Raw genomic sequence first — 144,179 nt, 5'->3', positions numbered from 1 at the left:
TCATGATGCTCAATAAACATTTCTTATTATTATCAATGTTGAAAATAGTTTGAAGTTTAATATTTTTGTGAAAACCATGATATATAGAACCTTTGATGAATAGAAATATCAAAAGAACTGCATTTACTTAAAATATAAATATTTTGCAATGTCTACTGTCATTTTTGATCAACTCAATGCATCCTTGCTGAATGTAAGTGTTATTGCTTTGGGGGAAAAATCTTACTGACCCAAACCTTTTGAACAGTAGTGTATAAAAATGTTAGTCCTCATGAATCTTGAAACTTTAAATATAAAAAATTGTGGCAAATCGTTACAAAATAGAACAAAACATCATTAATTTGACACTGTATTTACAATATTATGACAAAATAAAAAGGACAGTAATAATTTGCAGAAAAAACACAAAACAAACAAAATAGCTAACCTCAATTGCTAAATTTAACCTGTTCATTAATTTTTTCAGTTATTTAATTGTTACAATCAAACTTGTAGAAGGCATGTTTCTCTTTTTAAAAGGTTTATTCTTTTAGCATAATATGCTTAAACTTTTATAAACTCAAATCCCATTGCTTAACATGACATGGGCATTAGCATTGACCTTTCTGCTGACCATATCCATCTTATCAAGTTGCAAGTTGGGAATCTTTGCATGGAACAAGTGGTATAGTATTCATAACCTCTGTTTAGGCTATAGAGCTGACAAAATGTTAACTTAATCTGACTTGACACAAGCGCTTCGGGTCTACGGCCTAGGGGGTCGTGAAAAAGTGTTAGTGGGGTTAAGTGTGCAGGTTAGCAGTAGGCTATATAATAAGCAGGAATAGGGTGCAACAAAGCAGTCAATGCAGACTAAGTTGTCTATCAACTTTCCTCATCTACTGCTAGCTTGTCTTTACCATTCTCTGCTTAAATTAAGTCTGTGACAAATTAGCATGTTGTGCTACTACCAGATGAGGCTTAAAATAATCATGATTTCTCCCAGGAAAGCAACAGAATTACTCTCTCATTCCCATAACTCTTTAAAAAAACTACTTATGTATATTACTTATGACTAATGTTTTGTTTTTAACTTTTTACTTTTTACTTAAAAAAGAGAATGAGCTGAAATTACCATGAATATCAGATTTAAAGTGTGTGGTGATCTCTAATGTGTGTTTGTGAAAGGGATTAGCAACATTGCTTCACAACTACAGCAACAACTGCTTTAAATCTGTGCACTCTTTGAATACAAGAGGTACTAATGAAACATTTTACATAGCAGAGGGAAACAGAGAGCTAGTAAAACCAAGAGAGAAAAAGTTTTAAAGGCCTCAAGAAGGAAAGCTGAGAAACCAAACCCTATCATATGCTTTGCCAAAAACTGGTTAGCGAGCCTGTTAGCTTTTCCTAGGTTGTAACTTTTTTTTATGCTACTGCCATGTGTTCTTCCGAAAGCAACGTTTTACTGCTAACACATTTCTGAGCTGCCTCACACAAAACAGTGCACTATGTCACTTCTCAGAGGCTAATGCTGAAAAAAGATCCATGTTTATGAGTAAATCTTTTCTGAAATGCATTCTAATATTTTAATTCCAAAAACATGTCGCCCGCAAGCTATTTATTCACGTCATGTGCATCGGCGGTTTGTCGGCAACAACTTGAACGTGCTTGGTGGCGAACATTTGTTTGTGTTTTTTTGCGCAGACGTGCTCCCAATTTCAAAGGGAAGCAAGCGTGAAACACTGTGTGGCTCAGAGTCCCGTCCCAATGAGAAACACATTTAAGCATTCAGCGCTGAAATGTCAAACCGAGCGCTGTGCCAGCACAATAAGGAGAATGAGAGAATAGATTAGTGTTTGAACCCTGCCTGTTGTAAAATGATGAAAAATAAATCACAAGGCTTTAATCATTGAGATTGTACATCTCAAATCTTCCACATCCCAAAGTGGGATGCACATGAATGATGCTCAGAGGGAAATTTGCATGCATACACACAAACTGTATAAGAGAAATATGCGCAAGCACATGAGCGAGTTTTCTCATGATCAATAAGAAGAATTAGAATAAAAAACTAGAACTATTTCAGTTTCAAGACTTATTTAATGAACTCCTAGTTTGATTATTTTTGCTGCAAGGCCGTTTAGTTTAAACACACCTCCGCTTTCAACACACCTCAGAGACTAATTACTTGAGAGATGACAAGCAGTGTCAGTGGCAAGACCACCAGGACTCTACTTTCATTTTGAGTGTTAGCATGAACAAGCATGCAAGGACATTCTCCAAACTTAAATTCAATTCTGAAATGTTAAGAACAAGCTGTGTCACTTCTCACTTCGCTTGTTTATCACTGATAAATAATTTTCTTTTTAACAATTGAGGCACTTCAGCGTAGAGGGTTTTAAAATTAAATTAGGATCCTCTTGAAGTCACATTTACCACGGCTGACATTTAACAACATCCTGTGACCTGATGGTTGACAAGCTTTTCATTAAGGACTGCTGTGCTCTGCTCTTGCATATTAAAGACATCTTATTTCTATTAGAGAACGAAAGAGTATCTCGTTGAATTTCTCTGGATTTCTCACTACTTAAAAAAGCTAAAACGCATCCACAATTTCTAGTAAATATTCATTTACCCTTTTTTTCCCTAAATAAAGTTTTCCCTAAATAGAATACAATAATAAAACAGATAAAAAAGTAAACATTATTTATATATATATAAATGTAGGCAAATAAAGGCAAAAAAACTGTACATATAATATAAAACACGTTCACAGACATCCACAATACAGAAGCACTGGAAAATAAGGCTTCTGTCTCATTGAACACACATATCCTTCCTAAAAAGTCTGCCTGCCTTAATTTCACTCAAGGGGAGATCTGGAAGAAGATCAATGACACTAAACCCAGGACTTACCCTCCATACACACACACAAACACACATATACACACACACACACACACACACACACAGTCTGCAAATGAAATGCAGAGCGAAAACATGCTTTACAGACAAACAAACGCTGGCATGTGTACACGCAGTACAGTGTTACAATGGGACAGTGATGGTGACAGGCAGAGTCTGTTGATCTACCCAAGAGGAAATGTCAAATGATTGACACACCAGCCCACCTATTACCCATCACAACATAGTCTCCGCAGATTCAGCCGCCCCCGTCGATCACTACCAGGCGGTTTTATGAAAAGAAAAGAAACAAAAAAGGAAAGGGGGGAGGAGGAAAAGTTCTGAAACTAAACCCAAGGCCCACCTGTCTGTGGGCTGAGGGGGGTTGGACAGAGCTGAAATAAAGTCCTTATGAGAGCACTGTGATCATAACCTTCGCAATCCACAACTCTTACAGCTGTCTCTCACTGGCCCCGATACCCCGACTTCACACACACCCGCGCTCCCTCGCATGTGGACATAAACGCTCGCAGACAAACAACCACAAACCACTAAGCACACTCAGATATATATATATATATATATATATATATATATATATATATATATATATATATATATATATATATATATATATATATATATATATATATATGCCTACACATCCTTAGGGGGAATAAATACTAACACGTACTTGTCCAAGTATTCAAATTTACAGCTGAGATATGACGGAAATTAATAGGCCAGTGAGGAGGAGAAAAGGTCTTTTATTTTTAGGCACCAGAACAAGACTGTAACAAGCACTGTGCTCTTTAGTTTCCCCACTGCACACACTTACACACTACCTTAAAATAGCTAAAGCACATCCACTTATCCTGCGAAGGGGATTTGAACCCCTAAATAAAAAAGGAGGGATGTTTACTCATCCGTATCTCACCCTCCGCTCTCTCCGACAGGGGGAAAACAGGCGCTAAGCTCCAATCAGGCTCAAAAAGGCTGAGAGTCTGTGAGCCAAGGCTCTGAATAGCAGAGAGGGTAAAATGTGCCTCCTGAGAACAAGTCCTGCTTCAGTCTAATTAAAAGTTGGCCTTCAAGCAGAAAAAATGATTAGTACTTTTGTGTGATAAATGTAATTGGCAAAAGTGGATGCGAAGCGATGCACCTCTAACATTTTGTGTGTCAGTCAACGTGAAGGGAAATCTTAACTATATGGAAACTTTTTGAAATGTTATGAAGGGATGGATTGACTTTCATTGCAAAAGACAGATGTCCTGCTCATCACCGATGACAGAATGTGCTTCAATGGGAGTTGATACTGATAGAAATTATCTCACATTGTAATTCAGTCATTCAGAGAGCATTTGTGGAAACTGACACGGTTGGGTATAAAGGACTGTGACCATTAATATTTTCATTTTACTAGGTTTGTATTATAATTTAACTTAACTTATTTAATATTAAATTTAGTTATTTATAATTTAAATATATAAATTAAATTAAAATAAAATATTATCTATAATTTACATGTCATTCAGTACCTGTCAAAAAACTATAAACTATTTGAAACTTAAAAAATTGATATACATGTTTTTGAAAGAAGTCTCTTATACTCACCAAGGCTGCATTTATTTGATCAAAAAGTAAAAACGGTAATATTGTCAAATATTATTACAAATTAAAAGAATTTGCTGATTCGGCGCTAAGGTAACATTTCTTATTATCATCAATGTTTATTAAAACAAATTATATAAAATACAAATTATGAGTGAAAAGTTCTGGATCTGGAAATAGATGAAAAACTGTTTGTATTCTAAAAAAGTCAGATTTTCATTGTAGTCCAAGATATTCCACTGTTGTTTATTTTACAAACATTCATTTTACCTATACTTTGTCTGTAAGCATACTTAAAAAATGTAAGCAGTATGCTTTAGCTTCCTCTAAACTGTAAAGACTATAGTTCATCAAAATGCCTGTTTTTTTTTTTTTGTTTTTTTTTCATGTTGTGTTTTTTTCCACACAGTTTTTATGAATATCACTGCTAGCATGAGACATCTTCAGGTCGGGTTATTTTTTGTCATCTTCCCGAGTGGAAATTCTCTGGGGCAGGGTTTGATTTTCCATCCAGTTTGGAGGGGATTACCTGAGCTTTGGAAGCTCACTCAGCCGTTGCCCACCATGGGCTGACTTTGCTGAGACGTCTTGTGGCCGGGGCGTAAAGTATCCGTCATTTAGCAGCTAAACGTCCCCTCACTTTCCACAGCACCTCCTCTAACTTTCTCTCTTTTGGCCCCTGCTTCTCATCTGACATCCAATGTGTTAATAAGGGAGATTTCAGAATAATTCAAGCCAGTTGTTGACTTCCATAATAGCCTTTACATTGCTTTCTGCTGCCTGATGAAACTGTTCATTACTTTGAAAAAGTAAAAGGACGCTTCACATTCCACACAAAATGGTGGCACACATCTGACAGAGCTGTATCTCTGCACTGGTGACTTTATTATTTTTCGCCATGAAATGGATGGTTGAGATGTGGAGGCTGTCTGCCTTTTTTCTCTCTCGCTGTAGTAACTCATCTCTGTCTTTGCAGTCCAGCACTGTCTCACAGAGGCAGCTTGAAGCTCCAAAACAGACCTAAAAAATATGGCTTATGTAATTCAGCATAGGCCTAGCTTTAGAGCAGATTGTGTCTGAGAACTGATCATGTAGTATGTTTAGATGGAATGGAATGAATGAGCCATGACTTTCAAGTTACAATTTTAACAATAAAAGCCTTGCTTGGTTTTGAAAATCCTGAAATTTGCCTGTTAATAATTTCGACAGAGTTCTGAATCAGCCCACGTCCACATTTCCTGAACATGTCATGGAATCTCAGGAAACAAAGTTACGTAATTCTATATTGAGGACATCAAATACTTCATTTAAAGTGGGGCAGAGGCTATTTGTAGTGTAGATATGATTTCATCACTGTGGTAAAAAAAAAAAAAACGAAATAGACCCAAAAGCCAACGGTATGCGGGTGCCTCTTGCCTCGCTCGCTCCACCTCTATTTATTGCTAGTGCAAAGGGCACGTTTGACGTCTCGTGTTGCCTCCCAGACAGAGAGTAGAGACCTCATAAAAAAGAAAAGAGAGCCCGTCTCACCCACCTGTTGTTGCTGAGGCGGGATGCCATAGTATGGATGTGGCGTGGGGTCTTTAAAACCCACCTGCAACAGAGACGCTATATGGAAACTTCATCTGACACATCTTGACCAGCCCCAAAACACGAGGATGAGTGGAACTCCCCTCATAAAGGGTCAAGCTTCCTGCTTTGATGTCCACTTATTTACCGAGTCAATTGCTCATATCAAGCTTCATTAAGCACAAAAACAAGTCCACAACAAAGGCAAAATGTGTTATATTTGTGTACAATTGTTTATCAGCAATTGTTTTAAAAACAAATTGTTCTTTTGGGAATACCATGAGATTAAATTGATCCATCTGGCAAACAGATAGCTTACATAAAATACTTTGCAGCAGTACTTTAAATTTACAGTGTTTAGACTGGAAATTGACAAAGGAAAGAAATGTGGCTTCTAATATAGAATCTAATATAGATTATAAACATGCATACAGTACATACATACAGACAAACACTTATACATCCCTACCTACCAATCTATATACACACACACACACACACTAATCTTGAAGTATTACAAAGCACATTAATATTCTGCTCACTCGACCCATCTTTGACATTGATTAGTTTTCATGGGACACTGTGACACCCTAAACTGGTCGTCGGCAGAACCCTGTAGTGAGGTGAGTCATCCCTGTATCACTGGTGGATGGAGGGAATGGGAACATATGACAGGCGAGCTTGGACCGCATTGAACTCTCTGTATGTTTGGTGATGTGACTGACCGCTGTTGGAAAAATGGCAGGATTAAAACGGAGGACTATTAAAAGACCAAAGCCGTGCAATGTATGGGTTGACTCAATCACACTGGAACGACCATGATCCCCACCATCTGCCAAGAATGCCTCTAGGGCTCCCCTTCACTAAATGAACAGATAACTGTTGGCAAAAGTGTTTAAGCACAATCAAGGCCCTGAGTCAAATTTTATTGTGTGTGTGTGTGTGTGTGTGTGTGTGTGTGTGTGTGTGTGTGTGTGTGTGTGTGTGTGTGTGTGTGTGTGTGTGTGTGTGTGTGTGTGTGTGTGTGTGTGTGTGTGTGTGTGTGTGTGTGTGTGTGTGTGTGTGTGTGTGTGTACTATCGATTTAATTTTCCTTGATTGTCTTTGATGTTTTTCTCTTTTTTCTAAATGTATGCGACTTTAAGTGTGCGTATGTGAGCTGGAATCGAGGCAGAAACCTGAGACGCACATAAATTAATAGCAAAGAAACTTTGGCAAATATTCAAACGAAATGCTCCCTTATTTATTACGACAGAGAGATTGACCCATTAAGAGAGTCATAACTTCAGCCTGTCATGGCATTGGCATGTTTTTAATGGCGGAGGGACTACCTCTCTCCAAGTGTCATGACAAGTATTGATGTAAGAATGAAACCTCGTCCAGACAACAAGCAAATAGGAGCCACTTGTACTGCATTGTTTCAATGCTATCACTGCCACTTATTTTTAGCTGCATATACAAACTATTCCACAGGTCCTCAAATGGTCATTCTTGCAAGCTCCCACATTTTCAATGGGACACACCGGGATACCTGACCCTTTGTTTCCACTTCTCATCTCTATTGTTTTTCTTCCTCTTTACCTTTTCCCCACCTCTGCCTTTTTAGGGAAAAAAACTCAGGTCCTATTAATAATAATAATATTTATAGAAATAAAAAAACTCCAGTATAGCATAATCCCACAAAAAAAGAGTTTACATTAAATAATAACAACAATAAATCAAAATAAAATCCCCCAGGACATGCAGCTCTATGATTTTGAAATTGAATATAATAGATAAGATAATATCTTCAGATTTCAGCTGTTCAGCATGAGTCAGGGTTCATTCAGGGGTTCAGAGTTTACGTTCAGGGTTAATTTCACACAAATTCAGACATGACAGCTGAACTGCACTGCATAAATGTTAAACCAAACAAAATAAACAAATAAATACTTACTCTGTCTAATACTATTTATTTTTTGACTATAAACTTAAGCTTCCCCACACAAAATATTTCACTGCTTGCTATAATTTGTGACAGTAGTTGATGGAGTAGGGCATTCAATGAATCATAAAAGATGGAATATTACTTCAAATCCATATTGATTCTGCTTATAGAAACAAGGTGTTGTGTGGGTGTTGAGTCTGGCTCTGAAAAACTACACGGCGTTAAGAGGTATCACTTACAGTGGCTCAAAAAGAAACATCTGGGCAGGCACGACTCCAAAGAACACAAACCCTCCTGAGACTGGAGGAATATTGGAGACCTGGCAACCCACACAATTAAACTCCACCTCTTACTACATGTACATAAACACACAATATATATAGCTTTCTGTGGTGCTTTTTTTACAGAACTCACTATAAATCACTATTCAGTAGGTGTGCGTTTTAGGTTAATAACTTTAAATATAAACATTAAATATGAGATGATTTGAGATTGTATACAACACATCTGTTTTGTGTTTCATTTTGGAGATAAGTCAAAAGGGGGTAGTTAATATAAAACCCACATTCACTAGGATAATGTATTTTTGTTAACAAAGAATGATGAAAAAATGTGGGAAAAAGAAATTATATGAGCAACATTAAGCTGATATCTGCCATTGGGACCAGTAGATATTTACATAATTATATTGATTCATCATTGATAGTGTTGATAGTAGATGATGAATAGGGAACTGTACTTGTTTAGCCACTGGATTACTAACAACCCTTTATTGAGAGGCAGAATTACTAGTTCTCATAAACACTCTCTTATTCTGGCTGTTAGCCCTCTGCTCTTGTTCTGCACTCCACTTTCCTCAAAAAGAATCTTCCCCTCCAACTCTCATAAAACTTACTCGGGTCAAACCGTGCAACCACAAAGCAACACCATTTCGACCGTCGAGCCAAATTGTCATTTGCGTTTTGGAAGAGTGTGTGGTGACTCAACGTAGATATGAGGGTTTAGTAAGGGAGGTGTTAGACCAGAAACAGCATTTGCACAGCAAGCTGTAGTTCCTAAAAAGCAAAGTGTTAATGCACAGGGCCAGTGTCACTATGTTTGACGCTGATGAGGACAAAGGGAAAGCTTATGTAATGCAAACTACACACATAGGGTTTTTCCCCTCAGCCTGACCTGATTCTGCCCAAAATAGATCAAGTCCCAGAGAAAGGAAAGAACGAGGGATCAACAAAAGAACAGCTAAGACCAGTGGAGAGAGGAAACATTGAGAAGGAGAACAGCAGGATTCTTGGAATGGTTTCTACAACTCTGACACGTCGGGTTGTTGATTGACCGCAGAAATCTGTCCGTGAACTGCCAGTGCAATCCAGTATCCACTATATATTTTTCTTGTATGGATTTTATTTTATTTTTCAAAAATTTCGACTGAAATCGTTTGCTGCAACATCAGCACTTTCCCCAAAATGACATCTGAGCGCAGTCCTTAAACATACCAAACTTCTTAAACTGCACTGGAGACTACTTTGTGGGAGCAATGCTACATTTTACTGCTATAAAAGTGAAAGTGACTCATTCAGCAGTCAATGAAAGCCCTTGTGAATCACTTTCACCCTTACAGTGTAAGAACAAGACACAGAAATAGAGAGAGTGAAACTTTGAAATCTGAGCACTTCAAAACAACTTGTTTTCAATACAATACACACATACACATCATTACAATGTTTTTTCACATTATTACAACATTATTCAAATTATTAAATTATTACAGAAAACGATTCTATCTCTCACTCAATCAAAGATCATCTGCAGTTGCCAAAGATAATTTTTATAAATCTCACTGCAGTGCTTACAGTCAAAATACAGCATTTGACACTGATGACACCATTTAACTTCTTAATCGAGAGTAATTTAAAAACATTCATAGAGAAGAACAACTATAACCATGTACAAGCACCTCTTCATGAGAAAACGAAAATGTTTCCTGGCGAGACACGGAGGCTTATTTCAAATGACGAAGGCTTCTGGTCTGCAGAGCACAGGCTGTGGGCTAAGATTACAGACATCTCAAGTTTAAAAATGCCACAGCACTCTCTCCCTCAGCCGGCAAACTGCATCCCACTGCACTTTTGCAGGCGCTCTACAAATTAATTGCGTATGAGAATTTCTGATTGAGCCATGCCTGGCAACTTCTTTGTCCACCAACAGACTGAGAAACAATTTGTAGAAAACTGGCATCTTTCAACAGCAAATTTATGGGTGAAATTTTCTGCTCTCTTTATGTTTTACATGCTCAATTTTTACAAATTTACTTTGGCAACGCTTAGCGAGAAACAAGGCTGCACGAGATGTAAAATATAACTGATGATATAGGCTAGTCTTGTTAACATATACATTTCATGGCGAGTAGAATTTCATATTGATAAGACTTGTAAGGCCTATGAATTACTGAGCCAAACAATACAATACATACATTATTAAATCAATGCGGACAAAAGACAGCATCTTAATTCTTATTCAATGGAGCCGCAACACCGCTATTGAATCTACATCGTGAAACGGACAGCACAATCAGTGCGGTCTGACTAAAAAACAAATGAATCAATCCGCTTTGTTTTATTGAAAAGCATCGTATTGATCGCAGCTGTGTAGCCTGATTCTCAAACGAACGATTCTTATGAATTAGTTATTTTAATGAATCAAAAATATACCGTACAATCAGTCCAATTCCCGGACAAAATACTTGAATTAATCGCTTGTTTAATCAATCAAACATAACTACACTGCAAAAAATTATATGATCAATTAGTTATGATAACATATTTTTTACATTGCTTTATCAAAATAAGTTGCTTTATCAATTTTCTACTTTTTCAAAAAGTTATACAAGATTCAACTCATTTTTAAGTCAGTTTAATGTAATTTAAGTTGATATGACTTAAACATCCAAGCTGATTGTACTTCATTTAAGGCAACAACTTTTTTTTACAGTATCGCTATATATAGTCAAGACATCAGTATAATTATTTTACTAGTTAAACGTATAGTAAAGGTTAAATGTTTCAGAATTATTTTTTTTAAGTATTTGTTTATTATTGTTGTTAATATAGCCTATATAGTTAAGGTCAAATATTAGATTGCATTTATGCTATTCTTTAAAATAGTTACTGTAACCGTTGATGAACCCTTAACAGAATCAGATCCTTTTTTTTTAATGCAATGCTGGTTCAACAAACACCGGCAGAAATATCAAACAGCCATTCAGGCTTTTTATTCAAACTGCTGGTCTTAGGATGTAAAGGTTGAGCAGCAGCATCTGGGGGTTGTGATTTCAGAAATGGAAAATAATAAAGAGCAGACACTAAAATATTCCCTTGGCCAAGATGTTCAGCCACAGCATCACTCCTTTTCCCTTTCCGCACAATCAACACTTTTTATAACTTCCCTACAGCTGTCAGACGAGCTAAGAGCATTGAGGAGCACTCAAGAACAGAGTGGAGAAGGAAAAAGAGATAGAATGATCATCAGCTACTGCTGCTTAAAAAGAGGGAGAAGAGGGAGGAGAGGAGAGTCTGCCATTGCCTCTCTGACCTCCAGAGTTTGATTTGGCAGAGGCAGCGGATAATAGGTCAACATCAAGCATGTAGAAGAGGGTCAGAATGAAGAAACAAAGAAAATGGTGATGAGAGAAAGTCTGAAGATGGAAAGAAAAGAGGCAGAGCGAGGTAGACAGATAAAGAGAGGAGGTGTGGTATCCCTCTCGTGTCTTCTGGCCCCCTGCCATGCTGGTGTCTTCTCTGTTGTTTCGGATCTCTCCCCTCACACCACAGACAGCTGGGGGTGTCAACAATTGACTGCATGGGCCTAAAGCACTTCTACCCACAAGCCCAGTTTAAAGCAGCCACCTGTCACAATACCCACACATCCCTCTGATGCAAAGCCATGTGTATCTTGGTGTAACTCTGGGGGTCTGTAGGCCCCACCCTGACCTGAGGTATCATTGATTTCCCTAAGCAATTTCAGGACTGGAGCTTTTCAGCGTCTTTGTCATAAAAGCACAGAGATCCTTTTAATATGTTTGGCTTTACGCCCTGAGTTGATGAATTGAAACTGATCAACAGATATTATTTTGATGGGCAAAAGACGTGGAACAAGCTGCACATCTCAACGCTTACAGAGAATAAGGCTATCACCGTTAGGGGGCAGGAAACGGTTTGGTGATGCCAAAGACAATAACATTAACATGAACAATCTCAATCCAAGCTATCACTTTCATGTCAGGGCTCTGCATACAAAAGCCTTGATACTAGTTAGGGGTTAAAGTTCCTACTACAAATCAGACTGTGTGGGAACACAGTTAATATACTTTCTTAATAGGTTCCAGAGAAGCAAATGTCTGGTAATCAAATATTTTTCCTTGAAATATGTCCCATACCTTTTAGTGTAGACGGCCCAGAGGAGAATAACTGGAGAATGACAAAAATGACATAAGAATGGGTAATTTCCATTCGCATTTTAATTTAATTAAAAAACAAATGAATGACTGTACTTAAAAAAAAATAAGTGTGTGCTGTCTTGCCACAGAGCAAAAGAAGATATCAAGAGAAAAATAGTGGAGGACAGCACATTCCTGTGGAGTGAGTTGGACTGGCTGGCAGAGATGACCCAGAAAAGCGGAGAGTGATGAATACCATAGTGTAACGGTTATCAGCTGGAGTGCCCTTGAGAGCCAGCTGAGGGCACTCCACATCAGACTATCATTGTTCACTCACAACTACATTTCCCATAATTCACTGCCTGGACTCATCTCTGATTATCACATTCACCTGTGTCTCATTATATTGTTTAGTTCACCCCATATAAGCCTGGTTCACCTCATCATTCCCTGTGAAGTCTTGTACGTTATCCCACTGCATTTCTGAGCGTTTCCCTTGTTTTCTTTGTTCCTGGTTTTTGATCTCTGCCCGTGTCCTGGTTTTCCCATTCCTGCCTCACCCTCTGGATTTGTCTGTTTGTTTGGATTGCCTGCCTGTGTATGACCGTTGCCTGGATTCTGATTACGATTTGGATTAACTTTAATAAACTGCATTTGGATCCTCAAGCTTCTTGTCTCTGAGCAGTTCGTAACAGAAGACTTCACCAACATGGATCCAGCAGTTTGTCTCTTCCACCTTCGCCAAGGTAACCGTTCCATTGAGGATTTTATCAATGAGTTTTGTGAGCTTAGCCATGGGGTGAACTTTAAAGATTCTGTCTTAAAGGACATTTTTCGCCATGGACTTAATGAGCTTCTTAACTACCTCATGCCTGACAATACCCCTCACTACACTCTAGCTCAATATCTTGACATTGCCATTCGGTTAAGCTCTGCCCTTCACAACATGCCAGAACTTCCAGCCATCTCCACCACGCCTACCATCAAACCAGCCACCGGATCGGTATATGGACGTCCTGGACTGATTTCGAGCATAGCCGATTCCCTGCTGATATCAGCGCGTGCTGCCGGGAAGGCCATAGTCCAGCCAGAGACCGTCCAGCCAGAGACCGTCCTGCCAGAGCTTCACGTCAAGCCAGAGCCGAGGCCCTCTTCGCCGCTGGTCCTGCCCAGCTCAAGGCCCTCTTCGCCGCTGGTCCTGCCCAGCGCTCAGTCCTCTTCGCCGCTGGTCCTGCCCAGCTCAAGGCCCTCTTCGCCGCTGGTCCTGGCCAACGCTCAGTCTTCTTCGCCGCTGGTCCTGCCCAGCGCTCAGTCCTCTTCGCCGCTGGTCCCATCCAGCCCAGAGCCCTCGCCGCTGGTCCCGTCCAGCCCAGAGCCTTCGCCGCTGGCCCCGTCCAGCCCAAAAACCTCGCCGCTGGCCCCGTCCAGCACAGAGCCCTCGCCGCTGGCCCCGTCCAGCACAGAGCCCTCGCCGCTGGCCCCGTCCAGCACAGAGACTGTTCAAGTCACGTCTGCCGATCCAGAGACTGTTCAAGTCACGTCTGCCGATCCAGAGACTGTTCAAGTCACGTCTGCCGATCCAGAGACTGTTCAAGTCACGTCTGCCGATCCAGAGACTGTTCAAGTCACGTCTGCCGATCCAGAGACTGTTCAAGTCACGTCTGCCGATCCAGAGACTGTTCAAGTCACGTCTGCCGATCCAGAGACTGTTCAAGTCACGTCTGCCGATCCAGAGACTGTTCACGTCACGTCTGCCGATCCAGAGACTGTTCACATCACTTCCCCCGAGCCAGTGTCTACGGACAAGATGGCCGCCTCCGAGCCAGTGTCTACGGACAAGATGGCCGAACCAGAGACTGTTCACATCACTTCTGCTGATCCAGAGACTGTTCACGTCACTTCCTCCGAGCCAGTGTCTACGGACAAGATGGCCGAACCAGAGACTGTTCACATCACTTCTGCTGATCCAGAAACTGTTCACATCACTACCTCCGAGCCAGTGTCTACGGACAAGATGGCCGCTTCCGAACCAGTGTCTACGGACAAGATGGCCGCCTCCGAGCCAGAGTCTGTTCCTGTTCCCGAGCCAGTGTGTGTGTTATCTGTTCCGGAGCCAGTGTGGGTGTTGTCTGTTCCGGAGCCCCCAGTGTGTGTGTTGTCTGTTCCCGAGCCAGAGCCAGTGTGTGTGTTGTCTGTTCCTGAACCAGTGTCTGTTCCCGAGCCGGGTTCTGTTCCTGTGCCGTGGCCGCCCGAGGGCTCTTCACCGCCCTGGCCGCCCGATGGGTCGTCTGCTTCGCCCTGGCCGCCCGATGGGTCGTCTGCTTCGCCCTGGCCGCCCGAACTGCCTGCTCCACCCTGGTCGTCTGCACAGCCTGCTCCACCCTGGTCGCCTGCACATCCTGCTCCACCCTGGCCTTCCGTCCTGCCGCAGTCTCCAGGCCCTCTTCCGCTCCACGGGCCTGGCCCTCCATCCCACCCCCCGGGTCCGCCTCCGCTCCACCTCCCTCCTGGAGAATTTTAGGAGCATCTGGAAGCTGCTCCTTTGAGGGGGGGCTATGTAACGGTTATCAGCTGGAGTGCCCTTGAGAGCCAGCTGAGGGCACTCCACATCAGACTATCATTGTTCACTCACAACTACATTTCCCATAATTCACTGCCTGGACTCATCTCTGATTATCACATTCACCTGTGTCTCATTATATTGTTTAGTTCACCCCATATAAGCCTGGTTCACCTCATCATTCCCTGTGAAGTCTTGTACGTTATCCCACTGCATTTCTGAGCGTTTCCCTTGTTTTCTTTGTTCCTGGTTTTTGATCTCTGCCCGTGTCCTGGTTTTCCCATTCCTGCCTCACCCTCTGGATTTGTCTGTTTGTTTGGATTGCCTGCCTGTGTATGACCGTTGCCTGGATTCTGATTACGATTTGGATTAACTTTAATAAACTGCATTTGGATCCTCAAGCTTCTTGTCTCTGAGCAGTTCGTAACACATAGGCCTGTACAGTGGAATTAGACAGAAGGAATCCTTATGACGCTTCACCAAAACCATTATACCTAGGTCATACCTCAATAAAGAATTTATGTGGTTTTGGTGAAGCGTCATAAGGATTCCTATATATATATATAAATCTAAATTAAAACAATGAACCATTAACTCATACACTGCAGATGCTGTATAAATGGACCTTGACCAACTGCATCACAGACAAGCAAATATCCAAACCCAAAGGGTTAGTTTCCAAACCAGTAAGAGATTTAAATGGAATAGATGCTTCCAAAACTAGAACTCTAGACTACACCATTGTCTCTTCATGTGGGTAAAGAGAGGGACACCTAAATATCAAGGAACCCCTTCATGGGGATCTCCCTGAAAATATATTTCAAAATATTAAAGGGATAGTTCAACCAAAAATTTTATTTCTTTCATAATTTACTTACCCCCAAGTTGCTACAAAACTTTGTGACTATTTTTTTTTAATATGATATTTTGTGAAATGTCTCGGTGTTGTTGTGTTTTTTCCATACAGTGGTAGGCAGTGGAGTCCATTTTGGTTACCAATATTCTTCAAAATAACTTATTTTGTTTTCCGCTGAAGTAAGTTAGTTAGTTTTGGAATGACATGAGGGAGAGTAAATAATGACAGATTTTAGACTTTTGCATGAACATTACCTTAAAGGCAGCAGGTTTGAAACCATATTTCCCAATTCACACCTCCCAAATGTATGGCAATTCCCAAAGCATGGTTATGCTTAGTATGCTTAACATTGGAAAAGTTTTAAAAAAAAGCTGGATAATATTTCATCTTCACCATCATCTCTGCAAAAGTGGGTAAGAGGTAGATATATCGAAGGGATATTATTTTCAAGAAATCTTTTTAGGCGAGCTCTTAATTTAAGATCTATCTAGCAAAAAGTCCCCTTAAATGTGTGAGGTAAAGCATTTAAATGCAACTGATGCCATGGCGGAGAAATTTGGACATGGAGTGTGTTCTTTCTCTATCCTTATAGACAAGTAAAACGTTTTTTTTTTTTTTAATTACTCAAGGCACATAAGCATATATATTTTCAAAACCTTGTATTTCTACTTGACCGAGCCTGACAGAATTTGAATCTAATCTCTTGTGATATACTTCCATTTCCAACATTTCAGCCTCGCATCACCTATACTCAAGTCATCACAGAGACACAATAAATAATAAATGATCCTGAAATTTCTGATGGAATTCCCATTTGCTGTGAGGACGTTTTTTCAGCACTATGGATTACTGTTCATTTCATGCGGTGTCCTTTTCAAAAGTATCTGCTTGTCAGCAAGCACAGAGATCTCTAACAATCACCAACCACACCACAAATTAAACCAAGCACACAAGCAGTCAACACATTTTTAGATTCAGGTTCAGACATTTTAGATAAGATCTTAGATGAAAGTTTCCAAGGTGTTGGAAGGACAGACAATTTTTCTGGATCACTTTGGCTCAGATGCTCAGACTCATTTTCATTAGGGATTCCCACCCTTTTGGAAGACTGAGGTCACAGACTGTTTGCTAATTCCTCCTTGAGATACATATTTTGGTATTGTGGATGTGATGAAGCACCAAGCATTTCCAATCTAGAGATGTGAAATTCTTTGGTCTAACTATTAGTCCAAGAAAAGAGCAAAATAGCAATGCGTCATTTTACATTCTTTCAAAGCAAGAACACATATTTCTACTTCAAAACCTGGAGATTTGAATTTGTTCCAACCAATAAAGATCTTGCCATTGAAGAAACGTTATTAGCATATAGAATTTTCTAGCTCTCAAGGTGCCATAGGCTGGCCAATTGGGCGTGCAAAACAGCAGGGGTGACAATGATTGATTGAAAGATGATTGATGACTGCAGCTGACCGTTCATCTCAGATTTCAATTGTTGTGGTTCAGGCTCTTTGCACCTTGTAAAGCACTTTGAGAGGAGTGCGTTGCATGAGAGGCAGGGGAGAGCAAGGGAAATAGAGGAAGGCAGTGGGACCAACAGGTGCCAATCTAGCCCCCCCAAGTTTTCAGCGTGTTGCCATCCCGCCATTACTGCCTGGCCTGTTCTTTGGGTTAGAAGGGAAACCCAGACGAAAGGGAAAGAACAAAGTGAGGCTTGGAAAAACAAAGCAGAAATACAAACTAAGAAACCAGAAAGAAGAAAAATGACAAGGGATTTAAGCAGACAATCATTAAATTAAGGTTTGATTAGTTTGATCGATGCAATACAATTTTCCATCTCAGATTGCATTTTTTTGCAATCATAGTATTGGCCATCAACAAACTTCACTTGCTTGGCTGGAGGACCGTGATCTCCTTCAGTGCTTTCTATGTTATAATGAGAGACAGGGAACATTGGATCGATTGGCCTCTTCTCTGAATGGGGTTGTGCTGAGGCAGCTGGTTCAGGGCTCCGAACTGACCCAGCTGGTGTCACAACTGGCCTCCATCCTTCAGTAATCAACCCCTGAGGCAGAGAGGTCAGGGGTTATCCAGCGTCCAGCAGCACAACCAAGCCTTCCACAACCTGAAGGATTTCCACGCATATGCCATAAAACCAGGTTCATGAGTCCTGAGGTAACATCAGTGTGTCCATATAGGCGCCGATTTATATTTCTGGTGGCAGGTGCCTACACTCCACCCCACACCCCACTCCATAATAATAATAGCGTATTGGCGAAACAGATTTGGCAAACGATCCAGTGCATATTGGTGTTTGTGCTCTAGTCTAAAGAGTGTCAAAAGTTTCTATTCACATTGTGTTTTGCAGGTTTGACCAATGTAGCCAATCACTTTTCCAATCACTATTTCTTGAACACAATGGCCAATCAAAGGTGTTTAAGTTATCATTGAACAAGAACTCATAAATCCTTTTAGATTATTTTACAGTGTTTAGTAATTATAAAGGGAGAACTCTTTGCACACCTTCTGCCATGTCAAATCCCGTATACAGTACATACCTCTCAAGTATCCCGTTTTGGCCGGGAAAGTCCCGTATTTAACCCTTCTTTCCCGGCGTCCTCCCGTATTAGTGTTTTCCCGTAAATCTCCCGTATTTTAACCTGCGCTATTAAAAAATAATAATGGCCCGGGCGGATAAAAAAAATAACCATTCCCAATCTGAGCTCTGTCACTAGCCACGCGATAACTGCCACCTGCAGTAGCCTACTACAGGTAGGCCTACTGTGGGTACTGTAGGTGGCAGTTGTCGCGAGGTTAGTGTGTGAGGTCAGATGATGAGTGACAACGCGGGGGAGAAAAAGACAAAAAAATCGGAGATGGATGATGGACTCCACGACAGAGACGGAAGGCACTCCTGCCACCAAACCAAAACCCTCATGTAAATACCGCGATCAATGGGACAGCAAATTTACTTTTCTGAAGAGGAGCAGGGTAGGGGACAGTCACGAGTTTTGTAACTCCGACTTTAGCATCTTAAAACCTGTTAACCGTTGCCACACTGTAAAAAAAAATCGTAAAAAAACGGTCAATGACTGGCAGCTGCGGCTGCCATACAAAAACCGTAAAAATAAAGTAAAATATCGTAATTTAAATGAAATGCAAAAAACTTTTACAGAAATTTTCCTTACATTTTTTACAGAAAAACACTGTTATTTTACAACTATTTCCTGAATTATTACGATCAAACACCTTCATTGTAAAAAAATCCCATAAAAGAACAGTCAAATGACTGTCAGCAACGCCTGCCATACAAAAACCATAAAATTAATGTAAAATATCTTAATATAAATAAGTACAAAATACTTTTACAGAAATCTTCATTAATCTTTTTTAACAGAAACACACAGTTAAAACACAGTTACTTCACATTTATTTTCTGATTTATTTACTGAAAAACACGCAGTTAATTACATGCTTGATTTGCTTTGACTATACACGACACTACATCAGCAACTACACAGTTACTGTCAGTTAAATAAAGAAACATGCAGCATTTCATCAGTGTTTATTTGCTCATCCTGAACTGAAGCTCAGGCTCTACTCTTCAACACAATGGTGACACACGAAACACACCATACAGAAACACTTTAAACCCTAACAGAACATTAAACACTACCAGATCTCTCAGGATCTAAGCATCTTCTCTTATTACAATCCAGACTTTATTTCTTTCATAGTAACATTATTATTGAGAATTAACAGAGGTTTAGAAGTTGAAGCTTTATTGAAAAGAATAAAGTTTGATGTCACCATGATGGAGATCAGTGTTTGCTTAAGTTGGGCTCTTGAACTTTTAATGTTGAACTTTAATGTTTCTCTGGCTGCATTAACTGTGTCTCTGATGCATATTTGCTATGGTAAGAGTCTAAGACAAGCTCAGATCAGATAATGTTGGTCACTTTGCAGTGAGAATATTCATCATGTTTGACACCATCTGAAGTATAATATCTGATTATGTCATTCAATATTAGTTATTCATTTTGCATGACAAAGCTTCTATAAAACTTTCTCCAGTGCTGTGATACTCAGATTTTATGAAGTCATTATACAGAAAATATTTGACAGGATCATATAGACTCACTCAGACATCAAGAATCAGCGTATGAATCACAACAATGGTGACAATGAAAAAAAAACTTTTTTGGTTGTCACCATTGTTGAGATTCATATGTTGATTCTTGATGTCTCTATACAACTAAAAAAATGACAACTTTTTTTGTGTAGTATATATATATATTTTAAATGCAATTTGTTATAATACTGATACCACAATATTCTAAGGGTCATGTGCAAAAATATGACATTAATTAAAGATTTTGTATAAAGCTAAATTCCACCTACATACTCTGTAATCTAAGATATCATATACAGAGATTTGACTGTCATATCAGTGAATCAGATCATCACATGATGACTATAACATCATCAATTAATGATCAAGATCATCTAAAATTTTCTCCAGCATTTATGACAAACGTGTATCAAATACACAGTTAAAGCAGCCAGAAAAAAACAAAAGTTAAAAACTCAAGGGTCATAACCCCAACTAAAGCAGACACTGATCCCAATCATGGTGACATCAAATTTATTTTAAAGTTTTTTACACTTTATTTAAATTAGCATATTTTACTTTAATTTTATGTTTTTTGTTTGGCAGCCGCAGCTGCCAGTAATTTGACCCTTTTTTTACGATTTTTTTACAATGAAGGCATTTGATCATAATAATGCAGGAAATACCTGTGAAATAACAGTGATTTTTCGGTTTATTTAAATTAGCATATTTTACTTAAATTTTATGGTTTTTGTTTGGCAGCCGTAGCTGCCAGTCATTTGACTATTTTTTTACTATTTTTTTACAATGAAGGTATATGATCGTGATTATTCAGGAAATACCTGTAAAATAACAGTGTTTTTCAGTTTATTTAATTTAGGATGCTTTACAGTTTTTTTGGGGAGCTGACAGTCATTTGACCATTTTATCATTTAACTGTTTTGTTACTGTTAAATTACAGATTATATTTGTAATTTTACATACATTTTTATGTAATTTAAGAAAACAGAAAAAATACTGTATGAAAAATACAATCAATTTTCTGTATAAAAACTGTGAATTACTGAAATTTGTCATTAATGTCACAATACCTAAAATAACTGCTGAATTTTTATTTTTCAGATATTATTTGAAATTTTACAGTGTTTTGAGTACAATTTAAAATGAAAGAAAATGATCGTCAAAAAATCACAGTTATTTTCTGTAAAATTAGGATTTTTTTTACAGTGCAGTGCGCCGAAGCACTGAAGCGTTTTTTTGTTTTTTTTTGTTTAAAAAGTTCAAAGTTACTATCAGATTTAATGTTATTACCTTGACAAACTATACATCATTAAAAAGATATAACACTCAAGTTTCAGTATTTGACCACTATTGTATTCTCAGAAACTTTGAAGATGTTTCAAAATAAATTTCTCATAACTTTACAAAACTTTGTAGCTATTAATAACTATTTTTTCATTATGACAATAATTAATTCTACATTTACAATTAACTGCGGGGTGTCAGCTTTCAAATGAGATTATACTTGTGATTTTAGTGCAAAGTGTTTATGAACTGTAGGCTATCTGTTCAGTTTGGGTATGCCATTTCTGAGGATTTTTCAAAAGTGGGGTTGCAGCCTAACAGGTTAAAGAATGCAAAGTCTGCAACAAATTTCAACAACAACTCACTAAAAGAGTAAAGAAAAGTTATGTGACATGTAAAGAAAAACTGTAAAAGAAAAGCAATATGAAATTAAAAGAATGTGTGGAATGAAAATAAAATGTAAATGTAGAGACAAGCAATGTTAAATGGACAGAAAATATGCAAATGAGCCTTTAAAATAAATGCTCTTCATATATACCCTTTTGTGTTTCCATTTAAGCTATAACACTTGTCTTAAAATGTAAGGGATAACGTTACTGGAGCTTGGTTGGGGTGGTGGGACTGCGGTGGGCGCCGGAAAATGTCCCTTATTTTCAAATCCAAAACTTGACAGGTATGATACAGTATGCTTGCTTTTCTGTTAAAATCAACAGTGGTTTGTGAACATAGACACTTTAATAACAAATAATTTATCCTGAGCATTTATGCTGGGATGTGTAGGCTATGCAACACATAAATTGAAACTATTACAAGGAAATGTATGTATTTTCAAAGAGGAAGAACATCTTCTTAGCCTTACCCTGGAGTTGGTTTACCCTCCACCTAAGATTACCAACCAAACTAAAACACACATTCTTTCCATGAGTGTTGTCACGAGTTATTTTGGAGTAATGCGATTCATCACAGTGCAAAAAAGCACAAGCTTTTGTGTCAAGTTATGTTGTAATGCTAAATATAAGAATTGTGTGTATTTACAACCTGCAGGGACTCGATGTGAGATCCGAAGGTTCCCAAATTTCAATATTTTTATGTTATTTATCAATTTATTCAAAAACAGATGAAAATGCCATTCATATCATAATACCACAGATGGACCCCTGAGGCCTGAAGACTCTCATGACTCGGTTGAGGTCAACAAGTTTCCTAAATTATAAGATAATTGACCTTTTTATGGCACAGCAAGGTTAGTTGATATTTGATGATATTAATGATATTTCTAAATTAATAATTGATGATTAGTTAAACAAAGAAATACCTTGTATAACGTATTTTTAAAAATGTTTTTTTTTAATTATTGTTAAGATGTGTACACTCACATCTATTAAAGGTATAAGGACAACAAGTTACTACTTTTTACCTTAAAGTTACATCACATTTTTGGTGTCATTAACTTTATCTTTTCTTGAAAATTGTATAAATGTTTTTCAAAACTATATGAAACCAAAATGAACACACAAAAAAATTCCTAAGACCTTGGCACATATGTTTTAATTTTTTTTTTTGTTGAAAATTAGACTTCCCCCCTCTTAAAATCATTCGAGAGCTATTCATCTGCAATATGAGTACAGCAAGACGAGGCCAGAAATATCACAGAGCATCCTCCTCTCAAATACCCCTCATTGTCAGAGTCCAGATAACTCTATCAAGATACACAAGGTGATTTCAAAGGCTTGTCTGCTGTACAGAGTCACGCCACAGGAATGTGAGGCAATAAGAACAAATAATGGCAATAATGAAATTTCTTTTTTGTCAGGGTACCTATTCATCACATAAGAGAACGGACACATGAGAAAGTCCCAATGGGGGTGACTGTGGTCAGAGCCAAAACCTCTCACCCTCTTCCAGTCATGCAAAATGAAGTCATTTTCTACACAGATGGACCTAAAAGAGAGAGAATTAATGCCTAATTTGGTGAAGCTGAATTTTGGCTAAAGCAAATGCCCGTGTGAAGCTTTCGAGAGCCTTTGAGAAGGTGATAAGTCTAATGTGTGTGATGATAGGGGCACGCAATCGGACAGGCTTTTGTCCTTGTAACTTTACCGCCAAAGACAAAAAGACACGTTTGGTATGTGTGGTTCCACACACCTTGAATAACATCTTTAATCTTTGAAGGGCGTTTGGACAGAAGCAGAACTCTTCTTGTTAGCCAAGAAGTGGCGTGACAACTCACATTGAGGTACTGCCACACACAAGTAGCAGACTGAACACTCAAAGTAGCATTGAGCGTTGTATTGCTATACACCAATAAGAGAGAAGCTATGCTTGGCAAAGATCTCCAGAGCACTTAGGGGAGGCAGATGTGCCTTTGAACTGAGCAACAGTGCTCTTTATTCATAGAATGTCCCATTATTGGTTTGAAAGATCAAGGATGACAAAATACAACTATTTTTTTTTAAATTATAATTTCTATAATTTGACTGTCACTGCCACATTTATATATCATATATGCAGTAACTCCTACTAGTCACTTTGGCGGGGTGAATTTTATATATAATAATTATAGTCTTTTAAAAAGGAATCTGAAATAATAAACTATGTGCAATATAGTGTTATCAAAAATATAAATTTTTCAATTCATATCAATACTGAAATATCGGAAACGTTTTCTGCAGAATAGATACATGATACCAGCATCTCTCCAACAGCGAGTTGACACACAAATCAGCTTTCCCTCATTCATTTGCTCTGGATGAATATAGTTATAGTTATAGATTTTGTGCTCACACCAAAAGTGTGCGCTCTTAAAGACGCCTCTCAGTACTAAATTGAGTTATTTGTCGCTGCTTATTGACATTAAAACAGTCATATACACACAATATAATGACAAAATGTGAGTATTCACGTAAACACAGTCAGTTATGTTTTAAGTGAACGTAAACACTTGAGAAAAAAACTCATGTGTAACAGTATAATGGATCTGTGAGTCAGGTCTTAAAGTGACAGCAGACTAGTGTACCCACTGCCAAATTATGAAATAATATTAATAATATCTAAATTCAATCTAAATTCAATCTCTGATCTAAATCAGTTTTTCACCATGGTTTTGGTGTCAAAATTGTGGCCAGTGAAAATGCTGAGTGGCTAGTAACTTTGGAAATCCACTAGCCACAGTGACTGGTGAGCAAAAACGTCACTGTCAAGCCCTGTATACATATATATATATAATCAAATGAGGCTCGCTGTGAAAACGATAATGCTGATGTAATTGCAGGAAGCCGGTACAAATGTCTGCAACCGGTGTAGTACAAGTAGGCCTTTAAATATAACACATGCTGTTGCTGTTTACAGATAAACCAGCTTAAAGAAGGACCTCTGGAGTTTAAAACAACTGAAAACTTACTCTTGCGAATGAATTCATGGGGTGAGTTTGTATTCCAACTTCGGAAAGCCCCCTGATGTTTGGCTGCATTTGGTACATACCAGGGGTTACTTACCATGCGGGAGAGCAAGGTGCCATCAAGACCTCTTGGAAACATTTTATTTTAAGCAAAATTTACGAGGTCAGCACCTGCCATCAAAGTAAATTATGATAACGCTTAAGCTCGGCCCATTAGGCATTTATTCAGAACTATGTAGCAGTCAACAAATCACAGACAGTCAAAATGGAATTTATGATGCCTGTCGCCCTCCATGCATTACAGTAATAAACTTTCAATGCGTATGTCGTTCATTAAATGACACTGGTGTGACTTTAACTTTTTTAGATCTTTGATGATTGCCCTCTACTGTGATGAAGATAAAATGGGGAAACCTATATGTAATGCAGTAAAAATAAGAGTTTTAAACACCATTTGCTGATGAAAATGAGTTTAAAATAGTTTTAGTACAGCATGTCACACCACTGTTAACTCCCCAAAAGTATTTCATGTCAACTACCCACATATAGGGAATAATTATGTAGATGAGATTCAGTACAATAATATTAGATATTTTGTTTGTAGCCATCATAACAGATATTTAAACAAAACTAAAGCAATGTTGAGAATGTTGTATTCAGTGTTTCCCTTCTGTGGCGGTGCAATACACTGAAATGAATAATTGAGAGTATGTTTAAACTTCGACAGGAGCATTCTACTAAATGTAAATACATTCTGCCAACAAGATTGTGTCTTTAGTGAGCAGCGCCCTGCTTGTATGCCAAGAAAAACGTCTCAGGTTACGCATGTAACTATGGTTCCCTGAGAAGGGAATAAGGCCCTGTGTCGTATGACGACACTTTGGGGAACACTTTCAGCGTGGAGGCGCCTGAAGTACATGTGCAACTAGTCCAATTCTGACTGGTGCTGCGTAACCCCATGACGTGAAATGGTGAAACACGGAAGCTGCAAAGGCAGCCAGCAACACAACAGTATCAGCTTCTGATAGACTGAAGCAAGCCGCTCCTAGGCATGCAGGAAGTATAGCAAAGGGGCGGAGCTTCTCATTCCATTCTCAGGGAACCATGGTTACATGCATAACCTGAGACGTTCCCTTTCGAGGGAACTCACACTGCTTCGTATGCTGACACTTTGGGGAACGAAACATCCACTAAGCCATGCTAACAAATGCCTGTCCTAATGTGCAGCTGACATCAGACGCATGGCTAGATCCCATGCCCGGACTCTAATCTGAGCCATCCTCAGAGTACCATGAAGGAAAATAGTTACAATGGCGTGTTTCCCAAGGGAAGGCAGCTATGGCTTCCACGTACACCTTAGGTGTGGACTGGGAATGTCCGGCAGAAAAACGTCTTGAAGGAACTCCAGCACTGAAGCCACTGAGCAGTTAACTGGGTCCAACAGATGCCTTCTGCACCATAGATCGAAGACTCTCCACGTTAAGGCATACAGTTTCCTCATGGAGGGAGCTCTAGAATTGAGAATGGTCTCTACAACCTCAGCTGAGAGGCCTGCATTTAGGAGCTGACTGATCCCCCTCAGGGACCAGACCCACAGTTTCCACATCTCCAGCCAGGGTTGATATATTGTGCCTCCAGCCTGCGTGAGAAGGTTCCTCCTTATCAGAATCTCCCACTGGAGACCGTCTTAGATGGCTACAACGTCTGAAATCCATACTCTGGCTGGCCAGAAAGGGGCTATATCTCTTTCTAGAACTTCGGGAGCAGAGCGATCGGGGAAAATGTGTAAAGACTAAGCCTCGACCATGGCTGTACCATGGCATCCAGCCCCAACGGAGCTGGATGTGTGAGAAAGAACCAGAGGGGATAATGAGAAGTCTCTTGAGACGTAAACAGGTCTACGCCCGCCTGGCCAAACTTTCTCCAAATCAACTGCACAGTCTCGGGGTGCAGTCTCCATTCCCCTGGCCTCAGCCCCTGCCTCAACAGGAAGTCTGCTCCTAAATTAAGGTGCCCAGGGATGTAGAGTGCTCTCAGGGAGAGCAGTTTTCCCTGGGACCACAGGAGGATCTGATGCGCCAGTTTGCACAGAGGACGCCTTAGACCACCCCTGGAAAAAGCCTTAGCACTGGCAATACAGCTAACATCTCCAGACAATTTATATACCAAGAGATGTGATTTTCCCTCCACGGACCTTGAGTCAAGCTGCCTTCCAAGACTGCACCCCACCCTATGCGGGATGCATCTGTCGACAAGATCTTGCAATGATGGGATGCTCCCAACACTGGGTCTTGGGACAGGAACCAAGGCCTTTTCCACACGATCAAAGAACAAAGGCACCTGCTTGTAACCTTGATCATGCAAAACAGTTTGCACTCAGGGAAAACCGCCTGGTACTGAGCCGTGTGGGCGGTGGGGTTGACAAATCGATTTCCTGAGGGATCGCGGAGGAGCGGATGTGACTTGCTTCTCAGGAGAGGCCTCCTTGGTGGCACGGAGAGATAAATCAGTGAACCGACGCAGTTCTTTAATAGCATTGGGCCCCACGCCTTCACCCTCATCCAGGTATGCTTGCAAAATGGGCATTGTATGCAAGCAAGTGACTACCCACCTGCCACCACATACGCCTTGCTCCTCTGTGAAAATGTTGTACGGCATGGCTTGATGGGCAATAACGGGGCATTGAGAGATGACACAGCAGTAGGGGAGAGATAAGCCTCTAATGTCTCTTCCACACTGAGCATCATCCCCTAGCCGTTCTCTTTGAGCCCCACGATTGAAGCGTAATAATGCACCATGGGACTCGATAGTCGAGAAGAGAACGGCCTCTTTCAGAATCTCGACACTTCGGTGTGGAGATCCGGAAACAATGGCAAGCGCCGGCCAATCAATGTTTAGTTTTACCACGACACGAGTTACAACGTCCACAAGCTCCTCATACTACGGGGATCGGGCTGGCCAGTCACCTAAATCACCTGCACCGATGCTGAGAACGTCCAACTCCTCTGAGCTGGACAAACCCAACATCAAGTTCTCACTCAGAGTGGAAGCAGAGCTGGCTTCCACATCCTGAGTTTGAGCGCTGGAGCTAACGATTAAGAGCTGAGAAAGGGCTGAAGCCATCTAAAACTTCACAGTCGCACAGTCAGCCCAAGCAACTCACACAAATGTATCCCCGCCCGGGACATTGTATGTATGTATGTTGTATGTATCCCCGCCCGGGACATAACGTGGGCATTGGTGCTTGCTCGCCATTTCTAAAAATATTTGTATGGCCTACAGGAGAAACAAATACCAAATAGGACTCACACACAGAACGCTTGCTGAAGATCAGAAAGCTGACGCTATTGTGTTGCCGACTCCCTTTGTAGCTTCCGCGTTACACCGTCACGTCACGGGGTGACGCAGCACCAATCAGAATTGGACAAGTGCTTCAGGCACTGTCACGCTGAAGGTGTTCCCCAAAGTGTCATCTTACGATGCAGCGCAACTTCCCTCAAAAGGGAACTTCTTTGGTTCAGACATTTATAGTGGCTTTGAGAGTTTTCAAGCTGGTTGCGATGCTGTTATCCAAGGGCCAATAAAGATGAAAAGATCCTAAGATAAACTTGCAGTGATTTTGATGTTTTGCTCATCTGTTGGACCTAGTACAGTGGTAAATACACCTGGAAAATAGCTCTGATCCAAATATGCATACATATATCCAATGTTATTGAAACATCCACCATTAACCAAAGTCAAAAACAATTCAACTACAAGCACATAAGTGGGTCAGATACTTCAAACGCATTGCAGTGATGCTTGTGAGTGAAACATCATACCAACAATGAACAGGCTCAGAGGAGCAGGCCATGCTAGATTAAAGTCTGAATGATGCTTAACCCTGGCCTCTGCTGAAATGAACGGGACTTTAGCTCTCTCTCGCACACACAACTCACGCACCCATGCACCAGCACAAAGGCTTTGATCCACACTAAAGTGGCTTTGGTGGCTGAGGTACAGGAGCCTTGTGGAATCATCACAACCTCATCTAATCTTAGCGACCAATGCTTATTTGTACTAAGCATCTTAGAGTTACAGTGTCTTACTCTGAGATACTTTATACATATGGGTCCTTGTCCAAAGAAAATAACACCGGCTTGGTCAAATTTGGGTTTGGTAAATTAGTGATATTCATATTATTAAAAGTAGATGTGATTCCTGTGCTACTTTGCATATTTCTGTGTGCTGTTTTATGCGATTTGTGTATTATTGTGTGTGTGTGACTAGATGGGAGCATCGGCAGGCTTTTTCATTCTATTTTATCATCATAAACAACATAAAATCATTCTCCTATATCCACTAGAAATGAGATAAACTGAAATAACTTCAGATTATACACTACCGTTCAAATGTTTAAGGTTGGTAAGATTTTGTAAAATTACCAAAAAAAAATCATCTTTTATGCTCACCCAGGTTTAATTTATATTTGATTAAAATATCAATGTTTAAAACAATTGTTCTACTTAATATTTTTGTGGAAAATGTGTGGAAATTTTGTGGAAAAAATCCCAAAAAACTGAATTTATTTGAAATAGAACTCTTTTGTAACTTTATAAATACCTTTACTGTCACTTTTGCTAAATTTAAAGGGATAGTTCACCCAAAAATGAAAATTCTGTCAGTAATTACTCACCCTCATGTTGTTCCAACCCCGTAAGACCTTCGTTCATCTTCAGAACACGAATTAAGATATGTTTGATGAAATCTGAGAGCTGGATCACTCCTCCATAGGCTTCTTCAGGGATTGAAACTTGCCAACCCCGAAAAGTCATTAAAGACATCGTTAAAATAGTCCAAGTGACTACAGTGGCTCAATCTTAAGTTTATCAAACGACGAGAATACTTTTTGTGCGCAAAAAAAACTAAAATAACGACTTTATTTCAACTATTCATTTCCTTCTCTGTAGGCCTCGAGTCAGTTCACTAGTTTAACAGCGTACGCTTATGTTGTTGTACGTCACACGCATCACACACATGACCAGCGTCGGCCAATAGTTAGCCTATGTGTGACGTAGCTCTACGGAATCACACTAAGTTAACTGACTAGAGGCCCATAGAGAAGGAAGTGAATAGTTGAAATAAAGTTGTTATTTTGGTTTGTTTTTGCGCACAAAAAGTATTCTCGTCGCTTCATAAACTTAAGATTGAGCCACTGTAGTCACTTGGACTATTTTAACGATGTCTTTAATAATTTTTCGAGGCCGGCAAGTTCAATCCCTGAAGAAGCCTGGACTAGTATGGAGGAGTGATCCAGCTCTCAGATTTAATCAAAAATATCTTAATTCGTGTTCCGAAGATGAACGAAGGTCTTACGGGGCTGGAACAACATGAGGTTGATCTTGATCTGTCAAGACTGACAGAATTTTCATTTTTGGGTGAACTATCCCTTTAATGCATCCTTGCTAATACAGTAAAAAGAAAAACAATCATGCTGACCCCAAACATGTGAACAGTAGTGGTGTACAAATTTCCAATTTATTTCATTAAAGTATAAGAAAGTGCATATGCCATTTTAAGTAACCATATTTTAACACTAAAATATTTTAATGTATTACTATTTACTTGCTGCACTCCCGATGTAATATTATCATTTTCTTAAATTCCCCAAATTATTTCAACTTATGACCCACACTACCTGAAATACATCTTGAGGGGTTTATCCAAAGGTCTTTGGAAACTAGAGAGAGTCCTCAAAACTGAAGATTCAATAGGGAGAACAAACATTGTAAGTTTTCTCTCTCTCTCTCTGTCTTAATCTTTACTTCCTTCTAGTGCTTTAGGTTAAACAGAGGTAAAATTTTGTTATTATAAATAGCATTTGCCGCACTTATGAATGGTGGATGTTGGTGCTCCGATTATCATATGATGACACATACATGTCAACACAGGGTATTAAAACATGTGTCTCATGACAGTATATGAAATAGAATCACTGTGTATTTTCTAAAGTCAAAAAGTAAAACTATAAACTATTCAACTCATGCAGTCAAACAGACCACAAACGATACATATGAACATCACACCAGCCTCTTTATTCAGCTTTTGGGGCGTTTATTAAAACTTGAACTGTTCATTTCTCTAACAGTCGTGAACATTTGACAAAACAGAAATATTTAGGAAAATGACATAAGTAACTGACGTGTCATTATATTAAAGTAAAGATTGATCCATCTTTCTGTGTGTGTGTGTGTGTGTGTGTGTGTGTGTGTGTGTGTGTGTGTGTGTGTGTGTGTGTGTGTGTGTGTGTGTGTGTGTGTGTGTGTGTGTGTGTGTGTGTGTGTGTGTGTGTGTGTGCGCGTGTGTGCGTGTGTGCGTGTGTGCGTGCGTGCGTTTGTGTATGTGTGTGTGTGTGTGTGTGTGTGTGTGTGTTAATCTCCTTTATCCTCGCATCAGGGCAGGGCGTGTCTTCCTGTCTCCAGTAATAGGCAGCAATGAGAAGCTTGAGTAAACACAATCAATGTGAAACAGTACAGCACACACAGGGAAGATACACACTCTGACAAACATGAACACACATATGAACACACACCCCACTCTCCCTCCTGCCATCCACAGCAGTGTCCACAGCCACTTCCACTGTCATATATTGCAAGTATCGATCGGCAAAAACTACCCAGCCCAAAGAAATGATTGTAGTCGCTATCATCAATTTAGAGGTAGACTTGAAAAAAACTGCACCGTTGGAGAGCAACTGTCCCCCTCTCACACTTTCTTTGATGGTTGCAGATTACAATCTCTTCATCCATTATTGATGAAGTTAAAGTTGTGGCATGCTGGATGTGTTGCATAGGAGATTTGGGGCTAATCCAGCAGAAAACAGGCACAGGCACATAATGAAGAAAAAAAGGCACAAATGTCAACAGTTTCACATAGGGATTGGATTAAGCAACCCCCCACAAAGAGACTGTCTCTCTACCCTTCATACACAAACACTCACACAGTGTCTCACCCGAAGATTAACGCACAACCAAATAGTAAATCTGAGCTGATTTGTGTGTCAAAGTACCGCTGGAGGTGCTAGAATGAACGTAACATAACATTATATTCTCAGCATCAAGGTAAAAGCACAAAAGATGCTTGCATTGTCAATATTGATAATATGACCTTTCCTTTTCACTGTATGTCTCCCTCTATCTGTCTGTCTCTCTCAGCCACAGTGGACTAATTAAACACTAAGCTGACTCTAGTGGAGGATTGAGGTGCACCTGAGCAGTTGTTGTCAATGGTTCAGTAACCATCTGATCTCTTTTGCTGATGACCGAGTGCTGGCGTCCATCATGTTTGTCTCATTACCTCAATTTCATTCTTGGACAATTTTCCCTCCGGCAACCCAGGGGCATCACCACAACTAACCACTCTCACTCGCTCACTCCAGCTGTTTATTGGTCCCCCTGCATCGGTAATTAACACTCTGTGCTTTCATCTTTTCTACTAAAAAAAGTTAATATATTATATTTAATACATATATATATATATATGGTTTGTAAAATGTACAAAAGGCGAAGACTGGTTTAACCTGAAGCAACGCTGACTTATCCATTGCAATAAACTAGAAGATATTAAATCATTTAACATTCAAAACCACATTACATCAGAGAAAGTTTTTGCTATGGTAAATGAGATGTTAATACCATATCGGCCCAAGACAAACAGTTGAGTGTTTTTTAAATATATACTACAGCTTTGTTGGGTTCAATGTGGTGTGTGTGTGTGTGTGTGTGTGTGTGTGTGTGTGTGTGTGTGTGTGTGTGTGTGTGTGTGTGTGTGTGTGTGTGTGTGTGTGTGTGTGTGTGTGTGTGTGTGTGTGTGTGTGTGTGTGTGTGTGTGTGTGTGTGTGTGTGTGTGTGTGTGTGTGTGTGTGTGTGTGTGTGTGTGTGTGTGTGTGTACTGACTCCTACTGCATGCCGTATTTGTCCTTCATAGGCCTGGTCATGACAGTAAATGTTAACCACAGTGCATATGTATGCAATGGCATTGTATGCGTTCCAGAATATTCTCACGCTCTGGACGCTGGTTTTGAAATCCTTTATAGCCATTTAAGAACTCTCGTTAAAACAGCCATCATGCTAATGAAGGGCGCTTGAGCATATCAGGTAATCTTACAAATCAAAAATGGAAATTCACAATGTCTTGAGATGTTTTGAGATGTCTTTCCCCTTTTCTTTATTTCCCTCATCAGGCGATTTTCCATTGCTCCCCTCCAGATCTTCCTCACTGATAAAAAGTATAGATTAGCCATCATAAAGAATTAACACCTACAATAAAGTCTGCTGTCATAGTAATACTGCTGGTCTAACATATTAGCAGTACATACATTTATATGTTTAATAGTTTGTGGTTTCGTCTGCACTACATTGACAAGCAACACTGGAAATATCATAAAAACTGTGTGAAGACAGTAGTGTGTGACAACCCCTGTTTACGGTAATTGTTTGAATATAATCTATGAAGCAGCACTGTGATTATAATCTGGGTTACATCAATAATCTGTCAAACTACAGCAGTTTTCTGGTTGAGCAAACAGAGCTTCTTGTGTATTGAATAGTATCATAATGAAACATACAATTATTTATTGTGCCCACAGCCTGACATACTAAGTCATATTTAATTGATTCCTTGTGTGAAACTCAGTTCACCCTTAATGATCCAAACCTAGCAAAAGCAAAAAATAATTTGTTATGCTGAAGCAATTACCCAGCATGTCAGGGGGCCTAAACTGTGATAGAAATAGATCTTTCACACCTTCTGTCTTTTGCCAGTATTAGTCAAATCATTGCACTGTACCAAGAAATATGTTGAAAACAAAGACAATTTTATATTGTTACTAAGATAAACAAGATACTGTGACATCTCAAAAGACACAAATCCATGCAAACTAGCCCAGAACCAAAAGCTGAAAATAGTTTCATGCACTGCATCACCTTTACTGATCCAGTTTCAGAAGTTAATATATTGATACTGGCTAATATGATTCTGAATGCCAGTTTAACTATTGTGCATGTACCATCTATTGAACAATTAAAGCATGCAAATATCACTCAAAAATAAAAGGTCACCTTTATATTGACCTCGACTTAGCCTATGCATCTTGTTATATTATCAATTAAAAATGATGCACCACATCAGTGTATTATAATGTAGAGGTGTGTGCGCTTGTAAAGTCTTTGAACAGAGTTTTGCTCAGGTCATTTCAGCCCACACATTAGAGCCCTCTGCGATATTCTTTCAAGTGTCCTTCTACGACGCAGAAGATGACAACAGCGAATCGATAACGAGGCAGAAATGAAAAGAAGCCGCCGGTCTGCCCCCGAGGCATGAAGATCTTCGAGCGACCCCTTTTTCTGAACTTTGGTCATTCCTTTGCAAGGCTTTTTCAGCGTGAGAAAGCAGAAGTCTGCAGCTGCTGACAGATGAAGGTAAGAACGAACGATGTAAGGACGCATCGCTCCCACGGAACCGCTGTTCGGATGAGACGGATGTGATCGACATTCACTCGATCACAAAATATGAGGGTTCTTCAACGGTTCTTTAATGCACCTTAGGTTTCGATAAGAACCCTCTAATCAATTTTCTTAGCTGTATAAGGTAGGCTATAGCCTACACGATTAAACAAAGTTATTACTATAAGCTATTAGGCTATGGTTCACCAGATTTCTGTGGTCTTTAAAATTACAACAAATGTTTTTCTAACGAAGCGGTATTTTGTGGCACTAATTTGATTATTATTTTAAACTTTTTTTCTTTTTTTTCTTTTTTTTAAAGGCCGATTTACGGAAATGAGGACTGTGGTTACTAAACAATTTTCGTTATTAATCCGTATTAACCATAAACGATTTAAAAAAAAACTTTAACAAATTATTGGAAACTTATCAAATATAGGCCTATGGTATTTTAGGATTTTGAAGGAACAATTTAAATACACATTGCATATAGGTTGAGGGGTGCTTATAGATTAATCTACTTGATTTTATTTGCAACAAACAAAAAGATGCTCATTGACAGTTTTTGTTTGATATAGCCTATTTGTAACACCTACGGGATAATTGCAGTAGATAATAACCATCAGTGTATAGATAAACATGCATGTCATTTTTAGGCTCCCATGCCTATTAACGCTGTGAAAGAGAGAGTATTCCAACACAGGCTTGGGAATTCCCCCATGGCCGAGCGCATTAATTACTCGCGTAATGGGTGTATGACCCACAATGTAAAAAACGGATTATGCGCGTGAAACCTCCGTCCGGTCTGCTTTGCTCTGCTTTGCATCGTGAGATGCAGATGGAAACCAGTCCGGTGCACGCGGATATTTAAAGATCGTTTGCATTCAAGCCAGCTGTTCACTTCATTTTTAAACCTGTCAGAAACTGTTTAAGCACACACACTTTTCAACAGAAGTTAGAAGCCTATTTTAAATTATAGCATTGTTATATATAAAAATAAATCACATTTTATTTATATTCAGCGGATAAAAACATCTCATCTGCTAATAGGCCTTTTCACTTTTGTAAAAATGAAGTCTACAGACTGTCGAGATTACCTGATCTATATAGTAGGCTAGCTGTAGCCTAGGCCAAATACAATAATTAAAAATAGCCAAACAATAGCATTTGATGACAATATATATATATACACACACACACACACACACACACACACACAACTAAATAAAAAATAAAATAAGAAATTTGAACTAGTTTGAATATGTTCATTTAAACATTTTTGGATTTCTAAAATGTTAGTCTGTATTTGTATTTCTGCTGCTCCATAACATGTATTTACCCATTTATTGTCAGCTATTTAATGAATAAAATATCTTGATAATTAATTTAGCCATGTCAGTTTTAGCGTTCATCGGGTTGATATTGTTCGTTGAATTAACGTAGCCTAGGCTACCGTGTTTTAATGGCTGATTTGTTATCTAATTTAGCCTACCGTTACGCATCACAAAGTTCACCCCTTACACACACTCTACGCGTTGGTTGTGCATACAAACACACCCACTGTGGCACTCATGCACACGCACGCGCTTATTCACACAAACTCTCACTCACGCCCACGCGCTGACAGTCAAAGCTCGTGAGAGGGGGGGAAATGCACCACTCTCTGCGTCTTTGTGCGGAAAAAAGTTGCGGTCGTGGAGGCTCTGCAGAAAATATGAGTTGCTAAAGCAACTTAATAGTTTGTAGCATAAGACACTCTGGGTTTAAGGTAACATATGTCTTTTTTCGTGTTCTTTGAAAGAACCCAGAAATATCCCTAATCGTTCTCATTGGAAAGAAGAGGTTACGTTCCTTTTGGACCTTGTAGCAACAGTTTATGTACCCGGACATAATCAAGGACAAAGATAAACTTGTTCGGAGGAGTGGAATTTATCTTTTAAAAAAAAAGAAAATCAAGACTGGCACGGCTGCAAACCGCCGCTTTTCAACAACCACTGGTGAGAGCACATGACACCCTATCTTGAATGTGAGACAATGCAAGTGAAGGAATTCGTTCCACCTCAGGGTTGCAAGACATGGGTGAACTTCAGCTTTAGTGTAGTTAGATGGAGAGGCATGATAAGTGATGCTCTGGCAGGTCTCACCTTGACTTTGCAGTTGATAATAATATATCGTTAACACTGTGAGGCAAACGGGACAAGGACAACTTTATAGTTAAAGCGTGTAATTTACATTGAGACATGTATTATGGGTTTTTATCAGCAGAAATAAATCATGCTAACGAAATTTGCTTTCAAAACTAGCAAACAAACTGTATATCTTAGGTTTTTTAATTGCTTTTTAAATAGTCTACTCATAGCAATATTACTAAAATGAATTATGTTTGTATTAACATTTGCGATGAATTGGGTAAATAAATTAAGCATTAAAATTAAAATATGAAAATTAAATTATTATTATTCATAATATTCGGCAATAAAATTTTAATTTATGCAGATACAATCCAGTTAATTTTTGAAGATCAGAAGCTCTTGTCTTATGGTTAAATATTTATGTAAACTAATACAGTATTTTCATTTTGTTCAATTATGTAAATCAAGTTTCGCTTAAAAAAAATCACACACAAGCAACACTAAAGTAAAAGTGTAAGACTACATTTATTATGGTATTATCCCTAATATTAACTGAAAGCAATATCACCAATTTAAAAAATTAAAGTTAAAGTTAAAACTTTAAAAGTAAAGTTTTTTTCCCAATTAATCATTGGAACATAATAATAATAGTAATAATAATATCAACATAAGTTATATTAGTTTGCTCTGTTTTTGTTAGTTTAACCTGTTTTAAATAGACCGAAATTAGAAAAAAAAGAAATGCATTACAAAAATATACAAGTTTTCTAAACATATTTTCCTCTGTTGATGCGCTTCAATAGACACTAAATTTGCTTTGATGTAGCCCAAATTATAGCCTAATCTTATTTATTGTCACGTGTGTGTGTTTATCTTACCTTTTCCAGTTTGAAAATTACTTTGCCACAGTACATATTTAACATGGCATTCGTATAAAATGCAGGTTTATGGAGCAAAACAAAACTATAAAAGAGTAGCCGAAATACGTAAAACGGAACGGGTGCCCTATAGGCCTACCCACTCAGAAAAACGAAAGAAGCATCTTTACTTGGTCATTTCACACTTAGACTACTTAGAATGGTAAATAATTTAGACACTTATTTATTAACACTTAATTTGTGCTATAATCTCAAAATAGAATTTAGCTAGATGACTTTCACCATCACGTTAGGATATTAGCATATTAGGCCTACTCAGCATACTTATACAAAGACAAATTTAATTTCCAGAGTCTCAAGCCTTTGACTAAAGGCACAGATGCGACTGAGAGGCATGCAGGTGATATAAAGGCTAAAGTAAAGCGTTGCATTCGGAGAGAGAAAAATGGAGAGGGAAAACGGTTAACAGCAGGATTGCATGCAAATTTTCGACTAAAATTATCATAAGCAAACAGCTGAAGCCTGGGCTAATAAAGGCCCATCTGTGTTACTTCATATCGGGTTAGTATAGAGCTACGATAATGAATTTTGTAATATCCAACCGACAGACATCTCAATCAGAGACTAATCCTCTGATTTTACCGCGGAATCACTCAACTTCGTGCGCTCAAACTGCTCTCTTTCTCTCACCGACACACGGTGCACTGTCTCTCTTTATGCATTGTTTTCATGTGTGTGTCTGGAGACACTAGTCTTAATTAGGAGGGACTCGAGCAAGCGCTAAGGGATTTCAAAACAAATTATGAGGAATGTGCACATCCAATTACAGACAGGAACCATCCAATATTTTACAATAAATTTGAGGTATCAGTGGCCCGTCAGGTCAGATAGCTGTATTAAGTGATGGACGTGTAAAAGCTAAACACTCAATTATTCCTGATATATATATATATATATATATATATATATATATATATATATATATATATATATATATATAATAAAAATAATAAATTAACGTGTCTCTTTTTCACAGGTGCTCAAAGTAATCTATCAAATGGACTCCCACTGCCGCAAACTTGCATCAACCTGTGCTCAATTAGGTAAGATGATCTTGAACGACGAGCCACCCTCCTTGAGAAGGTCTGGATTCATTAATACATTTCATTTGTTTAACAAAAACACCTCAACATTGCCTGACCTTTAAAATACAACAGGTATAAAAACGGCTCTATGTAAAAGTAAAGTGTGAGTAAAACGCCTTTACTGGTGTTTGACATATGACTGGTTATGGGGAACTCAGTGCCGTTAGACGTTTAGTCAAAGATGGACATCTGGTGGTAGGACAGTATCGTACACGGGTAAGATAACCCGTAGCAGCTCCTGACTGGGAATTGCTCATTTTACAGCCAAATTCTGTCTCATTTTAGAGATTTATGGTTTCTAAAATATCTTGAATAAAAAAATAAAAATAATACTGATTTGATTCTTCGAAATGATTCTTGGTAATGTAGTTAGGTTATCAAGTGCGTTCTCAATGAAATGATGTAAACGTATATCTCTTACAAGATTATAAATAAAAATTTGATAATATACATGCCATTCAGTCTGATAGACGCAGGAAGGGCAAGCGCATAACAAACAAAAAAATCCAATGAACCCTTTTCTCCAGTATAGGCTATAATTTGCCGCACAAGGACAATTCTAAAAGAAACTTAGACAAATAAAATTAAAGTTGTTGGGGGGGGGGGGGGGGGGGGGCTGTAGGCCTACAGGCTGATACTGCGTGCATGCGTGCATGACGGGTCTCTATATCATCTGGTATCTTCATTAAGCTAATTAAAGCAAACAGAACAAAAACCACAATACTTATTTAGTCGCATTAGTTTTACATTTCCCATGGTATGGTATGATAGGCTATGAACCGATGCAGTTTCAGCAGAGAAGAGATAAAAGGAGAACGTGCATGAAAATGCACACACCAAAGTAAGAGGGAAAAGACATTCGAGCGACTTGATTACCGACAATCTCGTCTCCTGTGCAGTAATATATGCAGCGCTTGTTAGATAGACTCGGGGGAAAAGTAAATGTGTAATGAAAGCCTCCTCGTGAGGAGGAATATACTAATGGAAGAATCTAATGTCCTCTTAATCCTATGGAAAAGGCTTTGTCGTCTCCCTCATATTGACTGAATTGGTAATTAATGGCTCTGCTGTGCACCATGGCCAATAATCCACAGCAGGCAGTGAGATCACTCTGAAGATTTTTTAGGGTCCAGAATAAATACAGAGCAACAATCCAGTCCAGCTATCAGTGCGTTTAACATCGAACTCCGCAACTTTTGCCTATGGAATTTCAATGCGCGCAATTAAAATTTCTGTGCGTAAAACCTATCATTCATATTTCATAGAATATTTTAGTATAGGCCCCTATTTGAGGTCCAGAATAATCATGGTATTTTTGTAATGGTTTGAGTTTTTAGATAGTAGTAAAATGTGATCTAAGAAATGTAGCTACTTATAATTGATCCAAATCAACTGAATATAGGCCTACACATTTTTCCCTAAAATGGAAGCAGCTTCAAGACATAGAGAAAATAAAACGGAATGACATGTGAGACAACAGACAGAAACACGGTTTTAATACGCAGTGTCTGGGCGCAAATGCGTTGAATACGAGGTCACATCATCATGCAAAAAGACCTGTAAATACAAGATATGTCGGGTCTAGGTTCATATATTATGGCATAAATTAATATCCAGTACAAAGAGCGTGAGCTGAATCAGTCATTGATGGAGTTGGCGAGTCATAGGTTACTGCCTTTTCTTTTTTCTCCGATTTTTTTAACCCTATGGCTGATGTTCGACGTTTCGCGTGCTTTTACAGGACAAGCAGGGAAGCAAAAATGTAGATATCATTTACTAATTGCCTTTTTTATTATTTGATAATTATGAAAGCTGTAATCAACTGCTTTAATGAAATCGGGTTGGCCGCTTAGTTTCTATTTTTTATATTACCCATTGGATAATTTAATTTGAATGACACATGAAATTCACCAGAATTCTAGAAGAAATCCAGCCATTTTTCCTCTCATCAAAAAAAAACTTCTCCCCTGTGATATCATTTTATAAGTTATTTGACAAAATGGAGAAAAATGTAACATCAATAGGGCTATGAAATACATGTTTTCTTTTTAATAAAATAATGCAAATAGATGTAATAAAGTTTTGAAGGAATTTGAGACAGCAAGGTGAAGAAGCTTGAAGTCATTAAAAACGCTCAATTAAAATTCTTAGGCAAATAGACGTCTTATCAGATTAAATGTTATACTCAATCAAGGCAAAGTGAGCACCTCTCCCGCGAAGTAATCACGGGCCCGAGGCGCACAAATATACCTCACCAAAGTGATTTTAGTCCCTAAATCAAATTAGCCCATCTGATATTTATAATTATTTTATAAGCATATAATTATCATTTATAATTTAAAGCCATTATTTAGCAGGACTGGGATAGGCCTACTGTTTTTTACCAATGAATTTAACGAGGTGCTTGATACCCTGTCAACTCACTGTGGCGAAGGATCGTCCAATTAACATGTTAAAAGCGGAACATTCATTATGAGCATCTTCTAGAGCGTCATTATAACTAGACCTATGTTTTCTTATTTTGTTGTGTCATTTGCTAATAAGATTATTTTAAATTTGACAGACTTGAGTTAAAACCCGAATAAGATGTTTTCTGATAATACCTGCTGAGAAAAGGTTGAAACATCGCGTTTTGAGCGCCAGGTGCGCAATGAACAATTTAAGGGACTCTGTTCTTTGACACATTTTGCCTTTCTTTGAAGTCACTGAATGCAGTGTATCTTTATTTACATGCTTTTGGAGGGTGGAAATCATTTCGAACTGAACAGACTGCATTTTATAATTTCGAATAGGGCCGTTTCTAGTCGGTTGGCCATAAAAGCTCTCATGTATAGGGTCTAATGTTCCGTCAGATTGTGGGCGGAGTTGTGATGACGTCACGATGCATAGAGCAGCTCGGTTGGACGGATAGAGAGACAGCTGAAATGAAGAGCGGGCGCCGTGATGTGCAAGAGAGTGTGTGTATGCAAGTGGATATAATATCACATACCTGTCCCTGTCACTCCGGCTCTCATTGTAGGTCTCGGCTGAAACTATCTTTTTACCCAGTCGAAAGAAAAAAAAAACTTTAACTTTCTTTAGCACTGGGTTTATTTTAGCGATTTAAAGCCGTTTGTGGAGTGTCGCTTTGAATGGTTTTATTGGGAAAGGAGCACTGACAACGCTTGCCGATACTTCACTACTGGACATTCAATGTTTTTATTTATTTATTTTTTATGTACTATTTGTGATCTTCGCTGAGGAAGTAGGCTAATAGCTGCTTGCGAACCCTCCGTAAAACGCCTGTATTGTCCATGACCTCTATGAAGGATCCGTTGAGTTTGGACCACCATCACCACATTACCGGGAGCAAACACGCGCCGCTTGCGATGGCCTCTAGTCTGCAACCGCTTCAGCGGTCTGTGGACTCGAAACATAGGCTGGAGGTGCACACGGTTTCAGACACCTCCAGTCCAGAGTCCGTAGGTAAGCCCTGGTCCTCTGAAGAGATGTTTAAATGGAGCGTTTTCGGTTTTGGTGTCAGTTATCATGTGGTGCTGCCTTTGGAAAGAAACTGTTTAAAACTACTTTGAGCGTTTGAAACAGACCCGGTTATAGTGTGTGGCATGCAAATATCAAGACATGGAACTGGCAGTTAGTTGATTCCTAGGGCTATTGATGTAGGGTACATAAGTCATGCCCTTTGACAGGACTTTATTTACTTAAATTGTGTGTGGAAAATGGGCTTTTCACAAATGTTTGCACTGTGGCAATTTTGTGTAGAATAGCCTACTGCAGACATTCCCAAACTCGAATAGGCTATTTCTTTTTTCGTATGGTGAAAACGACATATTGCGTTAATTGTCGTTTAAATATTTTCCAAAACTTGATTTAAAAGCATTTTCATTTGAGCCTCTTTTATTGTAACTGTTACCAGAATATGATGTTAAACATCAGCGATTCATAAGAAAATTAGTTACGGAACACCATTGATTACATTTTGCCTGTTATGTTGTTACCAGGGAACCTACTTTGATATGTTACCATGATGTGACATATTTTCAATTCAATAAAACGGAATTAGAGATTTGTTGCTCACACAGACTTCTCCAATGTGTCAAAAAGCCTGAAGCTGGTTCCTCTTAAATTAAATAATTATTTAAAAATACTGTATTATTTTGCATTGCAGAGAAAGAGAAGGGACAGAGTAAAAACGAAGATACGACTGATGACCCATCGAAAAAGAAGAGACAGAGGCGGCAACGAACGCATTTTACTAGCCAACAGCTCCAGGAACTGGAAGCCACTTTTCAGCGTAATCGCTATCCGGACATGTCCACTAGAGAGGAGATCGCCGTTTGGACTAATTTAACAGAGGCCAGAGTCAGGGTAAGTTTGATAAGTGAAATGATATTGAAATAACATTTTATTATATAGCCCAAAAAATGAAGACTTGATTTTTCGTCGTCGTTTCGTTGAAGACTTGATTAGAATAGTTAATATCCTGTAGGCCTATTTAAACTAATTTGTTTATAAAGTCTAGACCAATTTTATAGGCTAGGCTATTTAAGGCGCTACGCGTTGCTAAAATTTCGAGACGTTAATATAAGTTGCATGCTAAATACGACTTTATTTAATCATTTAAATAAACCTGTCACTGTTTGGTGAGAGGCTAATTATGGGCGAGTCGAATTGTTTGCAATCAACACAAGTGACACCCTAACGATGACCTTAATGGAGTCACACAGTCGCTTTTTAAGAGGTGTAAAGCTTGTATTTTGTGATTGTCATTCTCGTGTAGTAGCCTATATAGGCCTACTTAAGTTTAGTTTGTCTACGCCTGCTTAGGGAGAATACACATTTGAAGCGTCGGGCGGCCCATTGACCGCAATAAGAATGTGTATTGGGATTCGCGGGATCAGACAAGATTCCGGGTGATTGATAAACAAGCGACTTAATTAGGGAACCAAACTGAGTTTGACACCACCACCACCCATATCATTTATCTACTAAAAACAACCCGTATAGAGTGGTTAATTCATATTGTTCTAATGCCTACGGTGGCAGCAGTTCTAAAAACGTAGCCTATCGGCTAATCGTCACTTTTATAGTTTTAGATAAGAATTAGCTATGTAGGCTAATTATAAATGTAAATTATTTACTACATGTGTTGCAGGTGTGGTTCAAGAATCGACGGGCAAAATGGAGAAAAAGGGAGAGGAACCAACAGGCAGAGCTGTGTAAAAACGGTTTCGGCCCTCAGTTCAACGGACTTATGCAGCCCTACGATGACATGTATCCCAGCTATACGTACAACAACTGGGCTGCAAAGGGGCTCACGTCAGCCTCTCTGTCTACCAAAAGCTTCCCCTTTTTCAATTCCATGAACGTCAATCCGCTGTCGTCTCAGACCATGTTCTCCCCACCTAACTCCATCTCCTCAATGAGTATGTCCTCCGGTATGGTTCCGTCTGCTGTCACCGGTGTACCCGGATCAAGCTTAAACAGCCTCAATAACTTGAATAACCTCAGCAACCCTTCTCTAAATTCGGGGGTTCCCACGTCGGCGTGCCCTTACGCCCCACCGACACCTCCTTATGTTTACCGGGACACTTGTAACTCCAGTCTTGCCAGTCTGAGACTGAAAGCCAAGCAGCACTCGAGTTTTGGATACGCGAGCGTGCAGAACCCGGCCTCCAATCTCAGCGCCTGCCAGTACGCAGTGGATAGACCGGTGTAAGGGACGATTGTAGAATTTACAATCCCGAATCCCAGGAACGAGAGACCACACTTTTTGTTTCAAGGGCACTAGAAGAAAAAAACACTGAAACGCGTTCAAACCTCTGATGGAATGTCAAGGGGGAACGGAAGGCAAACGCGCCATTTCTAATAAGATTTGTTCTCTACACTAGCAAGTGCACACTAGCCAGTGAAGAGTTTAAGATACCAGAATGTTTAAAAAAAAAAAGAAGAAGAAAAATCTCATTTATTTTGACGTTTCAATTGTTGGACAGTAATTGACTGAAAGGTTGTATATAGGCTGTATACATATATCTTAATATCATCTCCAATTTGTAGAGGCGAAGGCTGTAACTCTTAAGCATTTTCGAGAATTCAGTTTAACACAGCATGTGGAAAACGTACAGGAATCATGTCTTGCTTGCGATCAAGGGAATGTACATACTAAACGCACCAGTCGTGTGTGATATCATAAATTTATTATTAAATATCTGTGTGAATATAGATCTAGAATAGCAACCCTGGGTAATAATACGCAAATGTTTCTGCGAAATGAACTTGGTTTTTGCTCTGTGTATAATATTTGGTACGGAATTTTTCTTTCGTTTTTCAACATCCCAAAAATAAACTATTGTGTTTTATTTAATGGAAGTAAATATATTGTTCTAAACCATTTCAAAAAGTTTTCTTCACAATTATTGCATTCGCCTGGTTGTATGCAGCACACATTGTTGCTGTGTGGCATTTTTAAGGTTATAGGGGGGGTATCTAATACACACTGAGCGTGACATGAGAAGTCCGGTGAAGAGGGCGAGATGTCCCGAGCAGATTAGGAGTCGAATATACAAGACTGACTCGAGGCTGGGCCTCCAGTGATCTCCGACGCTTGAAATAACATTGCAATAAGATCGGAACAGACTGGACCACACATCACTGAACCATCTGCCGGCTAAACTCATTTAGAATAAAATAAAATATGAAGTGATAGCCTACGAAGGTCCAGGATTAAGCTCATCAGATAGTGTGTGAATTGAAAACAAGGCTAAAAATCTCATATGAATTATGAATGACCTATTATAATATATAAAGTGCCATACTGCAATCAAAACTGTGCTTTTTTATCAGACTCACAGCAGGCGCATAATTAAAACTAATAGCGAAATCGAGTGTCAATTGACTTGTAAACAACGAAAGCTCGCTGCCTCAAATTACTGTATAAAACACAATAGGCTAAAATAAATAATGGAAAGAGGATTAAGGGAAATGTCTCGTGCTCATAATACAATATTACTGCTATTGTAAAGGTTATTAAAATCTAATTCAATGAGTAGGCTATTTATTCCGTTTTTCGGGAAATATTTACATTGTCACTAGTTAGGCACTGTAGTCCATCATTAGCTGCACTGAAGCATGTAGTGGATAAAAGACCTGTAAAGCGCAGTCAATCTCATTGATAGAAGAGCAATCAAAACAAAGAGTGGTATGCTACAGAGAGAGGCGTGTGTGTGAGTGTGTCTCTCTCCATGAAAGTCATGTCACAGCGCGTAGATCAGTGAACATTTATTCTACGTCGGGTATAGTGTGGTTGGAACAACACAAGCATGCTGTTTAACATGAATGCTCATATAGGCTAATGATGATTAATGAGGCAGACAGAACAAGGGTGGAGGAAATTGTAAAATTGAATGCTACTATTACAGTAAGCCTATTCAAAAAAAAGTATTGATGTTGAATGAAAACTAAACGCCCATGCTGATTTAAAGCATCTACATTAAAACAACTAACGTTTGTCTAAAATCCACAGAACATAAATCAGTCATTTTCAGGTGTACACATTCCTGATTCTCTTTGTGAAGAGCTAACAGGACTAAATTATTCATTCCTAGCAACATGACGGTCTGGGGTCCCAATACACATCTCAATAAACACTGTGAGCGGGGGGCCCACAGGAGCAATACAGAGCAGATCCAGAGAGGAACCCTTCAGTCGGCCTAAGCACAGACAGGAAAGCTGTTCCCTTTTTTCTCTAGAAGACTGCATAAAGGTAAGGCATTTTAATGCGCATTATCAGCAGAAAACTAAAAACATGTCCTTGCATGACGAAGAGACGCGCCAAAAGTTTGCATTCATAATTAACTCTAGTTTTCTCAGGCTTTCCTGCAGTGTTGTCTTGCCGTGTTCTTGGTTATTTTATGTGCCGACAGAAAAAAAAATCGTTTCTTTTGGGACATTGTTGTGAAAATGTGTAATCAAATATTCCCCGACGCGGAACATTTATTTTAAGGCTTGAATTAAATGTTTTACTATCCGAAAAGTCCATGCAAAAGTTGTTAAAATCATTTGTATGAACGCAGCTGACAAGTAGGCCTACGATACGTTTGAAGGTTAAGGGATTATTAAGTATTAGTATTAATTCCTATCTTTCTATTTTTCCAAAATTACTGTAACCCTTTGTCTGTCTTTTCAAAAGTATTTAAAAATATTTACATAGCAGAACTAGTCTAAATATAGCCTTCCTCGGCGGCTGCAAATGTCCTGCCCGATAGTCTTAGGCTATTGTGTGAATACTGAAGTATAGCCTACTACATTGGTATAACTTCTGATTTCCATAGTGGGAAATGTTGGTATTTACATTGTGCTATGGTCTCTTATTCGGTTTTTTGTTACAGCTTTTACAAAAAAGAAAAAAAATAGCTATTTGTCGAAATGCAACTTATAATTCAGTTGTATTTTAAACGCATATTTCATAGTTCGCATAAGGGGAAAGCACCAAATAACACAAAAACAAATTTTATATGCCTTCACAAATTTCGTTAAATCCCTCATCTGAAATCCAAGGTGTAATAATTCTGGAATAGTCAACTTAATTAACAGCCGAGAAAATTACGTTCTATATCCACGTGAATAGATTGATCAACTGAAAGGTTTACCTAATAGTATTAACAATTAGGCTATTTTAATATTGATGATGAAATTGGATATAGCATTAAGTAGGCTAATACGTAAAAACTATTTAGTAAAATTACAAATATATGATAATCAGTGGTAGGCCTATGTTGTAGAAGACTGTATGATAGGCCAAATGTGTTGTTGCACTTTTCTCAATACTTTGTTCTTGGCCAAAGATTACTGGTAAAAAGCCCGTTTTATTCGGTTTGTTGTAATCTTCGCTGCATGAGTATAGGCCCTATAAACAGAACGGCGTTGTTGTTACCACCCCAGATTGTCCAATCAGATGGCAGCGATTTAAGCAAGGTCGGACTAGATGACCTCGCACATTCTCGCGCTTACCTAGTTCTCCATTGAAAAACAACACTGAATGACCTGCAACACATTCGAAATTGAAAGGAATCCGAAAATGTTCCTATTTCCAAGTTATTCAATAAAATACTTACTTTTTCACAATACCACTTTTGGTAACGTCCCATTACAAATCAGCCTTACAACCATTACAAAGTGTCAGTATTTCTGTAGAATAACAATATTGGATATAGGCCAATCAATCAGCTGACATTTGGCTATTTTGTGATGATTATTGGCACCATCCAAAAGCAGATGTCCACATGGCTAATTAACATAAGGGTTATGTACCATATCCGAAATCCACTGACAGTCATGTCATTTGATGATGAACTTTCCATTTACTTTTATAAGTCATAAAAATGTATTCACTTTCCGACATGTGCATCTCATTTGCAAGGTAACAGTAGGATGGCTCGTTCAATATCTGAAATGCATGTCTCTCTTTTCTATGAAGTAATGCTAATGCACTTGAGGAAAATGAGCACAGACCAGGTGGTGCAGACCCAAAATTACTCTGTAGATCCTCCATTCACTATCTGTACAGACCCACTGACTGAGTTGAAGGCTTTCTAAAGAGTGAGCAAACATTGGATAGGGTGAGCATGAATTGATACAAAAAATGTGTGAGGATTATGGGTGTGGAAGTATGTATGGAAAACCTCACGTGTCATTGCCTTAAGTTAAAGGGATAGTTCACCCAAAAATGTGTTAATCATTTTTGTCATCATTTACTCTTGATCCAAACTGAATGACATTCTTTCTTCTGTGGTTTTTTGTCTGTTCAATAAAAGGGGTCCTAAAGAACCCCACTGACTTTCACTGTATGGGGAGAAAAGAAAGAAAACCTTTTGTTTTTCACAGAATAAATAATCTCCTAAAGGTTTGGAACAACATGAGGGTAAATATAAATTACATTTTTAAATGAACTATCCCTTTAAGATTCATTCTATGAAAAAAGTCATGATTTCATGCTTTCTATAAGGCAACTATGTGTCTGAACCTGCATCTAGATGTGCCTCTTTTCTCTTACGTTTCAGTTCTTTGTGTGCGTATCTCTGTTCTTTTTGTGCTTGGAAAACCTGCTGGCATATTGTTAACATGCATGTCTACCCTTTCATCTGATGTGCTTGTGTTTCGTTGGTCAAAGTGTGTGTCTACCTTTCTTAGGATGTGCCAGAGCTTGTGTGTATCCGTGTATATATCCTATCCCTTGACATGCTTGAGTGTTGGTTTTTGTGTATTCGGGTGTGTGTGTGTGTGTGTGTGTGTGTGTCTGACACGGCACTGCCTTTGATGAGCTGAGTGTGACGCCGGGATGGCTTCTCTGGCCACAGGCGTGCAGTGCTATAGTGTGGGAGCATGTGAACGATCAGACATGGAGTAAACTTCCATGACTCAGACACTTCCTGCTTTCTCAACTTATATTAAAAAGAAACATCACAAATGTTTTGACTTTAAAATGAGGAATTCCACACAGTGAGTACCATGAAATCACAGATGCACGGATGTGTGTGGAATTAGCAAAGATAGTATCAGTGAAGAGGGTGTATACTGCAGCTTTTCTCTATTGTTTTGGATTGGGAAGACAGTGACGGACTGATGATGTAATGCAACACTTAAATAAAGCCTATAAGCTGTCCAGACTGCAAGAAGCTTTAATTTTGGATGAGGAGAGATAAAGAGCATTTACACAAAATAACAGCAGTGATTCTTTTCTAATAATATTGTGAGGACGTAATGCATGTTGATATGCAGAATGCACAAGTACCTACAAATATGTAGCATATCAATTCCAACGAGAGTAATAACTCAGGAATATTTAAACAAAAACAAAAAAATATATGGAACACAAAGATATGGAAATATAAGAATGAAAAAAAAATATTGTTTAATAACCAAATACCTATTGACCGTTCTCTCATAAACAATTAAAAAGGAACCATATAGTCATAGTTAGGAAGAGCACACCTTAAAACAGACCCGAGTTCTACACAGGCCCAAAATATACACTCTTCTCTATTGTGCTGTCAGTATTGCACTTGCCATGCATGCAAACATTTGAAAAGCAGCTGCACACACACAAAAGTTGACAAGTAATTTATAAGTGTTGCAACCGGTGTTGAATTGTGAGTCTGCAGTGCCTAAAGAATTGAGGGAAAGGTAAGAAGATAATGAATGACAGCATTGTGCACCTCAGTGTTCGCAATAAGAAGAAACTCCAGCTCTCTCAACCTCATCACCTTTCACAAATATGACATCAACAATCGCTTAAGCCTTAACACATCAAATGTGAAAAGGACAAGAGCATTAAGCCTCAAGCAAGGCAACCATATAGACACTGTTACTACTCACTAGGTGCTAAAAAATACAAGGCAATGTTGACTGCATGAGAAAATGTTCAAAATTTCAGTTATATAAATCATGTTCCGCAGAACTTAAAGCAGCGAGTACAGATGCAGGATGTTCTGCAAAGTTGTATGTTAATGCATATCCGCAGACTAGTTTTAATTTTCATAAGGTGAGACATGTTTGAACCCGCAGGCGGCCTAGTAAACCAGTCAAAGCAATCGGCTGTGATTCTTTTTCAAACATCCTCCTCATTACGTGCCACAGTTTGCGCTCCAAAATCCTGCTAATCTCAGTGGAAAGATGACGTGAGCTGATCTACATTAATGGATTTGTAGATGCGGAAGTGAAAGAAACATTTTGCCTCATTGTGTTTTTTGCTTCATTAGCTCCAGTACAGAGCTTGTCAATGCCTTTATGTCTTATTGATGCAGGTGCAGTTTTTCTCTTCGAGATCACATGCAGCAGGCCTCTATGATTCCATTATGAAAACTACATAGGCTACATAAAAAATAATATAGCATTCAATTCCACTCTGGTGTTATAAAATAACTTTAATGTAATGGTGTACCTAAACCTATGAAAAAGATTATGGTTGCCTCTTCTAAAAATACTATTTGTCAATATTATTTATTAGATGGGAAAATAATTGCTACAATTTGTTTATAAAATGTATTGTACTGATTAAAAGAAATCATCTAAGGCCCTGCTGTATTCATAACTCCACCAAACACACCTAACCAAAACCTAAATGCCTGAGGCACAATTTCAAACTTTTGTAAAAGTGTCGTGCATCTTTACGTCCAACAGAGGGCAGTACAACTAATCACATTAAGAGTAGAGACCCATAATTGAGAGTAGTCCACCATTTATAGTCCCCCACATCTATACTTATTTGTTACACGAGGACATTTCTAACAGAGCTAACTCTCTTTAACATTATAATACTCTTCTGCATCCTAACTCACTGCTCCCTGCTCCTCAGAATGTGTACCTACACAATTTGTTCAAGCTGACACAACTTGATGATTAGCAAACAAGAGTTGTTTTAAGAACAATAGATCACTCCAAAATTAAATGGCAATCATTGGTAATATGGCTACTATTTGTACATTAATTCAAGGATCAACATTACAAATTATATGATCAATAAATTATGACAAAATATGTTTTCACATTGCTTTAACTCATCAAAAATAATTTAAGCAAATTTTCAACTGATTTTTCAAAGTCAGTTTAATGTGATTGAAGTTGAAATGACTTAAACATCCAAGTTGATTTTACTTAATTTAAGTATAATAAATATTATTGGTAGCACTTTATTTTACAGTCCTATTTCACATGTACATAATATATACTTATTGTAGTAATTACAAGAACTGGGTATTAACTATAGGTACTAGTTCTAAACCTATACCTCTAAACCTACTTAGTACACTTTGTGCACGTACTGTAAAATAAAGTGCAACCATAATATTAACATTAGCTATTTATTCGTTTTTAAAAAATGTGTTTCAGAATAAAATGATTAAATAAAAAAAGTAAAGCAGATAAAGGTGAAAATTCACCATAGAACGGTTGTTTTAGTGTGTCACCACTAGATGGTGCAGTATCAGGAGGTAGAACACAAAAAGTGTTCTGTACAAATTAATTGAGCAACAATAACAAAATAAGATTGTTTTGCTAACTAAGATTTAAGTTTGAACTCTATGATACAACATGACTAACATTTAAAATAAATAAATGTAGAAAAGTAACTCATTCATTTATTTATGCTGTGAATATAAATCTTTAATTTTATGTTACAGGACCTAGATTGCCAATTTAAAGGTTTCAGGTTCAAATCCAGATGACTAGGTAACCATGTAAAATCATCTCATTGCAATGCTTTATTAATCTCCAGATTGCACATTGCATATCTTAAATGATTGTAGCCTATACTATAATTTCAAATGCATCTGTTAAATGACAAGTAACTATTCATGTTTAAAGGACAACTTGATTTGCACACACAACACCGTAACAGCTTTGGCTCAATATCAAACAAGTTCGTATTTTAACAACCTACAGGATCTTTCATGTTTGATCTGAGGATGACAAATGAGGATTGGTCGCATCTGTGAAACCAGTTTCAAAAAAAAAAAAAAAAAAAAAAATGATTTGGCTCCATTGGATGGTACTAGAAAATGAACTTTTTACTATTACGAGTGTTCAACTTATATAATAGAATTTTGAATTTTGACAGAAACATCAAAATAAAAATAAAAATCTGACATCTGATAATACATCTGATATCTGTCATTGACTAACTTCCTCTCTCCGCTGTGAGTGACTCACATCCTCTCTCTGAGCCACACCCTCTGACTTTAATTCACTTGCAGTCTCCCTCCAAGTCTATTAGCTGAACTTCTTCACCTGTACAGAGCACATGATGTTCCTAACGTGAACTGTTCAGTTGAATCGGAAAATCTCATAGTTGCTGGAGCTCCAGAGGGGCCTTGATGAAGCATTAGGGGCTTTGACACAGACACTTGTGCATTTGAATTCATATGTCGTTTATGAAACCAGTAGTAACAACATCAGAAAAATACAGAGCCTGTGTGTACAGTAGTTAGTATATTTTGTGTAAGATATTTTGAAGAATGTGAGTAACCAAAACAGTTGATGGGCCCCATTGACTTCCATAGTATGGGAATATAAATCTATGGAAGTCAATGGGGCCCATTAACTGTTTGGTTACTGACAATCTTCAGGAGGAGAAACAAATTAATGGTTTGGAACAACTTGATGGGGAGTAAATAATATTTGGTGAACTATCCCTTTAAATGTATATTTATTCTTACTATGTTTGTAGGGGACACACCTGTGGATGTTACAGGCCAAGCATAGGCATATATCCAAGAAACCATTTAGTTAATTTCTGTGGATTTCTTCCACACCACAATAGACAAAGAAATCATTTCTCCTCCGTGCATGGGTGTTGGCTCGGATCTTTTACCTTTAGAGTACTCCTGCCCCTGCTTATCAGATTCCAGGCACCAATAAATGAAGAATAATTAGACTTTTTGGCAACACACACACAAAAAAAATCTGTCAACATCAAATATTGTTTTGTGATCAGGAACGAGACTCAATACTTATGGATTTGGAAATCAAACTCAATAGCAGGCAGGACATCACAGCAGAAAGCGGCATTCCTCATGCCATACATTATTTACTTTATATTCAAAAGTTTTGGGGTCAGTACAACTTTTTGAAAGAAATGAATACCTTAATTCAGCAAGGATGCATTAAACTGATAAAATCTGACAGTAAAGACACTTATGTTACAAATAAATGCTGTTTTTTTATCTTTATATTTACCAAAGTTTACAAAAATATAAACAAAAATATTGAGCAGCATGCCTGTTCATCAGCTGTGGTGCTCAAGTCACTTTTCTTATCAGCATATAAGAAAGACTGATCATGATCGTAACACTGAAGACCGGAGTAATGACTGCTGAATATTCTGCATTGCAGTCACAGTAATATATTACTTTTAAATATAGGCCTATATTAAAATGGAAAACAGTTATTTTAAATTGTAAAAATAAATTACTATATTACAGTTTTTACTGTATTTATCATCACATAAATGGTGAGCATAATGTACAGGAGTGTACATAATAGTCTGATAACCCTGAATGGGCTGAATAAAAACTTTTTTGTCTGGCACAACCGAGTAGTTCCTTCGGTTCTGAAACCGTTCTTGCAATGGAAAAATTTGATAGGCTATATATTTGTCAGTGGTTTATGCTTTACATATTTCTGAATGCATTAATAAATTGGGAAAACAAATAATTAAAAATTGTAGCCTACACCTTATTTTTTAGCCTATTATTACCATTGACAAAATTTTAGAATTAATGACGTCATCAAACAGCAAAAAATGGAATTATGGAAATGATGAAGTGACCAAAAATGCTAAACAAATCAAACTCTTATATTTTAGATTATTAAAATATACAAAGTATACATCTCAGGTGCCCAATATATTTTTAGGAGTTTGCATGCATGCTGAACACTATCTGGTCCAACCAACTAATTCTAGATAAGCTGCTTAAATATTCAAGAATAGATTTTATTACGAATGTCAAATTTATTTGTGTCAACAAAACTAATTCTTAAAACCTATTTGTTCTAAATGCTTAAGATCATGGCAAATATATTTTGTTAAGTGAGTCCAAACCTCTGACTGACTTTTTTAAAACATTTAATTTTTTATAATCTAGGATAAATAAATAAGTAGCTACATGTTTTTTTTATCATTATAGAATGTAAAAAAAAAAAAAAAAAAAAGAAGACCTATATAAAAAATTTGAGGGAAAAAATCTGAGAATATCCAGGTCATCGGGTTTAAGAACCTGTAAATGATGGATTGGTTTTGTTTACATGAGAAATACATGTTAGACTGATAGGAGGGGCAGTTGATCTATATTCACAATAAGAAGTGTAGCCTAGAGTCTGAACATCGACTGAAAATGATGAAAAATGCCTCGTTTATGAATATATGCCAAAGGTCATCGCAGTCTGAGATGACGACAGCTCCGGAGGATGCATCAATTCTGCGGCATTAGGACCTTGCGTTCCTCTTCCTCAGAAGAGAGGAGGGCGTATGCCGGCACGGGCTGAGAGTTAAATAGGCTGACATTCGAGAACAACTCAACGAGTGTGCTGGGGGTGGCAAGAGCGATGCGAGGGCAAGGCTGGACACATAGATAGGAAATTCGTGAAACTTAACTCATTTAGTCGTCAAAGAGGCTAACGTTCTTCAGTAAGCGTTTAAAGGACGAGAGACCATGTCGGTGCTGGCTTTGCAAGAATACGAATTCGAGAGGCAATTCAATGAAGATGAAGCCATTCGATGGATGCAAGAGAACTGGTACAGTAGCTCTGCTGCATGATACATATTCTGGACCAATCACGCCTACAAACCCCGTTGTATCACCAGATAGCTCATATAGGCTACGTGTTCTGCACTGACTGACTAGCATAAATATTTCAACCATGCATTAATCCTAATGCTCAAAAACGGGGGGCTCTTGAAAGTCACTGGCAGGTGGGCTAACGTTACCATCCAGACCACGGTAGATGCACAGTCAGTGTGATATTCCCCCTCGAGACTCATCAATATTGTTTCAGCATCGTGTTCTATTCAACATCTCAAATGTTCTTCGTGTAGCCTAATGAGCGATGCTATATTTGAAGCATCGCTGCTCTAATCAGATGCAAAGCCTTTTCAAGGTGATGCTCTGCTTATGCCCTTCCGTGACAATTGGAACTTTCATCATAGGATGATCGCGTGTTCAGATTCCACGCAAAAGGTTGTTCGATTTTTTTTCCAGTAAACAAAACTGAATGTATGTTTCAAATCAGCCGTACCCCTATATTAAATAGCTTGCTCGAAGTAGCGATGTCCGATTCGTGAAAGAATCGTTCTTTAGATTCGGTTCATTCCAATAAATCGGTTGAAGCATGGACGTCTCTATATGATGTCTATGGGTTGAAGCGGTTGACAAAAACGGTCTGGAAAATGCTCACTAATTGGACGGGATTCATCCGAGAGGTTAACAACTAAACGATTCATTAATCCGTGAGTCGCTTCTTTCCAACATGACCGATTTGTAGCCAAATTGCCAAGAACTGATTTGAGTAAATTATTTGACTAATGGAACGACATGATATGCTTTTTTAAAAGCTTCAACATGTTACAAATACAGCAAAATGTGTTAAAGATTTGATTTTATGACAGTTATATAGGCCCTACACGCACGAAATAGAATTGGTTTTAATAAACTTCAGCATTACAATGAACACCCTATAGGCCTAAAACACAATTAAGAAACGTAATAAACATACATGAATATGACTTTATTGTAGGCTAACGTTATAATAATGTTACGCCAAGGACCATGAATCACGCCATGACGTAAACAATAGTTTGAACCGGTTCTCTTAAACGAACTGTTCAAAAGAACCGATTCGCGAAAAAGAGTCTGACTTCCCATCACTAGCGCAAACTCAAAGCCTAGCCTAGCACACAATCTCTGTAGCAAATGTAAACGCTATAATACAGGTAATGATATGAATAACAGACATGCAAATGAAGCGTTATTAGATTCCCTGCTCCGCTTGATTCTATAGTTAATCGCAGAAATCATCGCTGTTTATTGCACATTTGGCATTTTTCTCTTGTAGGAAACTGTGCTGCTTGCTTGTTAATAGTGTCTGATACATGATAACGTCGACACGATTACTCGCTATGGGTCCATGTCACGCTTTAGTAATTCTGTAGCGTGTTTAGAGCCGGAGAAGTGAGGCTGGTTAAGAATTCATAGCAACCAATGAGATGTGGTTGTTGATGTCTGCTGACACAATTCTGACCAATCATGTTTCAGAGTCACTGTGCCGACTTCTCGGGGTTGCTTGCATCACATCTATCACCTTGTATCCCTCCTGTGTGGAGAGCAACACCGACTGTCTTTCCATTAATATACGTTTTTAGGTGTAATGTGCTTATTAATAGGCCTAATTTTGTTTTGTTGATCACTTCAGCCTGTCGGTTTCCTGGCCGTACTTAAAAACGGAATGCGAAGGAAATGGTGTTTAATGACTGTATACAACCCTGAAATGCTGATTTAAAGGGATAGTTCACCCGAACATTATAATTATTTTATTATTTATTCTAAAACCTTTTTTAAAACTCTTTACAACACTTATTTTCTTCTATAGAAGACCAACAATGATTTTAGGCAGATTGACAACCTGAGTCACCATTCACTTTCATTGTATCTGAAAAGATTCAGTGATGCTGAATGGTAACTGTCATTCTGCCTGGCATCCCCTTTTGTGATCCACAAATAAGTAATTTTGGGGTAAACTATCACTGTAAAAAAAAAAAAAAAAAAACACCAACAATGGTGACTCCTATACATACATAGACCGGCATCTGATAATCCATTTAATCATGCAGCATAAGTCATTAATATCAATTCAACACAGGCTTTAAAATCATGCTTCTTTCCTGGTATTTAGTTAACTTACAACAGTCACAATTTCCATTTTGTCACAATAGCTACTTACTTGTAGTCACATTAACTTTACAAGTAAGATAATGATAATGACCCTTGCCGTTATTAGGCCCATCTAGTTTTTTTTACTGTTCCAACTTTGAGTTTTATACATCCCTCAGCCACAACTGTTTTTAAAATGTTTTTAATGCTCTCATTTTTGTTTGTGCTTCCTATCAATTTATCAGGGTAGTAAATTACCAGATCATTGGCTTTAGACTAATTTAAAAGACATTCATCCCTTTGTAATGTAATTTCACATGCTATATTTCTACATTAATGTACTTTCTCAGAGTTGGTGCCAGGACATTGCGATTTTTCGGCTTGGGGGGGGCATCTATGTAATGTAACCTACCTCATCAAACAATAATTTATCAGGAAAATGTTACCGGGGCACCCCTGGTCAGACTAGACTAGAATATTTCACTGCACTAGATAAGGGAAGGCAGATGATGTTTGCATTGCAACATAGGTGATTGAAGGCTCATGTCCAAAATTAAAAAACGTTGGTAGCCAGACAGTTGGCGGTAGCCATTGACTTACATAGTAGGAAAAAAAATACTATTGAATTCAATGGCTACCATCCACTGTTTGATTACCATCATTCTTTTCCAAATATCTACTCTTGTGTTCAACAGAAGAAGAAACTCATAGTTTGGAACAACTTGAGGGTAAGTGAGGTCAACATTTTAACTTTTGGGTGAACTATCCCTTTAAATAGCATTTAGTCCCAAATCCCTTATACACTTTGGCAAAGAATTTGGTTGTTTGCACAAAGGTCATTCAGCCGAGTGAGGGGATGGACAAATGGGGTTAAATAATTAGCTGTACTGTAACTCAGCATTTTTAAGACTATAGATCATCTTGGCAATTCACATTGTATAATTGCTTTTTTTTTTTGCATTGGAGGGAAATGCATAGATATAGAGAGTATACACATTTGCTTGAAAAGCATTTTTCAGAACCCCTCCCGTTTGGATTTGAAAAGAAGCTGCTAGGCACGTCTCTCCTTTAATAATCCCACGTTCTGCTCTGTGATGAATGACTGCAACACCACAGGATCCGTTCGTACATCTTCCTGATGATCAGGGAAACAGAAATTTCAGCTCTGATAAACAATTCCTGCATTATTTATTTTGTGCTAGGCAAGCACAGACTTTCCTGAAGTTCTGTGAAGAAAAGATCTGAAGTATAAATGCAGACTTGGATATAATTATCACCTCAATGTTCGATGCATCCTGCTTTTTTATAGGTAAAAAAGGCTGTTGAAATTAGAGAGATTTTTTATTATTATTGAGTACCTTGTGAACAACAGTACAGGATACAGAAAAAAAAATGTAAACACGGAAAAAAGATGCTAGATATTTTCAAGAGGCCCATTTATTGAAAGTATATTTCAAATTATCTTATTCCAAGTACGTCTGCATTTCAAAGACTACGTCAGTGCTCATAAATTAATTGTATTAACAGTAAAAGTGTGTGCATGTGTTATACAGGCCATGTAGGTGTTATGTAAACGTGACTTGTAAAATTTGTTCATTAATATTTGACAGTGCTGAGTCACACTACCCAGCCAAATTGGCATCTGTTCTGTTATAATTATTATAATTATTAAAATAAAAATATATAATTTAATTATTAATATATATATATATATTTAGTTTTTTATTTTTATTTTTTTATTGGCAAAACAATTCTCAGCAAAGATCAATTAGAGAGAGCTGGCATAGTTTGTGCATTGAGCCATGTTTTGTGTTGGTCTGGGTTGACCAGAGAGAATTAGCCTAAGGTTGTGAAGATTGTCACAGGTCATCTCTAATCTGGGAGTATTTTTATCCTCTATCCTCACTACACTGCACTGCTCAAAGGTTTCTTTAATGAGATCTCATTGTAAGAGTCAGTCTCTCAAAAGACAAGCAGACAGGATGCACAGAAACACTGTGGATGAATAAAAGTGGACTGAATTCCACACGAACTGCCAGGCTTACGTAGTAGTGACAGATAATAGAGTGTTTCCTGGCACCATCAAACCGATGTCCCCTGCAATAGATGCTACATAGTACAATCTTATAAATGCAGACAGACACTTTACTACACCACATTGTGAGATGCAGTCTCCAAAAAACAAAAAATACCGCCACTGGCCTTGATAGATTATCTTTATAAAGTAGATTTGCTTTTCCTACATCCTTCAAAGTCTATCTCAGAGCACACAGACAAAAAAAAAAGCATTTAAAAATTTGACCTTTGAAAGAGCAGTCACCTTGTTTCTATTTTCACCGCAAGTAACCCTGAAGAAGGGATTGCATTTGATGTTTTAGAAAGGGTAGTGGAGAAAAACAAATACCTCCGGCTAAACCCCTTTCCACCATGTCAAAAATTATAACATCATCAGCCGTTGGTTTGTTTAGTCTTGAGCATGTTATCGCACCCAGAGCGTTACACAGAAAACTGTTTAGCAAGAAAACAAAGTAGTATTTCCCTATGCATCTATATTTTGCAGCTTAACATGGAATAAAAAAACTGCATTTGCATGTCCTCATGAAGTCAAGGTTTTGCCCTGACAGAAAATATATTCTGTGCTTGAATTCTATACTATCCTGCACTTGCCTAGTGTTTTTCTGCGTTCAGTTAAAAATCACTGCATCTAGCAGAATAGATTCTGCCATCGTCATTAGTCTAAAACTGCTATTAGGCTGCAGATTCAGTTTATTTAGCGGCTCTAAATGACTTGGGAAGCACTTCTAGCGTAAACAGCTTGGGCCAGATGTGATCCCTTGCAAGTAGCTTCACCATCAGTCTTTTTCCACGGCAGGTCTGATGCTCTCAGCTGGAAAAATGAAAGCATAGACAAAAACACTGATGAAGTTTTACAAAGAATTGATGGTCTTGCAATAAATAGACCTACTTACGGTGCGTTGATGACGCAAGACCTGAATCTGTTTTGCTGATATAAAATATTTGTGGTTCCTTTTCTACAACCTTTTTCTGTATCATTTTCGGTGCATTATATGGAAGCTGCTAGAGCTCTGCTTTTTTCTTCACTTTTTTTTTTGACAGTAACAAGGCCTGATGGGAATAGTCCATCGCATCTCCATTGGATGGTCAGTACCAAGTCAGGGATTTACTGCAGCCGTATGGCATATAACTCACTCGCTCACTCCTCTAGCAGGATATTGGAAGTTCTCCCCAAAACATGTCTCCTGAAAAAAGGGAGTGATGTTGTTTTGTCATTAACTGCAGCACAGCTCAGTAACCCATCTGAACATCCAGTCTTAAATGAATAACCTTTATACATTTCTTTGCTGTATCTAGAGCTGAACAATAATTGCATACTGGAAATATATTTGAGATTATTTGGATGGAGATATAGAATTAAGCTACATTGTGATCACAATGATGTGAGGCACCTTTTATTTGACAAATAAGTTCCCTATATATCACGTCATTAGAAAAGTTTAATAGCTCTTATCAAACTCACAAATGTTTTAATACCATAAACTTCAGTAAAAACAGGGTGTTACCCATAAGGTTGATTCATTTTAGTTAATCAGTTCAAAACTCTGATTCAGTGGTTCGTCATTCAGAAGTCCCCATTTGACATGATAAAAATACAGGTACACTACATTAAAAAAAAACTTATTTCAGCAAGGACACATTAAATTGATCAAAAGTGACAATTAATTGTCAATGTTCCTTTTACATGTTACATGTACATGTTCCTTTTAATTTGAAAAGGAACATGTATAATTTTCCAAAAATGTTTTAGAAATGAACTGTTAAATATTTGTAAATACTTAAATTTCTAACTGTAAAATATTAGAACTGAACGTTCTATTTATCAAGGAATCCTGAAAAACAATCTATGACGGTTCCCACAAAAGTATTGAGCAGCACCAGTGTTTTCAACATTGAAAATGATAGCACAGCAATAAATTAAAATAAACAAAAAACTAATCAAATAAAAAGTTTCAGTATTTTTGATCAAACAAACGCAGGTCAGCCTAAGAGACGTCTTTTAAAAACATTTTTTTTTTAAATCCACAAATGTTTAAAAGGGTAGTGTAGGGAAATATTGCAGTTTATTTTTATATGAATGCAAAAAAATATATAAATGAAAATGATTAAATATTCTTCCTTAATTTATGATGTCAAGAAGCTTTTAACTAGATTTGCTTGCAATAAACGGCTATGAAATTGGCTACAATGGCTGTTTGGTCAAAGTCAAAATGATTGTCCCTCTGACTGAAAACAAAAACCTTTTAATTATTGAATATCTTTATGATATATCCCAGCCCTAGCTGCGTCTAACATAATGAATGCATAATGACATGCAAACAGAGGTTTGTAATGGATTAGCAGAAGCAGTTTTCTCAAGTACAAGCTTCTTGCTAGCTGGCACTGTGAAGAAAATGTGTCAATAACCAGTGCATGTAACTAAAAAGTTTAATCTTCCAATAACACTGATAAATCGGTCCTATAATATATGTGCATACTGCTGCAGGCTTTCTTTGTACACAAAGAACAAAGCAATGACAAGTCAAGGTTGGAGGGGGCCGTATACATTGAATGGACTCACTGTTATAAGCAGAGTGAGGTCAGTGTTTCTCACATCCACTAGGCAGAAAAATAAAATGATGCCCAGTTTGCTTTCACAACCTACACCCAAGCCTATATTACTACAGATTACTACAGTACAAAGACACTTAGAGCTATATATTCCATTATATTTTGACTTAATTCAATGTATCATTTGAATTTTTATCTATAGAGGAATTGCCTGAGGATTTATCCAATGGGTGATTAAAACCCAGAAGAACCTCTAGGGTTCCTCGTTTACCTATTCGACTGTAGTTCTTGGAAAGAGAACAGAGTCACGCAGGAGATGATACTGGCAGGGAGAGACGTGCCCTAGTTTTGGCCCATAATGCCAGCTGGATGCTGGACTGGCAAAGCTCCCATCTGGCTGACTTCTGCCATTAACTGAAAATAAATACTGTCATTATATATTAAAGCTTATGTATCAATAGGGATGTAAAAAGTAATGCAGTTCATTTTAATTAAAGGCCAGTTTTTGCTCTGACAGCATCAAATGAGTATTAATACACATATCAGACTATTTAACCAACAATTTAAGTTGATTCATTTGATCATATTTACTTGATACTAGTGTTAAAACAAAGTACTTTAACAAAAAGAAATTACAACCAATAGAACAATTGAGTTATACCTTGCATTGTTTCAATTTAATTTGTGAGCATGTAATCGAAATTAGCACAGAACCATTGAAAGTTTGATATTGTGATGTTAGTACCCTTATTGTTATTTATGTTTTTTAATGGAGTTACTTTATATACAGATTACAGACGTTTCCTAACTGTGTCACCAGAACGTTATTTTCTTTCAATTACAATTTCCTCGACATTCAAAAGGCATGGATGGGGCGTTATGGAAGCAAATTTATTGTAAATCAGATTTAGGGGGATCAAAAAGCCCTCAAAAATGAATTAGACGGCACTGTGGATATTTCCAGCTTCCAGATAATGCAGTACAGCACTGCCAGATAATATGAGCTCCTAAAAGCAACACAAGCTGTCAGAATAAGCCCAATAAGCTGTTTGTGATAAAAAGCTCCAACAAGAGTTTATTTCATTTTGGCAAGATAAGTGATGAATATAGGATTTAAGAAACAATGACATATTTATGTAATGTTTGATGCATTTGGACAAAATTGCTGAGCCAAATGCATTGCATCAGGATTTAATGTAATATTTATAAAAAAAAGAAAAAAGCATAACATCAAAATCTGTACACATTATATACTAGTATGCAAATGTTTTAAGACTGGAATTGCGAGTTAGAAAAAAAAGCTCTGGCTGTTCTCTTGTTTTTTTAAAAGCTAACTGCATTATAATATAGTCAGAAAAGTCACAGGACCAGTTTGCAGGTGGCCTTTTCACCATATGCAAAGTCTACAAATTTGACAATGTAATATGAGGCTTGTGTGTTACAATACACAACGTGTCAAAATGCAAATTGAAAGAAAATGGAGTGCTTGTGAATGAAATGTTCCCTTTCGTTGTCACTCCGAGTTACGTCGGATGACGACGAATGGGGTTTCGCTTAGAAAGCCTATCAACTTCGAGTATTACAAAACGAGCCAATGGCAAAGAAATGCCATGGGTCTGCGGAATTTGCATGGCGTAACTCCGCCCCACCTCGTGGGTATAAAAGGAGGAAGCCGGCAGCAAGCAGATATGTTTTCGCTTCGGAGCCAAGTGTATTCTTCTCTCCACAAGCCATCTCTGAATTGTCAGCTTTACAAACGAGTACCTCGAGTGTTGGTGTGACGGCGATCTACGGCGAGAGCGTGCTTCCTGCTGATCTGTTGCAGTGGTCTGCCAGTCGGTGCGTTTCTCCCCGGGTGCTTCAACACTTGAGTTTTCTCTCACTAAAAGAGCTTACACGTGGCACGTCTTTTTAAAGATGTCTCGCCCGTGTACTTCTGGTTGCGGCAGATTGGTATCGGACTCTGATGGGCACGAGCGTTGCATAGTATGTTTGGGCATTGATCATGCTAGAGCAGCGCTCGTGGATGACTCATGTTCTCTCTGTGGGAACATGACCATCGCGTCATTACGGTCGAGACTCCGTGAACTCGCAAGAGTGAGAGTCCCCTCATCCACCCCCCGTCCTGCGGCTGGTGGCCAGGGTGATCTGAGGGTTACGGTCTGGAACAAGGCGCCGACTATGTGTCCGCGACCCCAGCCCCCCTCTTCAATGACGGTGCCCGCTAGTGAACTGCTGATTCCCGCGGGTCTACCCTCTGGTGGCCCGCGGGCTTCAGTTGAAGCTACAGAGGAAGATGCCATGTCTGTTGCAGCATCACTAGGCGGGTTTGACTCTTCTGGAAGTGAGGGCTCGTCACAGCTGCCACCTTCCGGTGTGCATACGGCTGTGCTCGAGTCTGATCCGGAGATGACGGCCATGCTTTCCCGGGCAGCCGCGAGCATCGGACTTGAGTGGAGGCCTCCACCCTGTCCTGAGCGCTCGCGGCTGGACGATTGGTTTTTGGGTAAGGCCGCCGACCCTCGTCCTCGGCAAACCCCAATACCTTTCTTCCCGGATGTGCATGATGAGATCTCGAAGTCCTGGAAGACCCCCCTGTCTTCTCGGGACCGCTCGCTGGTCTCATCCGCCTTTCCTCCCCTCGATGAGGCAGCTGCCCGTGGGTACACTGGGCTTCCCCCGGTTGAACGCTCTGTTGCCATGCAACTATGTCCGCAGAGTGCTTCTTCTCGGGGCGAGCCTAAGCACCCATCCAAAGCCTGTAGATTTTCGTCGACCCTGGTGGCGAAGTCTTACAGAGCGGCGGGACAGGCGGCTGCTTCACTGCATGCTATGGCCACTCTGCAGGTCTACCAGGCCCAGATGCTCAGAGACATGCACGAGGGTAGGACAAACCCAGGGCTCTTTGATGAGCTGCGCGCCGCGACCGACCTTGCTCTCCGGGCGACGAAGGTTACCGCGCGCTCCCTGGGTTTGGTGATGTCCACAGCTGTGGTCCAGGAGCGACATCTGTGGCTGAACCTGGCTGACATGCGGGACGCTGAGCGGACCCGTCTGCTTAACGCCCCCTTGTCCCAGGCCGGCCTCTTCGGCGGTGCAGTTGAAGACTTTGCCCAACAGTTTTCAACTGCCCAGAAACAGACCGAGGCCATCAAACACATTCTGCCCCGCCGGCCCGCTGCTGCCTCCACCTTGCCGGCCGGGCAGACGCCTCGACCTGTTTCCCGCCGAGGGCGCCCTCCTGCGGCTCCCGCCCCTCCCGCCCGGACCACGCAGCAGCCTCCACCCAGGGCCGGTCGCGGAGGAAGCCGTAAGAAGGCGCCACAGCCCTCTCCTGCCCCGCCCCCCGCTAAACGCCGGGCCAAGCGGCGCTCCTGAGACGGGCTGCTCAGGGATGATGATTGTTTCTCAGGAGGTGGTAGCAGGACCACTCCTTCCCCCGGTGGAGGGCCGGGGGAGAATCTTTTGTTCTCCACTCCCCGCTGCTCACCCACGGGTGGGCAGCACCCTAATGTGGTTAAAGACAGAAACAATCCCCTCTTCCCTGAGCTCACAGAGTTCTCGGGCGACACAGAGCGCCGCCCACAAGCCGTGCTCTCCTCGCCCCCCTCTGTCCCAGAGGCGGTTGACACGGCGTGCCGTCCACGGACCGCTTCGCCCTTGTCCCCCTCTGTCGCCAGACCCCTGGCAGAGCAGGCCCCCGCGGGACGACCAGCCTGGTCCTCCCCTGGCCCCCTCTGCCAGGGTGCGGTTGCTAACTGTGCCCCCTCTCCGGGCCGCTATGCCGTCCACATCTGGGCCAGTTACTCCGCCTCGCTGCCCCTCCGGGGGGACGCCTGTGGCCCGCATGATCCCGTTGGTTCAGTTCCTGGGAGCCTGGCTAGAGCTTCCCCGTCTGTCCCACTGGATCGCGCGTACCGTCAGGCTCGGCTATGCGATTCAGTTCGCACGGTCTCCTCCCCGCTTCAGGGGAGTCCGCTCCACTTTGGTCGGTGGCAATGCCCCTATCATGAGAGCAGAGATTGCCACCCTGCTGGCGAAGGGTGCAATCGAGACTGTCCCTCCAGCCGAGATGAGGTCCGGCTTCTACAGCCCCTACTTCATTGTCCCCAAGAAAACCGGTGGGTTACGGCCAATCCTGGACTTGCGCGTGCTGAACCGCTCCCTTCATCGGATGCCGTTCAAGATGCTCACCGCCAAACGCGTTTTCGAATGCATACGGCCCCAGGATTGGTTTGCAGCGATCGACCTGAAGGACGCCTACTTTCATGTCTCCATTCTTCCTCGACACAGACCGTTCCTCCGGTTTGCTTTCGAGGGGCAGGCATACCAGTACGCGGTTCTCCCTTTCGGGCTAGCCCTGTCTCCTCGCATCTTCACGAAGGTCGTCGAGGCGGCCCTTGTTCCCCTTCGAGAGCAAGGGGTTCGCATCCTGAGTTATATCGACGACTGGCTGATCCTAGCTCACTCTCGAGATCAGGTTTGCGAACACAGGGACCTAGTGCTCCGGCACCTAGCCCGTCTGGGCCTTCGGGTCAACTGGGAGAAGAGCAAACTTTGCCCCGTGCAGAGGATCTCTTTTCTCGGTATGGACATCGACTCGGTCGCCATGTCCGCGCAGCTTACGAGCGAGCGCGCGCAGTCACTGCTGACTTGCCTAAGACAATTCGAGGGCAAGAGTGCGGTTCCACTGAAACTTTTTCAGAGGCTCCTGGGGCATATGGCATCTGCAGCCGCGGTCACGCCGCTCGGATTGCTTCATATGAGACCGCTTCAGCTTTGGCTTCGCGACCGAGTCCCGAGGTGGGCATGGCAACACGGCACGTTCCGAGTACCAGTTACTCCGACCTGCCGTCAGTTCTTCACCCCGTGGTCGAACCTCGATTTTCTCAGGGCCGGTGTCCCCCTGGCTCGAGCTTCCCGGCATGTTGTTGTCTCAACAGATGCCTCCACCACGGGCTGGGGCGCCATGTGCAATGGACATGCTGCTGCGGGCTCCTGGACAGGACCCCAGCGGCTGTGGCATGTCAATTGCCTCGAGTTGTTGGCAGTACGCCTTGCCCTGCACCGCTTCCGGGCGTTGCTCAGGGGTCAACACGTACTAGTCCGCTCAGACAATACCGCCACTGTAGCGTACATCAACCATCAAGGTGGTCTACGCTCCCGCCGTATGTCACAACTCGCTCGCCACCTCCTCCTATGGAGTCAGAAGCATCTGAGGTCGCTTCGAGCCATCTTCATTCCCGGAGCGCTGAACTGTGCAGCCGACGAGCTCTCACGGCTTCAGCCCCTCCCTGGAGAATGGCGACTCCATCCCCAGTCGGTTCAGCTGATTTGGGACCAGTTCGGGGACGCGCAGATAGATCTGTTTGCCTCTCACGACTCGACCCACTGCGCCCAGTTCTATTCCCTGACCGAGGGCACGCTCGGCACAGATGCTCTGGCGCACAGCTGGCCGCAGGGCCGCAAGTATGCGTTTCCCCCAGTGAGCCTTCTTGCGCACACTTTGCGCAAGGTCAGGGAGGACGAGGAGCAGGTCATTCTGGTTGCCCCTTACTGGCCCAACCGGACCTGGTTCCCCGAACTAGTACTCCTCGCGACAGCACCTCCCTGGCCGATCCCTCTGAGGAAGAACCTTCTTTCTCAGGGACGGGGCACCCTATGGCACCCTCGTCCCGATCTTTGGAACCTCCACGTGTGGCTCCTGGATGGGACGAGGCAGGTTTGAGTACCCTACCACCAGCGGTGGTGGCTACCATCACTTCCGCTAGAGCGTCGTCCACGAGACACGTCTATGCGTTGAAGTGGAACCTCTTCGTCAACTGGTGCTCTTCTCTCCGAGAAGACCCCCGGAGATGCTCGATCAGTGTTTTGCTTTCCTTCCTTCAACAGGGGCTGGAGCGAAGGCTGTCTCCCTCCACCCTGAAGGTCTATGTTGCCGCCATTGCCGCACATCATGACCTCATCGAAGGTAAGTCGGTGGGGAAGCACGACCTGATCATCAGGTTCCTGAGAGGAGCGAGGAGACTGAATCCTCCTCGTCCTCCTCTCGTTCCCTCTTGGGACCTCTCAGTGGTTCTAACTGCCCTGAAGAGTGCTCCCTTTGAGCCCCTGCAATCAGTTGAGCTTAAGTTCCTGTCTATGAAGACAGCGCTCCTGGTTGCACTGGCCTCCATCAAGAGGGTTGGGGACCTGCACGCATTCTCCGTTGACGAAGCGTGCCTGGAATTTGGGCCGGCTTACTCTCACGTGATCCTGAGACCCCGGCCTGGATATGTGCCCAAGGTTCCTACCACTCCCTTCCGGGACCAGGTGGTGAACCTGCAAGCGCTGCCCTCGGAGGAGGCAGACCCAGCCTTGGCACTGCTCTGTCCAGTACGCGCTCTCCGCGCCTATGTAGACAGAACGCAGTGTTTCAGGACCTCAGACCAGCTCTTTGTCTGTTATGGTGGGAAGCTGAAGGGAAAGGCTCTCTCCAAGCAAAGGTTGTCTCACTGGATAGTGGACACCATTGCCTTGGCTTACCAGCAGCAAGGTCGACCGTGCCCCCTTGGTGTGACTGCCCACTCCACCCGGAGTGTGGCGTCCTCTTGGGCTCTAGCGCATGGCGCCTCGCTAACAGACATCTGCAGAGCTGCAGGCTGGGCGACACCTAACACATTCGCCAGATTCTATAATCTCCGAGTGGAGCCTGTGTCCTCTCGTGTACTCGCTTCAACCAGCTAGTACCGGACCCGCTCAGGTGTCTTCGCTTGCTCGCCATTCCACTCCACGGACTGGATACGTGCGATATTTTCTCAGGTGAGCTTCTCCGAAAGCCCTGAGCTCCTCCAGCACTCCTGACGTCGGCGCCAGTGTCTATTGCCTGTGCGTCGGCTAGGTGCCTCCCGTGTGCATGGTCCCTCCTCTGAGCGACCCCCACATGTGTATTTCCACTGTAAGCCTCTCTGAGCGTGTGTCTTTCCCTTGGCAAGCCACCTTGCCACCCCTGGGGTTGAAATATTCCACCTGCGGCTGGACACCCCAGTGTTTCCCATATGCTTCCTTCGGGTCATATGTGTATTCTCTAAGTCCCCCCCCTCCGGGCTGGCATTAATTGCATACTTCCCCTAGCTTGGGATATGCTTCCCAGTGTACCTTGGTATTCCTGTGTTATATGGAGTCCTTTGTCCAGGCTGACAGGGATCTCGATTACGCAGGGCACTGGAAGACAGCTGAGAAGGTGGCGTGATTAGACTGGTAACCCCATTCGTAGTCATCCGACGTAACTCGGAGTGACAACGAAAGGGAACGTCTACGGTTACGTATGTAACCCTCGTTCCCTGAGTAGGGAACGGAGACGTTACGTCTGCCTGCCACTTTCCGCTGTACCGCGGGGATCGCCTGAGCTCAGTCTTGGCTCCTCAGCGAAGAAACATATCTGCTTGCTGCCGGCTTCCTCCTTTTATACCCACGAGGTGGGGCGGAGTTACGCCATGCAAATTCCGCAGACCCATGGCATTTCTTTGCCATTGGCTCGTTTTGTAATACTCGAAGTTGATAGGCTTTCTAAGCGAAACCCCATTCGTCGTCATCCGACGTAACGTCTCCGTTCCCTACTCAGGGAACGAGGGTTACATACGTAACCGTAGACGTTTTCCTCAGTTAAAATATTTGAGCCATTAAGCAGACATTTTTTAAAGAAATTGATACTTTTATTCAGCAAGGATGTGTTTGATTAAATTGATCAAAAGTGTCATTAAAAATGACTACCATTAAAATAAATGCTACTTTTTTATTTATCAAAGTATCCTGAAAATGTATCACAGTTTCCATAAAAACTTTGAACGGTAAGTGTAGATACATATGAATATTTAGTTTGGAAATAAGCATCTGTTAAATGAGCACTTCCATATGTCATATAGGATTTATAGTTAGCTCTGGTGTTTTAAAAATAAATCAGCAAAAAAGTAAAGATACTGATATAGTCTGACTTTGAAAAGTTTTTGAAAAGCTAGTAGATTGAGCAGATGGACACACTGAAGATTGTTGTGGATGGATACTTGAGTTTTCTTGGAATATACTAATTTATCATCTCCCTCCTTACAGGAAGAAGTCCTTCCTCTTCTCTGCGCTTTACGCTGCCTGCATACTTGGTGGCCGGCATTTAATGAAACAAAGGGAGAAGTTTGAGTTGAGGAAACCTTTAGTACTATGGTCTTTAACACTTGCAGCCTTCAGGTAAATATGTCTAATAGTAAACGGGTCATTAGTCTTAGATGCAAATGTTTGAGTGTGTGAATTTGACATACATAACATTACATGCATCCATTCATTTGCCTATAGCACCTGTTAATGCTAAAACATATTTGCTTTAACATATTACTGTTATTATGATGGAAATATTAAATGTAGTAAATGCAAATAAGAAATATGTAGGTCATTACTATCACAGACAGTTGAGTGAATTTGTACACTACAGGCACTATGAAGATTTCACTGCACATTAAATCAAATGTCATAATGCATTAAGATGAAAGCAAAGTTTGAGACCTCCTTCCCTTGTCATTTTCTCAATTTTGCTAACAAATTATAGTTTAAAAAGACTTAAACCAGTCAACAGGGAAAGACAATTCACATTTATGTGATGTGGACTTTTTATATATTTTTTTTAATGATGTCGCTTTGCACGCTACAATACAAAACTGCAGTGAATACTGTGTATTCATAAATTGTTTCATGTTTTAGCAGATTAATGGTGTTCATTATAGGCAGAAAAACAAGCCACTTCCTCGTTCCAAGTTACTTCATAACGACCTGCATATATGGTACATAAGAGGCCTGCATATATGATTTTGCATTGATATCTAAATTATATAGTAAAGGGCACAATGATATAACATCACACACTCTTCTATGTGTGAAGATCAGCACTATAGTTACTGTAGAAATGGGGTGACACAGGCTACCTCGCACTTCCAGGTTTTTCACATGATCCAGCCATTGGCAGCTTTATAAGAAACCTAAAACTGGAACCTGAGTGCCAAGTAACTGCTCAGCCATAAAGCATTGAATAAAGCATTGTTATTAGTAATGCTATGCCCTGAGTCCTAACAGTCACATAAAGTAATGTACACTATTTAAAAAGTCGATTGTATTTGATTTTAAATGTCTCTTTTATTTGTTGCTCCTCCTTCTTCAGTATATTTGGTGCCATCAGAACCGGAGGCTACATGATGAACATCTTGATGACCAAAGGCCTAAAGCAGTCAGTGTGCGATCAGAGTTTCTACAACGGACCAGTCAGCAAGTTCTGGGCCTATGCTTTTGTCCTCAGCAAGGCACCTGAACTAGGTGAGATTATACATGAATAAGTCCCATTTCAGTTTTATGGGTTAAGATTAAAAGGTGCAGAAAGCGATTTCTGAGAAAAGAAGTTGAAAATTGAAATCAACACCCCAACAAACCATTTTGTGAATATTTGATAGATGTCTGTTCTGTGTGTGTGTGTGTGTGTGTGTGTGTGTGTGTGTGTGTGTGTGTGTGTGTGTGTGTGTGTGTGTGTGTGTGTGTGTGTGTGTGTGTGTGTGTGTGTGTGTGTGTGTGTGTGTGTGTGTGTGTGTGTGTGTTTGTGTTTGTGTGTGCTGAAAAAAAATCGTGTTTGCACTTAGTCCTGGCTGTGTAAATCTGAGTGGAAAAAGTGGATCGGACTGGTCACTACAACATTCAGCAATAGTACGCTCATGATGGGGAAGGAAAGAGTGTGAGAAAGCGGGACATTTGTAGAAAGAGAGATGGCTGAGATATTACCACAGAGGGTTACGATCAGGCAAAGAAGGGTTACGATCAGGCAAGAGGACCCGCGTTAATATTAAAAAAGCTGTCCAGCGCTGGAGAGATGTTAGAGAGTGAGAGGGCCTGAAAACAGACACTGAGTTTGCTTTGTTTCTGCTTGATAAGTAAAATTGGTTTTGCCATGTTTCACAGTACCAAGATATGCTGTTGTTGTTGAATCACAGCTGATTCATCCAAACTGTTATTGTTGCCTGTGTCGTTGCATAGCATGTTCGTTATTTTGGGGGGCAGAGCAATGAAGGGAGGTGTGCGTTTCTTTTTGGGTAGGTATGTGTGTGTGTGTGTGTGTTTCAATTTCAAATATAAACCTCAAGTCACCTTTATTTATACAATCGCTTTATACAATACAGACTGTTTCAAAGCAGCGTTACAGTGATAAACAGAAAAATGATTCAATGATGCAAAATTCAATGATTCAATTCTGCTGTAAAGCAGCTCTAAAAAGACAATAGTAAACAGAATTTAGACCATTTGTGTAAATGCTTCATCTGTATGAAGCAAAACTATAGACTAAAAAAAAAAATCCAATAGTAAATAGGCTACATAATTTTCATTTTGTAAAGTTGGACTTCATTCTCACACTTTTGGATTTGGTACTAAAATAGATAATGCAAATAAATAACCACAGCAACAGTTGTAGCCACATTAACTCTATTTAAAACAACTGTAATAATTTAACAAAGAAATAAAGTTACATGGTTCTAGTTAAATACATTCTGCCTCTTCTATGTAGCCTGTTTAAGTGACAAAGCACTACTGAGAAGCCTAGTGTTCATCTGCATGAAAATAATTGGTTGTGAAAGCGTAACCGAATTTGTTAGCGTGGACCTTGCAGCATAACCCCAAGTCTAGAAATCTGGAATAGTGGTTCTATTTTCCGCCTGCCTGGGCCTATTGTGTTTGCCATGTCCTGGCGGTTAGTGGGCTACCAGGCCCATTGTAGAGACAAAAAGACAGCACTAAGACAACGTGAGGACCTTAACATCCCTACTTAGGGCCAGGCCAACCGTGATGAGTCAGTTATGTACAGCAGGAGACACACCAACATGTATAGACTTTTGACCAACTGAAAACATGCGCTTGCCTTCTCTGATATAAGTATAAACCGTTTCCATACCATGTGTTCAAGAGGAAAAAAAATCTTCACTTCCTGGAAAACTTGCATAAAGTTTTAAAATAGTAAAATAAATTACTTGGGCCTCAGAGTAGAGGTCTGCGCGGGACACAATTTTCAGACCCGCTCCCGCCCGCTCCCGCAGTGTTCAGTCCCGCTCCCGCCCGCTCCCGCAAAGATTTGTCATTTTTAGTACCGCTCCCGCCCGCATCTGTGATATAATGTCCCGCTCCCGCCCGCACTTTCTGTCTGACGAAAGGTCTTGGGGAAAAAAATGCGTGCACACAAAATTCCTTACCAATACTTGGTAACATATTTATTGGTCCCATATTACGAACAGCATAATATTCACAACTGTACTTTATCTGAAGCACTAGAGGCGCTCTGTTCCTCGTCCATGCTGTCTATTTTGAACTTGAACTAGCTTTCGAATTCGAACTCGGAGCAGCGGGAAAGGAATTGTCTCTAAACAAGTGTGCGTGAGATTAGGCCCCGCCCTACCCGACAACATTCACAAGTTTAGGCTGCTTAAAACGCTTTTATTGCTGCCAATCAGAATCTCCCTCACAACTACAAATTATGTACGCTACTTAAATCATTTATATATTTTACTTTACACTCATATTTAATTTGCGGGAGTGCAGCGTATCATCCCTCCCGCCCGCACCCGCAAGTGCACCTCATCATCCCGCCCGCTCCCGCAATGACCTTTAAAAATTTGTCCCGCGCAGCACTGTTTTGCGTCGGGACCCGCGGGTCCCGCGGGACTCCCGCGGGAGTGCAGACCTCTACCTCAGAGCGAGTAGATGAAACACAATTAAAAAAAAGATGTCATGTGATATTTCGTTTGGAGGCAAATACCTAATGTTTAGAAACCAAGGCCCACATTTACTAACAGCTTGCACCAGTGCAAACCCTCTTTTTGGCATTAAAGAACTACTGTCAGGATTTACTAAAGACCCGCAGTGAATAATTAGCGCTGAAAAGGTGTGATCTTATTGCATATGCATTTATAGTAGTTTCCCTTTCAGATGCAAAATTTATGGGAGGAGGGTATTTAAACGCAAGGTGATTTACTAAGGTTTGCGCTAGTTGATTTACTGGTATTTGCGACATTATTTACCACCCAAAAAAAGCATGTCTTAAACCAGATGCTAATTTGCGCGGTTGTTGGTAGATTGCGTTGGTCATGGAAATGATCCGGCTTTGCCCGTATTCGTTAATTTGCGCGTTGTTAGTAGATCACGCACAGTACTTTCCACTCCCATTGGTGTTTTTTTTGGAATTGCACTCTCAAACTAATTTGCCCTGTTTAGTAAATCTGGCCCTAAATCATTTTGGTGACAGACTTTGACTAAAATAATAGACTGAATAAAACATTGTTTTATTAGTCGATGCACATTGAATAAAACAATGCACGTTAGTCCAGTTATCCAGCTAAGCAGAATCCATTTTTTGTTGTGCATCCAGGAATATATTTGGTAAATGTGTTTCCATCATAGTTTATGCACATGTTCTTATCAAATCTGCTTCAAATGAGCGTACAAGCTTTATATGTGCAATTGCACATCAAGATTTTATGCGCGTCTTAGCGTAATTCCAATATTCGCATAAAAATGTGGATGGAAACATAGTTCATGTTACATCATTAGTTGAGCCAATGTGGCTTTACTTATAGTTTCTCTGCACACAGCAACTTTAATGATCTAATTGGTTCCCAAACCAATCCCTAAGGGGGGGCCTGGAGTTCTAAAAAGGGGGGCATGAGAAGGCTAAGGGATATTGTTCAGTCACCAGATAGTTAAGCAAAAGAAACCTCTTCAGGGTGATGCAAGACCCCACTGTGAAACGATGCAGCTTATGCAGCTACTTGCGAATAATTAAACACAAAATATTAATTTGCCTTTTTTTTTTACCTCAAGATGACTCGCAGTACCCGATTGAGCAGTCTTTCATTACTTGTAGCAGTTCTCATGGAATAACATATCACTAGATGGCGCGATTGAAGAGTCAGAATTGAGTATTGCAGTGAGACGTGTAAAAATATCGATGAATATTTCTGCACTAAGCATGGGCAAATTTCTGAAAGAACTGCCAGTGCCAGGTAAACGCAAAGCAGACGATGAATCTACTTCAAAAGCTACAACTACCCAAACAAAGTGTCTACACCAGACTTGAGTTGCGGCACACGACAAAAGCAAATAGAACCCTTTTTTATTTTTTGACACTTCCCATGTAGACTGCTTATCAAGTGTGGCGCGACAACCATCATATCTGGTGAAGACACTGTTTTATAGACAAGAAAATATGACAAGGCCTATCTCGGCCCCGGATTCACCAGTACAGCGGTGGTAATGAAAAAAGAGTGTGTTGTGTGTCTCAAAATATGAACTTATGACAGTATGAACTATGAAGCCAATCAAGTTAAGATTGATTTAGTTGCAGTTGATTAGTAGTGCTGTATCGATTACAATGTTTTAAAAAAAAATTAAAATAGGATTTTCCAAGTAAGGTCATGTCTGTGAGTGTCTTTATGTTGGTGCATGCAGGTGGGGGGTTTTCAAATATGTTTCTCTACAACAGCTGAAAAACTGACCTAATGTGCACCTTAAAATGTTGTAATGCTTCATTTTGACCATTCTTTAGCACAGTGGTGTTTTCACAGTTTGAACTGCTACACTGGCCAAATAAAACTTGTTTTGTCTAGTGAATGCATTGGAACACTTTGCCCTGATTAGATATTCAAGATCTAGAATATGCAAGTTTAATTTAATACCTTAATCTCTTCTACTATTATCAATAACACAAAAATAACAAGATAGCATATCTGAGACAGCCAATAGTTTCACAGTAACCAGCATTTTTGTTTCTCTCTCACAATCAGTCTCTTGCTCTTATACTTTCAGGAGACACACTATTCATTGTTTTACGCAAGCAAAAGCTGATCTTCCTGCACTGGTATCATCACATCACAGTGTTGCTCTACTCATGGTACTCCTACAAGGACATGGTGGCCGGCGGGGGCTGGTTCATGACCATGAACTATCTGGTGCATGCCGTTATGTATTCTTACTACGCTCTTCGGGCCGCCGGCTTCAAAATCTCTCGCAAGTTCGCCATGTTCATCACCCTGACGCAGATCACCCAAATGGTGATGGGCTGCGTGGTCAACTACCTGGTGTATTCGTGGATGCAGCAAGGCCAAGAGTGCCCGTCCCATGTGCAGAACATTGTGTGGTCATCCCTCATGTACCTCAGCTACTTTGTGCTCTTCTGTCAGTTCTTCTTCGAAGCCTACATCACAAAGACCAAATCCATAGCAGCCAGGAAAAGCCAATAAATCAAGAAAAATGATTTTGAAAAGTGAATCAAGGAGAGCAAAGTGGACCAATGAATGGTTAGTGGATGTATGAGTCTTTACAGTTAGGGCTTATGGACTTGCAGAAGAAAGAAGAGAAGACCATGAGAGTCTACGATCAAGGCTTGTGCATACTGTACTACTAACGTATAGAGATGAATCTCCCCGCCACTAGGGGTCCTTTATTGAGTCGCACTGAGAAATCATTATGATTATATCAGTTGAACAAAAAAGAACAAAAAAAATGTGTCTTTATGTGATGTTTATGTGCCCAATTCAATTCTCTGCATTTAAAACAAAATGTATAGATTAAAAAGGGATGCAAAATAAATTCAAACAGAATTAAGGAGAAGTTTAAATAGACTGGGACATTTTGAAAAAAAAATTTCAGAGAAAATTACATGGATAGAATCAATATTTGTGTGGTTATGTCTAAACATTAAATGTTACCGTTGCATTTTTATTTTGTATTGATTAGATACTAGAGTGTGTATGATAATTTTGTATGAAAGCCATGTCAATGGATGACTGGTCAATGTTGTGCTAAAAATGCCACAGTGTGTCCAGCATCACAGCACCAAAATCCTCTCAGGACTTAGTGTTTTCCATTTGATGTTCATATCATTTTCGAAAAAGAAAAAAAAAGACATAAAAAAGGGCAAAATAGTCAAGGTAGTCATATAGGCCTGAAATGTTTATGCCATTGGATCACACATACACAAGCAACCACACAAGTATTTAAAAAAGAGAGAGAGAGAGAAGACAAAGACCAGTGAAGGCCGTTTTGAGAGGACATTTCAGCCAAATGATCATCAGAACACCTGAGGCTCTTGTGGAGTATGAATCATTGGACCTCTCTGAATCTGTGGTTGTTCTGAACTCTGAAATGCCTGGCCTTCTTCCCATGGCTTAAGGTCATAATTATCATCTATTCCAAAGACCGATGGCATACAGAGTTCAAACAAGCCCTGTCTAAAGGACCATGAAGTCAAGCATACTTACACAAAATGTCTATATTCACTGTAACAAACCTGAATAACTGAATGGTGTCTATTGTGCTCTTGTGAATTTGCACTGTATACATGTAAAGTATCTTTAGACAATTTTAACAAAGAGCCGGGAGTGCTGAAATTAGTGTCTGTGTTTTTTAATTCCATTTCTCCTTGTTTACCTTGCTAGGACAGTGAGATATACTTTGTGGTACATATTTTATCTCTGCAGGAAAGACATATGAACTGTCACTCTTGTGGTGAACAGGCTCAGCAACATGCCAGATGGGAGCACTATTGCCTCAGCAACAATGACATAAGACATTACACATAAGTTCAGACTGTCCTGGTTTCTAAAGCCATACTAAGCAGCATGTAGGGTCTGCTGACGGGTTGGGCAGTAAATATGTGAGAAAGAGTGACTACAATATATTTAAACCTTATGGAAATAGTGTTTAACATACTATGAAATGGTACAGAGCTGACAAATTTACATCACATAATGCCATTTTTGACTAGAAATCTTTGGACAGGAGATGAAGTGCAATAAAATGCTGTCCAATAAGACAATCACAATATTACCACAGCATCTTACTTAAAATGCTAAACATATTATGTAAAACAAAGATGCACAGCATTAATTAAAAAATAAAACATGATGACACCAAAAGTACCAGAGGTAGATATAAGTTCTTGGAAGATTGTCACAGATAAAGGCTCTGAAGTCACAAAAAGTTTGAGATATTGGCATTTTAAATGAACATCATAAGTATAGGCCTGTGTAATAAATCAAAAGCATCCACCTTTAAGTCACAGTTACAGTATGTCACTTCAAGAAAACGTTTTAACTGCTAATTAACCATTCCAGTGATGCAGACACAATGAGGGTATTCTGGTGTGTGCATAAAACTGTGCAATTAACTTCAGATAACTTAGAATTAACTTCAATCTGGGTTGTACAAATCAACTGAATTAAATAGATTTCATAAATTGTTCTTTGTACACGTTTTGTATGTTGTTCCAGTATGTTCTACCTTGAGTCATCAGCAGGTTCTTTACCGTTTTCATTTCCTTTCGTTCATCCCTGGCATGCATGCTTATTGCTTCTCAAACGAGAAAAACAAAATGTGTATGACATGTTGAAAGTTCAGCCCTTCAGGACTGTTAACACTCTTTCAACCAATCACTGGCTACAGGAAAAATGACTTGTTAATACAGTGCACGATTTGAAGTATTCAGCACCAAGGTGGGGGAGGGTTGGAGTCGAGTAAGAAGTAAACCTGTCTCATCTAGACATAGACATATTATATACTTCCTCAGACAATAATATGTTCTCTGAAATCTAGTGTCACTGTCAACTGAGTTATCTTCCCTTGTGACCAAAGTATTTCATTCACGTCTTTGCATTACAGTCACGTATAAGGCAATACACTTGATTTGACTCACTCGATGGAGAATGCCACAGAAAGCCTTAGGTCAGATGTGTCATGCTCTGTCTAGCTCACAGAATATCAGTTATCATTTTGAAAGATCAAAGACTCCACAGACTGTGCAGTGTGTCATTCAGGACTGGGACAGATTTAAAATTGTGCTGCTTCCAGAAATTTTAGCATAATCATTTATAAGCGACTGTAATGAATGAAAACTAAAAATAAAGTAAAATATTTGCGTAAATATAAATGAATGACTAGCAAGTCTCTACAGGGTTTGGGAAAGCTACTTTTAAAAGTAATGTGTTACAATATTGAGTTAAGGCCATTGCACACTGAGTCCGAAATGTTCGTATGCTTTTTTTCGTATTCGTGATTCGGTGGCTCTGAATTGTCAAAACACCATTCAAACTGCTTGCTACGGATGTGAAAAACGCAGAAAATCAAACCCGATCCGATTTTTTATATACACCAGGGCTGGACTGGCAATCTGGCAGTGGGCCGACGTGCTTTTTGGGGCGATAGGCCTACAGATCATTCTTTAAAAAAATATATAAAAACAATTTTTTTGTCTAAACGGCCCATAATACTCGTACATCGGCGGCCCATTCGTTTAGTTTTGCTTAATTGGCAGCGCTGGGATCTTTGTGCCGTTGTAATGCATTGGACAAAAAAAAGTCAGCGTAGGTTTTTTTTTTAACAGACCGGCCCATGAAACACGAAGATCAGCGGCCCATTGGTTCTTTTCTTGATTGGCACTAGGGTGGTCCAATCACATCTTTAAACTCCTCCCTCTTTGGGCTCTGAGCGCGCGTGCAGTGTCAGTGTGTATCTGTCAAAATAGTCAGAGATGGAGAAGAAACGCAAGGAATGTGCAGAGAAATAGCGTGAAAAAAAGAAACGGGCCCTTCAAGTGTCTGATGAGGATATTGAGGAGGATCAGGAGAGAATAAGTGAGTGTAGAGAACTGTGGTAAGCAGAACGATAGGCTACTTTCAGAACACTGAGGCGATGAGTGAGGAACCCATTACCCAGATACGCATTATTTACACATCTGCATAGTTGACGATTTCGCATTTTACTAGAATTGTAATGAGACATGTTTGAAAACCATGTTTTCCACCTAAATAAAATATCATGTTTTTATCTCTTTAAAGCATGGAAATTTCTACAAAACTAATTATGAAAGTTCCTTTTATTTTTCAGTGCATTTGTTTTATATGGCTATAATATTATAACTATTATTGTGTAGTAGTGTAATGCAGACAGACACTATATCTCAGCTAAAAGAGTTTTGAGTTTTTCTTTGTTCAATTTGCACACTGATTATGGGTTGGAGCTCTTAATTTTTAACTCTCAAAGTGCACCAGATTGATGAATTTAACATTAAAAAGCAAAAATTTTTCTTACGGGGGGCTCCCTCGAACACCCCCTAAAGGGACAGAGGTACACCCACCACAGATTTACCAAAAATCCTGTGTCAAACACTGGTATTGCTATGCCAATGCATCTTATAGCTTGTTTCAGGATTCATCATTGTGGAGTAGTTCGATTGTATTTTACAATTAGTTGTTATTTCATCTATTAACTCTTACTCAATTCCTACTCACTCATTAGGCTACATGGCATTAGTGGTTTTAATAGGAGTTAGTGTACATATTCAGGGGCGTGAAAAGATCGGTTGTGTTTATGATTATATGTAGTGGGCCAGTCTGGGCCAAAATGCCCGGGCCGATTTTTAGTCCCAGTCCAGCCCTGATATACACTGGTCATGTTCAGAATTTAAGAATATAGCTAGCTACTGAATTGTGTGCACTTTATACGGAAAAGATTTAATTTGATTCCTCCATCTCATTTTCTATCCTTGCTTCCTTCCCTCGCCTCCTAACGGGGCTGGAGTAGAGATGTGAGGAACGGAAGTGAGGAAAGGAAATGATGCTCCACAAATAAAAAAAGACAAGCACCCCAAAATAAGGTTTTTAAAGTAAGCATGCTACATTGCCACATGGCCATCATGCTCAGTTTAGTGAATGAAATTCAATTACAATTTCCAATACATGTTTTTCAATTTCTAATCAAATTTGGTTTAAAAAAATGTCTTAACATTTGCAGTCTGATCAAATAATGAGAAAAAAATCCCAGTTGATATTTTTTCTTGTTAAATCACATAGGAAATTGTATACGTGTTAAGCACACTACTTTATGGAGTATGGTAACTTAGCTAGCCTACATTGCAGTGTTGCACAGTGCTTATTTTGGCAAATGTAGCATACAATATGTCGGGTTTTTTAATAAGGACATTTAATTATACTGAACTACCTCTAAGTGCTGAATTACTACTCAAACAAGTCAGTTTATTTGAAAGTTATGTGTTAGTTTGTTTGCTATATGAGACTAGCAGTAAGCTAGATCAACATTAGAATAACATACTGATCATATTCTAAAATTTCATCATGTTGAGCTATAACATTGATTTGTTTTATGTACATTTGCTCAGCTATCTAATAAATTACATGCAAGAGCGGCGTCCCTGTCAAGTCGTGACTCGTGAGGCTCTGTCAAGTCCAAGTTAGTCGCGAACGTGGAGCTCTTGACATCTCGAAAACGGCACGCTGATATTGATCCTCGTTTTAGTTCTCCTTTTGTCCCAAAGTCTGCTTGCCATGGTCCATAATGTTTGAAAGAAACAACAACAGCGTGCCGCTAGACGTTACGCACTACACAGTTGTCTGCCGCCACGTCTGTCGCCATGGTTACTATGGCGGTAAAAGCGGAAACCAGGGATAACGCGGATATTACGTTTATGACAGGCGACAAGTGAACAGGGCACTTTTTAAAAGTGTGAATTTCTCTGAATTTATAAATTGTTGAAAACATTTTGTATAATGGAAGTACACAATTGAAAGAAATATATAACAATGGGCAAGTGGTTTTTGGATATTTTGATACAAAATTCTTACATATTGTAACTTTAAGCAATAAGGTACGAGAGGCTGTGCTGTATCATGAATAAGTCAAGGCTGAAGGGCGACGTTAGGCACAACGCGAACCTCAACCCCTTCGGCCATGACTTATTCATGACACAGCACTAGCCTTATTGCTTTTATAAATCGGTTACCACACAATACAAATATTAAAGTAAAAAAAAAAAAATTATTAGTGCAACTTTCATGAGGTAAAATCACTAAAAGCCTTCCTTCCGTTGCAACAGAATAAAGAAATTCACACAGGTTTAGAATAACTTGATTGTGAGTAAATGATGACAGAATTATATGTCCCAATTATACACATCATTTTTCAAGAAATGCTTGGGGTGGTGATGGCACCGTGGATAAGACACATGCCTTTGGTGTGAGAGACCCGTGTTCGAATCCACTGTGAGACACCAATGTGTCCCTGAGCAACACACTTAACCCCTAGTTGCTCCAGAGGCGTGCGACCTCTGACATATAGCAATTGTAAGTCGCTTTGGATAAAAGCGTCAGCTAAATGAATAAATGTAAATGAAATGCAATAATAGATGAGTAGAAAAGACCAGATTCAACCACCTTCCTTCCTTCCTTACTTCCTTCCTTAAAGGGATAGTTCACCCAAAAATGAAAATTCTGTCAGTATTGACTCACCCTCATGTTGTTCCAACCCCGTAAGACCTTCGTTCATCTTCGGAACATGAATTAAGATATTTTTGATGAAATCTGAGAGCTGGATCACTCCTCCATATTAGTCCATAGGCTTATTCAGGGATTGAACTTTCAGGTCCCAAAAAGTTTTTAAAGACATCGTTAAAATAGTCCAAGTGACTACAGTGGCTCAATCTTAAGTTTATCAAACGATGAGAATACTTTTTGTTCGCAAAAACAGTGTAAGCTTCTGTTGTTGTACGTCACACGCATCACCCACATGACCAGCGTCGGCCAATAGTGAGCTTACGTGTGACGTAGCTCTATATGTTATTACACTAAGTTAACTGACTGGAGGCCCATAGAGAAGGAAATTAATAGTTGAAATAAAGTCGTTATTTTTGTTTGTTTTTAGGCACAAAAAGTATTCTCGTCATTTGATAAACTTAAGATTGAGCCACTGTAGTCACTTGGACTACTTTAACAATGTCTTTAATAACTTTTCGGGGCTGGCAAGTTTCAATCCCTGAAGAAGCCTATGGACTAGTGGAGGAGTGATCCAGCTCTCAGATTTTATCAAAAATATCTTAATTCGTGTTCCGAAGATGAACGAAGGTCTTACGGGGTTGGAACAACATGAGGGTGAGCAATTACTGACAGAATTTTCATTTTTGTGTGAACTATCCCTTTAATGTAATTAACGTAATGTAGGCTACTAAATGTACTTAATGTAACATTTTCCCCATGTTCATATGTCCTCATTATAGGGCTAAAAGACTAATATAGCCAATAGGCCTATATACTTTGAATACATTTTACAAGACCTATCTAAAGTAGGATATGCAACATAAGGCCACACAAAAGACACTTGTCCTTTGTAAGCGTAAATGCTGCATCCATGATACTATAGTTATCCAATACCCAACGTCATCATCATCATCACTATTATCATTATAAACAATAAATTGCACAACGTAAAAACGCAACAAACAAAATAATATTTTCTAGCAAACAGCAGCTTAAATAATCTGTCACAAAAATGTGTGTCAGTGTCAAAAAATGTCTGTTTTTTGTGTGAGTCTCTTAATTGAAGTGTGATTCTCTTAATTGAAGACCAGGGGCCCATACCATGAAGCCAGTTAAGTTTGCGCCAACCCTGTGTTTTAGGCATCATGAAAGTGGTTTGGGTTTTAGCAGTGTTAACGCCATAGTAACGTACACTCCACGGCTAACCTTGTCTGGGGCAGGTTATGTTCCAGGTAACAGGTTGCAAACCGAATCTGGACCAATCAGCTATGAGCAAAGTGACACATGTCTGATGTGATAAAGTCACTCCACCTGTTTCTAGTTATGGAAGTTATAATTTACAGTAAATCAAATATACTTTATTAATATTTTTTTTAATATAAAATAAATATTTTACAAAATATTTTTACTATAAAATTACTATAAAATGAAAGCTATATATCTAACCAAGTTGTGTTCCAAATTTCAAGTTGATATCACAAAAATTTAAGTTCCCATGAGATTTTGTTTAGGCGTAGTACCAAAAATAGCCACCGGGTGCCATTGCATTCCATTGAATTTAATTGTATGCATTCTGCTGTAACAAATTCATAAATTTCTATCCAAATATCACTTCTAAATATGGAACCTTGAGACTCAGACCTTTCTGACAATATGTGTTTTGTCAATATTAGAAAAGTTTTTGATCATAAATTATGAAAGATGATGCCCAAAAGGGGAGGGGCCTAATAAAAAAAATACTGTTTCTATGGTAACGCAACATCCAGTTTCAAAACGGTTTTCACAGGATGAATTCTGAGTTCGTAAGCTTTCAAATGATACCTAATTTATGATACCTACTAAAATATGTGATATAATAATAATACAAAATTATTTATATATATATATATATATATATATATATATATATATATATCTCCCCTTTTGGGCATCATCTTTCATATTATACTTTTTAGAGGACTTCTTACTTTGCTTTTTAAAATATAATTGTATCCTTTTTTATTGACAAATACTAGATCTTGTTTTATTATGAACTTTTAGCATTAAAAACCAAAGTTTCAATTATTAAAGGTGCAATGTGTAAAAAATTATAGTATCTATTAACAGAAATGCAATATGACATCCATAACTATGTGTTCAGTGGTGTATAAAGAACTTACTTAATAAACTGTAATGTTTTTATTACCTTAGAATGAGGCATTTATATCTACATAGGCGCTGGAATCCCCTTCTATGAAGGTCGACATATTGTGACGTCATGTTTCTACCGTAGCCGACAGCGAACAAACAGCGTTACAGAGCGCGTTTCGTCACTACCTTGAAAGAGAAGCAGCAGAAAGCTAGAAGCTAGCCATAAACACCGTGAGTAGTGACTTTTCCCTTGTCAGTGGTGTAAAATATGTAGTTGGATTGTTTCATGTAACTTAATTCTTCTCCCTCGCTGTGTTATGGCTTTGATATGTGGGGATAAATGTGCTGGTTACGTTCGTGAGACAGCCGATTAGTACTCTTGTCATTGACCGTAAAACAGTTACAGGAATCACCAACCCGATTGATCTTGGAAGCATTTTAAGTCGATCGAGTTTCCAAAATCAGAGAAAAAAAGCCTATTGTGTGTAGTAAATGGTGTCTAGGGGATGCGGAGGCGCGTGCACTGTTACAATCACGTCATTTTTGCCGCACGCACCTTTGGGCTCATGCGGACGCGTCGAGTTTAAATAAGGCTTAACGCTTTAACCAGCTCAGCCACACTAACAGCTCATATTAGCCAGCTAAACTTTTACTACCCTGTTAGAAAAAATATATAGTTGCATAGTTTCATGTGGTTCTTCTCCCTTGCTGTATTATGGGTTTGCTATGTGGGGAGAAATGTGCTGGTTACGTTCGTGAGACAATCAACTAATTACTATTATTATATTACGTATTAAGACCCTTGATCCTCACCTGACTATGGCTTTGTAAACTTTATCCATGATGTGGTTTATAATGGACTGTGGTACAGAAACTTGGTTTACTCTTGCTATTCTCTGCCGTCTCAGACGACGATGTTTGTCCCGTTTGAGACACGGTAGCTTCTTCGAAAGGGAGGGGTGAGCAGTGGGCTGAGCCCTTAGTGTAAACTCGCAACCGAACTGCTAGATGTCGCTAAAAGTCACACACTGCACCTCTAAAAGTGTGTGTGTCGACTTTTTGTGACAAAGGTCTGAAACTCCTGTAATGACGTCGATTTTTTGAGGCGCACTCTTGTCATAAATTCATATATTACTGTTCAAACATAATTTGTAAGAAAAAAACAGCGCTAAAATATCTATTTAGGAGTCTTAGACCTTTCCAACGATATGTAGTCTGTCATAATTAGATTAGGATTTAATAGTAATATAGCGAAGTAAAGTTAGATATCCCGTATACGGGATCGTGACAGTTAGGTCACTACATAGCAAATTATATTTAAAGACAAAATCGTCTTTTAGTAATGCTTATTTATAATAAAAATTTTGTTATTTGTCTTTGATATTATTTATGCAATTATTATACCCTTAATCGATCACACATGCACAATTCTAGTGTATCAATTGTTATTACGCACAGTTTAAAAACAAATAAATATATAAAGGTAATATAAACTCATGTTAGAATGAATAGAAAAAGCTATAAAATGATGACATTTGAACTTAAATATTCAATTCTCTCGATACCTTTATCAACTGTGTAAACTAACTTCACAACTATGAACTTTTACTTGCTATAGCTAGACTTTTTCTTTTAGTTGTCCTCTTTCATAGACAGATATTTTCTTATAGCTGTGTAAATTTGCAGTTTCACTCTTTCTCAGCATGTGATTAGCTGTTCTGATGTCACACCTAAACTCCTAAACTCAGGATCAAAGCCTGAGTTGACTGAGAAAGTTAATGATCAGCATCATGGTACCAACAACGCCTGGTTGGGTCGGTTTGGTTTTGTCAACTCATAACTAATCCTGTAACCCTATGTTTGTTCAACTAACATCATGGTACAGGCTCCTAGAGGAAGTAATAAGAGCAGAAAACAAACATACACATTTCATATCCTGCCTGTTCCAGCTTCCACATGTTCCCCGATACTCCACAAGGGCTCTTACACATGAAAATGACTCACGCCACATCTTAATGCTGTTTCACATCGCCCTCTACTGGGCAGGTGACACTAACGTATGCCTTCTCGCTCTAACGGAGAGTCCTTCTTCAGTTTTATGGCGGGTGGCATCAACGTTAAGGTGCATTATCTTCATCTATTGTGTTGAAGTTTGGACCAGTTTAAAGCTTTAGTTCTTCCACTCCCACCTTTCTAAGTTTTCTTTTCAATATTCTCGTTCATACTTTTGACAGACACAAATAACATGCAGTATACTCCTCTATTCCACAGTGCTCACATAATCCTGTTGGACGTTTATTTTCTAATTTTAAAGTTGTATTAAGCTTGGTGTGCTTAAGTTAATATGTTCATATTTCCATTGTAGGCTACATAGGCTGTTATTTATTTCCATTTCGGAGCCCCTTATGCTTCAGTAACACAGTCCTGAATAGTGCCTTAAAGGTGGACTCAATTCCCCTCATTGGAAAATAATTTTTTAAACCAAATAACAGTTCTTCTGAGAAATAGTTTTAAATGAGCAGCCTGTAAGTTTTGAGATCGCATGACAATTTACCAGAGATGGGTTGTTTGTGAACAATTCGGTACACGTTGTTCAACTGTGCAGTGACAAATAATTTGCAATGAAAACGCGACCTTAGGTCTACTGTTGTGATAGGGTATAGGCTAATGTTGCTCATTAATTACCTCAAATGTTCCTTGTGAATATTTTATTTATATTGATTCCATTTTATGTTGCAACGGAATAGAGTAAAGGTGCAGGCACATTTGCGAAATTTCAGTGAAATTGCATGGGCAAAAAGGTCAATTCTAATACGTAACGACGTAATGTATGAAGCACAGCTCACACAGAAGTCACGTTCTGTTGGTCAATACTTTGTTTCAACATAAAATGCAATCAATATAAATAAAATATTCACAAAGGACATTTGAGGTCGTAAAAAGGTCCAACAGCTTCGTTTCCTGCGCTTCCGGTAGATGGTCCAGGCACTTAAAAGATTTTCAAGTCTAGAAGATGTTTTCATTCCTGTTCAAACTTGTATTTCAGCATACTATGCCAAGATCCCTGCAAAGTACACATTTTACTGTTAGTAATGTTATTAAAGTGATAATTGATAAAATAATTTCCTTGTAAAAAAAAAAAGCCTTGTGATGTTCCAAAACTATTGGGGGGGGGGGGGGGGGGGGGGGATCCATGGGATCCATTCTTATCTACACTCGTCTCATTCAATTCAATGCAACGTTGTATGTATTCTGTTGAGCTCCAAAACATCTAAGAAAAGATCCAAAGAAGCATATGAATCCACAACTCATGTGTTGTTAGGCTATACTAAGTCTTAGTCAGATTATGTTACCTTAAATGTGTAATGTAATGGATTGATTTAGGCTACTAACTGCAATTTTCATCAAGTAATTTGAAAGCAGTAATGGATTACAATTTGTAAGTAATCTACCCAGCACTGCTGACAAACATCCTCGTCGATAGAATTGAGCCTTCAGCACATGTGGCTGTGCCCAAATTCATGCATTATCCCTTGTCCTAAATCTACTCAAAGCCTAGAAAAGCAGCACAGCTCTGGGCAGGTCACAGGCCACAAGGGCTCTACGCTGACCTGGAGGATCAACAACAAAGCCTTTGAGTGGGCATCTAATGCCTTATTTAGTCTCCTCATCTGTGCACCTTTTGCACAGACCAACTGCTTCCTGTCTGAAGGGAGGGGAAAGGATGGGGGGGGGGAGAATGCTGTAAGCAAGACACTGATCCGTTTTCGCTGGCCAGCCACAAACACCTTTGTTCAAACACTTTTCCTCCCTCCCTCTCTCTCTCTCGTCATCTTTCTCTTTCACTCTGAGGTAGATTAACTCTCTCATCCTTTATCCCTCCATTTTAATTCCCTACAGCTGAGAGAGGGAGTGTGGCCAGATTGTTTCAGATCTTGATTCACATTTTGTCAGTTGGTAAAAGTTGGAAAACTTGGCTCGTTCCAGGGCATACTGAAATTGTTGGGAGGGATAGTTATTAGGAGGGAAAATAAAATAAATAAATGTATTGCTGTGATATCAGTTATTCTATAATAGCCTATAGGGTACATTTCATTTTCATTGATGATAATTATATTCTAAAATCTTTCTCTGCAGAAATCATAGTTTATCAATTAAGGGAAAGCATACAATATCTCACAAAGATTGGGTATGAATACCCCCCCCCCCCCCACCCTCCCACACACACACACACCCTCTGAAATTGTTACTTGTATACTGATGATAAAGTTTAATGAATACATTACATATAATAACAGTTTATTGAGAAAGCATATTGTTTTTATAATTGTGTGTTGGTGTGAAGTGTGCCCCCAATTATAGAATGAGCCAAAAGATTCTCCTTTGGCTCCACTGTAGAGTTATAAAATTAAACTATGATTATTCACTTAAAAATACTGACTTTACAAAAAAATACATTGACACAAATATGACCCCAAAATGGTCGTTGGTGGGTTGAGACCATTGAAACATTTAGATGGTAAATTGCTGAGAGGTTAAAGAAAACAAGTCCACTCATTTTGGAGTCTCTTGGCTTTTGGGAGATGTATTATCAGAGAAATTGACGTAGGTTCAATTTCATCTCTATTACAAGCTTCATTCCCCCCAGTTTGGAGTGCAACAGGGTTCCAGTGTTCATCATATCAGAGAGCAATATATAGATAAGTAGACCCTCTCTGAAAATCAATAGATATGTGGAAAAGTGACAGCAAGAAAAAGAGATTAAAAGAGAGAGAGAGTGACCTAAGTGTGTGGGTTGTTCTTCCCTCCAAACAAAAGGCTAGTGAAAAGATAGATGACCTTAGTCAAGAGGTCAGATTGCTTATTTATCTCCACCTATACTTCTGCTGTAGAACATTAGTATAGTGCTACTTGTATTGTGTTCTTCCTGTAATTGCTTCTGCTTATTTTCATTTGTATGTGGCATTGGATACAATGTCTACAAAATAAATAAATGTTATTGTACTTTTTTTTTTTTAAATATACAAGACATTCTTCACTGTGAGTTTGTGGTTCCTGAAGTAATAGTCTGTACCAGTGTATTTATAATATACTTTCTATGGAAATAGAACAAGAAAAGAACTTTCAATTCAAATGCTGTGTTCAAACTCATCTCATGACCATTTGTTTCATAGATCTTTATTACCTGAAAAAAGACATACACTGATCAATTACACCAATACAGTAGCTGCAGCCAATAGAAGAAATCATCACAAGTAGGCAGACAATAGATGAATAAAGAAAAATATCCGTATTAAAAACTCTATCGACTAAATAGCTTCTGGCAGACTGCCTACGCAAGTCGACTTAAAGTAACACTACGTAGTTTTTCAACCTTCATAAATATTTCCAAGACCCTTGTAATGGTACATCGACTTATAGGTTGAATGACACGTCTGCCATAGCCTGACGTGGTCTGTATCGCTTTTACTGGCACTATGTAACTTCGGGTTTCGGGTAGTAACCGGAGCACAAAAACAACTACAAAATCGACTGCTTTACGCCATACATAGTTTTTCTTCGTTTGTGATGTCTTTCATAAAATCATGCATCATACTCTACCTTGTCTGTGGCCATTGTTGATTCCAAAGCCGTGCTGGATAAACAGAGAGCATGTGCGTGCGCGTGCGACAGTAGGCTGCGGTAGGCTAAATTATTTACGACAGCCGTAATGGACAATTCCGCTTCCAACCTGTAGGGCGACCGCAGAGGAAAAGTTCCTTGGTGTTGCTTTAACACCAAAAGTGTAACCCTTGACGATGTATGATATGGGAGTAAGTTCACACAAACAGCATTTTTTTTTTTTTTTCAATTTAGTCCAAATAAGGCTTGGGCCAGCTTCTCATTCTTTTGTTTTATTTAGGGATGTTTACATGTCTATATCTTACAGTTTGGTTATAAATATGTCTATACAACATAAAATCAATAACAATAAAAAAAAATAAAGATGATACAAATGGAGTGAGAACAAAAGGCATTAGGTTGGATGTTGTACTTTCTGGTCTAATTTATTAAATTGTCCTTCAATGTCTTTGTTTTGGCTCAAAACAGCATGTGGGTTAAAACCTTATAATCCCAGGATACATTGTCTGAAAGTTATATGGATATACATATAATTTGCTGACAGAATAATGTTTTTATTTTCCCATGACTTGAGAGACATTTGACTGAGGCGGAAAGGATTCTGTCCTTCTAAACTTCCTGCTCTTCCACAATTTATGCATCATTTATTCACTTAAATATCATCTTTTTGATACCAAACATTGTCTTATCTGTTTAATAATGTTTTGATACCTGAGATTTTTTTATTATTATTGTGGGTTCATCATATATGTGTTTTATATAGTAATCTATTTGTGAAACCAATGCTGATGTTAGCAGGTCCGGGTATGCCACTGCAATATTATTCGATATCACCTGAAGCAAAATAGGCTAAGTACATGTTATTTTCTGCTCACAAAGCAGGATGTGTCTCTTATTTTCCTCTTCACCAGCTCAAACCAACTATGCTACATTATTAAAACAATGAAACAAGATTTCATAACTATAATACAAAGTTCAATATAGCATATCACAAAAAAGGCATCTTTCCTATTTAGAGCTAGTATGCAATACAACTTGTCACTTTTCGTGAAAGGGTTTTGGATTCAGTGTCTCGACCGTGACGGCAACCAGCAACCTTCAAAATCACACAAACAGGACATTTAGATGACCTCAACACATCACAATAGCTCTTATATTTTGCATAAAACAATTCGAGGGATATGCACTGTTTTTACAGATGCATGGCTCATCTCCTTACTTCAAAGTGACCAGATAGTGACACCTTTCTGTCAGGGTCACTATCGTCAATGATGATTAATAATTAACATACAGTTTGGATTGGTGGTATGGTTCTGTTAAGTTCTGGTAAGAACTCCATGCAGCCTAGCATGGATAAGACCATGAAGTGCAGTGAAAGCACTCTTAGAGTAAACAGAACATAATCAACATATGTATTGCAGATATCATTAATGTTCTTAATGACAATAATTGAATGTGACAACGCAATATAACTATCTGATTTGAAGAGGAATATCAGGACTGTAGAGGATGGGTGATGTAGGAATGTAATTACCTCCTGAGCAACACCATCAAGCTGCTGATAATACTAAATTGACCTTATATGCTGTGATAGGCGTCACATTCCTATAGGTATAGACGTGGATCAGCTGAGAGTCAGCATGACTGTTGTTTTTATATCTGACCAGGAGTAAAGTTTCACTTATGAAATCTGAAATGTGGAAACTTGTTCAACGACCTAATTTTGAACGCACTCCCACACTTGGCTGTACTGTAACATTGAATGATAGTGACTTTGAACATTGAACATATTGACATTAGCAGTTAATGGGTCATCCTCCAATGAAGACTTTTTGTGGTGAATCACTGGGGTGAACCCTGAGGGTCTTCTAAGGAGATGAGATAATCTGTGGTCTTCTCTGTAACCAGCAATTTGTGCACATCGCAGGATACAGAGCAGTTGGCAATATCCAGACCACAGCCGTCCCTCTGTAGCTTCTCAGTCTCTTCTGAAGCAAAACTGTCTCCTAGTTCCAAAAAAAAAAGTATATATATATATATATATATATATATATATATATATATATATATATATATATATATATAAGAACTCAGAGAAAGCAGGTGGGTCAATGACATGACAGATGTTTTTGTCTGAATCTATTAATTTATTCAAAATTACATTCTAAATGCAATTCATACATATGAGTTAAATAGACCTCTATAATTTCTGAATTAAAACAACATTTTTGTTTGATCATTTTGGGGGCATAAAGTAAAAAAAAGCAGCAACTTTCCTGATGTCAAAAATCTTAATTTTTGTTTTCTGTTATGATATCAGGACACATTTTTCACATTAAATTAGTCATGTGGTTATATATATATATATATATATATATATGTAAAATATTACGTCTAAAACAACTAAAACAAATGGCGGTAATTAATGGGAGAATATAGGAAAGGGGATTATTCTTACCGGCATCTGAAGAGCAAGCAGGGCATATTGTTGTTCTGGGACACCCTACAACGTGAAGTACCTTTTCATCACCGCAGGTAGAGGTGTCCAAAACCACATAGACCTACATACACACAATGTGTAAATCTACAATACTGTCTAATAAAAGCAAAGAAGTCGCTCACTGAAAAATCAAAAACTGACATTAGGTACAAGCATCTTACCTGTGGAGTGGCTGTTGTCGTCTCAGTGAAACTGTCCTCACTTATGCTTATGTCACCCACAACCTCCTCTGAGGGACATGTTCCAAAATGTCTTTTAGACCTGACAAACAGCAAAATATTGACATTGTCTGCTTTAGTTATGAAGTCTGTAGATTCAATTAACTCTGAATACATTTCTTTTGTTTGCTTGTTTCTGAAAGGCTAAATGTCAAATTCATTGAACTGGCTCCTATGAAATGTATTATAGCCACATAACCCTAATATCTATGTAAATAGTAGTCTGAGGTGAGGATTTTTTTTTCTGTTCATGGATTGGCACCCTGCTAACTGACACCGAGGGCAAAACCAATCTCTGGATCCTGTTGAGTGAGAATGAAATATGGAGACCTGCAGTGAGACGTGAAGGTATAATAAGTAGCATTATTACAAGCATGTGAATTTGATATGTGTCTCACCCCTGCACCTGGGGCAATAATGGGCTTAGGGATAAACCAAACCAGTGTCGTTTTTGTGTGTATGTATGTGAGAGAGTTCAAGTGTGCAAAGTTGATATAGATAGAAAAATGGAAGAAAAATAAAATGGAAACACGAGTAACCAAGTGAAGAACACAATTATAGAGAGAAAAATTGCCACCCATGTAGCTTTTAAATAAGGTTATAGATCACTGGGTCCATTTAGGGGCATAGGAATGACCTATTTTGATGTGTAATTGCTGTAGTACAAGCTAAACCAAGCATGTAATTGAAAAAGTGCAACTCTGCATTGAAGTGCAAGGGGCCAGAGGAACCCGACATAAGTATGCTGCTTTAGAAAACACCAGACCACGGCTCAATGTCACTAAACCCCCTAAACACAGGCATTGAGAATTAGATACTAAGCCAGGGCGAGGAAAATATCACCCAGCTGTTTTGATGTGTGTGTGTGTGTGTGTGTGTGTGTGTGTGTGTGTGTGTGTGTGTGTGTGTGTGTGTGTGTGTGTGTGTGTGTGTGTGTGTGTGTGTGTGTGTGTGTGTGTGTGTGTGTGTGTGTGTGTGTTAGACACATGCTCAAGGGGATGAAAACATCTTTAAATGTTTCATTGGCTTTAGCTCCAGCCTCCTCTCCTAATAAACAATTTAATGCCACTTTTACACGCTGTTCACCCGATAAAGCAGGGAAATGAACCCAGACCAGCACCAATCGAACCATTACAGGTTTTTGATGAAATGGAAAAGGCTGTTTTCAAGCCATTTTTATCACAGTCTCTATTTTCATCTTGTCCCTTGAATCCACTACAAATCGAAGGCATTAAGATTGAAATGTGGCAGATGCTTTGGTTTTTGTAGATTTTTCAATTTTATATTTTTCATTTTTCTTGACCATAATACATTAGGCTTGTGCACAGTCAGAATTGAATAACTAGTCCCTTTAATTTGAACTGATGAGAACATCAAATTTGAATGCATATGACAGGATGAGGAATTTACTGAATTGCAATTCAAAGAAATGTAACACAGACGATGTTTTTCTGGAAATTAAGTTTCTTGTTCATCTTAAATGATTTTATCTATCTACACTGTAAAAAAAAATGTATGATCAATAAGATATGACAACATATGTGATTACATTGCACTGTTCAACTTTTTGATAAGTTATACAGGATTCAAAATTTTTTTTAAGTCAGTTTAAATTACTTAAACATCCAAGTTGATTGTACTTAGAAATTTAAGGTAACAACCTGAAATCCGACAATGCTATTATTTTTTGAGTCTTGATCAACTTTGCATTTCTAGTTAAAAAAATAATAATTCTACTTCAAAAGTTGTATTAATTACATTTATATTTAATTACATTCGTGGTGCTAGCAAAAAGCAATTCCGAATGACCTCTAGTTGGTGTCCACATACCTGTGTTGTGGTCATGTAGTGAAGATATTATTAGATATTAAGATATTATATAAGATATTATTATTTCCCCCCAAAACATTAATAATTTAGATTATTTATTCTTTGAAAATCCAAATTAATAAGTGTGCTATTAACGTGCATCTCTGACCCCCCTGCAAGCCGTGCCTCTCACCCATAGCAGTAAGAGATGCTGGCAGCGATGGACAGAAGGGTGATGAAGAGCACAATACACATTGCTATAGTCATATTCCTCCTCTTCTCTTCTTCAGCCTGATGCAACTCCCACCATTCAAGATCACTGAACTGACAGCGCTCCCCCATGTAACCTAACACACAGCTGCAGCACACACACACACATACAGATCATTATTAAATGCAATATTCATTATTTCAGTCAGTGGACATACAGAACAGAATAACGGAATAAAATGGTCTATGGGATATGCTTAAAGTGTGTCCTTTTCGTCAAGGGAAAATGTAAAAATAAAAAATAAAAGATGATGATTTTTAGGACAAGACTGCCATCTACTGATTATTAACCACATTTTAAAAATCAGCTTAGCTTTTAATCTTAAAGGAAATATATAAATGGATAATGAGAATATAAAAAAATCAGGTTAAAGTTTCTGCATGACAAAAGCTACAGTATATAATCAAACACTTGCTTGCAGGCATAAGTCTCCATCTCAGGGAAATAGAAGCACACTCCGTCATACAGACAGTACGAGTCGTGAGTGGAAGGACAGCTCTGCACAACATTATTGTGTTGCCATGGCGATGTGACATCAAATGGACTGCCTGTACTCGGCCAAGAGGAGGCGCCCTTAAACTCCTCTGCAAGGAAACAGAGCATGAAAATGAGGTCACTATTATGTTGCATCATACATTTCTACTAAATGTCAGTACATTACTCTTTTGCACAAACTCAGCTTAGCAGGTCCTATCAAATAACTGCTCATGGTATCAAGCCATAATGGCACATACTACATGAAGCTGAGAAGGTACTGTTTCAGTTTAAACATTCAGAAGATGAATCTTACCCTGACAACTGAATCCAGTGCCTGTGAACCCAGATCGGCATCTACACTGATATTTTCCTACTGCATTCAAACACTCTGCGTTTACATCGCAGTCGTGCATATCTAATCTGCACTCATCTATATCTGTAAAATACACATAAACATCTCTGTAATTAGGAAAAATATGTAATGTATTTGTATGTATGTATGTATGTAGGCCTATATATACAGGTCCTTCTCAAAAAATTAGCATTTTGTGATAAAGTTCATTATTTTCCATAATGTAATGATAAAAATTAAACTTTCATATATTTTAGATTCATTGCACACCAACTGAAATATTTCAGGTAGGGCTGTCAGTTAAACGCGTTATTAACGGCGTTAACGCAAACCCATTTTAACGGCGTTAATTTTTTTATCGCGCGATTAACGGTCTTTTTGGCCTAGCAAACTTTGTAGTTTTTTTTTCACATGCTTTTGCAATAGGACGCGGCATGGACGTTTTGAAAGCGCAAGCGGATCTAGCTAGACCGGAAACAAAACAACAGGCACGCCGCACACACTTGTTTGGGCTTGCGAGCCGGATGCGCGAGCGCGAATCTCTCTGCTCGCGCGTGGAATATAATGTGCCGAGCACGAATCTCTCTGCTCGAGTCGCGCGCTCTCAGATACACGCTGCTCTTGTTAGAATTTTCTATGGGCTCGCTCAGACAATATGTGCCTGCACTTAAAACGTGTTCAGTGCAATCGCGAATCTCTCCTCTTCCCCAGCTAACAATTTTAGGTTATAAGAACGTTTTCATAACGTTCCCATTAAGTTATAAAAACGTTATTTCTGAATGTTATAGGAACGTTCAAAACGTCCAGTTTTGAGTGGATGACGAGCGCGAGACACCGAAATGGATGCCAATAAGATTCTGAATGGAACGTTTACTTTTTAAAAGTTGCCAAATGGTTCCATTGACGAGACCAAAGTGATCTGTGTGTTTTGTCGTTGTGAACTGAGCTATCATCATCGCAGCACGTCCAGTCTGAAATACCACTTGATGATGGCCAAACACACACACACACACACACACACACACACACACACACACACACACACACAGCTGATGCGAATTCTCCGCCCCCTCGTCAATATCAGGACCTCGTCAGTATTTCTTTCACCCTTTTATTGATGGACAGTGTTACATTGTGTGAGAGATTATTTGTTCCAAGTAAGAATGTTTTAGTGTGAAATTGAACACAATATATGCCAATGTTGTTTTCAATAAAAAACATTTGCACAAAGCAAGCCGATCCACTTTTCCATGTTGATAAGAGCATTAAAATGAGAAAAAATAATGGGACAAAAAGAAATCAAGAGACATTTAGAATAGATAAAAATGTGCGATTAAATGCGATTAATCGCGAGTTAACTATGACATTAATGCGATTAATCGCGATTAAATATTTTAATCGTTTGACAGCACTAATTTCAGGTCTTTTGTTGTTTTAATACTGATGATTTTGGCATACAGCTCATGAAAACCCAAAATTTCTATCTAAAAAAAAATAGCATATTTCATCCGACCAATAAAAGAAGTGTTTTTAATACAAAAAAAGTCAACCTTCAAATAATTATGTTCAGTTATGCACTCAATACTTGGTCGGGAATCCTTTTGCAGAAATGACTGCTTCAATGCGGCGTGGCATGGAGGCGATCAGCCTGTGGCACTGCTGAGGTGTTATTGAGGCCCAGGATGCTTCGATAGCGGCCTTAAGCTCATCCAGAGTGTTGGGTCTTGCGTCTCTCAACTTTCTCTTCACAATATCCCACAGATTCTCTATGGGGTTCAGGTCAGGAGAGTTGGCAGGCCAATTGAGCACAGTAATACCATGGTCAGTAAACCATTTACCAGTGGTTTTGGCACTGTGAGCAGGTGCCAGGTCGTGCTGAAAAATGAAATCTTCATCTCCATAAAGCTTTTAAGCAGATGGAAGCATGAAGTGCTCCAAAATCTCCTGATAGCTAGCTGCATTGACCCTGCCCTTGATAAAACACATTGGACCAACACCAGCAGCTGACTGTGGGTACTTGACACTGGACTTCAGGCATTTTGGCATTTCCTTCTCCCCAGTCTTCCTCCAGACTCTGGCACCTTGATTTCCGAATGACATGCAAAATTTGCTTTCATCCGAAAAAAGTACTTTGGACCACTGAGCAACAGTCCAGTGCTGCTTCTCTGTAGCCCAGGTCAGGCGCTTCTGCCGCTGTTCCTGGTTCAAAAGTGGCTTGACCTGGGGAATGCGTCACCTGTAGCCCATTTCTGCACACGCCTGTGCACGGTGGCTCTGGATGTTTCTACTCCAGACTCAGTCCACTGCTTCCGCAGGTCCCCCAAGGTCTGGAGTCGGTCCTTCTCCACAATCTTCCTCAGGGTCCGGTCACCTCTTTTCGTTGTGCAGCGTTTTTTGCCACACTTTTTCCTTCCCACAGACTTCCCACTGAGGTGCCTTGATACAGCACTCTGGGAACAGCCTATTTGTTCAGAAATTTCTTTCTTTGTCTTACTCTCTTGCTTGAGGGTGTCAATGATGGCCTTCTGGGCAGCAGTCAGGTCGGCAGTCTTACCCATGATTGCAGTTTTGAGTAATGAAACAGGCTGGGAGTTTTTAAAAGCCTCAGGAATCTTTTGCAGGTGTTTAGAGTTAATTAGTTGATTCAGATGATTAGGTTAATAGCTCGTTTAGAGACCCTTTTCATGATATGCTAATTTTTTGAGACAGGAATTTTGGGTTTTCATGAGCTGTATGCCAAAATCATCAGTATTAAAACAATAAAAGACCTGAAATATTTCAGTTGGTGTGCAATGAATCTAAAATATATGAAAGTTTAATTTTTATCATTACATTATGGAAAATAATGAACTTTATCACAATATGGTAATTTTTTGAGAAGGACCTGTATACTGTACAAATGCACGCACGCACGCACGCAGGCGCACACACACACACACAGACACACTACTGTTCAAAAGTTTCAGGTCAGTACGTATTTTTGAAAAGTCTCTTATGCTCACCAAAGCTGCATTTATTTAATCAAAAATACAGTAAAATATCATTACAGTTTAAAAAACATTTTTCTATTTTAATCACAGTTTTTCATTTATTTCTGTGATTGCTAATATGAATTTTCAGCATCATTGCTCCAGTCATCAGTGTCACATGATCCTTCAGAAATCATTCTAATATGCTGATTTGGTGATAAAGAAACATTTCTTATTATTATTCATTTTTCATGATTCTTTGATGAAAATAAATTTCAAAAGAACAAAAAATAAAACAGAAATAGAAATAGAAACATTTAAAAATAGAAACATTTGACTCTAAACTTTTGAACGGTAGTATCACACAAATGTATAGTCATATAGCTGATATTCAGACCAATGCTAATGTTGCCTTTATACAACAGTTCAGTAAACAAGTTGAAATTGAATAACTTAAATTTTTTGTCACAATATTGCCACTACTACATGCTTAGCATGCAGAATGAATTTCCGTAGTGATGTTACTGTATGAATCAATGTTTCTGAAATTAATCAGTTGAGTGAATGATTCAAAAGACAGTAACAAGCCACAAATACACAAAAGTGTGTGTGTGTGTGTGTGTGTGTGTGTGTGTGTGTGTGTGCTGTGTCTGTGTGTGTGTGTGTGTGTGTGTGTGTGTGTGTGTGTGTGTGTGTGTGTGTGTGTGTGTGTGTGTGTGTGTGTGTGTGTGTGTGTGTGTGTGTGTGTGTGTGTGTGTGCTGTGTCTGTGTCTGTGTGTGTGTGTGTGTGTGTGTGTGTGGTCGTACCCATACAGTGGTGACCATCTCCACTGAATCCAATCTTGCATTGGCAGAAATATCCACCTGCTGTGTTCATACACTCAGCCTCAGAAATACTACAATCTACCAGGCCTGCTTTGCATTCATCAATGTCTATACAAACACACACAATCACATATTGTCAATACTGTATGTGCTCATCTAAACAAACCTATATTTACATAAAGACTGATCAATACATCCAATAACAAGTGCACACGGCACCCAAATAAACATCAATACACCTACACTCAAATTCAGTTTCACACATACATCACAAACCTGCTGCTTCAGTCTATACAAAATCAAAATCATCTGACATGTTGTGCAAACACACAGACTTACACACACTTACCCACACACAGTTCCCCATCTCCGGTGAAACCTCTCACACACTGACACATGGCTCTGCCCTCCTGCAGCACACACTGAGCGTTCACATCACATCTGAGAGAGTAGCAGTCATCCTGGTCTAAATTAAATGAACATCATTCTCAAGTTCAATTATTACAAATTAGTCAATCACAGTATTCAGCAACCACAAACATTTGAATAATAAAAATGATTAATACATATCTGGTCTATGATGAATGAAATTGTTGTGAATATTGTTCTACCCGAAATCATCTTCTCTGTGTAAAGCATGGCCAGTGGTGTGCTCTCATCATTCAGCGTTTTATTTCTCAGACGATCACTTGATTCACCATCATCTGATTCTATGTGGAATAATACAGCTCTGTTTTATTCAAACAGTTACTTTTCAAATTGCTTTGATGGTTTAATGCAATTATATATGAATCTTTTTTTATTATTTGTATTTTAACTCAATTATCATCACACTGACCAGTGAATGATGTATTAATCGCCAGACAGTCTTTTCCATCAGCTGAAAGAACATGCTTTGAGTGACATGAGCAGTGAGCCAATCCCAGTCTGCTCTCACACACTTGGGCACATCCTCCGTTTTCATGAAGACAAACATCTGCTCCTAGGAGAAATAAACATGCAGTTCACAATCTGTTGAGTCAAAGATGGAATTAAAAGATGTATAAGATGGAAATTATAGTAGTTCACTTTATCACAATTAGTGCAAATTCAGTGGAATTTTAAATAATATCACTACATTGATACTAGGTTCTTGGGAGAACCTTGGTTTTTTTTCTCCATTCTGTCACCTGATGGAGTTTTGGTTCCTTGCCACTGTCGCCTTTTTTCCGCCTTCATTCGCCATTGGCTTTTGGCTTGCTTAGTTGGGGACATTTAACATTTAATTTTGAATTTAACAATACTATTACAACTTTACTTTCCTGTTATCTCTGTAAAGCTGCTTTGAAACAATTTGTATTGTAAAAGCGCTATATAAATAAAGGTGACTTGACTTGACTACATTGGTTTGAGCGGATGTCTTTGGTCAGTTCATTGGTTTGAGTTGAACTGTCAATTTATCATGTTAAAAAGAATTAAGAGAAATATTTTATTATTGTGTAAATAATTACGTTTATTATTAATGAAGTTTATTTCATTCACCAGAGCAAATTTCATATTTTCACATATTTGGTGTACCCTTTTTCAAAAATAAACTACCGTTCAAAAGTTTGGGGTCAGTTATAAAAAATTAAATACAGCAAACGTGCATTAAATTGATCAAAAGTGACATTAAAGACATTTACATTTGTATTTCTATTCATGCTGAAAATCATAGGAATGAGTTATATTTTAAAATATTTCAAACGAATAATATTTCACAATATTACGGTTTTACTGTATCAAATAAATGCAGTATTGGTGAGTACAAAAGACTTCATTCAAAAACGTATTAACATCTTAATGATCCCAAATTTTTGAAAGAGTGTGTACTTTCATAGACAAAGGCATATTTATTTTTACAACATTATGGAGTTAATGTATGAAAGGAATGATCCAGTCCAACCTGTTTCCCTCTTTAGTTACACACTAAAGAATGACAACCTCCATTTCCTTATGCACGTTATTAAAAAAAAAAGGTTAAAAATATGCTCATAATAGGACACATCATCTGTACCCGGTTTGGCAAGAGGGTGGACAATAACCAGAGAAGCTGGTTGGATAGAGTCATCATGGACATGTTCAAGGTTTCGTCCAGTTCTTCTCATGTCTAGCCGGTAAAGTAGGTGACCCTCACAGTCACTGACCCAGAGCACATTCTCAAATACTGCAACGTCAAATGGACGACCTGAGCCAAAGCAAAAATAATCAACAGAAAACATATTACACATAGAAAAAAAAATTGCCTATAGGTGTTTTTTTTTTGTCATAAACCAGCAAAAAAGCAGATTTGCAACATAAGTTTGTGCCTACTTCCATCATGTATACATTCAGTATTTGCTTGTGTACTGAAAGTGTGTGCGTGCATTTGGCAGAGAAGCCTCACCTACTTGGTTTTCGCTTAGTATATGGCGATTAGACCCGTCCAGCTTGGCAGACTCAATCACACCTCTGCTCAGGTCACACCAGTACAGACGCTGGGAGCCGTGATCCACAGCTAGTCCACTAGGAGACACCAGACCGGTGTTGACCACAACTTCACGCATGTCTCTGTTCAAACCTGACCGCTCCACTGCAGGACGACTACCCATGTCTGTCCAATATACCTTCCTCCAGACACAAAGACAAGAAGTTCATGTATGATTACGAGTCAAGATCCATTTTAATGTTTAAGAAAAGTGCTGCTTGGAATAACATGAGGGTGATTAAAATACTGATTTTTTTTTTAACTCTTCCAAGATAAAAGATATTCAGAATAAAATAACTGTGGCCACTGTACAATTTTAAGTTTATATAATTTAGGCAAATCGCAAAGAAGAAACATGCGGTTTCAAAAGTCTTACTCCGCCTGAGGATGTAGGGCAATGCCTCTGGGTTTTTGGATGTCTTTCTCTATAAAAATCTCCCTGTCAAGGCCATTTAAACTGCTGCGGGAAATAGAGGATAATCTGAAATGCAGAATGTTAAAGTCAGTTGAGCAAATAAGTAAGTTGTTAAGGAAGTGTGTCTGTATTCATCTGTAGCCCACCCTCTATCAGTCCAGTATAGCTTGCGATGGACCCAGTCCACAGCCAGACCCTCGGGTGAGTCGAGTCCAGTGGAGAAAAGCATCTCTCTGAAGCCTCCATCCAGTGAAGCCCTTTCAATACGCTTCAGGCCTTTATCTGCAAAATACACCTAAACAAACAAACAAACCCAAGTGACTACTTCCATATGAGACATTATCATTATTTGGTTATAATTTCAATGATTTCAAGGACATATTGAAAGGAAAATTATTTTAAATAAATAAGTAAATAAATAAATATGTTCTGATTTAGTTGAAAACAATAAGGTTAATCCCAATAACTTTATTCTATTGGCAACCACTATTTTCAACAGTAGGCCTACATTTAGCACATATAGTAAAAAACAAAACAGTATTTTGTATTTTTTTTTTCAGGATTCTCCCTCCTTTGAATATTTTGTGGATTTATTTAATTATTTGTGGATTTATTTTTTATTCAAAATTTTGACATTTTGAATGGGCCAAAAAAAGGCCCTGAATCTATGTACTGTGCAAAATGTGTAGCCTACATGAATGAAAGGGAAAAAGTGTATCCTCTTGCACTTATACTCTGTGGCCACTAGATTTCAGTAAAATACAGTATTGTAAACAGTCCCAACAGGAGCCCCTGAATTTTATTCCTGTTTTCTTACATCATATGACATTTACATCTTATGCCCACTAGAGGGCAGTTGTAAACACATAATCACTGCAGTGGCCATCAATAAACTCTCACAGCATGCTTTTTTTAGCCATGTGTGTGGCTGTGTTTGTGTGATATTTTACCCTTTTCTGCACTGGATCATAATCCACAGCAATGATAGAGCCTCTCAGTTCCTCCAGTAGTTTTCTGCTCCTTTTGCCATTTGTGGTAATCTGTCTTATATCCACTACATTGGCAAACAACAGGTACGTTGGAGGTCCTGCTCGAAAAAAAGGAAATAGATTCCAGAAGATTCCAGACGTTTTAGGTCACTGGAAGCAAATACACTTAAATACTGATTAACTACATGCTTAACCCAATAATTCTAGGAGACAAAATGTGGGAGACAGACAGGCACCCTGGCAGAATGTAGAATATAAAGAAAGTTTGTCGGACTTGCCTGTGGCAGCACAGTGTTTACCATCAGACTGTAGCTGGTATCCAGGCTGGCACTCACACACCAACCTGCCTGGAAATAAAGTCACACACAACTGACTGCAGCCCCCCCGATCTGCAGACAAACAGCCTGAAACACACAGACAATGGTGAAGAAAACAGTCATATTTGCAGTAATTAAATAAGGCTTTTAACATACTTTGATTTGGAGAAAAAAACACACACACACACACACACACACACACACACACACACACACACACACACACACACACACACACACACACACACACACACACACACACCTGTGCATGAATGGCCATCAGAATTTAGCACAGATCCCTCTGGACACACACACACATCTCCTTCTGCTGTGTGTACACATGCATGATCACAAGCTGTAACATTCTCCACACATGGTTTAGCCTCTGTAGATGCACAGGGAGAAAGGTAAGCAGGCCATTTTTTCTGTATTTACAACAACAATAATAATAATAATACATTTTATTTAAAGGCGCCTTTCTCTGCGCTCAAGGACACCGTACAGAGATACATAAGACATTTAAAAGCACCAGAAATAAATAGAACAACATTAAAAAACAACAGGAAGAGGCAGAGCTATTGACATCAAGTGAAATAGGCAGTTTTAAACAGATGTGTTTTGAGTTGCAATTTGAAATGGGAGAATTAATCGATGTTTCTGAGTTGGGGTGGTAATGAGTTCCAGAGCGCGTCTAAATGCTCAGCTCCCCATTGGGAGTTATGGAGGGGCGGGGGCGATTAATTTTTCGTAGATGGAAGTAGGCAGACCGGGTAATGTTATTGATGTGGGGCTGATGGACAATGTGCTGTCAAGGATGGCACCCAGACTCCTAACCTGGGGAGAGAGTGAAACGGAGGAGTTATCAATAGTGAGAGAAAAACTGTTGGATTTGGATAAAGTGAATTTAGTGCCAATGAGGAGAACCTCAGTTTTATTACTGTTTAATTTGAGAAAATTTTGGGTAAACCAGGTTTTTATTTCCGAGATACAGTCAGTAAGGGAGGTGGGCAGGAGAGTGGACGATGGTTGGGTCAAGAGGTAGAGCTGGGTGTCATCAGCATAACAGTGGAATTGAATGTTAAATTTGCGGAAGATATTGCCCAGGGGAAGGAGATAAATGATGAAAAGTAGGACCCCTGAGGTAATGGCAGAGGGACTGGATTTAAAAGAATTAAATTGAATGAACTGAGTGCGGCCAGAGAGATAAGTTGTGAACCAGGACCAACGGGCTGAACGTGATTTCACCAAGTACCACATGTTCCTGGATCAACATCTTTGTTGATCCTGGAACAACTTTCAGATCCACCAATAATATTTGAGGGATAAGTTTACAGTTTATGTCAAGTTTAGGCTTAGAACCAGGGTAAGGTGCTTTAACATCAGTGTTATTCACCTATCATTTCCCTCTGATTTTAGGGAAAAGTTATGGGTAGGTTTAGGTTTAGGGGTAGGGATAGGGTAAGGACTAAATTTTGGGACAGGAATGTTGTTCCAAAATATGTTGATCTAGGAACATGTCTTACTTGGCAAAATCACGGAGACCCTGCACTCAAGTCGAGGAGGATGAGGATTGTATGGAGTCCAGAATCAGCTGGCATAAGGAGGTCATTTGTGATTTTGATAAGTGCTGTTTCAGTGCTATGAAGTGGACAGAAACCGGCCTGGAACTGTTCATACAGGTTATTGCGGGATAGATGAAAATGTAGTTGGGAAGCAACTGTTTTATCAAGGATTTTGGAAATTAATGGTAAATTGGATATAGGACAGAAGTTGTTGAAGTTGAAGGGATCGGCACCAATTTTTTTCAAAATTGGGGTAGTGGCAGCAGTTTTGAATGATGTAGGGACAGTTCCAGTGGTGAGAGAGGAGTGGATGATAGCAGAAATTAGGGGAATCAGGGAGGGAAGGCAGGCTTTAAGAAGCTGTGTGGGAAAGAGGTCAAGTTGACAAGTGGAAGGCTTGGATTTCCAGATGAGTTCTGTGATTTCTGAAATAACGGGGAGCTGGAAGGAAGAGAATGAATGTGTGGATGGGTGAAAGTCGGCTGAGATGCTGAGGTGAGGGAAAGATCCAAGGTGCTGGTGGATGTTTTTGTCCTTATAAAGTAAGATGTGGTTATTGTACATTTCTTTGTGAATAGTGAGACCAGTTTTTCTATAAAGATGTTCAAATTGCAGACGTTTGGCTTTCATGAGACGAAGATCGGGGGTGAACCAAGGGGCGGAGATGGAAAAAGAAACAGATTTGTTTTTTAACGGAGCAAGGGAATTAAAAATATTATGGAGTCCAGTGTTGTACTGAGAGACCAGATCATCGGGGGTGGATAGATTGTGAGTGTCAGGGAGGCAGAAGGAGTGGATACTTGAAGTGAGAGTGGCAGGATTGATATTCTTTATATTCCGGAATGAAATAAGGCGTGGTATTTTAGAGATGGAGAGAGGGAGTTTCCCAGTAAATGAGAGGAGAAAATGGTCAGTTATGGGGAGTTCAACAACTGTAAGGTCAGAAGGGATGACACCAGAGCAGCAGATTAAGTCCAGAGTATGTCCTCTGGAGTGTGTGGGAAAAGTGATATATTGCTGGCATCCAAAATTCTCCAAGCAGGAGGTGAAGTCTTTAGTAAGAGGCAGATTGATATTGTCCATGTGGATATTAAAATCACCCAGCACGATTATGTTTGGTGAGAGAGACGATAAGTGAGTGAGAAGAGCAGCAAAATCATTTAAAAATTCACTATTTGGTTTAGGAGGGTGGTAGACAGTAGCAATGATGGTTGGGGTGGGACCAGACAACTTGCAGACAGCAGATTCAAACGAGCTAGAGACAGGCACGGATATCGGCGAGACTTTCCACTTCTCGCGATAATTTATCACTAGGAGTGAATTCATTCAGCTGAGAAAAGTCGTTGGGCTGTTGCCATGTCTCGGTTAAACAGAGAAAGTCTAGCTTACGATCGGAGATGAGTCCTGGATGAGATGTCCCTTGTCTGTCAGTGAGCGGATGTTGTGTAGAGCGAAGTTGAGTGAATATATTACAAAAAAAAAGAATACAATATATATACAAAAATGACCAAATTAACCATATTTGTATGCTGTATTTTTCCACATATATTTTAGGCCATTTTACATTTATATTTTCTAAAATATATTTTATAATACAAAAAAATACAGATATTAAAACAGGTGATGTATTTTCTTGCCCCTTAAAGTACATTTTGTAATAATTTGGAATTTGAAGGTTTAATATCAGATTATATTTTACATTTGAATAATGTACATGCAGGGAATTGTCACATGCACAGATTTTGTAAACTGTAAATTATTCTACAATGCAAATTAGGAATGAAATTCAAAACAAACAAAAACTAACAAAAACAACATTACTTGAAATTATCCTGTTTATCTTTCAACTTGATTTTGATTAGTTAAGAGAAAATTAATTTATAACAGATATAAAAAAATAAGTTATTTTCAAAATAACAAAATTACAAACAGAACAATAAGGTCAATATCAACTGTTATAACCCTGCCATTTCAATTTAATTGTCACTTCACATATTATTGTGCAGCCAAGCAGTAATAGGATGGCATGGTCATTGCAGGAAATGGAATGACCTGCTGGATGACAAGATAATGCTGATGGCCTCAATCTTTCATTTCCAAAATCCCTGTCCTCAGATGATCAATTCTCACCTCAAAGTTTCCATGAACACCTCTCTGAACCGACAGATCTTGTGGCACTGTGCCTATCAGGCAGTCCTTATTCTGACACCTAATAATCCCAAATCCAATCACCCTATGTTTACAAAACACCAGTCCTGATATCAATTAAGAGTGTCTAGAATTTTTTTTTTATTCAGGTTAACAATGGATACATATAAAAACAGTGTCTCCTGTTCAGTTACATTACATAATGACAGCAGTTCAAACAGATATAATTACAGATTTGACTCCAGAGAGCTACAGAATAAGGAGCTATTTTTATCTGGAATGGTACTGTCACCAGTGCTGATGATAGATTCTGAAGAAGCCATATGGTGGGAAACAAGCCTCTTATCTGGACACTCTCCAATCCTGTTATGATGTCAGGACCATAATCCCACCCACAAAGGTCATGGTGCGAAAGGGGTCCATTGCTCAGAGTGAGTGAAAGCATTTGATGGTCTGAGACAATTAACAAGAAGATTATGTGACAATTTCACTCTCAAACTAAGCTTAAAATCAAAACTGATTTTAATATTTTTATGCAATATTGCTGTATTTATTATAAATGATTTATCTGTGCACATAAATTCATGTGCCTTTATAATCTTTAATCAAAATAACTCCCCCTCCTGCAGCGACATCTCATCTTTTCTCTGATGATATGTTTACTTGAAAGAGGGTGGGACATCCTGCCACTTTACATGACATCACAGCAATAGCAAACCAAAACCATTCAATGATCCAATAAATTGCTGATGGACAAAATCAAGTCCCAACCTACATTTTTTTCTTGTTCAAGCAGCTGTTTCACTCAATATGTCAAAATAGGGAAGAAAAGACTATTCATGCCGACTTTGAAATAATCTCCTTTTTTGCATAAATTTACATCTGCATTCAAAACTTAAATGTATTTAATATACTAAATTAATTATTCACAATAGGTAAAAATCTATTCCATTATTTATTTTATAATTCTATAACATCTATATTCTTTTATTGTGATTTCCTCATCACTAATAATTCTGAATATTCTGACAGACAGAAAACATGACAACAAACTTGATTGCATGTGTGTATGAGTGTCCGCAGGTGCGAGAACTGTATGGAGGGTTAATCTCACTGTTGCTTTGCTCCTGACCTGCTTAGCCAGGCAAAGCTGCTGACTAAATATGTTCCTTATTACTGATGTCACCTCATTATCTTATGGCACTGCGCTGTCCGGCTATGCTTCAATGCACAATTAGAGCATAAGCAATGAAGTCTAGAGATGCTCTCTGTCTCTTTCTAGCACTTTTTCCTTTTATAAATCTCCTTCTCCCTGATCCACGACTACCAGCTAGGGTTGGGCAATATGGCAAAAATATCATATCACAATTTTTTTCAGGAAAATCACGATTCACAATTTTATCACGATTCTTTTTCATGTTGGTTTTACTATTTTGCAAATGACTGAGCATTACAGTCAAAGTAATTTCCCTATTTTAAAAACAAAGCCTTGCACGGTAACAAATTATAAAATCAAAAAGAATGGCAGACATTTAGGCCAAAGTGACGAAGATAAAAATCTTTGTCATTATTTTCTTTGTTATTAAAAGATAAGAACAAAGATACACATTACATGTGCACAACACATAATATACAAATGAAATAAACAGTGCTTCATTTTTTTATTTACAGTAGGATTATTTAACAGAAGCATTCAAGAATCCACCGATACCGGCAAGGACACACTGGCACAAACACGAACAAAACTAGACAAGACACACGGACATCGGCACGGACACCGGCACGGACACCTGCACCAATAGCGGCTACACAAACAAAACTAGACAAGACACACGGACATCGGCACGGACACCTGCACCAACAGCGGCTACACAAACAAAACTAGACAAGATTCACAGACACTGGCACCGACACGGAAATACATTTTTTTTTTTTTTATCGATTGACAGCAGTAATAAAAATAAAACACTACATAGACTTCACTGTACGGTATAAATTATGCAATAATACTTATTAAAGCTACTATTAAAGTTCTAAAAGCAGTGAGTGTTGTGGCAACAGTGAGTGATTTTCTCTTTGTTTTGTGTTGTTTTAGAAATTAATACAGGTTTGCAACAACATTAGAGTGAGTAAATAAGGACATCATTTTCATTTTTGGGTGAACCCTTTAAGAAAAAAAAACCCTTAAGTGGCCGCATGTTTAGCATACTAATAGGCTACTGTCTCTTTAAGGCCGTATACACGCATATGACACGCACCCGATTTTCTTGTTTGCTTTCACTTTAGACATAACCAACTTTGTTGGTTATGTCTAACCAACATAACCAACTTTGTTGGTTATGCAAAGCTTGTGTGTAATTGACAGTATTAGTGAAATAAGATTCAAAAGATAAATTAGTCCAGTATCCAGGCGCTGTTTGACAGGCTTTAAGTGTCTGTACACTTCGGGTGTATGCGCTCAGGAAAGCACATGTTAGAAAAGTGCATCAGCACACGAATGAAATGTTTAACCGGAAAGGCTTTAAAGCATATGCAAATAATGAACTTTTGGGAATTGCAGTATCCCTTTGTGTGTAACTCAACCTCTGCGTTAACATGTGATGTGAATGTACAGCGCATTGTAGGCCTACAGTATGTTGGGACAGAGGTGCCAGAACTGCAACTGATAGAATATACAATAGCACAATACAATATTTCTTCAAAAGCAGATTGTGGAGACATTTTAATACACCCCTACTTCCAGCTCATTGGTATGCTAGGCTACTAGTGCTAGTGTTTCATAATCCATCCCCCATTCTCCAGTCCTACCTTGGCAGGTCTTCAAATCGGGCAGTAACTGGTAACCCTTAGGGCATGTGCAGAAGTAAGAGCCCGGGACATTCTCACATCCCAATGAGCACCCGTGATTCCACAGGGCGCATTCATTGATATCTAAACGAGAAGGAGAGATTTTTTTTTTTTAGACGAATACATTTTGAACAAAATAATAAGAAAGCTGTGAATTTCTATACTAATGCTATCACATATCTAAGATGTTACTGTGTTTCACAAAGTAAACGGAGGCTGTACCTTCACAGTAGTTGCCTTGTTTATTGAGGGAAAAACCATCCCTGCAGCGGCACAGACCAGAGTCACTGTGACTAGAACACACTTTCACACACTCTCCTGTGTGTCGATTGCAGCCTGCACAAGAACAAACAGCATATCCATGCACAGACCATCAATATAAAGTTGCTCTTTATGTGATTTTTAAGATAATTATAAGAAATTGTAACTCTTTCCCCGCCAGCGTAAAAAAAGAAGGGTGGGAAAATTGGAATAATAAAATAATTGTTACAAATAATTACAATAATTGTTCCAATGAGTTTTGTTTAGCAATTTTGAATGCACATACTGCAGCATACTTTACCATATTTTATTAAAGCAATTAATAATTTAATCTTTTCATTACCAACCTGGAGTGAATGGAGTTGGAATTTCCACCACCGGCTGATTGATGGGATGTACCACTTTGAGATCAGCAAGGGGGTGCGGCATCCTTTTGGAATTGACATTCTCCCCTCGGCCCCCTGTGTACTTATTTACTCGAGTTATTCTTTTTGACTTAAAGCCTATTAGGTACACATAATCCAGGAAAATCGTCATCCTCAGAGCCTGTGGTCTAGAGGTAGAGCAGAGAGGACATCTTCACTGTAAAAATACTTCTTTCTTTATTATAATAGTGTAATATGTGAAAGATTTTAGTTTTTATTAACCTTTACATTAAGATATCTCAATTTTACCTGAAGGGCTGATTAAATACGTTGATAATGTAGCCATCATAGTTGCAGGAGCCCATTGCAGTGTGCCCTTCTTGACCTTGCTGAACCCAGAACAGTCTCCTGTCCCGGTGGTCTATAGCCAGAACCTTCAGTGACAGTGTGTCTGCAGCTTTCAGCACTGTCGCCTTCTTCCCACCTGTCATGTCTGAACGCTGGATACTCGGAGTCACCCCATCGGACAACCAGAAAATATATCTGGAAAAAAAGTTGTACATATAAGTGTAGCATCGTTAAACATTATTCACATAGATCATCTCATATCTCTGTAACCTTCAACCTTCTACCATACCACTTATCGACTGAATACATTTTTAATGATTGTATGAGTGGATATTGGATATTATTGTTACACTTCTATTCACACCTCTATTATTAGACTTAGATTTAGATTGCCGTCGCGCTCACAAAGTTAATCTTTAAGAAACCAAATTACTTAATACTATTAAATATAATCTTTAACAAATATCAAAATGAATATCCTTTTTCATACTGTACATTATAATGTTGCGATGCACACTCAAAATCACTGAAAAAGCATTTTGGTTTTTAGTGTTTATGTATTTAGAAAAAACAGTATAGAATTTAATACAAGCCATTTTCAGTTACTGGCTGTGACATGAAAATAATTATTGGCCTATCAACCAGACATTTATATCGGTGCAACCCTAATATAAACATAACATTAAATATCAAATAAATATTATAAAAACAGTGTTTTTAAGTTAAAATATATAAATTAGATGACCCAATCTCCATCAATACAAATTCATTTTGGAAACTGGAAAAGTTTTTTTTTTTCCAGTTGCAATTCAGTATATGTAATAGTGTAGATTTATTTGTATTGAAAATAAAATGATTGCTTATTTAACACTTGTTTATCTCCTCAGACTACTCCTTCGACTTAAAAGTGAGGCCAGTGTGCTGTAGAATGCTGTTGGAGAGACCCTGTTAAAACTGCACCTATGTGCCAGTCATGTTCGAAAGAATGTGAGAGTCTGAAAGCTCCAGCATTTATAGCTAGCAGGCAAACTAGGATTTGAGCAACACAGTCCTGAGAAGAACTGTGAAAATGACAAAGGATTTAGTCATCTCTCCCAGAGAGTCAATACGCACACTACTGAGAGAACAGAGGAAAAAATGTAAAAAATCTTGTTGTGGGTAACAAGGTCTGTTCTGACCTATTGCTCCACAAGCTATGTCTCAATATGCTAACAACTTTCTTGCCATTGAAGTTTATGCTCTTTTTTGTAGTTTTTTTTTTAATATAACATAAAATATTTTTAATATTTGTTTAAAAATAAAAAATGCATTTAATACTTATATCACTATAATTGTGCATTTTAATTTTCAGGAGAGATCAACCTAAAAGGAGTACATTATTCAAATTCTTGCCTCTTTCCTTTCCATGAACGATTGTATAGTTTTGTATTATAATCATGTTTACCTCTCATTTGGATCAACAACAACACTTTTGGGCTGAGATAGGTCTCTCAAGACAGTGTTTTCATTGCTCCCATCTGTGTCCATTCTGTGTATCGTTCCTTTATCTGCATTGCTCCAGAGGACTGAGTTTTCAATCCAGTTCACAGCGAGACCAGTGATTTTTTTCACTGATGAGAGAAGTTTCTGAAAGAATAAACCAAAGGCTTGGAACAGGCTCCAAACAATCACTGATGACATTAAATATTAAAATACTGTATTTACAATATTTATACTGTATATGTAAAAAAATCTAATAAATAAATAAAACTAACATTAATAGGTCTTCAGTAGTACCTGTCTGCCTGTTCCATCCAGTCCTGCCCTGTTGATTTGTCCTGCATGTGTGTCAGCCCAAAACATTGTCCCCTCACTTAAATGGAAGTCCAACAAGATAGACCTTCCCACCCTAGATACGATCCTTCTCTGGTCCCCACCATCAAGGTTCATCCTCTGGATGCCCTTTCCAAGGCCAAGTAACAGATAAGGCTCCGAATCTTTGAAGACACAAAGAAAAGCTCTGAAAAACCTAATCAAAATGATGCAAACTGAATGCAGTTGTCACGGAGCCATCCACGTCATCACTCCCGCCCACTGCACCCGATCATTACACCAGATCACAGTCACCTGATTTCTAATCACCGGCACCTGCACGTCATGATTGCTTTCACTACTTCAGTCACAGTCTCCTGCACCTCAGTGTCTGGTCTCGTCTCTCGACGCTACAGACTCATCTCACCTGATAACCACCCTGAAGATACTTACCTGTTGTCCTGAGGTTCCTTCGTCCATCGTCCTGTGTTTCCTAGTCATCGAGTTCGTCTGTATCCTGCAAAGACATTGTTTCACCGTCAGTTAAGTGTTCACCATATCTGCTTATCATCATCGCACTCAAGTTATCCTGCATCGCTCATTCTGCACTTCAATAAACTTGTTATTTGCTTACAACTGCCTTGTCTGCCTTTCTATGGATGTGACAGAAGACCAGACCAACGCAATGCAGAGCACGAGCACAAGCATGGGTGTCAGGGATCCATTTGCCGAGTTGGTGAACGCAGTTCAGCACGCACTTACGCCATCAGCCCCCACTCCTTCACCTGCTGCCTCTGCCGGTCCCATGGCGCGACCAGCGACCTACTGCGGCGAGGTGGAGGATTGCAGCGGGTTTATCCTTCAGTGCAGTCTTCACTTCGAGATTCAACCCCATCTGTACACCTCCGATCGAGCGCGTATAGCGTTTATAATCTCTCTGCTCTCCGGCCGAGCTCTACAGTGGGCTCAAGCACTGTGGCAAGCAGAAGTTCCCATAACCAAGTCGTTATCAGCTTTTATTCGACATTTCAAAGAAGTTTTTGGTCAGACCACGTCCGCTCTAACCGTTCATGATCAGCTCTTCAATCTTCGACAAGGCACACGATCGGTGGGATCCTATGCCTTGGAATTTCACACACTCGCTGTGGCAAGCGTATGGAACGAAGTGGCTCTCCTCACAGCCTATCACCAAGGCCTAGATCCTGAAATTTGTTCATTGATGGTTATACATGATGATAACATGGGGTTAGAGCACTTCATCCAGAAATCGATCCGAGTCTCCCAGCGACTTACGGCTTGTCCATTATTCCAACCTGCTCTGCATCCTCCGCCTGGTGCATATTTAACATTTCTCCCCCACCATGACGCTCCGTACCGGCTGCCTGCATTCAGAGGAGATCTCGTTTCTGGTGTTGGAAGGATCCACCGCAGACATCATCCCTGGACGCCCATGGATGCTCCAACACGAACCTCGGATAAACTGGACTACTGGTGAGATCCTCCAGTGGGGCGCCTCCTGTCATCAGACCTGTTTAACCTCCGTGATCAAGGTTCCTCGTCCTCATTCCAGGTCACCCACTTCGTCTGTTGCCGTCAATTCCACTACCATTGAAAGTCCAGCGTCTGACATGAAGGTGGAGATTCCTCCAGAGTACCGGGTGTTCCAGGATGTGTTCAGCAAGCGGTTGGCAATGCAACTACCACCTCATCGACCATGGGACTGTGCCATCGACCTGCTACCTGGGGCGACTCTACCCAAGGGCCGAGTCTGTCCACTGTCCATCCCGGAGCAGAAGGCCATGGATGAGTACATCGAGGAGGTTCTTCGCCAGGATTTCATCCGTCCTCCAACGTCCCCTGCCGTTTCCAGTTTCTTTTTCGTGTCAAAGAAGGACGGAGGCTTGTGGCCCTGCATCGACTACTGGACCCTCAACTCACAGACCATCAAGTATAGTTATCCCCTTCCTCTGGACCCCTCAGCCCTAGAACAACTCTGTGGTGCCTGCATATTCTCCAAGCTAGACCTACGAAGTGCCTATCATTTAATTCACATCCGTGAGGATGACGAATGGAAGACAGCCTTTGTGACGCCCTCAGGGCACTATGAGTACAGGGTCATGCCCTATGGACTGTCCAATGCTCCTTCAGTTTTCCAAGGTTACATGAACGGAATACTCCGAGTCTTCCTCCAGAAGTGTGTCATTGTCTATATCGACGATATCCTGATATTCTCCAAGAACCTCACTGAACATCGGCACCACGTGAGACAAGTTATCCAGCACCTCAGGGAACAACGGCTTTATTTGAAGTTAGAGAAATGTGAATTCCACACTTCAACAGTTCACTTTCTGGGGTATATCATTGACCAACAGGGCATCCAGATGGACCAGAGGAAGGTGGACACAATCCGGACCTGGCCTCAACCAACGACCATCAAAGAACTACAGAGATTCCTTGGATTCACAAATTTCTACTGCAGATTCATTCACAACTACAGTCTTCTCAGCTCTCCTCTGACATCACTCCTCAAGACACGGCCCAAGTCTCTGTCCTGGAATCCAGAAGCCACCACCGCCTTTTCCATTCTCAAGGACGCTTTCGTCACCGCTCCCATCCTCACCCATCCAGATCCAGAATTACCATTCACCGTGGAAGTGGGTATGCTTCATCCATCGGGGTGGGAGCGCTGCTCTCACAGCGGCAGGGGAACCCTCCTTTACTCCATACATGTGCCTTCTATTCTAAGAAGCTGTCCCCGGCGGAGCAGAATTATGACATTGTCAACAGAGAGCTCCTCGCCATCAAGCTTGCATTAGAGGTGTGGAGACATTGGCTGGAGGGAGCCAAACATAAGTTTGAAGTCATCACAGACCATCGGAATCTAGAATATCTCAGAGAAGCTTGTCGTCTCAATCCACGCCAAGCCAGATGGTCCCTCTTCTTCACAAGATTCGACTTCCTAGTTACTTACCGACCTGGATATAAGAATTCCAAGGCTGATGCTCTTTCACGTATTCATCAACCTGATCCGGAACCTACCAATCCTGAAACCATCATCCCTCCAGCCATGATAGTCAGTCCCATCCTCTGGTCTTTAGATGAAGACATTCGAATTGCTACTCAAGCAGAACCTGCTCCGCCGGGAGGTCCAGAAGGGCGCATCTACTTACCTACATCTTACCGTCTACCCCTTCTGGACTCAGCTCACACTTCTCCGGGCTCTGGACACCCAGGTAGCCAGCGAACCCTCTCGCTCCTAGGTCAACGCTGCTGGTGGCCCGCTATGGCCCAAGATATCTCCCGATATCCCGCTGGCAAACTGGTTCCACTGCCCATCCCTCATCGTCCGTGGTCCCATCTGGGAATTGATTTTATGACTGATCTTCCACCATCCGAGTCCAATACCTGCATCTTCGTCATTGTCGACAGATTCTCCAAAGCCTGCAAGCTAATCCCTCTCCGTGGATTACCTACTGCCTTCGAAGCCACCGAAACACTCTTTCAGAACATATTCCGTCATTTTGGTCTTCCCGGGGATATTGTATCCGACCGAGGCCCTCAGTTCATCTCCCGTGTCTGGAAAGCCTTCTTCAAACTCCTTGGAGTCTCCATCAGTTTATCCTCTGGTTATCATCCTCAAACCAACGGCCAGACTGAGCGCAAGATCCAAGAGATCGGGAGGTACTTGAGGTCATACTGCCACCAGAACCAGAACAGCTGGAACCGGTTCCTTCTCTGGGCGGAATATCCCCAAAATTCTCTCCACCAGTCAACCACAGGACTCACACCTTTTCAGTGAATCCTAGGATATCAGCCCGCCCTGTTTCCCTGGTCCGGTGAACCATCAGAGGTTCCAGCTCTTAATCACTGGTTTGAGCAGAGCGAGAGAGTGTGGGGCTCACGTCCATCTACAACAGGCAGTGCGGAGACACACCACACAAGCCAACGCCAGAAGATCAGAAACCCCCCAATACCAACCTGGACAAAAGGTATGGTTGTCTACCTGAGATATCCATCTTCGCCTGCCCTGTCGTAAGCTGAGTCCCCGCTACATAGGTCCATTTACCATCCGGAGGCAGCTCAACAACGTTACTTACCGGCTCAACCTACCTGCACAGTACCGTATTTCTCCATCCTTTCACGTTTCACTGTTAAAACCCTATTATGAACCCTTGTCTCCTCCCCACACAGAACCCGGTGAACCTGAAGTGCCTCCTCCTCCTGAAGTCGCGGAAGAAGAACTCATCTACAGAGTCCAATCCATCATCAACTCGCGACGACGGGGCAATCGACTGGAGCACCTGGTCGACTGGGAGGGGTATGGCCCATAAGAGCGTTCCTGGGTAGCCCGTGATGACATACTTGATCCCTCCTTGTTAACCCAGTTCCATCAAGATCATCCCACTCGTCCTGCACCCAGAGGACGTGGTCGTCCCCGTCGTCGTAGTTTCCGGTCGTCTGGAGCCGACCATGGAGGAGGGGGTACTGTCACGGAGCCATCCACGTCATCACTCCCGCCCACTGCACCCGATCATTACACCAGATCAAAGTCACCTGATTTCTAATCACCGGCACCTGCACGTCATGATTGCACTCACTACTTCAGTCACAGTCTCCTGCACCTCAGTGTCTGGTCTCATCTCTCGACGCTACAGACTCACCTCACCTGATAACCACCCTCAAAATACTTACCTGTTGTCCTGAGGTTCCTTCGTCCATCGTCCTATGTTTCCTAGTCATCAAGTTCGTCTGTATCCTGCAAAGACATTGTTTCACCGTCAGTTAAGTGTTCACCATCTGTGCTTATCATCATCGCACTCAAGTTATCCTGCATCACTCACTCTGCACTTCAATAAACTTGTTATTTGCTTACATCTGCCTTGTCTGCCTTTCTATGGATGAGACAGCAGTGAACACAGACATAATTTCTATGACATACATAAAACATACATCATTTGATCCTTATTTGAAGTTAACAACCATTTAAACAAGTTTCTGTACACATCTCATTTTCCTGTTCAAATCAAACTGATTTTAAACCCAATCTTAAATTAAGCTGCATAGCCACAAATAATATTACAATATAAAAAAAAACATGATTTACAAAAGCAGAACATGCTTAGATCTTTGTTTTTCCTGGAACACCATTTCCATCACCCAACCAATCACAGCCCTCTGATTTTTGGGGGACATTTATTATTTTAAATCAATGTAAAGAGTTGTGAGCAAATAGGATGTGTCAGGTCCACGTGCTTTACATACGAGTTCCGTATGGAACTCCATACGGAATATATAATACCAATAGCAAGCCAGCTTTGAAAGCATAAGATCCCACCGTCCCTTTAGAGCGTCTCCAAAGCCATGTCTCCTTCGAAACACATGAATGCACACAGCAGCGCCTGCAAAGCGCCATGAGATAGTAGAGATGGTGTTCAATTACCTCATGTCTCAAAGCAAATAACATTACAATAATAATGAACGTAAACAACTTACAGAGCTCTAGATGTACCACATGACTGGTGCAGATTCATTTCGGAGTTGATAGTGTTGACATAGAAACGCATAAATCCGAGTCTGAAGACGTGAACAACTCCAGGTAGAACGCCATGGGTTGCCATCTCATAATTACGGTTATATATATAGGCTAATTGTTTAAACATTTGTTTACATGTTTGTTTCTCTGTAGTGTAACAGTCTGTAAGGACTTATATTTTAATGTTAGCCTAAAATGTTCTGCAATAAAAAGGTAGAGTCGTGAATATAGTTTAATTGTTTAAATAATATAAGCTAGTGTGTCTAAGCTAGTGTGTCTATGTAAATAATATAGACACATTTCTGCAGAAATGTAATTCTTATCAAAGTAGCACTCGGATTAAATATATAACATTGTCTCACAAGTTCATAATCAGATTTAAAACTGTGGTCTGTAAAGGTTAAAATTTAAAAAAAAAATTAAAATATATTGAATAAGTAGGTGCAAGATAAGCTCAGAGTTGTGAGGAAGACTTTATGTCGATTTTATTGTATATTAGTGGCTACATTCACAAAATGAAATTAACGTGAAACCTCCCTGAAACCTCTGGTGTTGTGACCCTAAAATGAAGCTTGATAAATGAGGCCTGTCGGCTAAAAAATACATTCTTTCTTGGACATAAAATTGCTAATTATTTTCTCTTTATTCCCTACCCATATCAGCACCTATAATGTCACTCAGAATGTGAATCATTGTTGCTGTGTGACAGGTCTTTTCATGCTTTAATGGGGAGAGGTTCACACATCTATCGCGCAGATGCCTGCAGAAATCAAACAACTGTATCCTAGCAACACACACCATAGTGGAGGCCTTCGAAGTTGTTTGAGTGGATTACACAAACGCACAGCCATATTGCTAGGATATGTAGAGACAAATAGTGGAAAAAGGTTCAACATGGTTTTGGTTACAGTCAATAGCCACTAATTTACAACAACATTTAGATGAGTATATTAAAGCAATTAAATTCATGCAGCCAAGCACATCAAGAAATAACTTACAATATCAAAACTTTAAAGGGAGTTTTTCTTTATATTGAGGATACACTCTGATTTAATAGATATTTAACAGACTTACAGTAAACACAGTAAATATAATGAATCATGAAGGGAGGGTTTTTAATATTTTCTCACAGCAGCAAAAATCTGGGCATTGAGTCCAAAAGCACTCATGATTTAGTGTTTCCTAAAATTATTTGTTTAAAAAAGTAATCTCTTTATAGACATGTAATGGCAACCCTTTTAAATATTAAAGTGATAGTTCAATAGTCATTACTCATCCCTATGCCATTCAATCCTGTATGACTTTCTTTTGTGGAACAGTGTGTGTTTGTGGAGCTTATTTTTTCATACAATGAAAATGGGTGGTAACCACAATTTAAAGCGCTATAAAAAGTCATTAGCTTTATTTTAAGTGTTCCGAGATCATTTGATATTTCTGTATGAATTTTTTTTTTTAATTTGCTGCAAATATTCCCCTCTGCTGTAGCTCTCAAATCTCATTTGAGCTTGTGCGCATTGTTTAAATGCTCTCTGAAGACAAGTTGCACAAATAAATAAATATATAGAGTATTCGCTGATAATATGAAAAAAGGCCACTTAAGTCTACTTAAACAGAGTTCACTTTTATGGCTATTTCTTAACACTCTTTTAAAAAGTGTACTTTGTAATCATTTGTAATTAAATCACTTTTTTAAATTATTTTATTATAATAATTGTTTGTCACGCTTTAAAGAATTACCCATATTTTGATGTGTTGTTGACATACTAAGCACATACGATTAAATTACTTAAATTTAACCGTTGTATTAACTGTAGTTTATCATAAATTATTTTTATCATTTATTCTTTTTTATCATCAAAATTTGGCAGTACATTTTAACCATAACTGATTTCAACTAATATAAATATAAACTGTAAATAAAATGCATTTAAGTGTCTGAAAACAATACATTCAGTTCGCACTTAAGCAAATTATTTTTAAGTAATTATTTTCATAATACATACTCATTTTAAAAGTATGCTGGTGTCTTTTTAATAACCTGTCATAATACAACCCTTAACTTTGTATTAACATCTCACGTACAAAACTTCAATGAACACATGATGCACTTACCCACACAGCTGAAGTTTCCACCAGCCCAGGCTCGTCCACCCCAGCATAGTGTTTCCTCAGCAGGGCTTGAAGCTCTGGCAGGGCCCATACTCACCGTCCAGAACCACAAGAGAAAGGCGGCCGCTATCGTCCACCAGAACATAATCCTATCTCAGTTTCCTCTCCTCTTAGGTGTTTCCTTGATCACTGAGCCACACCATGCAGCCGTAACCCCCACACATCTTACACGCACAGCCAACCAGCTTCAACTAAATGACAACCTGAGTGAAAAGACTCCAGAATGTGCATCTATATCCCAGAGGTGTCCTTTTTTACTGAGTTGGTTGAAAGTGAGAGTCCTGTAGGACGGCCAGGTTTGTGTCAGTCACATACACAGAGCCTCAATTTCTCCAGTCCTCCTGTTCTCTAGCTGTTTTGGAAGCAAAGTATGAAATTCCTGACAGTCCCATGGTAAATTTGACACATGGTGGAACCAGCAAGGGCTCAGAAGAGGGTTTTCACTGATGTAAGACTCTGAGCCTGAACTCAAGCAACACAAAAACTGCACTAATACAACTTAAAAGTCACCCTGAGTTCACCTCCTGGCCTTTCTCAGTCTAAGCATGTGATTTAGTAAGAGTGGACACACCTTTTGTGCTGCTCATGAGTAATGGGATGCTCCCTCACACACACACAAACCATAATGTGTCGTTGTGTCTGCACAGTGAAGAATCACAAGGGGTTGCGATGGGGGCTGGGCTTGTAAATGCCGCTACACGCAATCTTATTATACGAATAACTGTCATATTGTCATAGAAATTAGATGCACTGCTCTGGGAAAAATGTGTCAGGTAGACAGGGACAACAGCTTCTCTGCTGTTCTACTTAAGCAGGACAGGAAATGTAGCACAATGTCCGCTCTGATACACACTCACAGGACGTCAAGCTTGGCAGAATTCACAAACTAATTGAACTGACTTTTAAACTTGATAGATAGACTAGTACTGAAAAAAGATAATCACTGTTTTCTTGAATACATTTTAAAATGTAATACATTCCTGTGATGGCAAAGCTGAATTTTAAGGATCATTACTCCAGTCTTCAGTGTCACATTATTCTTCAGAAATAATTCTAATATGCTGATTTGCTGCTCAAGGAACATCGTATTATCATCATTGTTGAAAACTGCTTAACCGTGATACCTTTTCAGGATTTTTTGATGAATAGAATTTGAAATACTTTTTTTGTAACAATGTAAATGCATTTAATGTCATTTTTGATCAATTTAATGCATCCTTGCGGGAAAAAAAGGAATTATTATTAATATTATTTTTACTGGTATTAGATTTTTTAATGGTAGTGCACATGACATGAGTGGCATATAGGCTACTAAATTGTGCATTTAATCATTCTAGCGAAAGAAATTACAAACAAATGAATAAATGAATTATTTACACAGAAATTCTTCGTTATGGGAATAGACCTCCAATTCAAAATAAAATCACACATAAAACACTATGAGGGGTCCATTAATAATTGATGTTATACTGTATGTAAACATGCACTAGATGATCTTTGATAATTTTTCTGTTTGTATCATTGTATCGTCTTGGTGGTTTTTCAGCTTCTTGCGCCACAAATATACAGTATTCAATGTGCCCATCTTAAAAACGAGACACAGCGTGACATTAAAAACAGTTTCACTTTTCCTAGCAGGTCTCAGGACTATGCAGTATTCAGGTCTCATGCTGTACTGTATCCTTTGTGAATGGCCCCTGACACTAATTTCATACTAATGGAACAAAGTGGATATTTCAATGACATGCATGGCATACAACACACAAAACATATGCTGTGCACACAAACAGTGCAAATAAATACCCTATTAAAAAACTGTAAAGATAGAGAGGAAGAAACATAGAAAGAAACAAAAAATGAAGAGAGGACAGAAACATTAAACACACCTGTTGCATTTAGAGGAATGCATTCTATAGTCTAATCATTCAAACACACATCGGCTCGACATTATATATGATCCTAGTAACAAAGATACTAGCCATTTTAAATGTAAAACTGACAGAAAGAGAAGCTGGTAACCTTCATTTGTTTCTAGTGAGCAAAAATCAATAATAAAAAAAACCATACATTTTAGGCAGTAAAAATGTTTAATAACATTTATCATGAATCTATATAACACTATTTCATCATATGTTGACATATACAATAATATACAACATTTACATTTATATACAATGCACTATATAAAAAGAAATACATAATTGTGTGTGATTGGGTGAAGAATATGGCTTTTAAAAATCGTTAAATGACACAGAAAACGCAACGTGGAGTCAAAATAACTCTTGTAAGGCATTGAGTTTGACAGCATATCAAGAGCTTATCTTTTAAAACCGATGTTGCCACAGCTTGTGTGTGGAAAGGATAACATACAAAGCCGATATGCCATTCATTAGCACAGGTACTCGGATCTAGAGCTGTCACTCTTGTACGTCATCTGAGAGTCAATGCTTGAACGTGAGCACAGGAGCATCCGCTCTGAATCCTGAGTCTGTCTTCGTGCCCACAAATCATTCGCCTGCCCGTTCAGAGACCTTTGTTTCATGGTGAGCGTCTCGAACTTTACGTATGTCTCTTTTGAAAGGTCTTCACCTGGTCCACTGTTCCTACTACTGTTTCCTTTACAGTAAAGACACAAAATCTTGTAGAGCAACACCACAATGAGAGGCACCGCAATTGCGCATGCGATCCCACTGGCGATCATCAGGACTTTGTTCTGCCCATTGTCATCACCGTTATCCAGAGTACTAAAATCCACACATTGCTCTTTCCCAGACACCGAACCCTTAGTAACCAAACACACCGTGTAGAGCAGGTTAGGCATCAGATACTCCAAGAGCAGCTTCCCTTGACCAACTTCCGTATCGACCGACTCCTTATCGTCTTTCGCATCATATGGAAAGTATACCACTGTTAGGGGCGTATCGCTTGGCAAACCTTCAGCGCTCCATAATAAGACTGCCGTGTCACTTGTCTCCTCCACTACCTCAATGTCTTTGATGTCAGCTTTCTTTTTGAACTTGTCACTCATCATTAAACCTTTGTCACCTTTGCTTTGCTGGACCTTAGCCGGTTTGTCTCCAGCAGGTGGGGACCTCTGAACTCCTTCGCCTGGTCCCAGACTCTTCTTGGTTGGCAGCGGTGGCATTGTGGTCATGGCAGCTCTGGTTGTAAGTGTGGGACTTGAGGAAGTATACAATTGCATCCTAGTCTCTGCAAAAGAAGTCACGGATTGACCATCGGGCAGCTTGGTTATGGTTATCGGTGGGGACTGCGTTGTGGCCTGCATCCCATCCACAGACAGGGTGATGGAGGCCTCTGCCTTCCCTGCGACATTTTTGGCCTTGCAGAGGTAATCGCCTGCATCCTTAAACACAATACTGTGCAAACTGAGGATGGACCAATGAACCCCCTCACCTGGAGATTGCTGCACAACTACAAAGACATGAAATGGTGAGTAACAACCTGAACAATAGGTTCGTAAGAAAAAGGTGAAAGAATGCTTTATATTTTGCTATAACTAAGTAGGTTTACATTTGGGATAAACCGATATTAATATCTACAGAGATGTAGATTTGATGAAATACATACACTACCGTTGCGTCGGTAAGCTTTTGAAAGAAATATCCTATGCTCATCAAGGCTGCATTTATTTGCATTATTAGGGATGAACCGATATTATAATTTTGCCAGAAATTGTTTTTATGTAATGGCCTACAACAGATAAATACTGATACAGAATGAAATAACGTATACAGTGCTGGTCAGAATTGTGTGTTTTTTGGATTTTTGGTTAGATTTTTGCATTTTTTAAGAATAAAATATCAAAAGGATAAACAATGGAGATTCATTTTTTACAGGCATCTTTAATCATATTTAGCAAGTTGGCAAATAATTCTGACCAGCACTGTATATTAAAATGTAAATACATATTTATATAATATTTATATTATATCCAATATTTATAATAGGGATGCACCGATATATACAATTTTGGCAGATATGCCGGTAATTATTTTGATGTTGGCCAGTCATTAAAATTGTCTGATATTAAAATTCTATATTATTTTGTCTAAATCTGTAAAAAAAAACAAAAAAAAAACACTAAAACTCAAATCATTTTAAATGATACTATAGGCATCACAAAATTATAATGCACTGTATGAAAACTGTACGATCGTTTTGATATTTGCCAAAGATTATATTTAACAGTGTTAAATTAAATTATTCGTTTTTTTAAAGATAAACTTTAAGTGGGCGTTAGTTTAAATTTAATATCCAATATCAATAACACAATTTAAACAAAATCTCTAATATCATGCAGCCCTAGTTTACATACACTTTAAAAAGTTACATTTGAGACAAACACAATAATTTGTCTTTTTAAAAATTAATGTAAACACATTAGTCCTACTGTAATTTTACTAGTCTGACTTTGTCCAGCATGTATACATGTTAATTGGTCTACAATTGGCACACACTTAAAGACAGATGTGAAAGTGTATTTAATAATCCCTCAAATATTTCAATTACGTTTGATGTCATTTTTACTTGGACAGTGAGACCTCATACCTGTGTTGTTGAATGCAGATCCATCAGCTCTAGTCCAGAGAAGGGTGGGGGTAGGGAAACCACTGGCGTCACACCGCAGAATCACATTGCTGCCTAGTGATGACGTTATCTTAGTTGCTGAAATCATAACTGATGGCTTGACACACTGATCCAGTTCAGCCCGCTGGAACAGGACACCAGCTAAGTTCTCTGGTCCACTGCATGTTAGAAACTGATCCATCAATGCCACAGGTATGCTGCTCATCTTAGACAACTCAATGAGCTTGGAAATTCGACAGTCACAGTACCACGGATTGTCCTGCAGACCTGCAAATATTGAAATATCTGCTAAGAATATGCAATATGTTAAATACAGGAATGTGAATCTCCTTTCAGTTTAGGGGACAGGAAAAGCAATGAATTATATATGATCTATCCATCCATCCGTCCGTCCGTCCATCCATCCAACTATCTATCGTCATGTTTGATTCCCATGTGAATGCATGAACTGATAAAATGTATACCTTCAATGCAATGTCAGTCACTTTAGATAAAATCATAATGCATATGTAAATGCAATGGAGAAGGACAACTTCACTTATTGAAGATCTCACTGAAATAAAGACCACAGGTTTACTTATTCAACTACTAAACAAACACAGCAGTTTACAGCCATCAAATAAGAAAGGTATAAATCTTGGTGTAAATTCTCAAGCTAGGATGTCTTGTCTGGCTCGTACGCATACATCAGGTGTTGGACATTAAAATCCCAGTCCACCCATAATTCTGTCTATGGCAGGATGAAGATCAGTTGACTGTAAACAAGGAATTAGACGGTCCACTGATGCAACTCAACAGCTGGATTGTGGCAACTGCTAATATCCTGATGATACAGGGTAATGCCCAGTCACATTGTGCATTTGTGCTTATCTCTGCACTTGAATGGCACCTGGTGAAAGTAAAGAATATGCAGCTGGAGTTTCACACGAGCAAAATGCAGTGTATTGTCGTGCCTAAGAAAAAAAAACACAGTGACTCTGATATTCAGACACACTGACATGATTGCGACTGTGATTTTGCTTTTAAACAGTTCAATAAATTAAAAAATAAGTTACACAGTAACTTACAATTTAAACACAATTTTGCCAATTATATCACCAAAGAAATTGATATCTCCAAGCAAAACACTATAGCATTTTTGAACAAACAAGTTGATTGAATGATTCAATGATTCACTCATTAATGAGGGATTCTGAATTCGGAACAGCATACTGACATATTACAGTTTCTATTACAGTTTCACTCATATAAAGAAATTGCACAAATACTAAGAGTTGTAGGCTATGTAAAACTTTGAAAAAACTTTCACCATCATATCATATCATCAACTACCAACTGCAACAACTGCTAAAGTATTATACTTTAACCAAGTGCCATACAAGAGTACTCTCACTTTTTTTTAATCCAGTAGGTCAAGCACACATGAATCTATCAAATTATTTACTTTCTCTTCACCAATCTGTTCTTTAAATGTCACTAAGCAAACACATGAATCATCCTCTTCTCAGATGAGCTCTTCAAAGAAATTTAAATCTCAGATCCTCAGACACAGTTGGAAGTGCCATTAGAAGATTAGCTTGTACTTAACTTGGGAGAGCCCAATGAGACTAGATTTAGATAATTAAAGATCACACTTGGGCTTACAAAGACATGGTAAAGAGAGGGATATTATTGAATCTTGCTTTCAATTTTACATACAGTATACAGTATCCACCCATATTCTTTGCATTTTAGCATTTTAGGAAGATCCAACCCTTGTTTAAAAAAGGAAAAAAAAGAAGTACACATCAGCATACTTTAAAAAATGTAATTATTCAAGAAATAATATAGTTAGAAAATATGATTAAATAAAAACTTAATTTTCGGACACTTCATTGCATTTATTTTACAATTACATTAAAATGTATTATTGCCTGAATGTATATAAATCCAGTTAGTTGACTACAGTAAAGTTGAAATTTAGTACATTTCAAATATATTAACTTTAAATGTAATTTCATAAATCAATACACTTTTTAAACATAGAAACAAGAAACATAGTAAAGAAAGTCATGAAAACTTTACACTTAAGTGGCCTTTTATTTAATTAATAATATTATATTATCCGCAAGTTTTTAAAAATATACTTTTAAGATATGAAGTAGACTATAAGTGTACATTCAATACAACTAAGCACACTTCTATTTCACAAGGGAAAGCTCATACCAGTAATTTGACTCCTTAAAGGGTTAGATCACCCAAAAAATTAAGTAAAAAAATAAAAAAATCCCTGTCATCATTTACTTATCATTTCCAAATCTGTATGAATTTCTTTGTTCTGCTGAACACAAAGGAAGATATTTTGAAGAAAGTTTGTATCCAGGCCACTCTGGGGCACCACTGACATCCATAGTAGGAAAGAAAATACTATGCAAGTCAATGCTACCCCAGAATTGTACAGTTTCCCACATTCTTCAAAATATCTTCTTTTGTGTTCAACAGAACAAATAAATTTATAAATTTGGAACAACCCGAGGGTGATGAATGATGACAGAATTTGAACTATCCCTAGTTTCTTTTGCTGGCTTAGTTTATGTCAACAAAGTAAGCTACGGTAATTTAGAATGAAAAAAAAAGTATTTTAAAAACTTGTCAATGCAATTTGAATAGTGCCTGATCAACATCATTTTTCATATTTAAGGTGTGTCATCATAATTTTTACCCACCTAGAACAATCTTTTGTGAGGCATTGGCACTGGGCAGGATGCCTGAAAATGGAGGCCAGATGTCCACCAAGTCAGAGGGGAGGGTAGTTAGCTTGTTACTAGAAATATCTAGGTAGGTGATGTTAACCAGATAAGGTGCTGCCTCCACAGGGACATTTGTCAAGCGGTTGTTGTGCAGGTCCAAGGTCCTCAGACTGGGCATCTCCCTCAGAGACTCCCAGGGAAAGATAGCGATCATGTTCCCATCCAGTCGTAGCTCATGAAGAACTTTCAGATTGTAGAAGCTGCCAGGATCCACAGAGGTGATTGAATTGTACGTTATCCACAGGTAGCGTAACTCTGACAGGTAGTAGAAGGCCTCAGTGGGCACTCGACGCACAGCTGTCTTCTCCACCCGCAGCTTCACCGTGTCCAAGGGGACGTTTACTGGAATATCTGACATATCAGGGTCATTGCATAAAACAGACCTGTGGCAGAGTTTCAGAGCAGAGATTAATCAATTCAACCAATATGTGTGGTGATGTTCATTCATTTTGAGTTTTATTAGTATATTATGAGAAATATAGCCTCACACAAAGTAAAATTCAAGGAATTATTTTATAATTTATGTTCACACTGGTCTGATTCTGTTATCCCTTTAACAAAACATTTAAATCAAAATGGTTTCCTGTATTGTGAGTGTTTACACTCTCAAGCTAAGCTCTTAAGATAAACACAAGATAATGCCCCACGTGATAGTTAAAAATCTATTTTTGTTTTTTATTTATAACTTGTTAGGATGTTTGAAATCCAATATATTTAATTAAATATTTATGTGAATAATTATAATACATCTATACATTTACATATTAGACTGTAATGTAATGACAAATTAAAATCCTTTAAAAAATAAAAATCCAAATTTAAAACTTAAAAATATTATTATAACAATGTACGGATAAAACATTTAATTTAGCAAACGTTTCAGATAGCCTACATTAGGAAATTAACAGATTTTCCTAAAGTGCCAATCTGTCAAAACAAGCTTTATTGCCAATAATATGTTTATATAGGCATATTGGCTTAAATTTACATAGCCTATCTTGAGTATAAAGAAACCTTACAATTTTAAAAAATATATAATCCTTGTTGTAACAACATCTTGTTTATTTTGATTCAAAAAGGCTATTTATTGTGCACATTTCTTCTATCGACTTTGGTCAAATTACATTTATATGAAATATTTGTCTGTGGTTTAAGGAGGTTTTAAAAGTATTTCATAAAAAGTTACTATAATTAAAACTTATAGGGCCTATTGATATTTCTCATATGCAATTAATTTTCAGTTTATTCCAATTCAACCTATTTCTTATACTTTATGTCTGTCTACTTATTCAAGAATATATGCAATGGACCTAAATTATGCCTTTGCAAGGATATGCTAAATAGGCAAGGCTTATAGCCAATTTTACACAATAAGTTGAAATTTTATTCAACTTTATTATAGCTTGTATTTATTCTACTTTTTGTATTATTATTATTTTAGTGAAATAGTGTCCTTACCTGCTGCCAGTGCCATCGCTGCGTCCGTGGTACACGCAGGTGCACTGCGACGGACAGAAAGGTTGTGCCACACTCCAGCAGCTCAGTAGAACCTGGGCCACCAGCAGACGATACATACTTCAGTCACGGACACACACACTCACACTCACACACATCAGATCCCAATCGATCATCAGTGAACAAAAATCCCTTTAGCAGTCCTCGGGGAGAATGAATAAAAGCAAGTAAAGTGCATTGCCGCATGCATCCTGTTTAGCATGCTAATAGGTGAGCAGGAAGCTGAGAAGAACTGGAGGATTGGGAGCTGCGCGCGCCGAGATTAGAAAGAGGATTTCTCAAGGCTGAGTAGGTCACTAAAGTTGAACAGTGTGGGATGGGAAGTGTGTGTGTGTGTGTGTGTGTGTGTGTGTGTGTGTGTGTGTGTGTGTGTGTGTGTGTGTGTGTGTGTGTGTGTGTGTGTGTGTGTGTGTGTGTGTGTGTGTGTGTGTGTGTGTGTGTGTGTGTGTGACTGCGTTCGAGAAGGATAAGCCTACACGCTATAATCGGCTAATGGCAAGGTTCTCTCATCATCGTCACATGACCGCTCGCTCCCAGACACTTTTCCATCCTGCACCTCCTGTATGAGGCTGATTTTGGCTTCCGTCACCTACCTCGCCTCACGCTGTTAATTGTTGCGTGCATTGTGGATAGACGACACCTGTGTGTAAGCTGTCGACGTTCAGGTCATGATTTACTAAGAGTAGGCCAAGACAGGCCAAACTGTTCTGTCTGAGTTGAGAGAGGGCTGCCAACTTTTGAGTTCATGTTAATTTATCTCAAGGAAAAACTCTCAACTAATGGTGTAAACTATTTACCTACAATCATAGGTGAATTAACCCTATTGGGCAAGTGCCCATGGGTCACCACGTCCAGGGGGGCACCGGGCAAATTTTTTTTTTCGCTTTTAAAACAAGCGATTCATTCTCAAACGTATTTCTAGCCTATAGGCCTATATATACCATTTCATCAGAACGTGGATGTTTTGTTGAAAGTTTATTATTTTCATAATTTTATTTCATGTTATAATTATTTTGTTTTTGGACGCGCACATTTCATTTCAACACTATTACACTATAATTATATTCAACTAGCATGTCTATTGATACGGAGCAGAGCGAGTGTTTTAAATTAATTTCTATATGAATAGAAACCACTCGCTCTGTTCCGTGCTAGCCTAGTGGAAACGCACCATACAGATTATGGGAGTGTGCTGTGCGGTTTTGCGTCCTTTCAATCGAAATTAAACTACCTCGTGACGCATGTATGTGTGAATCCACTACAGAGCATCAGCCTTGCACTTTCACGTTGAATTTTGCAAAAAAGTTGCGGAAAGAGGCAGAGTGTAGATTAGTGAATTTTAAAATTACATTTTCTATTCAAAACCATGTAGCTAGAGATTATTGCAAGACCAGGCACTCTAGGTTGTCCGTGACGAAATTTGGGTTGATGTCAGAACCCAACGTCAGATTGACGTCAACATCCAAGGTCGTACAGACTTTCGATTTTGGTTGGAAATAAAAGTTGTAATAATAATAATATAGTAATAATAATAATAACTGAATGCACTCTGGGTGAGTCTTAATCTGCCACAAAGAGTCTTAATCTGCCACTGCAATCAACCCTGTCAGCATGATACATTATTATTAAAGGAAATTAACAATTGAATTTACAAATATTAAATATTAATATTTTGTAAAAATGCACAAGGCCGTTTTTATAATAATAGCATTATTCTGATAACTTTTAATGGTATTAGAGTAAAAATATAATAATATAGTTCTTGAATGACTTTTCTGAGATAAATGTAACGTTATGTGACACTCAGAGCCAGTCCGAGCCTTTTGGGGTCCTAAGCAGAATTTGATTTGGGGGCCCCCTCCCACTACGCGAAGTGACCTGTGCTTGACGATTTTTGACACAAATGTCACGCAATAATGATACATTATAAATTAATACAGTGAGGTTATGTATTAATACATAATAAATACTTAATAAAAAATAGATGCCTACTTAAAAAAAGTTTTAACTTTTACTTTACTCTTTTACTAACTCTTTGAAACTTTTTAAAACAAACTGTCTCAAAGCATATAAAATAAATTATTTGGTAAAATAATGACAAAACTGAGAAATCAGAAACATAATAAGAGCAAGGGTTCAACAATGACAATTATTATTAAAAACTGTAAAAATATTTTTATTTCTCAACTGTCTCAATACAGTGTAACTGTCCTCAAAATCGTTTTTATTATTATTATTGTAACAGACTTTGTTGGATTGTACATGACAGAATCCAGCAAACTCTGTTACTATAATACCGGTATAGTAGTATGCGTGTTGTATGTGTGTATGCAATCTACAGTATTTTTCTGTAGATAGGAATGGCTTGCCGTAGATATGAATGGCTCATGAGCACTTGGTACTGGAGTGTGGCGGGTTTTTGGAGTTAGTGATCTGATGTGTGGTATAATAAAGTGGAGAATAGTTCAAAATGCTATGTTTATTATTTATTCAAACTGCTACCTTTACACCTAGAAGGTTAAGTTCCCCTGCGGCTATTTTCTCCAACTTAAACCGATACCGTGACTATACGCAGTTGCGCACGAATTGTCTATGCACTCGCGAGGTGTCTAGATTATGCGCATGACTTAAACGCTGGCAGACACAGCAGCAGTTGTTGGCAGGTATATTGATCATGAAATAAAAAATTTCTCGTCTTGAATTATTCATTCATTCATTAATATTCATTCATTCATTTATGTCACTTGTTTAAGTCATCTAAAAATATATATATATATTTAACTCGATTTGGGGGGCCCCTGGTGGCTTCGCTTATGCCTCGGGCCGGCCCTGGTGACACTGTTTAAAAGCTGTTTTATCCGCAAATATTGAAACACTGATTCAGTTATAAAAATGAGAGATGATACATTTCAGTACGTTTTACTGGTTCTTTCAACATACCCTCTAATCAGAATCAGAATCAGAATCAGAAAGAGCTTTATTGCCAAGTGTGCTTGCACACACAAGGAATTTGTTTTGGTACTGAGGCTTCCAGTGGACATATACAAATACAACATGAAACATAATACTACAAATTATAAGAATAAAAAATAAAAATATAAATATATGAGAATAATGTTCATTTATGTTTATTTGGTACTTTCACTGTAAAAAATAATAATGGTTGGTTTAACTTAAAAAAGTAAGTAACCTGGTTGCCTTAATTTTGAGTTCACTGAAATTAAAAATTTGAGTTAATACAAAGGAGATTGGTTTAATCAACAGAAACTCCAAATATTATGTTATCTGAAATACTCTAATCTGAAAAAAATATATAATAATAAAATTATCTAAGTTGATTTGACAAAAGAAAAAAGTTGTGATAAATCATGATTTTTTTTATAGTGTAATAGTAAAGAGGAAGATTGCACTCCCACTTTGCTTGAACTGAGGCCATATACAGCAATCTGACCCACCACATTAAGAGCGCTTTTGTAATAAAACTTTTAAAAAAATTATGCTGAGATTGTTTTATATCAAAATAGCTATAGCCTGCTCTTTCTTATGTGTCAGCACATTGTTCCGGTCTGTGCTCTGATTGTGTAGCGTGAGAGAGTGAGAACAGAGTCAATTGGAAATGGAAAATATGCATAATTAAAAATATGTGTCCATCCTTGTGTTGAAGCAACATCTGGTTAGCATGCATTTACCATTGTCACAGAACGCTCAGCTGCGCCTCCCTCTGGCCTCATCCGAATATTAAGGGACTGCATTTCCCATCTCTCCCTCTGATCATTATCTTTCTCCATCCCTGCCTGGTTTATCTAATTATCCCCATCTTCGTCACCTGTTCTCCATTATTGCCCCTTTATCTGGACTTTGTCTCTCACTGTGACTTTGCGAAGTCTTGATTTGCTCTGCTGTCATTACCGAGCGTTATTCCCTGTTTCTAGTCCTTATCTGGTACTCTGATCTCTGCCTGGAATCTAGTTTCTGTGAACCTTTGCTGCTTGCCCTGACCCTTGCCTGTGTACTGTTACGGATTTTGGATTGCCCTTCTACCTGCACTGTTGTGGTTGTTCTACCATATACTGCTTTATTGCATGTGTCAATAAAATTCTGCAAATGGATCTCAACGCCTCTGACTCAGCATTACAACCATAATCTCATTAATTTCTTCTTCTAAAAATGTCCTTTTATAGCCTGCCTCCATCTGGTCTAAATGAAAATAGCAGACCTGTAGAAACATTACCATTCAAAAGTTTGGGATATAGTTAAGTTTTGAAAAAAATAAAAAAAATAATAATACTTTTATTCTGCAAGGATGCATTAAATTGGTCAAAAGTGACAGTGAAGACTTTTACATTGTTACAAAATATTTCTATTTCAAATCAATGCTGTTTTTTCCCCCAACACACTTGTTTTCAACATCGAATATTCCACAATATTTCTGTTTTACTGTATTTTTGGCCAAATAATTGTATCCTTGGTGAGCATAAGATACTCACAAGATATTCAAGATATTGAATATATTACACGTAAAAACTGACCCCAAACTTTTGAACCTGTTTGTTCTAAATATTTCATGTTAAAGGGATACTTCACTCAAAAATGTAAATTCTCTCATGAAAATGCGTCTATTGCATGCATTGTGTTTATAGTAGAATTTATACATGAAAATTAGTTTTTACGTGCTATGATACGCAGTTTTCGCGTGCATAAGATACACATTTTATTGTGTGTAATACACACGCACCCCACACCACTAATCCTAACCAAACGAATAATACATACGTACCCCAAACCACTACTAAACCTACCCATGCATATCATATGCATGTAAAAACTTATCGGTAACTAACATAACCTTGGTTCCCTTAGAATAGGGAATAAGTGTTGCTTCTAGCCAGACGCTATGGGAAAACGTCTCGGTTACTAATGTAACCCTCGTTCCCTGAAGGAGGGAATGGCAGACGTGATGTCGACGTGACGACATAATTGGGATCACTTCAGGGAGCCCTATCAACTTCGAGTGTCTACAGAACGAGCCAATGAACGTTGCCGTGCGTGAGAAGTGTCACGCGCCCCCGCCCCGCAGCGCGGGTATAAACAGGAAGCGGGCGCACGCACTCATTGTTTTTCGCTGAGGAGCCGAGATTGTGACGGCCGTACAGCGATGGTCAGCAACCGTGGCGGCGGGACGTCACGTCTCCCATTCCCTCCTTCAGGGAACGAGGGTTACATTAGTAACCGAGACGTTCCATTTCAGTCGCTCACGTTCAACGTGACGTCGACGTGACGACGTAATTGGGATCCCATGGAAAACGGCGCAGTTGCTGCCACATCCAGCGCCCTACGGAAGACTCTCAGACCTCCATCTGACTGGGGCGGAAGACCTGCGTAGAGGGAGATCAGTGCTGTTCCGTTATACCCCACACAGTGAAACTCTTGGATAACACTGGGAAAGCGTGCCTTTCCAGGGGAGAGGGACGCTGCGGAAGCCACATCCTGCCCGAAGGGAGGTAACGTGGAGAATACACATATGGACTGGCCGGAGGGCAGTGCAACATATGGAATGTCACTGGGGTGGCTCCAGCCTGAGAAGGGGGAGGCAACACCAGGCAGTGACGGCAGAGCGGACTCTGCCAAGGGAAAGACACGGGCTCATCGCAGGGACCTGATCGTGGAAAAATACGCATATGGGATCGCCGCAGGGATCACCACATATGGAACCCAGCCTAGCACAAGTTACACAAGCATATGAGCACTAGGTCTGGCGCCAGACGCTCCACAATGTCTGACTGCCGAAGGGGTGCAGAGGAACTCTACAGGGTTCGCCTGAGTGGGGAACTCGACTGGAGCAAGAAGCGCACGTATCCTCTCCATGTGGAGGGGAGTGGCGCAGCAAGCCAACACAAGAGCGGGAACTTCGGTGTTACCAGCTGGTTGAAGCGAGCACACAGGAAGAAATCGGCTCAACACGTAGGCTATAAAACCTAGTGAACGTGTTAGGTGTCGCCCAGCCCGCAGCTCTACAGATGTCTGTCAGCGAGGCGCCTTGTGCCAGCGCCCAAATACGAAGCTACATCCCTAGTGGAGTGGGCTCTCAACCTGGGCGGCCTGGGCTTCGTAAGCCAAGGCGATGGCATCCACTATCCAGTGGGCCATCCTCTGATTGGACACAGCCTTTCCCTTCTGCTGGCCTCCTTAACAGACGAAGAGCTAATCTGAGGTTCCTGAGGCTTTGCGTTCTGTCCACGGGACAGAGAAAAGCCAGGGCTGGATCTGCCTCCACCGAAGGCAGCGCTTGCAGGATCACCACCTAGTCCCGGAAGGGAGTGGTGGTAACCTTGGGCACGTATCCGGGCTGGGGTCTCAGGATCACGTGAGAGTTAGCCGGGCCGAATTCTAGGCACGATTCGTCGACCGAAAATGCATGCAGGTCCCCTACCCTCTTGATGGAGGCCAATGCAACCAGGAGTACTGTTTTACAGGACAGAATTTTTAACTCAGCTGACTGCAAAGGCTCAAAGGGTGGTCTCTGAAGTGCCGAAAGGACCAGAGACAAATCCCAAGAGTGGTATAGAGAGTGGGCAAAGAGGATTTAGTCTCCTCGCTCCCCTCAGGAGACAGCCTTCGCTCCAACCCATCTTACAGGAAGAAAAGCACAGCTCTGATCGAGCAAGTTCGGGGGTTCTCCTCGTGAGAAGAACACCAGTCAACGAACAGGTTCCACTTTAACGCATAGAGGTGCCTCGTAGAGGGAGCTCTAGCGAAGTGATGGTGTCAACTACCGCAGGGGGTAGTTCACCTAGAACCTCCGCGCCCCGTCCAGGGACCAGACATGGAGTTTCCAGAGGTCTGGACGCGGGTGCCCTGAGGACCGTAGATAAATCCCAGGAGGGTACAGAGGCGGGCCAAGGCAGGTTAAGCCTTCTGGCCCCCTTAAGGAAGCGAATGATGAGATCGCTTTTCCCCAAGGATTGGCCAGCCACGGTAGCGAAAAAAGCTGCTATGGCTGCCACGTACACTTTGAGCGTGGAGGTGGTCCTGCCCACGTCCATCAGCTCCTGTAGAAAGGAGAGTACTAGGTGTATCTCACATGTAGCTGGTTCTACACCCCGTGTAGCACACCGTTTCGTGAACACTGCCCACTTCAAAGTATAGAGGCATCTCGTTGACGGAGCTTGTTGTGGCAAAAATTCTGTTAAACATCATCACTGCGTAAGAGACACTCAGAGTCAAATTAACAAAAAGGAAAGTATTTATTCTTGCAAGAATAGGTTCAGTCTAGTACACAGAAGTTACGCTGTGCAAGAGAGTGACACCCAACAGGAAGATATGAGACAGCCTTTATACTCTTTTCAAGGTTCCTCCTCACCCGCTGTACCTTTCACCCACTCAGATAAGGTCCTTACTGCTGTTCAGTTTCTACTTAAAGACACAAACTGGTACTGAAATAAACTGGCCAAAACTGACCGTCCCTAAGGTCAGAGGTCCTGTCCCATATGTTCCTGAAAAGTCACGCACAAGCACGTACACACATATACTTTTATACATTGAATAGGTTCTTTCTCTTATGATACCTGTTTGGGATCAATGAATATTAAAATTTCTACAACAATTCCCCCTTTTTATCATTCAGATTACCCAATCATAATAATAAAAATAATAGAACAAATTTTAAGTCATTTCATCACACTTATACTCTTCATCTCTGGTTTTCACATAACTGACCACTCTCTTAAACATTTGTGAAATAACATTTGGAAAAGTAAAAAGCTTAGGCTGTTTTTGTGGGGATAGTCCCTTAAGTATTAGCAAGCAAGTAAAGACTTTATCTGAGGCCGGGCTGAATGAATAAGCACTGTTATTGCACTCCCGACCTAGGTCGGACCCTCAGTCACCTCAGTATAAACAAGAAATAGTGTATAGTTTAAGTATGAAACACATCAATTTAACACCCTGGTTATCATTACACATCTTGAAACCCACATGTCATTTCAACAGGCTAAGAAATACGAAGAAATAAAAGTAGAATTAAAATCCCTCATTTCGACCCCTCTCCTTGTACGTCATCACATAGCGGATAACCACAGCATTTAACCTTCTGTTCATATCAGAAACATACATAGAAAGAAAGAAAAAGAAAACGAAACATACACTTTAACACATGTCACAGTAGCTCCCACTACTTGTATCATCATATTTTGTTCATCCAACTGAACAGACTCCCAGCTTTAACCAGTCTCTGTACTGAGCTGGAAACACATTATAATGCATGGTAAACATAACAATATTGATAATCCTATCGCTGAAATTGGTAGTACAGTACCCCCAACCCCCCAAAGATGAACCAATCTTATCCATTTACCATCAGTCCACGCCCATTTCCATACATCGCCTCCATTTTCCTAACCATATTTTCTTAACTTTTAACACCATATTTAATAAAATCTATCCTGAAAAGGTTTTATATTTTTTTATCCATTCTTTTAACCAATGTAGTTGTTCAAAATTAACTCTAATATTTCAAATACGGACCATCTTTTAGCTTATTACCATACATATTCTCCCATGATCGGCCTTTCTTACCCTTAATGGACAGCCTAATCAAGTTTCTTCATTAATAATCCCTATAATTTACCTGAAATATTTTCTAATGAATCCTTAACAAATCAAATCATTTGATCTAAGCCCTATTTTGATTCAATCAAATAAAATCATCAAAATCATCACAAAAACAGATTCTTTTGCTAAACTCAAACCATTAGTTGGTGCATCTTCCTCCAGGTGTGTTGGTCATCTCGTTTGCCACATGGACAATCCGTCTTCACCAGGGTGACACTTTGCATGCCGTAGCCATGGTCTTCCATCGCTGGTTCGGGAGGTACGTTACTAGCACGTCCTTGAATCCCTCACTTTGTGCTCTATTGGATGGTTGAGGCCTGTTGGTGTTGTCTAAGGTGAGAGGCTTGGACCCAGGTGTCACACTCTCCAACCATTTTCTGATCCTTATAAGGTTTTCCCTTAAATCACGACCGCACCCCCACTGGAGTGAACCATTTCTTGCCTGCTTTCACCTGTGAATGGAGACCTTAAGTATTTTGTTAGTGACCGCTTGTCTTGCCGCTCGTGCCTATTGGTGTGACCTGTGGAATTTTCACCATTTGTTCACCTTGCTGATGATATGCATAAAGAATTTCAAGTTTATTCTCAACACTTGTCCAATTCAACTCTGTTTCTTCTCATTTTACAAATCATCTTATCACTAAATAATTTCTTCCTCACTTAATAGCACTCGGGGTCCTCTTACCCTGAAAAACACTCAACCCACTTTGCTCATGTCCACAACACAATATTTATACATTTGGAACAGAATTAGTTCTGTTTTCTGCAATCCTTCCTGACATTCTGCAAAAGGAAAATCTTAAGTTATGCGCTGCGCAGGTGTGGCCTTGTTTCTTTCTGCCACAATAACAATCTAGGCCAGGATAGTTAGTCAAATTCATCCATAACCATTATTTTATTGGGCACATTCTGCCCTGCATCAAAAGTCTGCATGCTCTGTAAAGAAAAACAAATGTCGAGGTTATTTTCAGATAGTGACATTAACTCAACATTCAACATCAACAAGCTCAACATTAACTCTTCTATACATTTTACTTGCCCATATGGCAACCAACATCATGTCCCTCATATAATTAAGTTTTGTTACTGTCTCCGCAGCAAATAATGGCAATCACCTCATGAAATCAGCTGGCTCCTGAAAGCCCACTCCCGTTAGCTATTTATCTTTACTTTTCTTCTCTTCAGGGTGTCGTCCCCTGGCATAGTTGCAGACACTTGTCACAATGAAAAACAAGCCATACAATCAAGGCGGTTTCTGGTGAGTGGTATAGAGGAACTCACATTTCTGGGTCAGACTGCCGTAACATTAATTTTCACCTCACAGCCCATCTCACTTCTCAATGCTCTGCTGACCCCGGTGGCCTCCAGTAATCAGCGCTCAACTCTCATACCTTTCTCACAAATAACACCTCCATCCGGAGGTGCCCAATGTTCGTGACCCCCTGCGTTAGGCTGTCCCCTGGCCAGGAAGATCATCCCGTCATTGAGTAGCCACTCGTACACACGTACACACTGGTGACCGCTCTTTCCCAATACAATCAGTTTTCTTCAACAGAACTCAGCTGTTTTCTGGAGCTTAGGAAAGGCACGTTCAAGAGTCACCAGAGCCATTCCGATTGCCTAATAGTGTTCACAGGGAGACAGGTTAATAACAACAGTATTTAATCACTTAAATCCATTAACTATCTTAAAAGCAGCAACCTAGCTACTTAGACTATACTCAGTGAATTTAGATCACAACGGTACATTCAGTGTACTTCATCTGTAGCCGGAGCCATCGGTCCTGAATGGTGGAGACTAAATGAGACAAAGTTGTTACTGGTCCTAAAATACGCTAATCAAAATGTCACCTCTATCGTTTAAGGTCTGCATTATTTTAAAGACTTCTTTAAAGTCATTCAGTTTTACTTTTAACATTTTTAACATTTAAATACAAATTTCCCTCTGAATGGTAATGATTTCTTTTAACATCTCTGTGTCTATGGTTTTCAACTGAAACACTGTGCTTTACTATAAATAGCTTATTATCACTTATGACACAGGCTCAGATAACAGCTTTTAGCTAACATTGAATGAGAGAGACTCTGAGGCATTCAAGACTGGTACACTGCCCTCTCATAAACTTCTAACATCAAACTTTATCTACCATATTTTAACTCTAGCCCAGCTTAAGGCATCTTTGCCAGAAATTACATGTGTTTTCAAATAAAAATAGTTTTACAGTTGTCTTTTGCCCACGTCAGGGAATCTAGACATTACAAATTTCCATTCAGATTGAGTCTCTGTCGCACTGGCTGTTTCAGCCACAGCACACATCAGATTTAGATAAGCGAACTGTTTCATTACAGCCAATAGCAGACTCATCTTTTGAAAGCAAAACATCAGCTTCTAGCTCTTTCATGGTCAACTTTTCAAGCTGTTTGTTTAATCAGATGCCTTTCTACACATTTTACATTTTAGCAACCGTACTACTGTACTCGATTTTAGTTGTCAATTTCTCAATTATCATAGTTTAATACTTAATTATTAAACTATGACTTAGTTACTGACTTAATTATTTTTTTTCTAGGAGTTTATCAATCTCCAATTAGGATTCACAATAACTTTTACGAGGCTATCACGCTCTGCTTATGATACATTTTGATACACATACATCTTTTGCAGTTATCATTTTATATCATCCTTTTAGTTACTTTTACAATTTGCAACTCATTTTTTTAGTCATTATCTGTAATTTTACATTAACCTGTATTCATCAGTTCACTTATAAAAATTACTATTATAGATCTTTTCTTCAAAAGGATTCACTTTAAGACTTCAATCTTTTGACCTTGTTTTTATCTCTTACTCTTTCTCAGACGAAAACTTTAATATCGTCATATAAACACTGATCTACTTTCAAACCCACATTATTACCAGAAATGTGCCACTATCACATTTTCAAACACCTTCTCAGTGGGCATTTAAAGTTACATGTTAGATGGTCCTGCTGACCACAATTAAAACACTCTCAGTCGGCTCCAACTTACTGCACACTCTTGAAGCAGTGTGTCCCATTCAGGAATGCAAACAGAGCTGATAAGCAGTTCTCTGTATTCTTTTACAGTCCACCAGTGGCGGATTCAATCCCAATAGCCGAATCATAATCTTTATCATTATTTTTCATAAGCTGCATCGAAATGCTCAAAATATTCTAAGTTGTTTTCACAAAGTTTTCGTTTAACTTTAGTCATACTTGTCCAGGGAAATTATCCCCGACCCATAATTTCATTTATAAAACAGACAATATCTTTTGCTTCAATTACTTAATATCAACAAATATCCAACATTATACATTATTGATTTCCAGAATCTTTGGTCAAAGTTGTCTTTACATTTTACTAATTTGGTATTATCATCAACAACCCTAATTACAGAACAAGTAGATATCTAACATCCGGAAACCGGAAACATTAAGACAACAATCCATTGTTTGTCCACATTGCTTACACATGTTGAACACAGCCATAACAACCTTTTTTGTTTCTCACTGCCCTGTTCAACTGATTCTCGCACTACTTTCAGTCTAGTTGTGCTCAGTGTTCCCTCCCTTGGGAAATAATGGTATTTTCTCAGTTTTTTTCAATATCTAAAACATAAATTTTCCCCCATAATTTTCTCATTTGATAGAAAAACCGGTGTATCAAATTTGCATGCTTACCTTGAGACTTCCCCATATTGGCTGCTTCTCTGTTCTCTGTGGATTTCTCTTCAACGAGCGTTTTCCTGATCTGTTAGGCGTCCCCAACAGACCCGATTTTTCCTTTTAACCCAAATCGGTCGGGTTGCACTATTAGTGCCCTCCTAATTAAGATTTACCAAAAACTGTTCTGGTTCCCCCTAATTAGCCTCAGTACCTAAAAACAATTTGCTCCGTGGCGGAACAACTCATTTTCAGGTTACCTATCTGTTTGAAATCTCTTGATCTGTTACAGACCTCAATTAATCTCAGATAATTTTCTCTCGTATCTGTTTGAAACCTCTTGATTTATATATAGATCTCAATTAATCTCAGATTACGTACCACAGAAACAGCCCTAAGCCAATATGGTTCACTCACATTTCATACCCGAAACAAAATACTTTTCCCCAAAAGAAAATATTTTAGACGTCTCTTACCAGAGATATGTTGGTTGCCACGGGTTCGCTTTCTTTTGATTCCAGTGGAGCCCCTCCCGGACCCGACAGCGGTCGGCCCCTCTCTCTCAAGCTTACGAGGTAGAGCTGGAACTGCTCAGTCCAGGTGGCCAAACACCGTCCGCTCTCAGGTCTAGAAGGCACTTCCAAGGAATCCCACTTCTGACACCAAATTGTTGTGGCAAAAATTCTGTTAAACATCATCACTGCGTAAGAGACACTCAGAGTCAAATTAACAAAAAGGAAAGTATTTATTCTTGCAAGAATAGGTTCAGTCTAGTACACAGAAGTTACGCTGTGCAAGAGAGGGACACCCAACAGGAAGATATGAGACAGCCTTTATACTCTTTTCAAGGTTCCTCCTCACCCGCTGTACCTTTCACCCACTCAGATAAGGTCCTTACTGCTGTTCAGTTTCTACTTAAAGACACAAACTGGTACTGAAATAAACTGGCCAAAACTGACCGTCCCTAAGGTCAGAGGTCCTGTCCCATATGTTCCTGAAAAGTCACGCACAAGCACGTACACACATATACTTTTATACATTGAATAGGTTCTTTCTCTTATGATACCTGTTTGGGATCAATGAATATTAAAATTTCTACAACAAGCTCTAGCCTCCTTTATGGTTTTCTGGACTCCCTCTGGGAGGTCACCGGGTACCCATTGAGGGGCCATACATGTAGGATCCACAGATCTGGGCGGGGGTGCCAGATTGACCCGTTCGCCTACATGAGGAGGTCCTTCCTCAGCGGTATGGGCCATGGTGCTGTTTCCAGCAGTTCTACCAGCTCTGGGAACCAAGTCCTGGATGACCAGAGTGGGGCAATGAGGAGGACTGGGCACTTGCTCTCCCTGATCATCTCGATGACTTGTGGGAGCATCGAGACCGGAGGGAACGCATAGAGGGGGAGGTTGGGCCAATTGATGCCCAACGCATCCCCCTTCTTCGAAAAGAATATTGGACAGACAGCGTTGCCTTCTGAGGTGTAGAGGTCAACCTCTGCCCTGCCGAAGGTGCTCCAAATCATTTGAGCCGCCTGTGGGTGGAGAGACCATTCTCCTGGGTTGATGTGGTCCCTGGACAACATATCCGCACCCTTGTTTTGGAGGCCCGGCACATGCGCCGCTCTCAGCGAGCGCAGGTTGGCATGGGACCAAAGGAGGAGGAGTCTGGCCATTCTGTCCAGGTTGGCCGACCTGAGGCCACCCTGGCGGTTTATGTAGGACACCACCGACATGTTGTCAGTGCGGACCAGGATGTGGTGTCCACTCAGTTCTGGGAGGAAAAACCTCAGAGCCAAGCAAACTGCTCTCATTTTGAGGCAGTTGATATGCAGGCGAGATTTGTCTGTTCTCACACAAGGTTCCACAACCCAGGTTGGAGGGATCTGTCGAGACCACTTTCAACCTTGAGACCACTCCCATGTCCACCCCTGACTTGTACCAGTCGGGGTGTTTCCACAGAGCTAGAGCTCTGACACATTTGTGGTCCACTTTGATACGCAGTTGGCCGGAGCCAAACCGGATTCAACACGTGCATTCCCCATTGTCTTGGGGAGAAGCGCAGCATCCATGCATTTTGTGAAGACACGAGGTGCTAGCGATAGGCTGAGTGGTAGGACCGTTTACTGATAAGCCTGCCCCTTGAAGGCGAATCTCAAGAATGGACTGTGCTGGGGGCTATTTTGATATGAAAGTAAGCATCTTTCAGGTCCAATGAGAGAAAACAATTCTGCGCGAGGATTTGTTTGGTTGTAAGCATCCTGAATGGTCGCCTGATGAGGGCCCTGTTCAGGTGTCTGAGATCCAAAATCGTTCTGGGCCCACTGTCTTTCTTCAGAACGAGAAAGTAGCGGCTGTAAAAGCCAGATTCGCTTGGACGGAGAGACCATCTCGACAGCTCCTTTCATTAGAAGTTTTGACACTTCGGTGCGAAGCATGTGTGCTACACTGCCTTTCACCGCGGTCTCTATCACTGCGTGAAAGCGTGGGGGCCTGCGAGCGAACTGGAGCGAGTATCCCTGTTTTACTGTATTGATAACCCAATCTGATTCCCCGGGGAAGGGCTTGGCCCAAGAAGCTAGGGTCACATCGGGTCCCTGATGTGATGTTTCGCTGAAGGAGATTAAATCTGATTCCATGGCGAGCAGGCCAGGCTTATATAGTCATAAGCCACGCCCCTTCTGGCAGCTCTGACACGCCTCTCAGCCGCCTCACCATAGGATGTGCGGTTGCTGCTTTAGTGTGACCGGGTCGCATTTACTCACCTTCAAGTTGTTCCAAACCTGTATGAATTTCTTTCTTCTGCTGAGCACGAAGGAAGATATTTTGAATAATATGGGTAAACAAAAACATTCTTCAAAATATATTT

The 144,179-nt window shown here is 39.4% G+C and overlaps 4 protein-coding genes across 9 annotated transcripts; 2 read left to right on the top strand and 2 right to left on the bottom strand.

Moving 5' to 3' along the window:
• The first annotated feature begins 35,721 nt into the window (after positions 1 to 35,721).
• On the top strand, positions 35,722 to 44,687 carry pitx2 (paired-like homeodomain 2). 2 transcript variants are annotated; one of them, XM_077247951.1, is made up of 4 exons: positions 35,722 to 36,129; positions 38,179 to 38,245; positions 42,456 to 42,655; positions 43,443 to 44,687. In XM_077247951.1, exons 2-4 carry the CDS (start codon positions 38,200 to 38,202, stop codon positions 44,004 to 44,006), a joined length of 810 nt encoding a protein of 269 aa, XP_077104066.1. In that variant the 5' UTR covers positions 35,722 to 36,129; positions 38,179 to 38,199; the 3' UTR covers positions 44,007 to 44,687. The 2 variants fall into 2 exon arrangements, with proteins under 2 accessions (XP_077104066.1, XP_077104065.1); XM_077247950.1 differs by lacking the exons at positions 35,722 to 36,129; positions 38,179 to 38,245 and adding an exon at positions 41,194 to 41,752.
• Positions 44,688 to 54,291: 9,604 nt separating this feature from the next.
• Positions 54,292 to 76,769, top strand: elovl6 (ELOVL fatty acid elongase 6). 5 transcript variants are annotated; one of them, XM_077247949.1, is made up of 5 exons: positions 54,335 to 54,575; positions 69,421 to 69,552; positions 70,063 to 70,139; positions 70,514 to 70,665; positions 75,187 to 76,769. In XM_077247949.1, exons 2-5 carry the CDS (start codon positions 69,526 to 69,528, stop codon positions 75,618 to 75,620), a joined length of 690 nt encoding a protein of 229 aa, XP_077104064.1. In that variant the 5' UTR covers positions 54,335 to 54,575; positions 69,421 to 69,525; the 3' UTR covers positions 75,621 to 76,769. The 5 variants fall into 5 exon arrangements, with proteins under 5 accessions (XP_077104059.1, XP_077104064.1, XP_077104062.1 ...); XM_077247947.1 differs by having other exon boundaries at positions 54,336 to 54,575; positions 70,060 to 70,139; XM_077247948.1 differs by lacking the exon at positions 54,335 to 54,575 and adding an exon at positions 59,845 to 59,867 and having other exon boundaries at positions 70,060 to 70,139.
• Positions 76,770 to 89,721: 12,952 nt separating this feature from the next.
• On the bottom strand, positions 89,722 to 112,579 carry egf (epidermal growth factor). The gene is made up of 23 exons (XM_077247943.1): positions 112,391 to 112,579; positions 112,059 to 112,240; positions 110,576 to 110,809; positions 110,249 to 110,454; positions 109,863 to 109,976; positions 109,602 to 109,724; positions 103,346 to 103,468; positions 103,045 to 103,170; positions 102,728 to 102,864; positions 101,924 to 102,072; positions 101,739 to 101,843; positions 101,282 to 101,505; positions 100,913 to 101,083; positions 99,716 to 99,859; positions 99,489 to 99,587; positions 99,227 to 99,343; positions 98,860 to 98,985; positions 95,045 to 95,167; positions 94,670 to 94,838; positions 94,177 to 94,341; positions 92,118 to 92,217; positions 91,915 to 92,017; positions 89,722 to 91,462 (listed from the first exon to the last, which is right to left on the bottom strand). Exons 1-23 carry the CDS (start codon positions 112,541 to 112,543, stop codon positions 91,299 to 91,301), a joined length of 3,357 nt encoding a protein of 1,118 aa, XP_077104058.1. The 5' UTR covers positions 112,544 to 112,579; the 3' UTR covers positions 89,722 to 91,298.
• A 9,596-nt stretch (positions 112,580 to 122,175) lies between these two features.
• Positions 122,176 to 129,393, bottom strand: lrit3a (info leucine-rich repeat, immunoglobulin-like and transmembrane domains 3a). The gene is made up of 4 exons (XM_077247967.1): positions 128,963 to 129,393; positions 127,421 to 127,887; positions 124,677 to 124,982; positions 122,176 to 123,539 (listed from the first exon to the last, which is right to left on the bottom strand). Exons 1-4 carry the CDS (start codon positions 129,076 to 129,078, stop codon positions 122,497 to 122,499), a joined length of 1,932 nt encoding a protein of 643 aa, XP_077104082.1. The 5' UTR covers positions 129,079 to 129,393; the 3' UTR covers positions 122,176 to 122,496.
• Positions 129,394 to 144,179: the final 14,786 nt, after the last annotated feature.

Source organism: Siphateles boraxobius, unplaced genomic scaffold (genome assembly GCF_051911475.1).
Source record: "Siphateles boraxobius isolate OS27281-9 unplaced genomic scaffold, OSU_SipBor_1 3, whole genome shotgun sequence".
NCBI classification, from domain to species: domain Eukaryota; kingdom Metazoa; phylum Chordata; class Actinopteri; order Cypriniformes; family Leuciscidae; genus Siphateles; species Siphateles boraxobius.
This window is presented reverse-complemented; position numbering and strand designations above follow the sequence as displayed.

Coding starts and splice junctions, on each gene's coding strand:
- egf (XM_077247943.1), bottom strand. CDS start 112,543: ATGAACCTTGATGGTGGGGACCAGAGAAGGATCGTATCTAGGGTGGGA. Junction 110,455..110,575: donor GTATTTAATCAGCCCTTCAG/GTAAAATTGAGA, acceptor CTCTACCTCTAG/ACCACAGGCTCTGAGGATGA. Junction 109,977..110,248: donor TCCAACTCCATTCACTCCAG/GTTGGTAATGAA, acceptor GTTCTTGTGCAG/GCTGCAATCGACACACAGGA.
- lrit3a (XM_077247967.1), bottom strand. CDS start 129,078: ATGTATCGTCTGCTGGTGGCCCAGGTTCTACTGAGCTGCTGGAGTGTG. Junction 127,888..128,962: donor AGCGATGGCACTGGCAGCAG/GTAAGGACACTA, acceptor ACTCTGCCACAG/GTCTGTTTTATGCAATGACC. Junction 124,983..127,420: donor CTCACAAAAGATTGTTCTAG/GTGGGTAAAAAT, acceptor CAATATTTGCAG/GTCTGCAGGACAATCCGTGG.
- elovl6 (XM_077247944.1), top strand. CDS start 54,493: ATGTCGGTGCTGGCTTTGCAAGAATACGAATTCGAGAGGCAATTCAAT. Junction 54,576..69,420: donor CGATGGATGCAAGAGAACTG/GTACAGTAGCTC, acceptor CCCTCCTTACAG/GAAGAAGTCCTTCCTCTTCT. Junction 70,666..75,186: donor CAGCAAGGCACCTGAACTAG/GTGAGATTATAC, acceptor TTATACTTTCAG/GAGACACACTATTCATTGTT.
- pitx2 (XM_077247950.1), top strand. CDS start 41,581: ATGACCTCTATGAAGGATCCGTTGAGTTTGGACCACCATCACCACATT. Junction 41,753..42,455: donor CTCCAGTCCAGAGTCCGTAG/GTAAGCCCTGGT, acceptor TTTGCATTGCAG/AGAAAGAGAAGGGACAGAGT. Junction 42,656..43,442: donor TAACAGAGGCCAGAGTCAGG/GTAAGTTTGATA, acceptor CATGTGTTGCAG/GTGTGGTTCAAGAATCGACG.